At 39.1% G+C, this 144,179-nt stretch overlaps 1 protein-coding gene across 8 annotated transcripts; it reads right to left on the reverse strand.

The window, feature by feature from the left end:
* Positions 1 to 21,574: 21,574 nt before the first annotated feature.
* On the reverse strand, positions 21,575 to 102,583 carry LOC126262570 (RNA-binding protein 39). 8 transcript variants are annotated; one of them, XM_049959278.1, is made up of 13 exons: positions 102,177 to 102,583; positions 101,968 to 102,025; positions 77,201 to 77,267; positions 74,407 to 74,557; positions 72,023 to 72,090; positions 71,315 to 71,686; positions 67,886 to 68,003; positions 65,952 to 66,044; positions 65,575 to 65,844; positions 61,767 to 61,971; positions 61,333 to 61,468; positions 51,380 to 51,564; positions 21,575 to 22,103 (listed from the first exon to the last, which is right to left on the reverse strand). In XM_049959278.1, the coding sequence occupies exons 4-13, from the start codon at positions 74,458 to 74,460 to the stop codon at positions 21,991 to 21,993; spliced, it is 1,614 nt and encodes a 537-aa protein (XP_049815235.1). In that variant the 5' UTR covers positions 74,461 to 74,557; positions 77,201 to 77,267; positions 101,968 to 102,025; positions 102,177 to 102,583; the 3' UTR covers positions 21,575 to 21,990. The 8 variants fall into 8 exon arrangements, with proteins under 8 accessions (XP_049815235.1, XP_049815234.1, XP_049815232.1 ...); XM_049959277.1 differs by having other exon boundaries at positions 77,185 to 77,267; XM_049959275.1 differs by having other exon boundaries at positions 77,180 to 77,267.
* Positions 102,584 to 144,179: the final 41,596 nt, after the last annotated feature.

The raw sequence follows: 144,179 nt of genomic DNA on the forward strand, positions 1-144,179 counted from the left end.
GGCATTCAGCAGCTGCTGAGGTGAGTAACCTATATCGTTCCCTCCTCCCCATTCACCATTATGACTCTTCTCCAATTGAACATTCATGGCCTCCAACAAGGAGGAATTACAGATGCTCTCAGAATCACAGAGTCTGGTTATTCTCTGCCTCCAAAATACAAAATTGCATCCTCGCGACCAGTGTGACCTCTCACATTTCCTTCTGGCCCACTTTGACCTTGCACCGAGGACAGCATTCCATCTCATAGGTGATTCATGATGCTCATTTGGAATGATGTCCATAGCCAAATCATCTCACTGAACACCTGGCTGCAAGTTGTTGCAGTTCACATTTTCCTTTCTCACTTCAACTTTTCTCTCTGTATCGTCTACATCCGACCGTCATTCCCCAGCTTATTGGTCAAATCTCTCACCACATTTTGCTCCTGGGTGACTTTAACATACACCATCCCGTTTGGGGCTCTTCAAGAACCTGTCCAAGAGGTGCTCTCTTGGCTGACCTTTTCAGTCAACTCAACCTCATCTGTCTTAAAACTGGAGCACCCGCATTCCTTGCAAACTCCATGCACACCTACTCGCATTCAGACCTCTTGTTCTGCACTGCCCAGCTTGCCCATCATCTCAAGTGGTCCGTTCCCTCTGACAAAAACTCGAATGATGAATTCCTGTGCTCTATCCATTTGCTAATCTTATTCCACGTAAGTGTAAATCCAACTGACAGTTTCTTAAGGCTGACTGGAGGCTTTACTCCTCCCTGGCAATCTTCAATGAACAAAATTTCCCAGTTGTAATGACCAGGTCAAGTACCTTACGAAAGTTATCCTCACCAATGCAGAACGTTTCATATCTCACTCTTCACACTTAATCTTTACCGCACCCTGTCCTGGTCCCCTAGTGGACCGAGGTATGCTGCAAAGTGATTTGCGCACAGAGATGAGCTCTCTGCATTTTAATCATCATCCTATGATGGCAAACTGTGTTTTTTATAAACAGTAGCATGTGCAATGTTGTTGCATTCTTCAGGATAGCAAAAGACCTAGAGGGATTTCATTTACTAATTTTTTAACAGTTTCATTTCCTCTTCCATCATGTGGGGCAACCTCTGTTCGTTCTATGGGACCAAGGTCCACTCCCTGATTTCCAGCCTGACCATGGTGGATGCTATCGTTGTGGACCCTATAGCTGTCTCCAAAACCTTAGACTGGTAGTTTGCGGAGATTTTGAGCTCCACCTCCTATCATCTCGCCTTCATCCCTTGGAAACAAGTCGAGGTGGCTCAGGTGATACCCTTCTCTTCTCAGAATTGTGAATACTACACTACTGGCCATTAAAATTGGTACAAAAAGAAGAAATGCAGATGATAAACGAGTATTCATTGGATAAATATATTATACTAGGACTGACATGTGATTACATTTTCACGCAATATGGGTGAATAGATCCTGAGAAGTCAATACCCAGAACAACCACATCTGGCTGTAATAATGGCCTTGATATGCCTGGGCTTTGAGTAAAACACAGTTTGGATGGCATGTACGGGTAGAGCTGCCCATGCAGGTTCAACACGATACCACTGTTCATCAAGAGTAGTGACTAGTGTATTGTGACATTTTCAATTGTTGAGAGATCTGGAGAATGTCCTGGCCAGGGCAGCAGTCGAACATTTTCTGTATCCAGAAAGGCCCGTACAGGACCTGCAACATGCGGTCGTGCATTATCCTGCTGAAATGTAGGGTTTCGCAGGGATCGAATGAAGGGTAGAGCCACGGGTCGTAACACAACTGAAATGTAACGTACACTGTTCAAAGTGCTGTCAATGCAAATAAGAAGTGACCGAGACATGTAACCAATGGCACCCCATACCATCACGCCGGGTGATACGCCAGTATGGCGATGACGAATACACGCTTCCAATGTGCGTTCACCGCGATGCCGCCAAACACGAATGCGACCATCATTATGCTGTAAATAGAAACTGGATTCATCCAACAAAATGACGTTTTGCCATTCGTGCACCCAGGTTCATCATTGAGTACGCCATCTCAGGCGCTCCTGTCTGTGATGCAGCGCTAAGGGTAACCGCTGCCATGGTCTCCGAGCTGATAGTCCATGCTGCTGCAAATGTCATCGAACTGTTCATGCAGATGGTTATTGTCTTGCAAACGTCCCCATATGTTGACTCAGGGATCGAGACGTGGCTGCACGATCCGTTACAGCCATGCGGACAAGATGCCTGTCATCTCGACTGCTAGTGATACGAGGCCGTTGGGATCCAGCACGGCATTCCGTATTACGCTCCTGAACCCCCTGGTTCCATATTCTGCTAACAGTCATTGGATCTCGACCAACGTGAGCAGCAATGTCGCGATACGATAAACCGCAATTGCGACTGGCTACAATCTGACTTTATCAAAGTCGGAAACATGATGGTACGCATTTCTCCTCCATACACAAGGCATCACAACAATGTTTCAGCAGGCAACGCCAGTCAACTGCTGGTTGTGTATGAGAAATGGGTTGGAAACTTTCCTCATGTCAGCACATTGTAGGTGTCACCACCGGCGCCAACCTTGTGTTAATGCTCTGAAAAGCTTATCATTTGCATATCACAGCATCTTCTTCCTGTCGGTTAAATTTTGCGTCTGTAGCATGTCATCTTTGTGGTGTAGCAATTTTAATGGCCAGTAGTGTACAATGTCACCTTTACTATGATGGAGCTAGACCATGCTCTCACTTCTCCCAATCTTCCACCCAAGGGCCAGATGACGTTCACATTCAGACGTTGTGGCACTTTTCTCATGTGGGCAAACTTTTTCTCCTCCATATGTACAATTGCATTTGGGCAGATGGCACATTTTCCTTATGCTGGCGTGAAGCCACTGTCATACTCATACCTCAGCCTGACATTTCTCTCACCAGCTCTGTTTGCAAGGTGATGTAATGTGTGATTCATGGCTAGTATCTGGTGTTGTGGCTTAAGTCTCACAATCTACTCACCAGTGCACAATGTGGATTTTGAGTGCAATGTTCTGCAGTTGACCATCTTGTCCCTTTGTCAGTCCATGTAATGAATTGTTTTCTGTGTAAATACCAGACTGTGGCCATGTTTTTTGATTTGGAGAAGGCCTACAGCACATGGTGGAGCATTGGTGTCCTCCATATTCTATACAAATGTGGCTTCCAATTCTGCATGCCCATTTCCTTCAGGAACTTTTAAAAGACAGAGTTTTCAAGGTGCATTTGGATTCAGCCTTGTTGGACACCTTTATCCATGAGAACAGAGTGCCTCAATGCTCCGTCCTGAGTGTTGTCCTCTTTGCTATAGCCATTAACCCCAGTTAAGGCCTGTCTCCTGCCATGCATTTCCGACTCCCTTTCCATTGATAACCTTGCAATCTATTGCAGCTCACCATTGACTTGTCTTCTTGAGCAGCATCTTGAGCAGTGTCTTGACCATCTTTACTCTTGGGGAGCATCAACAGTGGATTTCGCTTTTCCACTGACAAAACAGTTTGTATGAATTTCTGGCAGCACACTGTCTGTACATCTTGGGCCTATTCCTCTTTTCTTTGCAATCCACCATTGTGGACTACATGTGGTCACTGGCACCTTTTACACTAGCTTGGTTGAGACACTCTATGCAGAAGCTGCTGAACTATCACTGTCATACAGGAGTGGCCTTGCAGATATGCATGCATTTTGTCTACCATATCTGGCCACCCATCCTATGTCCTCTTTTTTGATGACTCCCTTGACTGCCAGTATGGGGCATGCCCTTCTTCTCTATTACCTCCCGGAGTTCACTTTTGGCTACTGCTCCAGCAGCTTAACTTCACGCTACCTGCCATTTTCCTGATGGGTGTGAAGCCTTCTCTGCTTTGTCTTCATGTGGCAGCCTGTATTCATCTTGAACTTCATTTGCTTCCCAAACAAACTACTCTGAGTCATGGCGGTCTGACAAGAAATGAGGCTGCCAACACTACTGCCAAGGCTGCAATCTTCCTATCTTGGCCTGCTAGCTCTTTTGTTCCTTCAGATTATCTCCATGTTGCCACCTGTTGGTAGGTGATGTCATTTTAGTATCACCAATAGTATTCTCTTCATGGGTACAAGCTCTGAGGAATTAATTCTCTCCCAGCAGCTTCGCCGACCTCCTCTCGAGCCTCTTGCCATGAGGACATCATTTTAGCTAGGTTGTGTATTGGGCACTGTCCTTTTAGCCATCTTCATTTGTTAAGTGGTGAACCCTCATTACTTTGTGCCCATTGTCGTCAGCCTTTGACAGTTCACCATTTGCTAACCAAATGCCCTTTTTGTAACCACTTACATTCCACTGTATATATGCCGTCTGAATTAAAGGTCATTTTAGTGAACAACGCACAGGCTGTTGACTGCGTTTTACTTCTTATCCGTCATAGCAATATGGTGAAGGACATCTAATCTTTGGTTTAGGACCTCCACTGTCTCTACAGCATATTTGATGGACCTTCCTCTGTTTTTAGCTGTTCTTTTCTTCCAGTGATTGGACTTCAAATGTAGACAATTTTAACTTCTTTTTTGTATTAGTATTCTACAGTTATGACATGGGTGCTTATGACCTCTGTTGTTTTTTCACCCTAAAGAGAGATAGGGGATGGGGAGGTGGGGGGGGGGGAGGGGGAGGGGGAGAGAGAGAGAGAGAGAGAGAGAGAGATAGAGAGAGATCTTTATTAAAATGAACATTTTCAATCTTCTTTTATCCTCTGTAACAATTCCGTGTTCTCACATGAGCTGTACATTAAGTAATGCTGTCTGGTTAATTCCTGACAACATTTTTACATTTTATTGAAATATACTTCAAGGAAGTTTTAAATATTGTCTGCATGTGTTATTTGAAAACGAGTGTACAACTATTAATCAGCAAAGGAAGAGGAGAAAGCACAGCTAAAAAGTCCGATTGCCTTCCATTAGAATTGCACGTTTCATAAAATCATTATTAGAAGAATGGGAGAATCTTAACATTTCCAGGGAAAAGTAATATATCTTTGTGGAATAGTGGGAGAACAACTCCCATTTTGGAAGACATCCACAGGCTCTTGCAGGATGTGGCACAAAAGTATGAACACCGGCATGATGCCAAAGGAAAGCTAACAAAACATTATGCAAAGTAGGAGGTAGTCATATGAACGCAGCATCTATGTTCTGAAGAGGATAGGATTGTCACAAAACTGATGTCCTTGTATGTGGCATAACATAAGATTAACTTTTCTACCAAACATAACTTATATGTGCTCATATATCTGGCTTCATGTAACTCTAAAGGGCATTGCTGAAGTTTTGAAACATTTCATTGGGGAATGAGGAGAAAATTTTCGGGTTACTATGGTAGTACTAGAAGCTTGTGGCCTATTGAAGGGATCTTATGACTTATCCTTGGGATGTCGAGGTGATAGAGAAAGGAAAAAGTCTGAGAACTAGAGGGCCACTAATAAAGGAAAGAGGGAAGGAATTAAAGAGAAGTGAGCGCACAAGCCTAGTTTCGCATGATTCCCTCTGGACAGAGGCATGGACCTGAGCTCAGCACGGTGGAGAACGAGTAAGGCAGCAGAGGTTGCCACTGGGTTGGGATGGCAATGTGAACAGCGGATGCCCACAATTGATTGTTTTCAATCACCTATGGAAGAGAAACCAGCTGCAAAACTATTCCCCCTCTGGCATCCCGCATCAGTATTCCAGGCAGAGATATTCATATCGAGCATGTGTGGAGGAGAATCCACATAGTTGTTACAAGGATAGTCAAGCAGCTCCAAAATCTCATGTTAGCCCCTGCAACAAGCTCAAAGATTGTTGCAGAGTACCATCAAACTTTTCTGAGGCTAGGGCAATGCAATGTGGTAAACCTGTAATGGGTCTCTGGTCACTCAGGAATTAATGGTAAGGAGCAAGCTGATAGGCTTGTTAGGGCAGGAGCAATGACTCTTTTCGCTGGACTGCAACGTATCTTAACAGACCTTTTATGCAATTGTAAAATCTAAACCGCATAAATCAGGGGCAGCATGTAGAATATTGAGGTAAACCTGAAAACAAAAACATGGCAATGTTTAATAATGCTGAAACTGTGCTTTAAGTTCTGCAACCATGGGCTTGAACGGGAGGCGCATTAAACACATGTTATGTATGTCTAATGACTGGCCATGAGAACTTCAGGAATAATTCATTTTTCAATGCATTTTCCGCAATGATTTAATTGATTTTTTAAAGATAGTTGGGTTCACAGCAAGACCCTACTGATTACATTCTACTTATTTATTTAAATATACATTTAAGATGGCAATTTATGTTGGCCCAGTCATACAGAGAATTAATTAAGGTTGGTTGTCTTCACACATTTACTTATTTTCCTTTAATCAAGCATTTCAGTTGAGAATAATCATTTCATATTTTAGAGATGCAGTATGAATTTATTTTATTTATTATTGACTTTTTAGACTTGTACAGTGCTACCAATTTAAACTCATTTTAACTTAAGATAATTTTTTTTAATTTGCTCATTTTCATTAATTAATCATCAATGGTTTTGATCATCAAACCAGTAGTACAGTAGTGATTGGTATTGACTTGGGTTTTGCTTACCTTTCTTTTAGAGATGATAATTCTTTTGAAAATGGTATACTTCAAGCATATTGTCAATTTCTAACTTCTGCTTCTTTTTAAATTATGGATGAGGTTATACACTGTACAGTCAAACTAATGTGACCACCTGTCAAAAGCCTGAATAACCACATTTTGCATTGTGAAAACTGCAATATGTGCAGCAAAAGAGTCGGTGATGTTCTGGAAGGTACCAACAGGGATGTGGAGCTATGCCAGTGCTGTGCCCAGCTGCGCTAGGTTTCTTGATTGAGAATCCATGGTGCAAAGAGCCTGATATAAGTGGTCCAACAGATTCTCAATTGGGTTTAAATACAGGGTCTCTGGTGGTCAGGGGAGAATGGCAAACTCATCCTGGTGCTCTTTGCACCACGCACGTACACTGTGAACTGTGTGATATGTTGCATTGTCCTGCTGGTAAATGCCATGGATTAACAATCTGCGCATAGGGGTGGACATGGTCCTCAAGGATAGATATATATTTGTGTCAATCTATTGTGCCTTCCAGAGCGATGAGATCATCCAGGGAATGCCCTCCAGGTTGCACCCTTCCGACAGCTGTTGCAGGCTGTTTTCTTTCAGATGTTTGATGCTGCACACACCAACAGCAGTCTGTTCAATGGAACATAAAATGTGATTTATCTGAAAAGGCCATCTGTTGCCACTCAGTAGGCATGCATATTCCGGCCTTCGTTGCCAATGAACAGCGATCAGTAGGCATGCAAGAACAAACTGCCTGCTAAGAAGGCTCATACACAGCAATGTTCACTGAGCATTGTTAGAGACATGTTGTTAGCTTCTTGGTTCCTCTGGGTGGTCAGTTGCTCAACAGTTGCACGTCTATTCGCCCGTACACATCTCTGCAGCCTGGTTCATTCACTATCTATTATGCTTGGTGCATCACAATTGCCTCGGCACCTTTTTGGATAGCAACATTTGCCATCCGCGGTATACTTTAAACACAGTGGCATGTGAACAGTTTGCAATTTTAGCCATTTTGGAAATGCTTCCTCCCTTGGCCTGAAAGCTTATGATCATGCCGCACTGGAGCCCAGATAAATTGCTTGTTTTCCACATTACACTGATAGTGATCCTTCTGGATCTACCAAGTTACTTTTCTGGTACGGAAAGTGTACAAAGTATTTGGAAGTGTGATATCAGCAACAGGCTTCAAATTCTGCTTAGGCACTTTCTTGCTCTCTGCAATTATTGAGGATTAATGAGTGTAAAATTGTTCAATGAAAGAAGGTCTCTCAGTGGTGTGTGGAGGCATCAGCTGTTACAGACTTGGCTAGGATGATCTGATACAAATAAACTTAATTTGTTTCTGTGCAAATTTGAGCATGGTATGTTTGCGTGACATTTACCTTGTTCCCTTTTAACTACAACACACATTAATGGCAATCGCTAACAGCCAGTCAAAGGTGGTATACTGAACTGTTGGCGATGAAAATTTCCTGAGACTGACCTGTTAACGGAACTTTGCCTGAAAATAGTTAAACAGCTACAAAGCTTTTAATTATTGACATTTGAGTTGTGAAATTTAACCCTGTCTTGTGGGGCACAAGTGGGACTGGCACCCCTTACTAAGACTTATTTGGTAATGCAGCAGTGTAGACAATTAATGCTGGTCTTCCAATTACATTTACAGAGGAGTACATCACTTCAATTACCATGCACACTGTAAATAATAAAGAGTACATGGACTGAGACTGCAGCCACAAGTGGGACATTGCGCAATCTACATCTACATGGTTACTCTGCAATTCACAGTTAAGTGCAGGCAGAGGGTTCATCGAACCATTTTCATACTACTTCTGTACCATTCCACTCTCGAATGGTGCGTGGGGAAAAGGAACACCTAAATCTTTCCGTTCGATCTCTCATTTCCCATTTTTTTATTATGATGATCATTTCTGCCTATATTTTCGATTCTGAAGCGAAAATTGGTGATTGAAATTTCGTAAATAGATCTCGCCGCAAAGAAAACCGCCTTTGTTTCAGTGACTGCCACCCCAACTCGCGTATCATATCAGTGACACTCTCACCCCTTTTGCACAATAACACGAAATGGGCTGCCCTTCTTTGCAGTTTTTCGATGTCCTCCGTCAATCCTACCTGGTAAGGGTCCCACATCATGTAGCAATATTCCAGCAGAGGACGGACAAGTGTAATGTAGGCTGTCTCTTTAGTGGGTTTGTTGCATCTTCTAAGTGTTCTGCCAACAAAGCGCAGTCTTTGTTTCGCCTTCCACACAATATTATCTATGTGGTCTTTCAAATTGAAGTTGCTCATAATTGTAATTCCTAGGTATTTAGTCAAATTGACTGCCTTTAGATTTGTGTGATTTATCGTACACCCAAAATTTATCGGGTTTCTTTTAGTACCCATGCGGATGACCTTGTTTTCTTTGTTTAGTGCCAATTGCCACTTTTCACACCATACAGAAATTCTCTCCAGATCATTTTGTAATTGATCATCTGATGATTTTACTATACGGTAAATTACATTGTTATGTGCAAACAATCCAAGGGGGCTGCTCAGATTATCACCTAGATAATTTATGTAAATCAGGAACAGCAGAGGGTCTATGTGGAACGCCAGATATCTCTTCTGTTCTACTCAGTGATTTACCGTCTATCACTACTAACTGTGACCTCTCTGAGAGGAAATCACGAATCCAGTCACACAACTGAGACGATACTCCACATGCACGCAATTTGATTAATAGTCGCTTGTGAGGAACAGTATGAAAAGGCTTCTGGAAATCTAGGAATATGGAATCGATCTGAGATCCTTTGTGTTGCACAAGAACAATATTTTCTGAATCTGTGTTGGTTAAGTATCAATAAGTCATTTTCTTCAAGGTGATTCATAATGTTCGAGTACAGTATATGCTCCAAAATCCTACTGCAAATTGACGTCAGTGATGCGGGTCTGTAATTCAATGGGTTACTCCTATTTCCTTTCTTGAATATTGGTGTGACCTGTGCTACTTTCCAGTCTTTAGGAACAGACCTTTCGTCAAGTGAGCAGTTGTATATGATTGCTAAGAAAGGCACTGTTGTGTTTGCATACACTGAAAGGAACCTGATTGGTATACCATATGGACTGGAAGACTTGCCTTTCTTAAGTGGTTTGAGTTATTTCGCAACACCTAAGATACATACTTTTATGTCACTCATGCTAACAGCTTTTCCGGTTTCTAATTCTGTGATGCTGCAGAAGCTCCCATGCACGGACAAATGGTACATTTCAGTGGGACCTGATTACCCCCACACTGAATAGTCTAGTGTGGTAAGGACCGGAATAGTATTCTGGCCTGTATCATGACACTAGGTGAGCCCCTTTCCAACTTTTGCAAATAAAGTGGATTTCCCTTAGACATTCCCGCTCTGTGAACACTATGATCAACAATATATGGACATCCCTATGTAATTTAGAATTGACCACAAACTGTCATGAGAGCTGGACCCACCAGCATAATAAGAATATTGTGTTGTCAGTATAAAACACTAACAACACAATGGGTGGCTCAGAACAGCTCAGTGACTTAGAACACAGAGTAGTCATTGGATGTCATCCGAGAAACAGATCCATCCAGAGCTGCCCAAGTCGACTGTTTGTGATGAAATTGTGAAATGGAAACATGAAGGAACAATCACAGGTAAACCGAAACAAAGCAGACAGGAAGCATTGAGTATTGTGGAGGGTGGTTGTAAATAGCCACATTAAATCAACAGAAGGAATCACTAGTTCGAAAATGCTACCAGCAGTCTAGCTAATACCATGACTGTATGTATGGAGTTAAAAAGAATTGGGTACAATGGTTGAGCAGTTCCTCGAAAGCCTCACATTTTTGTTCTCAGTGCTAAGTGACACTTGGGAAGGTGTAATGAACAAAACCATTGGATAGTGGATGACTGGAAATGAAAGATGCATCATGCTATACCCTTTGGCAATCCAAAGGAAGGATTGAGGCTGATGAAGTCTGGAGAACATCATCTGCCAACTACGAAATATGTAGGGTGTGGTGTTACGGTATAGGGATGTTTTTCATGATCTCCTTATGGCACTTACACGAAACACTAAATGGGTAAGGATATGAACATATTTTACAACATTGTATATTGCATACAGCAGAGGGACAGTTGGGGATGACTGTTTTTTTCAGCACAACAATCCACCCTGTCATAAACCAGTAACTGTGAGGCAATGGTTTAGTGATAAATAATATTCCTGAAATGGACTCGCCTTCTCAGAGTTTCAAACTGAATCCAACAAAGTATCTTTGTGACGAGTTAAAAAACCTACTCACTAAGCAGCGGCAGGAGAACACACGTATAAAAAAGTATTACAGCCTGCAAGCTTTCGGAGCCAGTGGCTCCTTCTTCAGGCAGAATGGTTGTAGAGGGAGGAAGAGGGATAGAGTTCAGAAAAGTTGCTCAGAACCCCGGGTCAAGGAGACTTACCAGATGGGATGAAAAGGAAAGACTGGTTGTTGCACTCGATGAGATTTGAAAACCTGAGACTTAAAGCTGGAAGATAGGGTAATATACAAGATTACTGCTAAAACATTGTGCATCAGTTAATAAGAGAAGAAAGCTAAGTGCACTATATGTAATAGATGGGAGGGGTATGGCAAAAAATTGACAGGTCAAAAAATGAAAGATGTAGAAAACTGAAAGGGAGTGAAGAAAGGAATAATTCATGTGAAGAAATGCTGAGACCGAAGAAAATAATGTAAATTAAGGCCAGTTGAGTGGTGAGAAAAGGACATGTTGTAGTGCCACTTCCACATGCAGATTTCTGAGAAACTGGTGTCTGGGGGAAGAATCCAGATGGCATGTACGGTGACACAGGCACCGAGGGCACAACTATCAGATTGTAGAGCATGCTCTGTAATAGGATATTGTGTATTGCCAGTATACACTCTCCACCTATGCCCATTCATCCTATCTAATAACTTGGTGATAGTCATGCCCATGTAAAAGGTCGAACAGTGTTTACGTAACAACTGGTAAACAACGTTGTTTCACAAGTGGCTCTCCCTTTGATAGTACACATTTTGCCAGTGAAAAGGGTATTATAGGTGGTGGTCGGAGGGCACATAGGGCTAGTCTTACAGTGGGGATAATCGTAGGAGTAGGAGCCATAAGGTAGGGAGACAGGTGCAGAAGGAGCGTAGTGACTGACAAAGGTAATGCGGAGATTGAGAAGGCAATGAAAAGCTAGTCTAGCTGAGGGTGAACAAAATCTCAGACAGAATGTACCTCACTTTAGTTCACGATTTTAGGAGGTCACAGCCTTGTTGAAGTAACTGATTAATACATTCAAGACCAGGATAGTACTGAGCGACAAGTGGTGTAATCATAAGTCGTTTTTTGGAGGGACCAGCAGTGCCAGGATTGGATGTGGTGACCCAAAAAATCTGCTTTTGAACTAGGCTGATGGGGTAATTATGTCCAGTGAAGGCTGAGGTGAGAAAAGTGGTGTATTGCTGTAAAGAGTCTGCATCTGAACAAATATGTTTGCAGTGCCATAGACGATAGGTTACATTTGATGTGGAAAAGGTGGCAGCTGTCAAAATCTAAGTTTTGTTGTTTGTTAATAGATTTAATGTGAACAGAAGTGCGTAGCTGACCTTCATTGAGAAAAGGCATCAAAGTGAAAGAAAGTAGCACGGGATTCAAAACAGGACCATGTGAAACTTAACTGGGAGAATGTATTTAGAGGCCGGCCGGGGTGGCCGAGCAGTTCTAGGCGCTATAGTCTGGAACCGAGCGACCGCTACGGTCGTAGGTTCGAATCCTGCCTCAGACATGGATGTGTGTCATGTCCTTAGGTTAGTTAGGTTTAAGTAGTTCTAAGTTCTAGGGGACTGATGACCTCAGAAGTTAAGTCCCATAGTGCTCAGAGCAATTTTTTTGTATTTAGAGATTCCGGGAATTTTAATAGCTCAGCCTCACTATGAGTCCACATGGTAAAAATGTCATCAATGTATCTAAACCAAACCAAGGGCCGAAGACAGGGTTTCAGCTTGAGGAAAAGTGGGCTGCCATTTCTCCACAGATAGACACCTCATTGAAAGACTCTCCACAAGAACTCAAGCCGTCATAAATGTGATGGGTGGACACACCCAATATTAATGTCCACTATAGGGGTGTGCCCAGTGGCAGCATACCACAATGCTCCAGCCCATACCGTCATTCTGCTGCATTTTCCTGTAGCAAGCACATCAGATTGTGTTAGTAACTTGAGCATTTATTTTCAAATTAGTTAAGTATGGTAGTGTTACTGACCAATTACAGTGTTCATTAAAGGTGACAAAGTAAACACGACAAAAATTATGTTAAGAAGTGACAGTGACAGTTTCCCACACATATAATTCTGCTAAGCAGAGTCAAAAGTGGAAACAATGACTGAGTGTAGTACTTGCCCCTGCAGTTGGGTACACAATGGCTGGAGCATCAGGTGTGGGATGGAGACAAAGGGCACACTGGTACCATCAAAAAGTATTCTCTGCCCCCACCTTGCACATTTGTTACTTCCTTATGTGCACCCTACTATGATATATGTCTGGATATTTTTGATCATATAGTGTATTGCAAATTCATGAAAAAAATGTTACCCTTGATCGCAACATTTCATAGTATGCTGCAACTCGTTACATCAGTCTACGCCCTTTTTCAATATGGTCATGTATTCTTGACCATGGTACTTGATACTAAGCTGCTCTTTTACAAATGGGTCATCTATGAATACAAAAACTGGTTCAAATGAAGAAAGTTGATCTATAAACATGAAAATTTAAATTTTATATCTAAAAACAAAGGTGATGTGACTTACCAAACGAAAGTGCTGGCAGGTCGATAGACACACAAACATACACACAAAATTCAAGCTTTCGCAACAAACGGCTGCTTCATCAGGAAAGAGGGAAGGAGACGGAAAGACGAAAGGATGTGGGTTTTAAGGGAGAGGGTAAGGAGTCATTCCAATCCCGGGAGTGGAAAGACTTACCTTAGGGGGAAAAAAGGACAGGTATACACTTGCGCGCGCGCGCGCACACACACACACACACACACACACACACACACACACACACACACACACACAAGCAGACATTTGACAAATGTCTGCTTGTGTCTGTGTATGTGCGGGAGTGATATGTGTGTGTGTGTGCGAGTGTATACCTGTCCTTTTTTCCCCCTAAGGTAAGTCTTTCCGCTCCCGGGATTGGAATGACTCCTTACCCTCTCCCTTAAAACCCACATCCTTTCGTCTTTCCCTCTTCCCTGATGAAGCAACCGTTTGTTGCAAAAGCTTGAATTTTGTGTGTATGTTTGTGTGTCTATCAACCTGCCAGCACTTTTGTTTGGTAAGTCAAATCACCTTTGTTTTTAGATATATTTTTCCCACGTGGAATGTTTCCCTCCATTATATTCATAAAATTTAAATTTTCATTAACAACGCTGGTGTTGTCAAGGTAAGTGAAGTATCACAGTATAGATGGGTGGCTTATCAAGCAGTACGAAAACATCTGCAATTTACAGTGGCTGAACAACAGTTTGCTTGAGTAGAATGTATATTACATTGGGGTGGTAGTGTTTAAGTTTGTCTTCAGAACATATTTGTTGGATAAGCAGCTGTGATTAAAGCAAATTCAACAAAAGCCTTAAGTAAACTTTACCATTCCAATTTTGCATTAAATTTAGTCATATGGTATGACATACTAGGAACCCAATGCAATCTCCTTTTCCTTAGATACTTTACTAGCTGTCATTGTAGCCAAGGTTGCTAACACGTCTGTGTGGTGACGTGAAACTCTGAGGTTGCTTGGTCGACTCCTGCTGGTGGAAGGAATTTTTACAGTCGTAGTTGGCCACCAATCTGAGGAGAGATGGTGGCGGCGATAATTTTGTTATCACCAGACTTTGTGCAATATACTGGATTAAATTAAAAACCTCTCCACGGTGGAGTGAGGGTTTGTACATATGATTGTCACCCCCCCCCCCCCCCCCCCAAAAAAAAAACAAACAAACACACTCTTGTGAAGATGGGGTAAAGGAAGGGTTTGCGGTTGTGAGGGTACTGAGCACAGCCTCTCCAAGTTGTCTCCTGAAACTGTGCCTCAGGCTCTTACAGGCAATACCTCCTTCTGATAATTTTACAGTTCACTTTAATCTCACAACCTAGAATTCCTGAAGTCACTCTTTTTTCCATATCTGCTAAGCTGTGTACCTTCACCTAATTACACAGTGAACATTCTCATTTCAATAGTGAGAAAGCTTTCTTTAAAGTTGCAGTGTAGACTTGAGATGTCTATAACAGTACAGTAACTCTTGTAAAGTACTTTTTTTTAATTGTTAAATCTTTTGCTTGATTAACATCCCAGTTTGATACCATTCCATGTGAAAGTGATTACGAAATTTGAGTTCAGTCTTGCAGACACGGCTTCAAAATCTAGAATTCTAGGAAAAGTAAAATAAAACCAACTTCACTAAATTTACTTCTGTGTGATAAACTCATTAATTACCTAATGCAGGAAAGTTAACTTGCTTGTCCTGAATTGTATGCTTCCTCATTTCAAAGATTACAAAGGTCAAGTGACACGATAGGTCTGTGACCTCAAATACAAGGAAGGGACAGAGCAACCAGATTCCTTCCTCTCAAGGGAAGTTAGCAGTTGTCAAAAAGATGATGTCTTTGTTCAGTGTTCAGTTACGAGAGACAATTTATTTGCTCTCTTATTACAAGCACGAAATTGCTAAGCAAAGTTATTTTTTCTTTTGTCTGATTTTCACCCTAATTTATTGTAAAAAAATGCTAAATCTGCCACAGGACCAACAGACACTGAATCTCTTAACAAGGGAGGCAACTACAGAACTATCTTGTAAGATAGTCTGGAGGGTACCGTAAATGTTAATGCTTTGGCTATCATTCATACTGAAGATGGCCTGTTTTTGATCACTCGACAATTGAGAGGGGGGTTACGATTTATGCATAGAATCTGTCAGTAATTACTTTTTTTTTTTTCCCCCAAGAAAGAGCTTCCTGCACTGCTGGCAAGGTGCAAAGCAATGAAATTCAGCTATGCAGTAAGTTCAATAAATATTTGTGTACTTATGATTGACACACATGAATTTGAAAAGAAAAAAACATAAATCCTTCAATCCCTGTAATATTTAAGTTGTTTAAACTTACTACGGAAAATAGAAGGCAACTCAACGAATGAGATTTTCAGTTGTCCTAAAGCATTAGTTTTTGTTGTTGTTGTGGTCGTCATTCCTGAGACTGGTTTGATGCACCTCTCCATGCTACTCTATCCTGTGCAAGCTTCTTAATCTCCCAGTACCTACTGCAACCTACATCCTTCTGAATCTGCTTAGTGTATTCATCTCTTGGTCTCCCTTTACGATTTTTACCCTCCACGCTGCCCTCCAATACTAAATTGGTGGTCCCTTGATGCCTCAGAACATGTCCTACCAACTGAGCCCTTCTTCTAGTCAAGTTGTGCCACAAACTTCTCTTCTCCCCAATCCTATTCAATACCTCCTCATTAGTTATGTGATCTACCCATCATATCTTCAGCATTCTTCTGTAGCACCACATTTAGAAAGCTTCTATTCTCTTCTTGTCCAAACTATTTATCGTCCAAGTTTCATTTCCATACATGGCCTCACTCCAAACAAATACTTTCAGAAATGACTTTCTGACACTTAAATCTACACTCGATGTTAACAAATTTCTCTTCTTCAGAAACCCTTTCTTTGCCATTTCCAGTCTACATTTTATATCCTCTCTACTTCAACCATCATCAGTTATTTTGCTCCCCAAATAGCAAAACTCCTTTACTACTTTAAGTGTCTAATTCCATCAGCATCATCCGAGTTAACTCAGCTACATTCCATTATCCTCACTTTGCTTTTGTTGATGTTCGTCTTATATCCACCTTTCAAGACACTGTCCATTGCGTTCAACTGCTCATCCAAGTCCTTTGCTGTCTCCGACAGAATTACAATGTCATCGGCGAACCTCAAAGTTTTTATTTCTTCTCCATGGATTTTAATACCTAGTCCAAATTTTTCTTTTGTTTCCTTTACTGCTTGCTCAATATACAGATTGAATAACATCAGGGAGAGGCTACAACTCTGTCTCACTCCCTTCCCAACCACTGCTTCCCTTTCATGCCCCTCGACTCTTATAACTGCCATCTGGTTTCTGTACAAATTGTAAATAGCCTTTCACTCCCTGAATTTTACCCCTGCCGCCTTCAGAATTTGAAAGAGAATATTCCAGTCAACATTGTCAAAAGCTTTCTCTAAGTCTGTAAGTGCTAGAAACGTATGTTTGCCTTTTCTTAATCTAGCTTCTAAGATAAACCGTATGGTCAGTATTGCCTCACATGTTCCAATATTTCTACGGAATCCAAACTGATCTTCCCCGAGGTCGGCTTCTACCAGTTTTTCCATTCGTCTGTAAAAAATGTGCATTAGTATTTTGCAGCTGTGACTTATTAAACTGATAGTTCGGTAATTTTCACATCTGTCAACACCTGCTTTCTTTGGGATTGGAATTATTATATTCCTCTTAAGTCTGAGGGTATTTCGCTTGTCTCAAACATTTTGCTCACCAGATGGTATAGTTTTTTCAGGACTGGCTCTCTCAAGGCTGTCGGTAGTTCTAATGGAATGTTGTCTACTCCCAGGGCCTTGTTTCGACTTAGGTCTTTCAGTGCTCTGTCAAACTCTTCATGCAGTATGATATCTCCCATTTCATCTTCATCTACCTCGTCTTCCATTTCCAATAGTATTGTCCTCAAGAACATCGCCCTTCTATACACCCTCTATATACTCCTTCCACCTTTCTGCTTTCCCTTCTTTGCTTAGAACTGGGTTTCCATCTGAGCTCTTGATATTCATACAAGTGGTTCTCTTGTCTCCAAAGGTCTCTTTAATTTTCCTGTAGGCAGTATCTATCTCACCCCTAGTGAGATAAGCCTCTACATCCTTACATTTGTCCTCTAGCCATTGCTGCTTAGCCATTTTGCACTTCCTGTCGATCTCATTTTTGAGACGTTTGTATTCCTTTTTGCCTGCTTCATTTACTGTGTTTTTATATTTTCTCCTTTCATCAATTAAATTCAGTATCTCTTCTGTTACCGAAGGATTTCTACTAGCCCTCGTCTTTTTACCTACTTGATCCTCTGCTGCCTCCACTACTTCATCCCTCAAAGCTACCCATTCTTGTCAATTGTCCCGTTATGCTCTCCCTGAAACTCTCTACAACCTCTGGTTTAGTCAGTTTATCCAGGTCCCATCTCCTTAAATTAGCACCTTTTTGTAGTTTCTTCAGTTTTAATCTACAGTTCATAACCAATAGATTGTGGTCAGAGTCCACATCTGCCCCTGGAAATGTCTTACAATTTAAAACCTGGTTCCTAAATCTCTGTCTTACCATTATATAATCTATCTGATACCTTTTAGTATCTCCAGGATTCTTCCAGGTATACAACCTTCTTTTATGATTCTTGAACCAAGTGTTAGCTATGATTAAGTTATGCTCTGTGCAAAATTCAACCAGGTGGCTTCCACTTTTTCATTTCTTAGCCCCAATCCAAATTCACCTACTATGTTTCCTTCTCTTCCTTTTCCTACTATCGAATTCCAGTCCGCCATGATTATTAAATTTTTATCTCCCTTCACTATCTGAATAATTTCTTTTATCTCGTAAAACATTTCTTCAATATCTTCATCATCTGCAGAGCTAGTTGGCATATAAACTTGTACTACTGTAGTAGGCGTGGGCTTCGTGTATCTTGGCCACAATAAGGTGTTCACTATGCTGTTTGTAGTAGCTTACCTGTACTCCTATTTTTTTTATTCATTATTAAGCCTACTCCTGCATTACCCCTATTTGATTTTGTATTTATAACCCTGTATTCACCTGACCAAAAGTCTTGTTCCTCCTGCCACCGAACTTCAGTAATTCCCACTATACCTAACTTTAACCTATCCATTTCCCTTTTTAAATTTTCTAACCTACCTGCCCGATTAAGGGATCTGACATTCCACACTCCGATCTGTAGAACACCAGTTTGCTTTCTCCTGATAACGACGTCCTTTTGTGTAGTTCCTGCCCAGAGATCCGAATGGGGGACTATTTTACCTCCGGAATATTTTACCCAAGATGATGCCCTCATTTAACCATACAGTAAAGCTGCATGCCCTCGAGAAAAATTGCGGCTGTAGTTTCCCCTTGCTTTCAGCCGTTCGCAGTGCCAGCACAGCAAGGCCATTTTGGTTAGTGTTACAAGGCCAGATCAGTCACTCATCCAGACTGTTGCCACTGCAACTACTGAAAAGGCTGCTGCCCCTCTTCAGGAACCACACGTTTGTCTGGCCTCTCAACAGACATCCCTCCATTGTGGTTGCACCTACGGTACGGTTATCTGTATCGCTGAGGCACACAAGTTCTTAAAACAACAGGATTAAAGACTTGTGTATTTTCAATGAAAACTTTTTTGTGGAAAAAGAGCTTGTATTTACCCTGCAGGCATCAGACAACAATACTTCTAAGAATTGTATAACAAAAAGATTAGCTGTAGAAGCACAGCTCTGGCTATAAATATTGAGAAAAATGTCAAAATGCTTTGGCACTTATGAACACTGACTTCAGACAAACTCGAGTTCAGCACAGTAAAGTCAAGAAACACTTGGATTAACTCTTTGTCTCTAAGCTTTTGATTGTGTTCCGGAAATTGTTTAAATGTGTGTCATTTTATTCTCATAACATGCTTTCTTCCTTATAAATTTCAATATTAAAAAACAGAAATTAAATTAAAATGATTTCAAAGCTCACTAAAATGCTCCAAGTCATGTGATATCACTAGCTTACACACTACTGCTACTGTCGAAAAACTCGTTCACAGTTATAGCTGGCTTTGGAATTTACATTTAGGAAAATAGGTTGCAAAGGATACTACTACACTGTTCCAAAGAATGAGAAGGTCTGTAGCTCTTGAAAGATCCAAATGAGATAGTGGTCACTATGTGTGTGCTTCTGTGAGGATCACTTTCATGTAAGTAAACTCTCCACATGAAATTATTCTATTATCTCACTTTTAAATATTATGGTCTGCACCTGCAAAGGTGTAAGGTAATATCACATACAGGTTGGTATGCTTATGTTTACATTTGCAATGTACCACTTCAGAATACGACAATTTCGATTTCTTGACAGCTGCTTCACAGTATTATATTTAAGCAAAGTGCCCACTCTGAGAAACTGCTGGCTTTTACCAGTAGCATTCCACTGAAGCACACAAAGGTCTTTCATTCTATTGATAGCCCACATGAGAAAGGCCACTGTGCGCTTACAACCACCAGCTGAAGCTGCACAATCATGGCACTAAAAAACTATTTTGTCTACATTTTCATTCAGAACCAAAGTAGCGGAATACAAACTGCCCTCACTTTGCAGGTATTTGTCCTGGAATGAATGGGCAACCTACAGAATGAAAACTGAACACTTAATTTCAAGTCCTTAAACATAAGTAGAGAATGCAAGGGTATCACTGACAAGTTAACCTGACAATTTTCTTTGTAACCACGCATTTAAAAAAAAAAAAAAAAAATCGTGCATAACGATTTGTAAAGAGTAACAAGTGTGCAAGATGAATTTACACACACAAAATTTAACCTGAATCCGAACGGTAGCTGCACATGTGTGCACATACTGTATCATCAGTGGTCACAGTAAAAATTAGAATGTTCATTTAAAAGTGAAATGGATTTGGTAGGAAAAACACTAAATCCATGTAGCAATCCTCTTTTACAAACATGTTTATGGTGTATAATAGTTTGTAGTGACTTTAGAGTAAGTCTATTGACACAAACAAGTAGGAGCCTATAATTTTTTTCTAATTGTATAAAAGTATCTCTAGCAACAATTAGCTTTAAAATGTAAGTATATTTCACTTACAAAGCAATTTTCACATTTCTTATATCTGGAAAATGAAGATCTGGATTGTTTTTGAAGAACAAAGAGAACATAAACACATCAACCTTCACAAAATTCCTTTCCATTGTTACTTAAAAGTTGTAAATGCATTTCCCTTTACTAAATAACTGAACTGTTTACAGAAAAAGTAAGGAACAACACTCCTGGAACAAATGTATAGCTTCGCCCTACTGCTACCCTGCGACATCATCAGAGCTTCAGTCAATAACAGAGCACTGCTGATCACAAGACCAATTTAACTATCTGTAAGCTTTAACTACATAAAAAAATAACATTTTGTAATGATATTGGCTGAAAATGCTATTTGGTGTTATTCTGAATGTTACAACATTCAATCAGAACTGTATTTTGAACATGGGAAAATCGCCTATTGAGAGAATGGCAGCCTATACCCCACGTGTAGTTCACTCTGGTGGTCAAACCGAGAAACACTCTCCAAAAGACGAAAATGCCAACAATGTATTTAACTACGTCCACTCAAACCATACGTCTCATAGCACCACCGATCACCCAGTTTAAGGTTGGTTTGCTAAACCTGAACCAAGAGGTATCTAGTAGAGTTCCTACAGTGAGGTAGGATAAGAACTTGGTAAGTATTATTCATGGAATCACAATTTAAAAGAGAACATGCTAATTGCCTGATAGAAAGGCAAAACTCCCAACAGGGGGTGGGTGAAAGAAAGAGAGACCCTGATACAACTTTGGCACAATGTTCAACTATTTCTTCATCTGCAGAAATATACTCTTGCCACCTAAAGCTGGAATTAGTTTTCAATTTATGAACATTTGAACTTCAATATTTATTTATGCTTTTGTCTGTCCAGTTGCTTCTTTTTCTTAGTGTCTGCTTTATTTCTGAATTGACACCCACCTGTGAATCCCCACACTAGACTTCACTGTTCGGGCTTAAAGGTGGATGTTACAGTACAAAAAAAATCTTTTTATTTAATATGTCAATTTACAGTACCATCAACACTCCCGTCAGATCTTTATCAAACTTGCACAACAAGTAAAAACAATAAATCACAAAGTCAGTGCTTTACTTCAGTACAATGCAACTGTACAAAAAGATAAACACATTACAACATGGAAATACTCTCATTCTCCTAACATAAAAAGTTTAAACAACATAAAAATATTAACATACACTAATATCTCACACATTCATCAAATATTCATTATATACAGAATAAATTTCACATGTTGACACAACATACACATTCTGAAACAAGCTGATTTTCAGAATGCACCCTATGTGTTCCTGTGCCACATAATTATCACAAATGTGATCTCACAGTCTAGTGTACATTTATTTTTTGGCATTTTCAGTCAATTTCACATCCCTCTTCTCGCAGCTGATGGCATTAATAACTGTAGTGCTGTCATTGCATCTGGGAATAAGCTGTGGTAATTGATTAGTGGGACATATGCTGCTGTTATTACTCTACCTGCAACAGAAAAAAGCAAATGCTTATGTCACTATCAATTTTAAGTTATAAGACAGTCATGTCTATAAAATCAAACAGCAATTTTAAATTTAATAAAGTAAAATCTTCATAATTTACAAAGTTTTTGGTATTTATACTGACATACTTTGTAGACATACAAGTGTCAATTCAATGCAATATGCTCGAGGTATAAGAACCACCAGCACACAATGCTGAACTGTTTGTTTCCTTTTGCATATTTTATCCCCCCAAACATCAATGATGCAAGTGTATGCTTGGGTCTACAAATATGCTCTCTCTCTCTCTCTCTCTCTGTGTGTGTGTGTGTGTGTGTGTGTGTGTGTGTGTGTGTGTGGACAGGAAATACTAATGCGCCCACCCACGTTACTACTGACTATTAGTCTTTCGAACTTGAGCAGCAGGCATATAAGAACCACAATGGCTTGAAATTTATTGTGAATATGGATAAAATAAGATTGGTTTTGACAAGAGAGAAAAAGGTTGCAAACTAACCACCACATAATGGCAAACATTTCCCTTTTCTCCTGTGAGTAGCAGAGCCACATGATATACACAACACTGCAGAATTTCAAATGAACTAAATATCAGAATATGAAGTTTATGATCAGACAGAGAATATTTTGCAACAGAATAGTTATTTTCAAAAATATGTAACTTTTTTGTTAAATTAAAAAGGAAAATGTTCTATTTTTTAGAAAAGTTTAAAATTTCATCATTATTATTATGGGATTAAAATGGCTTAAACTCCTTTGTTATCAGTCCCTCATTGTACTGGCAATTCAATTAAAATGATGTGGAATGAGAACTGTCAGCTCCAGAGTTCATAACCTTATGGTTCTGGTTGGAAATTTGCATGACAGTAGCCTAAGTCAGATTCTTAAAAGTGAGAAAAGCTGAAAACTAGCCAGTTACGGACGGATATGCCAAGCGTCATTGTAGTCAGTACAATTAAAATGGGATGAGAAAATTAAGCCTATACAAACTTGAGAGTCAATAATAAAAAATACATATATGCATAATTGTGTATCAGACAGAGCGCACACTGGGAATATGGGCTATCGTCAGACGACTACCTAAGCTGTACTGGAGAGTGTCCTCTTGATGCAAAAGAGACTTGTGGCCAATACGTAGTTAGCACAGTACAATGGTATCTTTCCAAGAGGTTTGGACAGAAGTATGCCACACCTTGGTGGTCCCTTTATGGCACTCAGCTTGTTGAGTGTTACGGCAGCCTGCCAATGTATATCCCAGATTTTCAAAACTTTATGTTGCATTTGAAATCATAGGTCTGAGCCTGGTTCTCAGATTTCCAATTTCTCCCCTGTGGTTGCTTCTTTAGCTAATTTATCAGCAAGTTCATTTACCAGAACGCTCCTGTGGTTCGGTGTCCATGTTAATATTACAGTCGTTCCAGAACTGTGGAAGTCAACTAATACATTCTGAATATTGGCAACCAAAATGTTTTTGGGCTAGCACTAAGATATGCCTTGTAACTAGTTCATGGAATCACTACAAACCAAGAAGACCTATGCGGCAAAATTTTTAATCAAAGAGTCCATGATATGGCAACCAATTCTGCTGTGCACATACTGCGTGCACTTGGCATAGAATACCTCTTGTACAAAAGCAAAATCAATTCTGTTATTGATTTTTGAGATATATGTGTAGTAGAGGCTGTCTAGTTTGGAAAGCTGTGGAGAACCACATGGAACAAGTGCCTGACAATGGTGGGATCAGTATTTGCCTTAGGACTACAGACAAGGTCCATACAAATCAGGTGTGTGGTCCGTCCCCCACAGATCAACCAACCATCCGAATCATAGGACTGGAAACTCTAACAAAGAAAAGAAATAGCAGTTGGAGGTTCTTGGATGGCACCTCCAACAGTTTTCCAGGTGGTCTAGCCACTTTTGGACGATTCATGAAAAGTCTGAACTGTTGATTGCAAAACACAGTTGAATAACATGAATGGGTAGACATCTGTCCGACTGACCGCATATTTTGCCAGGAGTTGCTGGCATCTGATACTCAGTGGTGGGATAACTGCTTCCACTAGGTGGCTATCTACTGGGCTCAGACAGAAGATTCCACAGAAGGTTCCAGTTGCCAATCAAACCTCACTGTGGTAGAGAATACTGATGGTGCTGCCAACACGTAAGACACACATCCTTAGTCGTCCAGGTGAGATATAATCAAAGCTTTTTAGAACCACAGAAGAACTGTGCGGTTTCTGCCCCAGGTGGTGTTGCCGAGAAATCTGAGGGTATCAAGTTTCCTCATTCAATCTGCCGTGGGTCAATGTACATGTGTGCATGTTAAGTTAGTGTCCAATAAATGGTCTACAAATCTGAAAGATTCAATGACTTCAAGCAACTTGTTACCAAGACAAAGTTCTGGGTGCAGATGGACAGTCCTGGGTCTACCCAAGTGCATAATTTGAGTTTAATGAGATAAAATCATTATCCATCATTCAGAGACCAGTTATGTACTTTCTGTATGGCCCCTGAAGTTGGCACTCTGTGGTGCACAATGGTGAAGAGCTTCAATACAGGCAAAGGTTGTCCACATACAGTGACGTGGAGACTGTGGGTCCCACTACAGTAATGGTATCATTCATTGCAATGATGATCACTTTATATTTGGTTGCTGAGGACTGAATCTAACTGGCCCTGGAACAGTCAGAGCAATACGAAATTCTGGATAAAAACAGGAAAGCAGCCATGACAGTCCCACTCATACAGAGTAGACAAGATGTGACTATGCCAAGTTATATCACGTGCCTTCTGCAGCAACGGACATAGCAATCATGTACTGGTGATGTGTGAAAGCATTGCACACTGCAGATTTCAGACTAATCAGTTGACCTGTGGTGAACGAGAGTGCCCAAAAACCACTTTGAAATTGCATTAAATGTCCTCTGGTTTCCAGGCACCTACAAACAATTTCATTGAATCCTATTATATTGCTAGCATTTTGGAAATTTTACCACCTATTCAGAAAACACAGAAAAGTTTGGATTTAGTATTATCAACAACTCTTCAATTAACCCTGACTAGTTAAGAGAGGCCAAGGTTTATGAATTAGAGTCCTAAAACAATTGCTAATGTCGTACTCATTTAAGAAGTACAAGAGATTACAGCTACAAAACAGAATTTCAAAGTTTAAGAGTGGTAAAGGTGAGCTCACTAAAGGTCTTCAAGGTCGTTGGTAGTTGTTACCACACACACACACACACACACACACACACACACACACACAGACAGACAGACAGACAGACAGAGAGAGAGAGAGAGAGAGAGAGAGAGAGAGAGAGAGAGAGCATTAGAACCACACACAGTAAGACAACTTCAGCGTATTATTCTTTTACGAATTCAGATCTCCTTCCAGATACAAAATGTCTCACTATCTCACAACATTCCTTCTTATAGGTATTATTATATATTAAATGTATATAGGTATACAACAACACCTGTCGGCAGCTGAGGTTGTCAGTCATCATTTATATATTAAATGTACTACAAAAATTAAGATTAGTTTCACATACCGTCAACAACGGCATCAGTGGATATGTAGCATATGCTTTGGTTACGAAAGGATGAAGGAAATTGGCCATCCCTTTCAAAATGAACCATCCAGACATTTTCCTTAAGCAATTTAGAGCGATCATGGAAAACTTAACTCAGGATGACCATAAGGGGATTTAAAATTTCACTCTTGTGGATGCAAGTCCAGCTGTGCTACCTCACTTGGCGAGTGTACTACAGCTGTCATTTTAAAACAATATTTGTCAATTACGGTATATTGATAATTTTTACTTATTGGCCATCTGACAGCAACTAAATAAAACACAATTTTAGTGCCATACATGTTTCGCCTTTATTTTCTGCAAGGCATCATCAGTGGCCTGGAATATGTACATATGTTTGCTATTTAATCTCATTTTGGTCACTGTACCTATAGGTTATAAACAGTTCTGGTGGTTGGTATTTCCTATTAAGTAGTAATATTTTGAACTGTACTTACAGGTCGCTTGGGCAATTTCCTACATATTACACTCCTGTTGCATTTTTGGTGTTGTTGTTCTTCTTATAAATGCCAATTTGCAGTTTTTTCCCCACATTTCACAGCACTATGAACTGAACACTTGTTTCGGTGCAATGTTTTGGTTTCAGTTGCCAACTGTCAGATGTTTTTGCTAAAGATCGAATGTTACTGCCAAACTTTCAACTGTAATTATTGAAATATGCTCGTGTATACATTTGTGTGTGTGTGTGTTTTATCTTACCATTTCTTTTATTAAGTGTAGTAAGGAGTCTGTGCTGATGTGTGTGTGTTCGTTTATCACATGTTCGTTTTCTGCGATGGCTTTCTGAATGTGGAAGTTTTCTTGCGTTTGTATAAGATGTTTGTCATGGTTGCTTATTCTTGTTCTATGTTTGTAGGCTGGTGGTTATGGTGTTTTAAATGTTCTGCAAATGTGGAATGGTTTGTTTCGTACTTCCAACACTTGATATGTTTTTTGTATCGTGTTTTAAATAGCAAACACATGTACATATTCCAGCCCGCTGATGATGCCTTGCAGAAAATCAAGGCGAAAAGCTTATGGCACTAAAATTGAGTTTTATTCAGTTGCTGTCAGACGACCCACGTAAAAATTATAACTATACCGTAATATTACACGCAACTGAGGAAGAAGGGACTACAAAAGTTGAAAGTTTGTCAAGGTTTCTCACACACACTCCTGGCCCTGTGCTGTTGCTCAATTGGGCATTAATTTCATGCCAATCAGCCCAGCATTAAGTGCTCTTGTTTCAGCAGCTGACAGATACTGCTTTTCTGTACCCAATGCTTTTAATATTAATTTTCATCAAACATGAGTTATTCTTGTAATTCAATGTTTAAAGGACATTATGAACTAGTAAAAAAGTATATTTTGATTAGACTCCTTTTTTAGTGCATACAACATGTAGCTAAGCAGGCAAGTTATTTTTCTGCTCCAGAGAACAATGGACATTTTTGTCCTTGAGCAGTTGTTACTTGTTAAACTGGTGCTAATTAGCTTACTGAATTTTAAGGTACCTGAGGATCTACTCCAGCCAACTACAACAAAATTTCCTTCTTGGTCTCCACCCTGAGGCATTTCAGTCCAAGTAAGTCCAAGGGTTTCTGTGGAAAGCCATCCTCTTTATATGCCTGTACAATAGGGAGCTATCTTCTTCAAATGCCCAGACCACTGTAGTTTCTTCAGTTCTTCATTTTATTTATTTTTGTTTTCTATATGCATGACCAAAGGAACTTCATTTCTGTTGGTTGGAGATGGTTCTTATTTGGTCCAGTAACTGTTTCTACTTCTAGCCCATATGCAAGAGGTATGTTTTGACAGACTGATACCATAACCTTGTGAAAATGTTCCGATCTGAAATACTGACACGCCACATAGAAGCTTCTTCAATTCTGTTTCCAATCTTCTGAGACATGTGGTGTTGTCTGAGGAAACAATACTACAGTGTGCTGAAAGTTATCTACCATATTTATCGACAACTCTTAAACAAGCTGCTAGCAATCCATAGTGTTCATTTTGAGGCGCATTTTGTGAACTTTATCCAGTATAATGAAGAAAAGAAGCAAAATGCAACTTTCTTGTTGAACTGTTTTGAACTAACCTGCAATTCCACTTCAGATCTGTACACCGTTCTTGGTTCTATAATCTGTCTTACATGTGCAACAGCACTATTAAATATATTCTTGTGGCACAAAGATTCCCACATATGCCTGCATGGTACATGGTTCTAGACTTTCTTGATGTCCTTACGAACACTAATAAGTGTTTTATTGTTCTCCCAGTACTTCCCATAGACCAATGGTAGTCAACCTGTTCCCTACTGCCCACTAGTGGGCGTTCCAGCTTTCATGGTGGGCTGTTGGGGTTTTAAAAACAGTTTCAATAGCTTTTCATAAAAAACTGAGATAAAGTATTTATTAATTATAAAGCAGAATTACAGCAAGTTAAATAAAGTAAAGTTACTTCCCTTCCCTCTAAGTAAGAAACATTTATTACTAATCGATATACAAAAGTGGGCAGAGGGTAAAAAAGGTCGACTAACCCTGTCACAGAGCATTCTTCTGGCAGAAATGACATCATTATTGGATTTTTTAGTTATAGAACTATTTTGATGTTCTTCCTCCAGAGTAGGTTTTTTTATTTTGTTGAGAAGGATGGACCTCTTAGAATTTTAGTCCATGGAATAACAGATTTACTCCTCTGCCATGAGTGCACTTTTTCCTGTCAGCCTTTTTAAATAGTGTAGTAATAATGCCCATCTTACAGAAATTACATTTTCTTTACAAATTCTGCTAAGCACTCTTTACAATCGCTGCCAACTGATCACTGCTGGCATATTAATCATTTCTACACTGAATAAATCTGGTTTTTATTTGAGATACTACTTGCTCCATTTTCAACCAGATCAAACTATAAGCCTTTACACTACCAGAAACACTAACTTTTTAGCCTTTTTCAACCAGATCAAACTATAAGCCTTTACACTACCAGAAACACTAACTTTTTAGCCACAAAATTATCATCTTCATTACAGCTGAATGAAGTATAACAACATCTTTGCGAACTTTTGCAATATTTGGCTCTTGTCACTTGCCACCTCACCACTGTGTAATTAACAGGTGTTTTTTTTGTTCCAAGTCTTGGGAGATTGGGAAGTGAAGTAAAAAAAACCCTTAAGGATCTAAGGTTTAATCCCCAAGCCATCTAGAGTCTTTTTCTATTCCTTGTTTCTTTCACCTCCATCATTGGTGTAGGGCCTATACAAAAAAATGAAAAGTTCTACTGTTGTTGGAGTCCACACTAAACTGCAGGCCCTCTGTAACCAGCTCAGTCAGTCCATTAGGCACACCATCTGTAATACGTCCATGCCTAATACAATGTTGCAGTGTTCACAAAGTCATTCTGACTGAGGACAGTTTACTCTTTACTGAATAACTCATTAAGAATAGCAGAACTATGCCATCTTTAAGTTATTTTATCCCCACAATCAGACCCTGAAGACCATGCAATAATCAACCAATCACCATGCCATCCTCAGTTATTCATCCCTGGATGCAGAATGGAGGGGCACTGGATCAACATACCACACTCCAAACTATTGTCGACTTTCCTACCTTTGGGCACTACCTCTCAACTCATACAGGTCATGTCAACTCTTGGTCATGAATTTCTCAGGGGAAAAATATATATTAGACCCCTATCTCATAAGTGAAAAGAAATAAATTATTTTCATTTTATCTTAATTTTTGTGAATGGTATGGCCCTTTAAAAAATGTATATTTCAAACTCTTAAAACAGTAGAGAACCAAAAGTACTTGGGATCTGGCAGATGTTTTGTGTTAAAGCTCCCTCTTAGTGTGTTGAAATTTAGTTGACGCCCACACACTTATGGGCTTCCTTTAACTTACAAATTTAAGACGAAAATACAAATTTTAAGTTAATTTTTCCACTTAAAATTGTTTTTCCTAATTTGGAAAGTCACAGAATGCTATCTTTTGTGTCATATTACCAGATACTACTGATGTAATTATAAACACAGTATCTTCTCTGCTCCAGCTATCTGTATTATGTAAATATGTATTACTAAAAATTGCCTTTTACGGGTTTTTATGAGTTATTTACTCGACAATCCTACCTGGAAACTTTTGAGAATCACACAAAATATTGTTTATGTAACAATGAAAACAATTATTGATAAAATTATTTAATTGGATGGATAAAAATCTATCAGACAGAATAGATCTCACTTCAAGGCATGATTTTAGAAAAGCATGACCCTGTCAAAGTAGCTGATTAACACATTCCAGACCAGGATAATACTGACACACCAATGGCGCACTCTGAAGCTGTTTTGGGGAGGGATCAGCAGTACCAGCATTGGATATGATGGCCTGGGAAATCTGCTTTTTAACTAGGCTGGTGGGGAAGTGCAGTGAAGGCTGAGGTGAGAATGGTGGTGTATTGCTGTGAAGAGTCTGCATCTGAACAAATATGTTTGCCTCAGATGCTATCTCTGTATGGGATGGAACATTTGACATGGAAAAGATGGCAAAATGTAAGTACTGTTGTTTGTTGGTAGGTTAAATGTGGACGGAAGTGTGTAGCTGGCTTCAGTGAAGACAAAAATCAACATCACCGAAAGTGGCATGGGAGTTGGAATAGGACCATGTGGAATTTAATTGGGAGAAGGTATTTAGAGATTCCAGGAATTTTAGTAGGTCAGCCTCACCATGAGTCCATGGGGTAAAGATGCCATCTATGTATCTAAATCCAACCAGGGCCTGAAGACTTATTGATCCCAGGAAAGCCCCTTCCAAGTGACCCATGAAAAGGTTGGCATAGGAAGGAGCCATACTGATTCCCCCGGCCATACCTCTGATCTGTTTGTATGCCTGCCCCTCAAAGATGAAGTACTTGTTGGTAGGTATAAAGTTGATTAAGGTGAGTAGCAAGGATTTCATAGATTTGGAATCAGGTCGATGCTGACTGAGGAAATGTTCAACAGCAGACCAACCATGTACGTGGGGGACGTTGGTACAGAGGCAGGTGGCGTCAATGGTGACAAGCAAGGTGTGTGGTGGGAGTGGGAAATGCATGGATTTCGGATGACCTAGGAAATGATTGGTATCTTTGATGTAGGATGAGAGTTTTGTACTATGGGTTGCAGGTGTTGATTAACTAAAGAGTACATACGTTCGGTGGGTGCTTTGGAGTCAGCAACTATAGGATGGCCAGGATGATTGGATTTGTGGATTTAGGAAGTAGATAAAAGGTGGGGGTGCGTGGTTTTGGCGGGGGTGAGAAGTTCTATGGATTGAGGTGTTAGTCATTGTGAGGGGTGTGAGGTTTTGAGGAGGGACTGCAGGTCAGTTTGAATCACAGGGATGAGATCTTGATGGCAGACGCCGTATGTGGAGGTGGTTGTAAACCTTCACTAACATACTCCTTTCAGTCAAGTACTAAAGTGGTAGATCTTTTGTCTGCTGGAAGGATAATATTGGAGTCATCAGCTTTTAGGGAACAGAGCCTGGAGTTCCACAGAGGACAGGTTAGGCTCATGTTGTAGGGACCTGAGGAAGGGTTGTGAGGCGATGCTGGATGTGAAGAATTCTTGGAAGGCTTGTAAGGGATGATTTTGAGGCAGCGGTGGAGGATCAAGTTGGGATTGTGGTCTAAATGTTCAAAGCAGGGTTCAATGTAAGGTTTGCTGTTGGAAAGGCTTTGCGGTTGGGTTGCAAAGCAGTATTTTCAATAGATATTACATGTGAAGGAAAGTAGGTCTTTCCCCAAAGCAGCATGATCAAATGCAGGTTTAGGGCTGAAAGATAATTCAGGAGGGGAGAGTGCTTTGGATGAGAGGTTAAGGACACTGCACTGCTGCGACTGGTTCATGGGATTATGGGTTATTCTTGGTCTGGGAGGCAGTGCTGAAGGCTGTGGGATGTTGAGGGGGTTGGCCAAGCTCGGTTTGTAGGAGAGGAGTGGTGGTTGATGATGTGGTTGTTTAGGGAGCTGTATAAGGACAGGACGGGAAATACCACTGTTCATGTAGTTTAGGAGAACATGGGATGGCCTTTTGAGTGAAAGTCTGGCATGTTGTTGCAGTTTGAAGTTGGCTTGGCAGATGATACCATTCAAGGAAATATGAGGGGCAGATAACTGCAGGATTTTGTAGGAGGAGAGAAGTCTGGTAGGTCACAGATTAGCCAGGTAAGAGCAAGAGATTGCTGTATTTTAAACTGTAGAAGAGCCTGATGTAGGGTAGGATTTCATCCAGAAACAGGGACTTTAAATGTTAGGCCTTTTGGAGTGACTCCAAGGGACAAGCAGGTTTCAAGAAACAGAATGTGGGACCTTAGTTTTGATAGTGCAAAGGCATGTTTTTGAAAGTAATGAATGTAATACGAAATGGGATTCGTCCTGGCAAGAGAGGAGAGTTAAAAATCATGAGTGTGGCAACAAAATAAAAGAAATAAGCAGAGGGTGCAAAGGATAGAAAAAAATTACAAAAACAGAAGAATAGCAATGAAAAAGGTTGGAAAAATTTAAAAAATTCCTACAGAAATCATTAATAATTAAATTTCACATGGTCCTATTCCGAATCCCATGCCACTTTCCTTGGCATTGATCTTGTCCTCACCTACACACTTCCGTCCACTTTAAACCTACCAACAAACAACAGTACTTATATTTTGACAGTTGCGATCCTTTCCCACAAAACAGCTGCGGAGCATACCATTGGTGAGTCTGTATTATCCTGGTCTGGAATGTGTCGATCAGCTACTTCGACAGGGCCACAATTTCCTAAAATCGTTTCCTGAAATGAGATCCATTGTCTGAAATTTTGCCCACCACACCTAGAATAGCTTTCCGCACCCCCCCCCCCCCCAATTCCACAATATTCTTGTCAGACCCTATGCTCCTTCTGCACCCATCTCCTACCCTATGGTTCCTACCCCCGTGACTGTCCCCACTCCAAGACTTGCCCTATGCACCCTCTGACCATCACCTATAATAGCCCTGTAACTGTCAAAACTTATACTATCAAAGGGAGAGCCACCTGCGAAATGACATGTCATATACCACAGACACTGTTTAACCTTTTACATAGGCGTGACTACCACCAATTATCAATTAGGATGAATGGCCCTTGGCAGAGGGTATATACTGGGAACTCGCAATATCCTGTTCCAGAGCATGCTCTAAAACATGACATTCATGACCTCGATGCCTATTTCACCATACGCACCATTTGGATTCTTCCCCCAGACACCAGTTTCTCAGAACTCCACAGGTGGGAACTAGCACTACAACTTGTCCTTGGTTCTCGCCACCCACCTGGCCTTAATTTACGTTAATTTCTTCCATCTCAGCTCTTCTTCACTGTACCTACTGTTTGCTTCACTTCGTTGTTGTCTTTACTGTATTTTTCACTGCCCCCTTCCACCTCTTGTTACGTAAATGCACTTACCTTCTCACTCTTATTAACTCATTCACAATGTTTTAGAAGCAATCTCTGTCTTGCACATTACCCTGCCTTCCACCTTTAAGCTCTCAGGTTTTCAAATCTCATCCGATGCAGTCCCCAACAACCAGCCTTTCCTTTTCATCCCATAAGGTAAGTCTCCCCTGACCCGCAGTTCACGGTAACTTCCCCAAAATTTCACCCTTTTCCTAGACCTCTCCAGTCCTTTTCCTTTACCCTTCTTCTTTCCCCTTCAACACTTTTGCCTGAAGGAGCCACTGGCTCCGAAAGCTTGTCAATCATGACAGTCTTGTGTGTGTGTTTTCTGCCACTGCTTGGTGACAAAATATTGTTTGGTTAACATATTAACAGTCATTGCAAACACAGTGGGTAATATTTTTCTGTGTACAGTCTTAAAAATTTTTCAATGTTCTGCATATTTCACATCACTGAATTTCTAGTGTAAAATATGCATGTTGGAAATACCGTTCTCAGTGCTCTTCTGTTTATAACAAATGAGTGAGAATTTGCAGACAAACCATTCTGCATTGACCTTTGTGTTTGGTTTGAACTTTTTGTTGGACACAACGTCAGTGAGACACTAGAGTAGTTAAAGAATGATGTGCATGGACTATGAAAAAAAGAGAGACAAGAAAGTGGTGTTCAAGAAAAGCGAAAAACACTTCACAGTTGCAGTGAATCTGTCAGAGGTGTTGCAGAAATATCTTGGTCCTCAAGTAACAGTATTAGCATTGCATCCATTGTGCAGAAATTGCTAGTCACTACAAGAAATTTAGTGACAACCCATGTGAACAATCACCATCACCCAAATGTGAAACTGAAGAAGGCAGTGCAGATGTTAATATTCCTGGGTGTGAAGCAGTTGATGTGTTGAATGTTAGCATTTCTGCTGTAGCCCCTACTATAACCCCCCTTAAACATCCAGGAAAGGTGAGAAGCACAAGCAACAGTACATCAAAAGAAAATGAAAGGAACTGAAACAAGTTTTACACAAGCAACATCTTCAAAACTTTGTCAAGTATATAATGTAGATGAACTTTGTGAATAACCTGAAAATAGTGACATGTGCACGAAATGTTATGTGTGGTTTCAAAACCACCTAAATACTGCTATCTCAGCAGCCATCTATACTGAGAAGGTACAGTTACTGGCACTAACACCAGGTAGCTACTCTAAGGAGCACATGCAGAAATACACACCCACTTCCTCACATTATTTGATTTCAAAAGTTCATAAAATAAAGAATGAGAAAGGTATTTGGGCATGCCCAAATCCTTACTGTGGGCATCTGTTTTAAGATGATACACTTACTATTGCTCTGAAATATTACCTAAGTGGTGACAAAGATTGAAGCACACAAAGTACTAACCAGGCTGATATCTCCATTTGTGAAAATGGTGAAAAAGTTAAAAAGGTGAAAAGATATATGACAAGATCAATAAGAGAAGCATATCTCCTAATGAAAAAGCAAAACCAGAATTTAAAAACTGGTCTCTCAAAATTCTACTCCTTACAATCAAAATGGGTAAAATGCCAGTCAGTGATGGAAGTACGAACATGTATTTTACTGCACTAATTTGAAACTTGTCTGTTTCACCATAAGTAGTGTCACAGGGAAGAAGTACATAGAGATGGACCTGACGCTTTTGTGTGTGTGTCAAAACCTGTAAGATAAATGTTGTTTGCAGAAGTATGCAATGTGTACTGGTGTTTAAGTGATGACTCTTGAAGCATTACACCTTCAGGATACTGACAATGATATAACCTATGCATTGTGGGAGGGAGGAGAGTTGGTGAAGAAGACAACAGAGACAGAGAAGTTTGTTACAGATATTAGGCATTGGGTCACATAAGAAATAGCTCACCATCATATCCAGAGGATTCAGAGACAGGCCATAGCAGAAGCAATATCAGCCACATCCCAGAACACTGACACATTAGTTCTCTATTTAGACTTCGTTCAGAACTGGTTTGTTGCTTCACAGAAAAAAATTCAAAGTTACCCATGGCACACCAGACTGTTTTGCTATTGTCAGTTATGATCTCAGTCATGACAGTGCACATGCATGATACGCTGGTCAGCATGGTAATACTGACATAGCATTTAGAGGCTATGCATTTTCTAAACACTTGGATGTGACTGTTGGTGCAGCATCTTATTTTAAAAACTGCTTTCAGCAGGAGGAATATTTTCTGTAACAGATCACGTAAAAAGTGCATGTGATGGGGTAGGAGGTCTCTGTAAAAATACTGCAACAAGATTTTATCTCCAGCATGAAGCCGTTGATGCTTTACGATATGCTACTGGATTTGTACAGACCACATCAACATTAGTAACAAACATGAAACTCTTAATTTTAAATTAAGTACACACACACACACACACACACACACACACACACACACACACACACACACACACACAAAAGGGGGGGGGGGGAGTGATCTGCTATGAAACCTGTGGTAGGAATTCAATTAAGTCACTAATGGCTTGCATCCCAGAGTGACACGTACTTTGCAAGAAAGATTATCTATGAAATGGAGCCTGTTGCTGTGTGTGAAATGCAGAGACCGCAGTATACTTTAGAAGACTTTGTAGTGAGCCACCATTTTCAAGTACTGCTTTTGTTGGATCATCCTTGTGCATGTGCAAGTTCAGCTTGGCTATAAAAGTTTAACGAGAAAAACGATGAATTCTTCTGAACAACGCAGTGTTGATCGTAGGCAATTTTAATTCACGGAAAGTCTAAGTAAAATCATGACAGAAGTCAATAATAATTTGTGAATAACATAATAAAAGAAAAATGGGTATAAACATTCTATATATCTCATTTTGTTATAAAATGCTTTCTAACAAATTATGAATTGTTTTCCCTCCCACTTATCATGTTGTGAAATAATTATTTGATTGCATGACATTTACTTAAAATCAGCTATCAATTTTAAATACTTAGGTGTCTGTGATTTTTGACCTCGAGTGTAGAGCTAGGTCTACCTAAAAAATTTCTCACATTTCATACAGGCAAGTATTTCCCATTCTAGAATGAGATTTTCACTCTGCAGCGGAGTGTGCGCTTATATGAAACTTCCTGGCAGATTAAAACTGTGTGCCCGACCGAGACTCGAAGTCGGGACCTTTGCCTTTCGCGGGCAAGTGCTCTACCAACTGAGCTACCGAAGCATGACTCACGGCCGGTACTCACAGCTTTACTTCTGCCAGTACCTCGTCTCCTACCTTCCAAACTTTACAGAAGCTCTCCTGCGAACCTTGCAGAACTAGCACTCCTGAAAGAAAGGATATTGTGGAGACATGGCTTAGCCACAGCCTGGGGGATGTTTCCAGAATGAGATTTTCACTCTGCAGCGGAGTGTGCGCTGATATGAAACTTCCTGGCAGATTAAAACTGTGTGCCCGACCGAGACTCGAACTCGGGACCTTTGCCTTTCGCGGGCAAGTGCTCTACCAACTGAGCTACCGAAGCACGACTCACGGCCGGTACTCACAGCTTTACTTCTGCCAGTACCTCGTCTCCTACCTTCCAAACTTTACAGAAGCTCTCCTGCGAACCTTGCAGAACTAGCACTCCTGAAAGAAAGGATATTGCGGAGACATGGCTTAGCCACAGCCTGGGGGATGTTTCCAGAATGAGATTTTCACTCTGCAGCGGAGTGTGCGCTGATATGAAACTTCCTGGCAGATTAAAACTGTGTGCCCGACCGAGACTCGAACTCGGGACCTTTGCCTTTCGCGGACAAGTGCTCTACCAACTGAGCTACCGAAGCACGACTCAGTTTGGAAGGTAGGAGACGAGGTACTGGCAGAAGTAAAGCTGTGAGTACCGGCCGTGAGTCGTGCTTCGGTAGCTCAGTTGGTAGAGCACTTGCCCGCGAAAGGCAAAGGTCCCGAGTTCGAGTCTCGGTCGGGCACACAGTTTTAATCTGCCAGGAAGTTTCATTTCCCATTCTGTTTGTACATTCCCTAAGAAAAATGCCAACTAGCATGCCATGAAATTTTTAGAGCATTTAGAATTGGGATTTTGGAGTCAATAGTTTCCAAATAACAAAAAAATTCAGATTCTTTCATCTTTATGTACAAATATTTTGATAGTTTAAGAATTTTATGCATTGATGTCATAGCTGACAGTTAGCAGTACATTTCTCAAGGCAGTTAACACCAGTGACTATTCTTATTTTCAAAACATAATTTTGAAATTCATAAAAAGTTGCAAATTTTTATAGTTTATTTTAAAAAAAAAAAAACGAAAAAGCTCAGAAGTGTGTACGTATTAATCAGGTCTCACAGTATTGAGAATGAAGTATTTATTGAAAATAAATTCAGATCTCTATCACTTATGGTTTCTTTCTTACAATTTTTCAGTTTTCCCTTTTGTTACGACATTTTCACAAATACTCTCGTTTAGAGGGGTCTGTAGCATTTTAGCAGGTCATCAGAAAATCAAAATAATGTAGTTTTTAGAGGTATCAAAGGAACTTCAACATATATTTTTTCAGCAAACTTTGGAATAGTAATGTGACACAATCATTCTCGACCTGTATGATTTGAGACGAAATCGTCCTTGAGCAACTCCAGCTGCAATGTGAAGTAGCTCTAGTCAACTTTAAAAGTCTGTACACGTGCACCCATCTTGTTGCATGAACACTGTACATCGTGGTAAATAACACTGTTTTCTCTGTATAGTAACACTGTTTTCTCTGTATAGTAACACTGTTTTCTCTGTATAGTAACACTGTTTTCTCTGTATAGTAACACTGTTTTCTCTGTATAGTAACACTGTTTTCTCTGTATAGTAACACTGTTTTCTCTGTATAGTAACACTGTTTTCTCTGTATAGTAACACTGTTTTCTCTGTATAGTAACACTGTTTTCTCTGTATAGTAACACTGTTTTCTCTGTATAGTAACACTGTTTTCTCTGTATAGTAACACTGTTTTCTCTGTATAGTAACACTGTTTAAACAAAATTGCAATTACTACTGGTACACCAATAGTTACAAAGTTGTCTAAGAAGCATAAATATGAAGAACAGAATGGAGCATTTATGTAAGAGAGAAACAGTAATGAAATCTATCTTTTTTTTCCCCCTCTAAGATGACAGAGTTACAGATCATGGCCACTAATATGACTGCATCATGACACTAACCACAGTGGTTTCATTAAAGAGATTCCAGTTGATTTTTAGTTAATGAAAACTTGAAGGTCAGAATGGAGTTATGTCTATGTTTATAAAGGAAACAGATGTAAGCTGGCCGGATCGTGGGGATAAAACAACTTAGAGATGGCATATTTCTATTATTCTTACTGATTTATACAATAAAGGGTAGAGTAAAGTATCCTCAGTCAGAATGATTTTGGAACACTGCAATATTGTATTAGGCATAGTCTTATTATAGTCAGTATGATTTTACCTTCCTCAGACCTTGGAATGGACTGACCGAGCCAGTAATAGAGGGCCTACTAGGCTTCCAAACAACTTTTCGTTTTTCATATATACCAATCAATGATGGAGATAAAAGAAACAAGGGACAGAAAAACACCCTAGATGACTTCAGACTGAACCACAGACCCGTTGATTTTACATTTTTTAAAAGCAAATAAGTTCACAGAGAGGCAGATTCCTACGTGGAATGTTTCCCTCTATATATATATATATATATATATATATATATATATATATAGAGAGAGAGAGAGAGAGAGAGAGAGAGAGAGAGAGAGAGAGAGACAATACTCAACCCACATTAATTCCATTCCATTCCATTTAATGTTTCAATAATGTTGGCTTAAAAGTTTAAAAATGTGTTGTTAATTGTTAACTACTGACTAATAATTGACATGGTTCTCTTCTAATCAGTTCCACAAGTCTGCAGATCCCAAAGGTAAGCCCCAAACAGTAAGATCTTGACACAAGACCTTCAAATGTCCTTAGCCTTGCTGGCTTTTTAATTCTGTGCCTTTCTTGTACTACAAGTGATGTTTTGTTGCTTGAAACTATATCTCCAATAATGATGAGAAATCTATACAAATTTGTAAGAAACTTTGTCGGAATAGAATTAATATGTTGAGTCGATGTTAAGTTGCAGGGCAACCACGATGACCTTTTGGTGATGGATACTGGAAGCCAACCGGCCCACTGAAGCTACCTCCAACCTCAGATGCACAAAAGCATCATTGCTGTGGCAGGGTGTGTCACACCTTGGAGCTACACCGGTGTGAAGAGCGAGAGGGCTGCTAGCCTCCGTTCCCTGGGTGACATCATCCGGTGAACTGCAAGTTGCCATCTGCAAGCACGGGGCCGGAGCACGAACTTGCAGACTCCCGGATGCGGAACTGTCTGCAGACACTGAACGAGCTGCCTTGGACAGATTGCCAGAGCTGCTAAGCCTCACTACGATGGCACTCTACATGGGGTCCATGAGTTGCGTTTGAGGGACCAGTCAGCCATGTTCCGGGCCAAGGGCATAGCCGTGGCACGAGTAGGATCGCTATGTCCGCAAGGTTGGGCAACCAGACGCCAATACTGCGGATTCCAGCATTCACATAGGCACTGACCCATGCATGCTGCCATCGCCAAGTCCAGCGCAAGGCCGGCCATGTACCTTTGATGTAATAAAGTCAGCGATGCAACTGCTTGTGTTTCTCTGCACACTTCGGCACGAGTCATCCCTCTCTCCAAAACCATACCTCTTGGCTGTTCTGACATATTACAACCCCTGAGCTTTCGGGGGGGGGGGTGTAACAATGGGAATACAGATAGAGTTACAATAATGGGAATACAAGGCAGGTTACTGAAATGGGGGAATTTGAGACAGCATTAATTACAAGTTAAACTAAAGTGACTATCATGTCAATATAACTGGGTAGTTTTCTTCTATATAAACTCCTGTACTGTGGCTGTCTCTTGAGCTCTTTTTAAAACCATTTTTACCCTCACTGTTTCCTTGTACTGCATGCTTTGATCCAATGTAACTACCTGTGTTTCTCCATATTTCAGTGAAGAGACAAGAGTATCTATGTAAAAAACTATAATGTAACAACCGTTTTCGAAAGGCGTTGCTGTCATCTTGTGGTCTTCAAAAAACTTTGTTACACAACACGTTCATTGTGATATTGATGATAAAATGTAGCACATTATGTGATGGTTTGTTAGAAATAAAACATTTAAAATCAAAAAGCACCTTGTGCACATGGCCATGTCCATATATGTAGCACTAACAGATGATTGTTAAGTCCTAAAAAACACAATGTAAAGAAAAATTTACAATACCATATCTATTTTAAGTTACTTTGACATGTTTAATTCACTGATGAACTAGCTTCGACAGTGTATACAATACCTAAAACAAAAATTTTTTGAAGATCAGAAGATGAAAGCAAAGCCTGTTGAAACTGGTTGTTGAAAATGAATATGTATTTATGCGATCTTGGCTACAGAAAGCTTTTTACCAAGTAAAACAGATTGCTCCTCCTCATTTCTCAACACAGGAAATTTCAAATGAGTATCTATGTGTTGTCTTCATCATTGCTCTTCATATGCATTAACTCATTTTTCTGACCAGTTACATGTTTAAGGAAGTTCTGAATGCATATATCAAAATTTCAAATGTTTCATGTTCTTCCAGAAAATGTCGACGTTTCTCGCACATGAAGAAATTACGTCACCACTGCAATGAACTTATGACTAACAATCTCTATATCTGATAAAAATCAAAAAGATGGAGAAGAAACCATTTAAATAAGTGAATATGAATACATATTCAGATGTGGTCGCCACTTCAAGTGATAAATCTCCAAAATCATTTGTTACTATTATGAGTAAAGGTCATAGGGGAAGATTCAAAAACAGTAACACCTTTTCTCGTAACCCACACACTTTAGCATAGGCTACAGCAGCAAAGACTCCTATGGAAATAATCTCCTTATTTTGATGATAAACTGATGGGATGACATTGTTACATACACTAATTCGCAGATGAACATCTATGGACGATTTGACACTTCTTGTGATGCACAAGATTCAGAAGATCAATGCCTTTCTGGGTCTTCTGCTATAAGCAACTACTTACAAAGCTTCCCACATACATGTGACTGACCTGTGGGCTATAGAAGGGTGTTGTAGGGTAGGTTGTGCTGAAAAATAATTGTTAAGGAAAAAATTCAATATATTGCACTGTTTGTAAGTTAATCAGCATTGAAGTTAGCCAATCAGGCTGTTGCATGCGCAAACTAAAGTGGCCTGCCAGATACAATTAGTGTCAGTTGTTCTCATAATTCACGAGAATGCTCACCATTTGGCACAGGTTCGATCCTTACACTAGCATCCCGTGTCTACTTTTGTATTTCTCTCTCGTTTGGTTTTTAGGAAGCCAAACAAAGAACGCATTTGCCAACACTGTCTCTGGTGAGCCATTTTAATTTGCACATGCAACAGCCCGACTGGCTAACTTCAATGCAAATTAACTCTGAAATGGCATAGTGTACCAAAATTTTTTTCTGAACAGTTATTTCTCAGCACTACCAAACCTCTAACACCCTTACAAGCTTTACAGACTGTTTCTGAGCACCATGTATATGACGCTGATGTATTTACAGTTACTATGCCATACAGGAGATACCAGGTTTTACTTCACTCTGATGAAAATAACATTAGAGATGAGAGGAAAAAGACTGACAAGGAAACTGCTGTGCTTGACAGTACCCGCCACAGGAGCTCAAACATACATAATAAAGGTTTTTGCATTGCTAGTGAGAGATAACGCCTATTCTGAAGACTTCAGTGAGTTTTTCTTTCAATTTTTCCATAGTGCGGAGTTATGAATGACTAGCTATGTTTTTAAGCTTAGGCCAGAAATATTAGCCAAGTACTCAAACTACTAACTTTTTTCTTTGACTCAACACTACACCAACTAGTGTACAAGTTTTGATGAAAAACAAAGTTACTGTGGTCCAGCATAGCTGGATTTTTAGATAGAAGAAGTAATATCTCTTGCCAACTATGCTATTTAAAAGTCAACATAACAACAAGAACAAAGTAAAGCAACATATTAAAATATAGTCAGATAAGAAAATTAAAATATAAATCACAGGCTTTTTATGTTTTCTTGTGATTAAATGATAACCATCAGTGTTGTTTTTTTCCTTCATATGGTAAATGTGTGTACTCTGAATTGATATAGCCTTTACAAACTGAGCTCTGATAAGTTGCAAGATGTGAATTCCTGAGGAACGTAACCGAGGACTTTTGTTATCTATGCTATCCTAAGAATGAACATAACTATACACCTCGAGGTACAAGACAAAAGCCTAGGGACAGAAACTGGTGCCAGCACACAGGATGTGACAAACAGGGTCAGCCTAACAAAAAAAAAAAAAAAAAAAAAAAAAAAAAAAGGTGTCACATAAGATGACCTACACATTTTGCAATGGCTAAGAAGAAGGATGAACATTTTATACCTCATAACATGTCATATATTATGTCTCGTCTTTAATCCCTTGACTGCTACACATGGGCTTGCTGCATTCTACTGTGAGTGCGGCTTTGTTGTCACCTAAAACCATTACCCGTGCAGACAGATTGTGTTCCAGCCGCAACCTGTGTACTGGTTTTACCTCATGTTCTGGCGCACCTGTGCTGAATATTCCTGGTGTGCTGGGTGCGACCATTTGTTGCTCTGGTTTTGCAACCCCCAATATAAAATACAGTTACTCTGACAACTTCAAGTTGTTTACAGTAAAGCTCCTCTAGAAATGAATTATACATAGACAAACAGGTATATCAATACTGTTTCACACCTATGAATTACATTTTTTGGAGCTTTTAGTAGGATTTTAGAAGCCTATGAAGAAAGTGACATATTGCTTTGGATTTGCCACAGTAACTCATGCAAAATATTTTTCGTAACTGCGGTAACTCAAGGAAAGGATGAATCTATCTGTGGCAATACATTGGTAGTTACTGGAAACCATAGTGACAACTTTTTCACTCCATGTTTGTTGATTCCATTTCATGATATGTCTTCTACAATTTGTTTTGCATACAATAGGAAACTGAACGTTTTGTTGCACAAGGCTATATTACCAAGCTATCTAACAAATAGTGGTGCTATGCGATTACCCTGTACTGCGTGTGCAGTACAGCAGCATTACATGTGCTGACAGCAACACTTGAGCGGACCTTATTCGATTTTAAGAAAACTATTCGGTGAAAAATTTGATTCTTCCACACCTTACAGCCCCATATCTCCACTCGGTGAAGGACTGCATTTCTTTTTGTTATTTGTCTTAGTTATTGTGCTGCAACTAAGTAAGTAAAGAAAGCATTGCATGAAATGTTTACAGCTTTTCAGAATTAAAACAGACTGCGTAGACTTTGTGTATGGTTCATTTTAGGTCATTTACTGCCATTTATGAAATATAGCTAAAATATCAACATTTTATTTCGAGCGGAGAGTATACATCACCGTTCCTGAGATTTTGGTTTTTATAGTTACAGGAAGGTTGCACAGTGCATCCAGTGGTCAGTCCATGTGCAGCATTCATCACATAATCTTAACACGAATTGCATTTCATAAATGGTTCAAGATATTGAAACGAGTGGTGCATATTTTTCTGTATGATTAATACTTTAAAATTTTTTCTACCTATCAAGATATAGAACTAATTATGTTTTTCTTTCTTTCCACCTCCTTCTTCCTCTTCTTTTTTTGTGGAAAGATGTAGTTCTTTTAACAGCATTTAATATCTCATCAAAAGAGAATACTGCAACATCGCGCACAATATTTACGATATTCTATGTGGGCCACTCGTTATGTCAAGACATAATCGCTTGGTAACTATGTTTTAATTACTTCAGTTTCCATCAGCACCTGTTTATTTACAACCTTTAGAATGGTTTTTAGCTACATGTAATGATATCAGCTTGCTAACTAGCCTCTCCACCAACACTACTGAAGTTGTCTCTATATGGAGGCTCCTGATACTCTACTCCAGATTTCATCATCCTGCGATAGCATGTACAAGGTATAATTGCCTGTCACCATCTTCACTATTTCTTCCATTGTAGAACCACTATGGCGTGCCATTTTCTCACTCAAAATAGAAAATGGCTGAACTTCAGAAAGCTACTGTGCACTTTGGGCAGATATGCGGGTACTTCGCCGCTCTATATGGCTGCTAAATGCCTCAACACATTATCATGCCCAGAGCACACAATGACCCAAGCAGCAGCCCTTCTTAACACGTTGAGAGCACAAAGGTGATACAGGCGGCAGCAAGTGGCCAATCACAAACATGTCCAGAGCACCTGATGAAAGGCTCAAAGGCGTATGTAAACACGTCCTCAGAACCCGGGGGCAGCAGCAACGGTGCATGTTAACACACACACAGCACCAAATGGGTTGAAGGTTACTGAACCGTCACTTCCAAAAATTAGTTATTTGGAAATCAATCAAAATATTATTCAATTCATTATTATTTTAAAAGGATGCAAAAATATATAATCAAGGTTATTATTTCTTGGAAAGCTATAATGTTGTTTTATTTTCAGGTCAAATAAACCACAATGTGAGTGTTTATGTATCAAAAATCATGCAATTAATTAAGGGTTTATCTAACCCAAGAGGAATGGATAACAGGTAAATTCTAACTGTTGTAATAGTTACTAATAAAATTACTTAGCTGTCTGAATGATATCTTCTGCCACATTGGTTGTCACTGAATGGATTAAAATACCCTTACCTTTTGCTTCGAAAGCAAAATAAAATGATATTTTAATCCATCAAATGGCTGCCAGTGTAGCAGAATGTAATCATTCAATCGATTTGAGGTTATGAAGACACCGCTCCAAGAAAATATTAAAATTAATAAAATGTGAAACATCAAGAAGAAACATGAAGATGATACAGATTGTCATGAAAGTTACGGATGTGAACATTCTGAAGTTGTGGATGACTAATATAAAAATAAATGTAGCTTTAAAGTTTGAGCAATTTTTTTCCTTGCATTAACCCTTTCCTTCCACTCACTTGCATTTTTCAAGAAAACTACTGAAGATATACTTTCAAATATGGTACAAATAAAGATCTGATCTTAGTATCTAATTAAATGGAAGAGATTTTTAAAAATTTGAAAAAATAAGAGGTAGAGGAGAAAGAAAAAGCTATTCACTTCCAAATATTCAAAACGTTTAAACAGTCTGGCAGATTAAAACTGTATACTGTACTGGGACTCAAACCTGGACACTGCCTTTCACAGGCACATGCTCCATCAAGTAAGCTAATCAAGCACACCTTACCCATCACAGTTTGTTTACCTTCTGCCAGTAACTCTCCCTATCTTCCCAACTTCACAAGAGAGCTAGTTCTGTAAAATGTGCAGAAGAATTTCTGTTCAGTGTGATAGATGGTAGACAGAACAAAGGTATTGCTAGAAGTAAAGCTCTAACGACAAGTCGTGAGTAGAGATCAGAGATGAGCTCTGAATACTTGCTTTAAACTCATCAGTGGCTCCTATGACATCTCCTCAGAACTTCTCTGTACACTCAGAGACTCTACTCTTTATTCTCCACTGTTGTCCATTCAACTGAAAAATTTGTCACTTGAATTTGTTGTCAGGTACAAGTGGACTACACCAGTGTACAAAGGAGAGCAAGTACATGAGTTTATAAGTCTATAAACATAACCGTGGTTTGGTAGCATTGCCACTACATATGCAATCTTTGGGCGTGGACAATGACTGGAAGTTAGCAATCAGTACCCATATAAAAATTTTTTAAGACTACTGTAAATCTCTATTCAGAGAATATCTAGCAGTTAAGTTGATGCACACATGCAATTTATTTGCCACACACATTTTTGACATGTTATGAGAGTCTGCTACAGAAGTACCTGAACTAGGACAACTATGAAGTGTATTCTCCAACTGGTGATTAATTATTCATGAGCTTCAAAAAAGGTAACAAAAATAAATGATAAGCTACACAACTGACTATTAGACCATAAATGCATGCATGTTTCTATGTCAAAAATATATCAAATAGTGCACTCTTCGACTGCAGGGACATAACAGTGACAAGAGCACATGTTTTCTCACATGTGGAGGTGAAAAACAAAATGGGTCATTCCATGCCAAGTGGTCTAAACCTTCCCACCATCATGTCTCCAATTTTCGTCAAATTTTATCTGTAGCACTAGTCAAGTGCTAAATTAAGTTTCTCAAGATTTCAAGCCTCTAGCTGCAATACTTGCTGATCTAGACCCCCTTGTCTGAAGGGTAGTAAGTTCGCATGTGCGCGACATCAGACAAAATGCCATTTTTGGGGTCTCATAAAATTGAAACCAATTCATAAGAATGGTTAGTAAGATGAGACCCTGTACAGTTTTTTGTGCTGATTCAAACGAAATTAATTATAAGATTACTGATGCAAAATCCGGTCAAACAAGTCGACTCAAAGTGTACCCCTAATTCTGTCGTGACTTAATGCGACAAATTTTGACCAATATTCAGACTGCAATAATTTCCTTGCAGATAAAGATATGGACTTGAACGTTTTACCAAGTCTTATCTTTGTGCTGGACATAATACAGCTGGATTTCCAACTACCCAGGCTTTATAGTCACCTTGCAAAATCTCTTCAAATTTGGCAGTGTCAGCGCAAATGGCTTTATTTACCAAAGTTCAAAGCCCATTACTACAAAATAGTCAGCCTGGATTTAATTGTGAATAGTATCATCTGAAAGAGAAAATTTTGCTCTACAAGATGGATATATTTTTCTTTTGCAACGCTTCCATTAAGTGCTTATTTACTCAGGTCAAAGTATCTTATATTTTGTGTGCGCAGTGCCCTGCGTTGGTCCATGATGGCTGAGCCATTACTGGTTATCACAATAAAACCAGCATCCCCATCGCCATAGGGGCCACGCCCGATAGCCATGCAGTAACAGCCACGGGTGGGTATCTTTACTGCAGGTTCCCAAGCCTGATTACAGGGTGTCTTTACCACAGGATCCCAAGCCTGATTGTGGGTTTCTTTATGCAGGTTCCCAAGCCTGTCTTCCTCAGTTACTTCATCATTCTGAAAGCATCGTTGATTTGCAAGAGAATGCTTTCAGGAAAACTGTATTGCCGACCAGATGATGTCACTGATGGAGCTGGAATAACACCAATGATAAGTTGTTCTGGAATCCAGCAAGTATCACGTCTTAAGGGCCAATAAAATGAACTTGCAGGACCATGAGGATGCATAAAGCTTATGAAAGCATCTTTCTGTTCGACTGAGATTTCAACGATGTTTCCAATCCACCATTTCTTTTCATAAATGCAAGCAACATACTGCCCAGGCTGAAGATCCATGACTTGAACTACTAGTTCAGCAGCACTAATTTTGGCCAAAAAAGATGTCGCATCATTTGAAACTCTACTGACCTGAATTGTCGTCATATCAATGGGCAAAAAATGGTGGTTTTCTCTTGTGCCAGCTAGAGTGTGCCCTTGCAGGAATCTTTCTTCTTGAGAAGCTTTTTCTTCTTCAACTTCCTCTTTGCTGATGAAAAAGAATTTGATTCCATTGATATTATCATTGCAGAAGTTGAAAAGATCTTTGGGTGTTAGAATCTGGTTTTCATATGGACGTTGCAAACTTGCTCTTGCTGCCAACCGTTTTGTTGTGCCTCCAATGCCATCACAAGGCGACTTTCCATGGCTTGTTCCAAAGAAATTCCATTCTGCTGTTATTTCAAAATCTTCTTTGTGATAGCATAAGTTGAGAAAATTCTTGAAATTCTTATATTGTGCAGCTGAACCATCACTGAAGTAGTGGATGTGGCTTATTTTGGAAAATTGCATCTTCAGGTAATTGATTACTTTTCCAATGTAAACATGGACAGTAATCGTATCGTGTCGAAGGCAGTCACTAATAACACAAAGATTCACACATTGCACCTCTTCGTTTTCACAGTAGTAGACTACAAATGGATGAACTGTTGCTTGACTGTTTTCCCAGTGAAAGCCTTGCACTGCATCTTGAACAATAAATGAATAGTTTTCAGCAAAATCCATTAGTATTATGAATTCGCCTTCTTTCAAATCAGTTTTGAGAGCTTTCAGGTGCTGGCTTTGATGCTTGGCAATGTAGTGATGACAAGACAGGTTCCAAATTTTTGCTGCAATATCTTCAACATACTCTTCTGTTGAAAGCTGCTTTGTTTCTAAAGTATCCCTGTCGGTATGAATCCATTGTTTGTACTCAATCGGTTCTTCAGGGTCATTATCTTCAAAATATGTTGCAATAACTGCTTCTACACCTTCTGGACCAGGGCAGTTTTCACAACGATGAAGCATACAATCCTTGTTTTCCAAGCTGCAAACAGCTTTGCTAAGAATTTCCTTGTAGTCTTCATTGATTGATGCACCAGTGAGCATAAGCTTGACATTTTGGTGTATTGTACAGACACAAACTGAGTGCATTCCAGCAGAGCCAACTGTAACACACCATTTTGGTCTAAGCTCGCAAAACTTTGAGAAGCCAATTTCTGGTCCATTTTGCTTCTGATAAGACACGTACATTTCCTTCAAATTGCAAAGCAACAACCGCTTTTGCTTGTACACCTTTGTTCCTGAAATTCTCACAGGCACACAGTCTTTCTTCCCTGGACAAAGTCTGCTGAATTCGTCATCTTGAAAAAAGTCATGTACTTTCTGGACAACTTCATCTGAAAGCTTCCTTCCTTGCCGATTTGCTGGAAAAGCTAGAACACCTTGCTCATTCTTCAGTTTTCTCGCTTGCTTTACCATTCTTTCTGATACATTAAATGCTGTTGTCGTATCTTTAATTGTCCAGCTTCTTGGAACCAAGGTCAATATTTGAACTTTTGTCCTACGATTTGACACTTTACATTTTTCTTTCAACTCTTCTATAAGATTATCAAGATCTGCACAATTACTGCATGGGCGACTTTTACTTGAACTTGGCTGTTCATCGTAATTGATTCCTACAGCAGCAGCAATTTGATTCCCAATTAAACTTTGTGCATCCAAGATCTTTCTTTTTGCATAGCTTGGCTTATCTCTTTTACTTAGTTGTCTTCTTTTCAATGGTGAAGCACCAATAAATGATAAACTTTTGTTGATGGCTGGTTCAGTTTCATCCGTTGTGAAATCTTGTTCAGATTGGGTTGATAGTGATGATGAATCTTCTAGCTTTTGGTTCAGTGCCGACATGCAGCGAGGGCAAAGCTTCTGACCAGGTTTTATATCAATCACTTCTTTTTTCTTTAACAGGCAAAGTTTGGCAGCTGTTTCATTATCAAGCAGTCTAAGTCCAGCTTTTACATTGTGATTCCTCTTCTTGAATGGATTGCAACATTTCTTTTGCATCGCTTGATATTCATGTAGGAAGAGGGCTTCATGGTGGAAGCAAATGATGGAATTTTCGTCAAGTTTGGCTTCTGAACGCGAAACAAGCAATTTCTGGTCACATTCTGTGAAATCACTAAACGCTTTGAATCCAGTCTTCTTAGCATAGAAGATAACATGGCACTTTGATGCAGCAGCATCTTTTCCAATTGAACAGGGGGCCAACGATTCTTCTTCTTCATTAACTTCTGACATCTCTCACTGGCCAATCACTGAATAAAACACGAATGAAATATCCAATTATATCAGTAATTCTAAGCGACTATTAAGATTCAAATTCCTAGAAATGAAGAAAAATTAGTGCATCGCGCATACAAAATATAACAACTTTGATGTGAGTTAATGAGTACTTAATGGTCGCGTTGCAAAAAAAACAAATGTCAGTCTTGTAGAGCAAGATTTTCTCTTTTAGGTGATACTATTCACAAGCAGATTCAGGCCAACTATTTTTTAGTAATTGGCTTGAAACTTTGGTAAATTTTACCGTTTGTGCTGACACTGCCTAATTTGAAGAGATACTGCAGGGCGACCATATGGCCTGGATCATTGCAAATCCGGCTGCATTATGTCTAGCACAAGCATGAAGCTTGGCCAAAAGTTCAAGTCCATATCTTCAACTGCAAGGAAATCATTGCAGTCTTAATATTGGTCAAAATTTGTCGCGTTGTGTCACGACAAATTTTGAAGTATACTTTGAGTCGAGTTATTTGACCGGGGTTTGCATGAGTAATGTTATAAATAATTTCGTTGGAATCAGCAAAAAAAACTGTACAGGGTCGCATCTTACTAACCATTCTTATGAATTAGTTTCGATTTTATTAGACTCCAAATATGACATTTTTTTTATGTTGCATGCACACGGACTAAGTACACTTCAGACAAGGGGGTCTAGATCAGCAGCTATTGCAGCTAGAGGCCTGAAATCTTGGGAAACTTACTTCAACACTTGACTAAAGCTACAGTTAAAATTTGACGAAAATTGGAGACCATGATGGTGGGAACTTTTTTCAGTTTTAGACCACTTGGTGTGGAATGACCCAAATACAACCATTCTGTTTCCACTGAATGAACTTCATTATGTTTTAAGTCACTACTAGCTCTGCTTCAGCACTCTTCACTATGAGCGAAAGACTGTGCCAGTGGAGGAAGTGACTGCAGTGCCACTGTTCTCAGGCTCTTCATACTCTCAGAAATACAACACATAGGAAGGAAGGCAATATAGCACTGACATAACAGCAGCACCTTGATTTCTAGTGTTTGCAATCCGCAACATAAGACTCATAGTCTCTACATTTCTAATCTCTAGTTGCGAGTCATGGCTAGCTGGCTAAGTCAGCAGATATGGTTGTGAAAGTTATAGGTTTTTGGTTTAAATCCCAGTCCATCAAACTGTTTTAACCTGCCACAGAAGTTTCAAACTGGGAGTGTATTCAACTGAAGAGTGAAAATTCATTTGCAAACATATATACCACATAGTTTTGGCCCAAAAATGCTTTAAAAAAATAACTGAAAATGCTGTTTGCTTTGTAAGAGATAATACTCATAGACTTCTGAAAGTGCTGGAAGAGTACTTCTATTAGTATGATTTACAAAGACCAATTCTAATTTTTTCATGATAGAAATCAGAGAATTTAGCAATAGATAAAAGTTAAGTATTCAAAATAATGCTGCTACAAAAAATTAATTTTTTTCTTTTTCTTAAAGTTTAGATCATGTAGCTAAATAGCTCAGCAATGAAAATACATTACTAGTTTCCATAGAATAAGGAAGAAATAACATTACCTGCAAACCACCTGCCGTGTAACGAGTTCACTGCTGCCACAGCTGTGCTGATTGAGGGGCACTTTACGTAGACATTTCCTTGTAATGATGCTTTGTCTACATAAACATGCAAGACACCACCATGTTTGTTACACTCTTCTATCACATCATCCCTAATTTCGATATCCCAATTTGGATTGGTTTCCCTGAAAAGGTTAAAATATTAAAAATTTAATTCTACTACAACAATTTTTTTAATATAAATTTATGCTGGCTGATGTGTTTGTAAGTATGGGTGCTAGAAATACTTTTTTCATGCTATATGCCCAATTTGCATTTCTGATTGAAAATTTAAAAGAATGATAACACCAGAAATGAAGTTGTAATGAAAACCAGAAAATGACATTACAAAATTTTATTAAGTCTCCTGTTCAGGTGTCAAGATCCACTTACACCTGTGCACCTAGCAAATACATTAGTCCCATGTGTGTGTGCTTGTCCCACACACTAGTAGAGGCACACATTTAGGTGGATGCCTCTTTCTTGACATCTGCATGTAAATGTAGAGGGAAGCACACGTTACTCCAAAGATCAAGCTGCAGCTGCAGGGTAAATATATCTTTGTGGCTGGCCAATAGGCACTGTGTTTATCACAGCCAGTTAAGTGTCCTGATGATGTGCACCAGGAGACTGCAGCATAAATGCGCCCTCTAAAGGCAGGCTCACAAGCACCTAACATTACGTATAAGGCTTATTGCAAGGAACAAAACACTTGACAGATATTTACAGCAAACACGTCAAGAATATGCAAGTATACGTATTTTCATGAAGGTTTATTCCGTTTTTGCAATTAAATGAAAGGCAGTGTTTCTTTTTGGCCATACACTTTTCACTTCTTATTTGTGAAGCGTCTTTAGTACTTGTAACGCAAGTTAGTTTTAGTTATATAATAAATAAGGACCGAAAAAATTCATATTTTGCAATAAATGCAAAATGAGAATTTTGCCTCAAAATGCAAAAACATGAAATTACTCAACACACACTATTTCATAGAAAACTGTATCCAAATGGAATATTTTTCAGAGAGAGACTGAAACAGCTTTATTTTCCACACATAAATACTGAAAAATGTAACCAATTTCCAGTTACTGGTATTGCATGTCATCTGGCAAAGCCCAATTTTAAAAAAATATGTGCATAATAACCTATTTGCAAAAGTGTACGAAACAGTGATGTATCAATGCTCTGATGCCAGGCCAACTGTGAGCAGTTGAATCGTCTATTTAAGATACATCCACATAATGTAACATAATACTCAGCTGTGGGACCTAGCATTTGGTAACAAAGAAACATGTATGATTGTTTGTCAGCTAACCCTCGAAAGATGGTAGATAGCGAACACTTAACATAGAAAATTAGGTGGCGGACATTTTGAAATGTGGTTGCACCGAATACTGCTACAGGTCAGGCATGAACTACTTCATTAACAATACTCTGCTATCTGCAAAAAGCAATTCCACAGGTGGTAGCTGTTACCAACTGCTGTGTGTTGGGCATTACCTGGTCCAACATGGATTTCATTCACAACCCTTACACAACACCAGAAGATATCTGCGATACCCATGACAATGTGTCAGTTCTGCTGTAGGCTGCTGCCCCATGAGGAGGAGCAGGAGGAGGAGGAGGAGGTGGTGCTTGTTAACCTGCACCACTCCTCTCCCCTCTGGTGATCAACAATTCTAGTTTGTTTATTCTCCGGGCCATCTGCCATTATAGCCTATAGTGTCCGCGCTCTGTGCTATAGTGAAAAACTAAATATGTAATGTTTTTCAACTACGCTGAAATTTTTCCCCTACCATTAAAATAGAGTTACTGTATGTTTGGTCCTATTTCTATGCTGAATACCCACGAAAGACCAAAATTAATAGTCAGCAGATTTTGAAATTGGGCAGGGGGAAAATGCTGCTGCTTTTCAACAGAACAATCACTTTTGAAAGCTTAAATACGGCCAAAGAAAACAAAGGCTGTTACAGAAGAAAAAGATGTTAAAGTTTTTCCAAAAGCAAACATTCCAGTCTAAATGTTCCCAATCAACACTTTTTAACACTCAATTTCAATGAAATACGGCTTTATTTGTCTTCACTCGTGTACCATGACAACCTTTTACATTTGTACATCTAATAACTTACAAAAAAAAAGCAAATTTTGCCAAAAATAGATGCTACGTTTTCCGGTCCCTAATGATGAATGTGTTATATAGTAGTTAGAAATATACTAATCTATTAAGTTTCCTTTTGTTTTGTCAGGTTAGAAACCACTTTCGCAGCACAGGTTTCGTGAGGTTTTTTTAACACCTCACTTCCATTATTCACTGTGTATGTTTGTAGTGTGTAGTGTTGCCAGTAGGTTTATCCTTCATCTTTGTGTCATGTGTATGTGTGGTTTGATATCTGCTCATTTGTCGTGTGTATGTGTGTGACTGGACGGAATGTGTGTGTGTGTGTGGGGGGGGGGGGGCACAAGAGAGAGTTTTTTTACATCTGTTTGTTATTGTTTTAGTAGCTAAGAGGCTGGTGAGTTATTACTTATATTGACTTGTTCATTAATTACTACCTTGTTCATTGCAAGGGCTCTTTGTTCATCAAAATTTTCCCATAATGTTAGGAGTTTCTTTTGTAATATTTCACTCTAACAATTTTCATATCCTGTTCCATGTTTGATGGTTATGTTTCTGTTTTAACAGGTGTTTGGCAAAAGGAGAGAGGATATTTTCATACCACCAGATTCTTAAATGTTCACTGTATCTAGTTTAAAATTTCTGCCTGTCATTCCCAGATACACTGATTCACGTTCTCAACAACGTAACTGATATACACCCACTCCTTGGTACTTATCTGGTTTGTCTACTGCTGTTTGTAAATTTGACTAGAATGTGTTCCTTGCAATGTATAATACTTGTTTCTTTGGTATATTTGCTATTCTGTGTGTGGATTTGTGTTTGTATATTAAAGTGCACAATTTCTTTCTGCCAGTCAAGTCATGAGTGTTACTGTTTTGAGTTTCTTCTTTGGGTAATGTAGCGTATATGCTGATATGCTGTTTGTGAGACATGTGTTCTGTGTTTGTTTCAGTTAACACCCATTCAGTACAAATACTCAATCATTAAATCAAAACACAATACAGAAAAATGAAAAGAAGCACAGAAAATGAACACCATAAATCCCACTACTCTACACACAAACTCAGAACAGTAACACTCAAGACATGACTAACAGAAAGAAATGGTACACTTGAACATACAAATGCAAATCAACACACAGCAAATATACTAAGGAGTCAAGGCTTACACACATTGGTAACAGAACAAGAAACACCTGCATCATATTTACAAACAGCGATAGACAAACCAAATAAATACTGAACCCTCCAATATGGAGCAGAACATGAAAATTATTAGAGTGAACGATTATAACAAAAAAAACTCCTGGCATTACAGGAAAACTTCCATATAAAAAGAATTTTTGCAAAGAACAAGAAAGAAATTAATGATGACCTCAATACAAGGAGTAACTCATGATGGATCATGTTACCCACTAAACAGTAACAAACGGAGATGTTAATCCCCCCTCCCCACACAAAACAGCAAAATACAACAACAACAACAACATCCCCCACCACCACCACCACCACCACCACCACCACCACCACCATACACAATAACAATGCACACATGCACTACCACACTGTGCACACACATGCACATTAACTAATATCAAACACCACACCACACCACACCACACACAACAGACAACAGACAAAAGAAGGAGAAAAACAGGAAGACAGTTGGCAGGCAACACTACATGCTGTAAACACACACATTCCATACACAGTGAGACCTGGAAGTGAGGTGTGGAAACAAATGTGGTGGGAAAAACTGAATACCGACCACCTGGAGTGCTTAGATCGGATTGACCACGGGGGGGGACCTTCATAATCTCTGATTGATGTTATTGAATTTTAAATATGTTAAAATGAAGGACTAAGTAAGGAAGACATATTTTTTGTTTTCTCCAAAACAAAAAGGCCTGCTCCAAGATATAGGTCTCCAAAGGTGACACTGCGAACACCATTTTCAAGACGCGAGTTTCGGAAAACATTTAAAATGCTTTGTCTCTGGAGCAGTTCTAGCTATTTTGTTGTTTTTTTTTATTTGAAAGATGATTACCTTATGATAACAAAGAAATCCTCCATTTGGACTTACCTGTCAAAGTTCTTTTACTATAGCATTCTGAACTTTTTATAATTTATGGAAATTTTTTTTTCAAAAATGCCAATCCATAAAATCTTTATTTTTTTCTGTTGATTAATATCATATAGTTGTACATTCCCTGAAAAGGAGAGCTTCCACTTTTAAGTTGGACAGGTTTGATTTTAGATTTTTTTAAAAAAAAAAAAAAAGCTTAATGTATGTCTTCACTGAAGTTGTTTCTTACTAATTTCTTTGTTACAATGTTTATTTCTATCGTCTTGGTTGCAGTTATTTCTCATCACTTTCCTTGTTACAGTTATTTCTTTTCACTTTCATTGTTGCAGATATTTCTTATACTTTGTTGAAGGTTCTTGTCAGTTTCTTTGTCATGGTTGTTCATTGCAGGTTGCTGTATTGTAGTGTTCAGTGCTACTTTGTTTACTGAAGAGGCTTCTAAGAAATCTGAGACCATCTAGTGAGTTCTGTGTTTCATGCGGAATTTGCCAGTCGATACAGTTGCAGTGTGTTTTGTGAAAAGGACTGTTTGAAATGTCATCTGACTGGGGCCACAGGAGAGTGAAGTGTGCTGACTATTTGCATATCCATAAAAGAGTGATATATAAGACACACAAAAAAAACAAGAATTTGTTCAGGTTGGGAATAAGTGTTCTCATTTGAAGACTATTTCAAAGTGAAGATGTTTCCAGTAACGACTTTTTGTGTTACAAATGTTTTGACAGAATAACAACAAGGTGAACAAGATGAAGCCTCCCATGGTGCAGATTTTGTATCAATAGAAGAAGAATTGAATACCCTGAGTCATTCAACTACAGAGGTAGGTGTTAGTCCTGTTAAGAAACTGTGGTCAGTGAAGTCGAGTTATAAGCTCTATGCATCAAAGTGCAGATAAATTACTAAAGCTATGGATCAGTACACTACAGCAAAACTGACCACTCTTCAAAGTAGAAATTCCATCTTCAGAAGAAAATGAACCAAAGCACTCTTACACCTCTTGTCAGGGATTTTTCACAATATCAGTTCAGCCATTGAATACTGTGCATCCTACAGTGAAAATGTTTAAGTTTCAGCTATTATTCCAGAGACATTGAAAAATTTTGAACCATGTTCCATCAGTATCAAAGTACATGGTAGACAAATTAAGAAATGTGAGATCTGTAAAAGGAGTCTTTGGAAGACCAGATTCCTATTATGGTCATCCTGTAGAAGCAGCTCAAGTCCAAACAGTGCAGTCATTTTATCTGGCAGATAAATGGGACTGTTCTCGCCAGAGTGCCAACAAAAAAGACACCATAACTGTAACAGTTGAAGGTCAAAAAGTTGTGAAAGTGAAGAGGTACACGATACGCAGTATTAAAAAAACTTTTGCAATTTATACGAACAACTATACAACTTCACAAGATCAAAACTTTATGCGCTACGACGTAAGTGGGTAGTTCCACACCAACCTAGAGATGTCCGTTTATGTGTGTACTGCACAAATTTTGAACTTTGTGTGGAAACTTTGAAGAACTTACTGGAGCACGTGACATATGACACCCTGGTTGGGCATGCAAAGTCTCTGTGATGTAAAGCGAGAAATTATTTCAAGAATCTGGTGACTGGACTGGAAAGGGAGGACTGTCTTTACAGACACTTGGCCTGGAAGACGTAGAGGTAACTCTGCACAAATTACATATGTGACATGGGAGGAAAATAAACTAATTAAGAAAACTGTTGTCTTTGACAGTTTCATTGATGAGCTTGGTAAATGGTCAGTGAACGCAGTAACACACCAGCATCTGAAGAAATTTTAAACAACACATTGCAGAAGTGAAAGGATGTGTACAGGCTGAAGAACTATGTTTAGTGCTTCACTGTGATTTTGCTGAGAAGGCTGTAACCCTCCCACAAGAAGTACAATGGTATCATTGGAGTAATGACCAGGTTTCAGTTTTTACATGAGTGACATATTTTCAAAACAATACCACAAGTGTTGCAGTTATAAGGGATGCTTTGCTATCAATGTGCAAAATTCTTCAACTGCAAACAGGGGCAGAGAAGATAATTATTTGTGATGGTGCTCCTAGTCATTTTAAAAATCATTACCAGCTGTTTGAAATGAGTAAGTCACTTGTGCCAGCTGATTGGGTATACAGTGCTACTGGTCACGGGAAGGGGCCCTGTGATAGTGTAGGAGGCTGAAGCACTATGCGACAAAACAATCTTTCCAGACCAAATACAGCTGCGATTCAAAATGCTGAGGATTTTACGAGATTCGTTAAATCTTAAGACATCCACAGCCCTCATTCTTTTGTCCAAAGACAAAATCGAAGAATTCAGTGAGCAGAAGAAAGAAGAATGGTCCAAACAAACTACTCCTGTGAAAAGAATTCAGAAGACATTTTTGGACTCAAAGTGATGTCGAACTCATCTTGCATGCACTTTAAAGAGTAAGAAAGAAGAAATCTCGTTTGTTCAGCCAACACCTCAGAAACAGCAGGATAATATTCACATTCACAACCTGAGAAGGGGGATGTTTGTGGCGCATGTGTATGACCGTCACTGGTGGATTTGTACAGATTATAGACCCCAGTTAAGAGTTAAACAAAATTGTAGTGAACTTTATGCTATCACATGGACCAGCTGCTGGATATAGGTTTCCAGCTGAAGGACAGCAACAACGCCATCAGTGCTCACTTCCTGTTTATAGTGTTTTGAAGATTACAAGTGCTCCAGTTCCTATTGGTTGAACAGGAAGGCATTACTCTGTATCAAATGAAGATACTGAAGCAGCGGAACATGTTTTTAGTTCATTGACTGGCTAATTTCAGTACAAAACAGAGTGCACAGAAGTTGTATAAATTGAAACCTTTAAGTCTTTGGACCTTTCACATACATTTTGAAAAGATTTAAAATGCTTGAAAAATGAGTCTCTTACTCATCTTTCAAAATTAAAATTATGTTAAATAAGGCTAGGTTTTGATTTTTAATGAGCCTGTTATGCGATAATGTGGAAATAAAACAGGTTTTATGCATGGCAAAAATTTCAATTGTTTATACAACATGTTCAACCTAAAAGTGGAAGCTCTCCTTTTCAGGGAACGTAGAACCATATGGTACTAATCAACAGAGAGGGAAATAAATAAAAGAAAATTAAAAAACAAATCAAAATTTTGTGGATTGGCATTTTTGGAAAAAAAATCCATAAATTAGCTAAAGTTCAGAATGCTATAGTAAAATAACTGACAAGTCCCAACAGAGGATTTGTTTGTAATCATAAAGCAATTAGATTTTAAAATAAAAAATGCCCTAACAAAATATCTAGAACTGTTACTGAGATACAGCATTTTAAATTTTTTTCCAAAATTTGCATCTTCAAAATGGCATGCGCAATGTCGTCTTTGGGGGGCTGTATCTAAGAGGAAAAATTTTTCTGGAGGAAACCAAAAAATACGTGTTCCTTACATACCGTATTTACTCGAATCTAAGCCGCACCTGAAAAATGAGACTCGAAATAAAGGAAAAAAAATTTCCCGAATCTAAGACGCACCTGAAATTTGCGGCTCGAAATTCAAGGGGAGAGAAAAGTTGTAGGCCACACCTCCATATCGAAATAAAGTTGGTCCATTGTAATATGAGACACAATTTACGTCGAATGAATGACGATTCAGCGACAGTAGTTTGGTTCGAGTCGTAAGATTAGCAGTTAAGCTTTGCCAGGTAGCCATTGCTATGCGTCAGGCGCTCCGTCCGTATTTATACGGGTACCCATCCTTTTTCAAGTGCTCCGTCTGGTTTGAATCGATTGCTTATTTTGCTTTGATCTGATAAGTGCTGTATTCTTTGTTATAGGTGTTCACGTCACTCTAACCTGAAAATGCATTACACTGTTTCACGCATTGTTTGTCGCATTCTGAGTGTGCGTGTTTACGGCCTGTCGCCGTTCGCGGCACGGCTTGCTTTTGTGCACGCTACCGCCGCTTACAATTAAAAAAAAAAAAGAGAGAGAGAGGAATCGTCTCATTAGCGAAACAATGGCAAGAGACTACTATTTGTTGTTACTTCCACAGCTGCTTTCTTTGATAATGATGAACAAGAACCAAATAATAGACTGCGTATGATAGAACATGTTATGAACTAGAGTTAGGCGAAAATTTTTCTCCGTTTGAAAATCTTTGCGGCCGCTTCTTTAGTACATCAAATTCTGCACAGAAATTAGTCATCTTAGATTTTAAAATCTAGTCAGTTGCCGTGCTTCATTCCTGACTGTATCACTATTAGGCATAAGAATAATACGAATATAAACATGACACGATACGTATATTCTTCCGCGTTTGCTGTTGTCTCACTCTAGTTTCGTAGTTCATTAGGCAGACAAGATTTAAATGAGATGGCAGCAAACGCGGAAGAATACATGGCAAAATGTTTATATTCGTATTATTCTTATGGTGAAGAGAATACTGCATGTGATTCACATTTCATCAGGTTCCTATTAGCAACCATCTCTTCTCACAGGTAGGAAAAAATTCAGAACGTAGAGTTGGCCATATTGACAAACATCCTAAACAATCTTGCTAGTCGGATTTTCGTAGTACATTGAAATTCTGCTACATTCGAAGATGAACAATACGGAATTTATATTTACTATTTACTTCGTTGGATAATGTATGAAAATGAAGTGGTCGAAACTCGGGGCGGAGAAAAAAAGTTCGTCTTCCACCTTTTTTTTTTTTTTTTTTTTTTTTTAATTTATTTACTGATGCAGAGGTTTTGGTGTCAGTATTTATCTTTGTGCCTACAAAGCATGCCTGTGTAGCGCTACATATATTCGACAGCAGAAATTAGTTGTAGTGGCACCTACCAACATTTTTCAGAACTTCCGCTTGCTTTGCACTCGATTCTAAACCGCAGGCAGTTTTTTGGATTACAAAAACCGAAAAAAAAGTGCGGCTTCGATTCGAGTAAATATGGTAGGCCTTCATTTTAACATATGCTAAATTCAATAACATCCGAGACGATTTTTCCAAGCCTGCCTGAACTGATATGGACTATGCCCACATCTGAAATCATAAACACCAAATGACTGTTTAACCTCATAAAATCTATCCCGCAAAAATTGTTTCTAAACTGATAAAGCAAGATAATAAGAGGAAACAATGTAGTAACACATTTGTAGCTACAATATGACATTTATGTAAACATAAAGCTAACATGTATTACAGACCACTCAAGATGCTTCACAAATAGAAGCAGCAAAGTGTGAATGGCCCACAATACAAACTGCCTTTCATTTAGCTGCAAAGACTGAATACACCTTCATGAATTTTGAAGCAACTAAGGATGGACAGAAAACATATACTGAATCTTAGCAGTAAGGCATAATAAAACAAAGCATCAAAAGGAGAAAACTGCAGACAAGCACATGACTGTTGCATGTGCCTCCCTATCTGAGAGACTACAGAGGCTGCAAACTGGCCCATGCACACAAATCACAGGCATGCATGACTGCTCTGATGCATGTGCCTCCTTGCCTCTTTGTGTATCATCATCATCATCATCATCATCATCATCACCACCACCACCACCATCACCATCCACATAGTGTGCAGAGATGTAAACACACCTTTAAGGATGGATGGAGGGAGGGAGGGAGGGAGGGAGGGAGGGAGGGAGGGAGGAATTAACACAAGTTTCATGTTACAAGTGAGTACTTGTTAATACTTACGTAGACGGGTCAAACATGTTTGCCAACATAAAGCACTGTGTGGCAATTGGGGGTGTCGTTTGCTGCATTGGGAGAGCTCCAGCAGAATTTAAGTTTAATGCTGTTGCTGCAGCCTGAGGAATCTGCATTCCTGTACCTGCATAGAAAATAAATTAATTCCACTGTTTAATGTACATACAGTATTTAATATATTACTACTACAAAAACAAATCAGCAATTATTCCACATTGTGTGTTCATAACGAGTATTAGCAGTCTACTCTTAAACTGCAAAAACCCATGTTCATGGTACAATGGGGACACGATAACAGTTTAGCACAAACATACTCAAACAATAATAAAATTATATCAATTCAAAAACAATATTTAATAACAAACTAACAACTAACTTTTTGGCAACAGTATCAACATGATACAACTTTAGCGAATTTGTACCTTCTGCTAACTTGCACATCAACTGCAATCTGCCAGTCGCACCAAGATCAATTCCTGTCCTGTCTAATTCATCACTGTCCAATATCGACGTACCCTGAGCAGAATCTGATCTCTCGGTTACATTTCCCACCTTCATAGGACGACCAGCCAATTCAAATCCATTCAGCTGCTCTAGTGCTTTCTTGGCATCTTCAGCATTGTGAAACTGAAATAATCAAAGTAATTTGCATATGAGAGAGAGAGAGAGAGAGAGAGAGAGAGAGAGAGAGAGAGAGAGAGAGGGGGGGGGGGGGGGCTTTCTGGAGAAAAAACTCAATTTCAGAGCATTTTTTGTCTGGTTTCTCTAACATCCTACAGAAACAGATGTCGGGCATATACATAAAATTTAAAAGAGCCAAACAAAATATCAAACCACACAAGAATATGCTAAGTGGTTGTAGCCATCTTGTTTCACAACATTATTTCAAATCAAAAGTACTGTATACTCAAGACATAATACCTTTGGAGGATAAAACAACAATGAGTAGTTTTAATTTATTTAATATTACACCACCTTTGTCATATAGATGAAAATGATATGGCAGAAACTGCTTCTATAATAGCTCACAGATTTCTACAATTGTGTGTGCCTTCTGTGACCAATTTGGAAAGATAATGTATGTAAGTAGGCATTTGCAAAATAAAAAGGGCACCTATGCTTGAGCACAACGGCATATCCATGTGCTCCTAAGTTACACTCTGATCCCATGGCAAACAGTGCATGGCTGAATGGTCTCTGTAAGAAACATTGTGTGTTGCAACAGAGGACTGTCATGTGATTTAACTTCTTAGAATGAAGAAATGCATGTGTCTGTCTACTACCTAAAGCTAGTATCATGGGAAATTGCGGCAATTCTACTTTCACGTAAACACAGAAAACTAGTGTATGCTGGCTGACCTGAAAGAGGGAGTTAGGCTTTCTCTCTGCACCACTCCTCACCTAATGGGTGTTTGAAGTTCTCATATGCTTATTTTCACTGACATCTGCTGCACTGTACTGCCCACATTGTGGCAAGCATGATGAGTGTCTGGGGAGCTGTTGTCATTTATATTTCCACTCTCACCTTGTCAGTTCTACACGTAGCACTGTATGGGTCACACAGCTCACAAAATGGTTTTGCGATAAACTAACCCATGCTTATACACTAAAGATTCAAAATCAGTGTTCTGCAGATTTTGTGATTGTCAACTGGATAGGGAAAGAAAGATATCCGTGGATCGCTCCGTTCACTGGTGACAAAATGCTGCTCTTTTCCAACAGAGACAATCATTTTGGAAGCTTCAATGGAGCAGAAGGAAGAAAACAGGCAAACACTGTTTCACAAAAAAATATAGAATTATTTGCAAAAACAAATATTCCACTCAAGAGGCTCTTATTACAGTAAATAAAAACTGTTTATTTTCTATCTCCATAACTGCTTTTTTAATTATTTTTCTTCTTCAATGAATTTAGTTTTCAGGCACATAGTGTGGCAAACAGTTACAAATATTACATTTCTTTTAATAAAAAAGAATACACTACAACATCAAACAGTTGTTGCACCAAAAATGGATGCCACTTTAGGCAACAATAGTTGCTAAATTTGTCAAAAATAGCAGCTAAATTTTAAGGTCCTTGTCAATTACATAAATGGGCAGAACCAAATAAAGCAACCTAGACCACCCTGGCAGAAAGCCCAAGAGCAGGACGAGAAGGTGTGTTTATCAAGTTACGGTTCTTCACAGCACACCTGCTTTTACCTCAGCAACATTAAGACAAAGCTGTCATCACCTCTAAGGTTGTCTTTAACACCACACTGCTTTACTTAGGTATGATCCTATTTGAGACTAAACACCTCTGAATTCCCCCACCCATTTAATTGTCTGAAATAGCTGGTTTTAGAGAGACGTAGTTTGATGCGGACACCACAATTCAATTTTTTCACTTATGTAAAAAGAATTAACAAGTTGGGTTCAAATTAATGATATGAATATAATAGAGGGAAACATTCCTCGTGGGAAAAATATATCTAAAAACAAAGATGATGAGACTTACCAAACAAAAGCGCTGGCAGGTCGATAGACACACAAACAAACACAAACATACACACAAAATTCTAGCTTTCGCAACAAACGGTTGCTTCATCAGGAAAGAGGGAAGGAGAGGGAAAGACGAAAGGATGTGGGTTTTAAGGGGGAGGGTAAGGAATCATTCCAATCCCGGGAGCGGAAAGACTTACCTTAGGGGGAGAAAAGGACAGGTATACACTCACACACACATGCATATCCATCCGCACATACACAGACACAAGCAGACAGTTTTAAAAGCAGACATTTTTGCTAGATACATTTATTCTTAGAAATATTAAAGCCTTGTAGCAGTATTCGTAATGCTGGTACAAGGGTAACAGCTGCTATGATGGAAACCTGAATATGGCTCTTAATTATTTAAACCAATAATCAAATTTTGGATTAAAGACTTTTCAACAGGCTGTTATGAAGTTCAAATAAAGAGCAAATTTGTGACCGTGAATGTGTCATGCTGATCACAATGTTTAGCTAACTTATTAATACCATTAGCTCACTGGACCAAAAATAGTCACCCCCCAGAGACATCATTACAAGCGTCATTTACTAATCATGTAATTTCACCCCTGAACTTTGTGATCGCCTAGATCCAATTATGAAGTGGACCTACAATGTTGTGCAGGTTCATTCCATACAGGTTAATCCAATTGCTGAAGTTTTGCTCACACTATTCCACCAAAATGCAAGGATGCTGATGTTGGCATTTTGCTCACTGTTCCAACATGTCCTGCAGATTTCTATTGCAGGTCAATCTTGATATAGTAGGGTGGGGGAGTGTTCAGAAAAGTAGTTACATATTCTTCCAGCCCACTGAACTTTGCTGCTGTAGTCTTGAAAAATAGGGGTTTGCAATAGCCATTTGCGTGGTGACCATCTCCAAATGTTCACTGCACATTATCCCATCACGTTCTCTTGAAAACAGGTTGGAATGGACTTTCATTCACTGCCTGCAATTATTTCAATAGGGTGTGAAAGTATTTTTTATTCACAAACTGTGAAACGTGTTCAGTCTCTCTGTCAGGACCAACTTCCAACAAAAATTATGACAATGTTTGGTCACCACGTTTATTACAACAATGTTTGTAGACATGCTGTAAGTCCACTATGAAACACAAATGAATTCAGCAACTTCACACACCATATGGCCATCGGCACAGCCAAACATGATTAGACACACTGACATGTCCTTGCATTTATCCATGTTTACAGACAATGTCTGCTTGAAACATGTATGTCTCACGAACACTACTGACATGCTCACAGAGGCTGTGCGTGCATGGTTGAGCAAGTGACTATCGCTTAACGATTCATCTATGTGTGCACACCGGGGTAACTAATTTTTTGCCTGGAAAGCTAACAATAATAATAAAACTGATACCATGCAATGAGAAAAAAATTAAACCAATTCTATAATTAGAGAGTTTATTATTTTATGAATACTGCGTATAGAATCTGAATGTTTTTTCCATGATGTCTCAACAAATAGGCAATACAATATGTAAGTCTTTATTTATTTAATATCCTACCACCATCTTAAAACACACACTGCTCAGCAGTAATAGACTTTAAATTGAAGCAAACACCTCTTTACATAATGGAAACTACTATTAATTCAGTCAATTTGTACACATTTACACAGCTCATTAAACTGCAAACAATCTTAACTTTTAGTTTGAAAATGTATGCAGTGAACTATACATACCGTCAGGAACCCATAGCCTTTCGACCTTCCTGTCTCTGGGTCTATGATCAACTGGATATTGTCAATCTTTCCAAAAGGTTCAAAAATACCACGCAGCATATCTTCTGTAATATTAAAGTGCAGAGACCCCACATAAAGTCTCATTGGGCCACTGTTTCCTTTAGGCACAACCATATTTGGCATTGTATTGCCTGCCCTGTTTTTCTCAGCCTGAGTGTGCTGAACTATAATGGGAATACCGAGCAGCTTTTGTCCTGACAAACCAAGTGCCTAGAGAGAAACACAGTTTGTCAATGTTGCATTACTACACAAATTCCACAGTCTGAACATTTCAGCCGATGTACATGAATGCAAGACAACGTTTAAATAATACATACCAAAGGGACAGATTCAGGATCCCTGAATTCAACATAAGCTATGCCTTTAAAACGGCGAGTTTTGTTGCAAGTGATAAGCCTGACATCTCTAACCTAGAAATGAGGAAAGTAACTGTAAGTTCTACAGATTATGAACAAAAAATAGCATTTTTCACCATTTAGTGTTTTAACTATTTCATTTAACAAGTCAAAAATATACAAATGTTAGTTAAATGTAATGTGCATGAGATACAACAAACACTCTCACACAGACAAATCACAGAACTTCATTTTCTTTAGCATATTATTTCCCCCCAAACACCACTGTAAATGTATGCTTGGGTCTACAAATATGCGTACACACACACACTTTTTTATAGCTAAATTCAGTTATGATTTATACATACATTTTCATGTGCATTCACACTTTTCACATCTTGGCTGGAGAGGTGAAAGCTGTAACTAACCTGTGATACAATCAGGCTCTTTTCTCCTGCGTGGAATGTCCGAAACTCAATTTTTCTCATCCATTTCACAGCTGTTCTCAGCTCAAAGCCACACTATTGTTTGTAATCTATGGTTCACAAACAGGAGTTCTATTTTAATAAGCTTTGCAGTTAACATAGTATAGTATTTTACTGGTTTTTACTTTTTGACCCCCATAGCCCCCGTAACACAAAGAAGGAATGGCTAAATTAACAAATAAAACCTTCACTTCACCTTAATGAACGTTAACAGCCCCCATTTCACAGATTTAGTGGGAACTATCATTGTAAATACAAAATTTCCTACATGAAAATTTTCGACTAGGATATACCAAACTAACTCTGTACTGTGTATCTTTAAAAAAAAAAAAAAAAAAAAAAAAAAAAAAAAAAAAAATCATCATTTGCCACAAAGCATAAAACAGCCAATATTTTGTTTCCTCAATGGCCACGAGAAAGGTACAAACACTCAAAATTATGAAGGTACTGAAATTACACAAACTTTTTTCAAAAGAATCTAATTTTTCCATTCGTTAGCAGTAGAGCCAGTAGTTGGATTGTCTCCAAGATGTAAAAATCATGTTTTAGATTGGGAGCATTTCTTCCAAAATGTTCTTTGAATATGAATCGTGCACTGACTAAAATTTTTAAGCCGCCACTGCCTCTCTCCTCCTGTCTTAAGAGTCTTGAGGTGGAACAATGCCTATGGCCCAAGAACTGAAAATCTTACGCAACCCCTTTTCCAATGTTCACATTGGAGGAACATGAGTCAACATTTCAAAACAGATGGCTCACATTTCACTGCCATTCAAACTTCATTAATATTACGAAATAAAGTTTTTGCAGAACAAAGTGTCACTAGCAAAACAAGTAACCTCAAACAGTGAGTGACATTTCTAATAACACATGAAATCTTTGGAACACAACCTGCCTGTCATTCACTTCATAATTTTTAATGGCTTTGAATTTCTTTGGTTTTCCCCTTTTCTGGTCTAACACTTAAGTCCTCTAACCGCCTTCCTGTTAGCCCGTCCCCCCCCCCCCCCCTCCCCCAATATTTGTTAACTATAACTTACTCCACATCTGATTAACTATCACGGTCTCCTTTTCAACTGCCATCTTCAGACCTAGAAGTTTCCTGTCTCTACTATTTTACTCATAAATAATATCTAGTATGAAACCAATCACTTTCCATCATTCGACTGCTATTGTTCATTCTTCATAATTAAGTTTGCATGTTATGTAGATAAAATACAGCATTTTCTGTTGCATAATTCTTGCATTTTTATCTGTTTGTATCTCAAATATCCCCCTTTTTTTTTAAATTTAAACATTGCTAAGAATTTTCCTTAGTCCTCACCTTTCGGAAACAATTGTGTGTGTCTTCAATACTCAGAACAATAATTCATACACAACACAACGGATTGTTTCAAAGTGATGTGTGTGATTATTATTATTATACATTCTTACTTTTCCAACAGATGAGAAAAATTCTTCCAGGTCTCTTGCTCTGATTCTCTGTGACAACTGCATGCAAAAGACAGTCCGTGCATCACGTTCTTCAGGAGCAAGATCGTCAGTGGCACCCCTGTTAAGAAAAAATATATCTATTTACTGAAAATTCAAGTAACATTTTAGTTATAAATTAATTAGAAATGTTCAAATGGCTCTGAGCACTATGGAACTTAACTGCTGAGGTCATCAGTCCCCTAGAATTAGAACTACTTAAACCTAACTAACCTAAGGACATCACACACATCCATGTCCAAGGCAAGATTCGAACCTGCGACCATAGCAGCAGCACGGTTCCGGACTGAAGCGCCTAGAACCACTCGGCCACAGCAGTCTGCCACCCCCCCCCCCCTTATACCCCTCCCCAGAGCAACAGGTGCTGAAATCTGATTACCAATGTCTGTTTGTACCACCATGAATTGTGTAGACAATCATATAAGTTACGTAAAAATCTTGTTATTAGTCCACTGGAAACCCACATTATATAAAATGAAAATGTCAGTTATATTCTATACCAAAATCAGTTCGTATTGTGTGAGATATCTATAAGCAGGTTTAGCAGCAATAACTATAAACAGAGCAGACAGTAACATGAGGAAATAACACCTTATCAAATATTGTACTTTTCATTTCTATTAATCTCAAAGAGGAAACTACATCATAATTATCTAAATAGAATGTGGAAAATTAAGGGTGCAACTGCATTATCTGTTTAAGGTTGTCCAAATTGGCTGATGTGTATGAGAGAACAGAAAGAATGATGGCAGATGAAATACAAGAATTGTAAAAAAACATGTAACACAGTCAATGAGCCATGAGAATGTTCATATAAGTTCTAAAAGATATTTGACCGTAATAAAATTTATACTGCTGTGAGATATATTTTTAGCCCTTTCTTTGTCCAGGTGATTGTTTTATCTGTGAAACTTCATATTTATTGTGGATATACAAGAGCCTTTGATACTATCCATTGACTTTGACCAATGACATCACAACAAGGACCAAGATACAACACAAACATGGGGGGGGGGGGGGGGGCAGGGGGGTTGATATGGGGGAGGAGACCAAACAGCGAAGTCATCGGTCTCATCGGATTAGGGAAGGAAGTCGGCCGTGCCCTTTCAAAGGAACCATCACGGCATTTGCCTGACGTGATTTAGGGAAATCACGGAAAACCTAAATTAGGATGGCCCGACGCAGGATTGAACCGTCGTCCTCCCAAAGGCGAGTCCAGTGTGCTAACCACTGGGCCACCTCGCTCGGTCAACGCAAACATGATTTCAAAATGACAACCAATGACATTACCCACTGTCAAGATGCCAAAATCTTAGCATCAAATTTAGAATTGTAGAAATTCTTAATAATAAATGCTGAAGCTAATGGGACAACCACCAGTGATTGGGGGTTCTGAGTGGGGACAAACTAAAATAACAGCCACAAAATCATGGTAATAGCAAAATATACAAAATGATACAACCAGAGAAACATAAAATGGCTGGTTTCAAAGATGCCAAAAGCATTAAACTAGCATGAGCCAACTTTAGTATGTATCAAAACCATCAGTTGACTTTTATAGTTCAACTTAAAAAACACAGAACCCATACAAGCAGACACAAGAAAAAAATAAAAGCAATATAAAATGCCAAAAAGTGACACCAATATACATGGCCAAAAGTAATGTGAAGTAACAAAGCACAGTGTGTAATACAACACCTGACTACAAAGCTCAATTTAAAATACTAATACCAACACAAAAAGCCGAAAACATAAAACAATACAAAACACCAAGAAGCAATATCAATACGCATAGCCAAAAATTGTGGCAATCAACAAAACATTGTATCAAAAGAAAGCAAAATGTTAGTAAAAGGTAACATCACCATAACACAAAATTGAGCCTTGATCTCTCAAAATAAGTAGTACACTAGGCAAGATTTTTATATTCAAAAGCAAAATGTATTCATAAATAATTCCAAATTCATGTAAATTGTAGTAACTGTTTTCACCCATTACTATGACAACCAAATAGAAAGTTTAATATCTGACTGATGAGTATCATCATCCAGCACAACACTACCATGCTGCAGATAAAAGCTGAAAGGCAATGTCAAAGGCTCAAGTTGGCCATTTCTAACTAATATCTGCGCAGCTCTTTTCCTTCACCCCACACTATAAAATAAATCACTTACTGCAGGTGACTACTGTGAAAACAAATCACAAAAAATGCATAATAATGGCAGTAATTTAATGTCAATCACAGGTTCTCATAGAAATAGATGGCCAACCCAGTCACCAGATACAGCAACTTTTTATCCAACCAGTGAAATAACTTTGACCCATTATGTCTACAGAATGACCAATATTAACATTGCAAAAACAAAATGATGGAAGCATTTGCTGGAAAACAAAGGATACGACTGAAAATTTTGATAAAGGATCCTGGACAAGAAACATGAAAATTAAAAATTGTATGCATTACTTATTACTGTAACTAGGTGTTTGCACATGCAAATTAATTGACACTACTGAATGAATGTCAAATATTCAATGGGAATAAAGAAACTGGTTGAGGGGTATAAATGACTTCTTATACAACCATTAACTGTACATTCACACTAATTATTTTCATCATTGAACTACACAGATTATTAATTTCAAAGTTAACATCCCCACTTCAGAGCACACTGTAGGTAACTAACACATAGTTGAGACTGCAGTCTTTTCAACCTATTGTCTGTAGATCCTAAGTTGTACAACACTTTGGAAGTTACGTTTGTGCCTTCTAATTACATGTGCTGAATTACATGCTTCTTACGGCAAAAGAGCAGCCCTAATAATGTGGGCTTGTTACAGCTGCTGTGCACTTTTACTGCAACCAAACTTGTAAGGTGACTTTATATAATTTATCTCTTTGACAGTGCCTCAGTATTGGCACAGCTCTATAGATGACTACTGTTTTTAATCATGTAACTTCAGTACCACCAGCAATCTTTTCACTTCAGCTGAAAGCTGACTAAAGTTATACCAGCTGTCAGGGCTCTTCATTAGCTGTACAAAAATACAGCTTTGTAATCAAATTAAGCACTTTTCTTTACTTCCTGACAATTGGAGATCAAGACTATTAAATAAGATTACAGATGCCCTTAAAGTAAGTAACATCAGCTTAAGATTATGCTGAGTAGTATTTAATTGATTAATCACGCGTGTCAGTTAAATAGGCATTGTTTACTCTACTTGTCCCCTCCCTCTCTCACTTCATTATTCTAATCCCAATGGATGTATGCCACCTTAGTGAACATTACTACACACATTCAAAAGCAATATCTAATCAATGAAAGCAACATTTATTTTGCAACATACAGTATATAGAGAAAAAACTTTACTTACAATCCTAGTGGTGAGACTCCTTTTCTGAAAGGGTACTTGTCTCTTGCACGAGGAAGCACAATAGGTGACAAAGATCTTTTCCGCCTTTCTCGTTCCCTTTCCCTCTCCTTTTCCCTCTCTCGTTCTCGTTCTCTCTCCCTTTCCTTCTCCTTTTCCTTTTCCCTTTCACGTTCACGTTCGCGGTCACGAGACCTGTCCCTCCTCCTATGGTGATCTCTGTCCTTGCTCCTCCTCCTTTCTTTCTCATGGCGATCTCGGTCCCTGCTGCGTCTCTTCTCATGGTCCCGGTGATGATCACGGTGGCGATCTCTAGACCGGCTCCGATGACGTCCTTTATCACGGGACCTACTGCGACTCCGATGTTTGCTTTTCCTGCATAATGTAAACATATTCTTTAGTGGCCTGAATGAACGTGTTCTCCAACACAACTAAACAAAGGGTGATGTGAAGAGTTCTAACACACTAAAAGAGGTCTGTGAAAGCTGATCAGAAACCAAATTAAAGAAAGAAACTTCTTTTGAGATACCTCGCACTTAAAACTGCATCACATCCATACTCACCAACAAAAATTATTAATTCACTGGAATGTACTGAACAGTATTCTATAACAAACAGAACAATAGTCATCACTTACTTTGGTGACATGTTACACCAGTAAAGAGTTAATGTAACACTAAATTTTCTGTAACATATATTACTAGACCTTACCCTGATGATCGATGACTGCTTGATGTGCCATTTTCCTTCACTGTTGTTTTGTTGCTCCCAGCGTCATCCTAGGAAACAGCAGCACACAAAGTGTTGGTAATCCCCGCAACCAGCCATCACGTTGAAGGGAAAAAGGAAGAAAAACATCGGAGTTCCATTAATATTTTACTCCAATCCAACGTCATTAAAACTACATTAAAAGGCTGGTTCCTCTTCTTTCCCAGGGTTGTTGAGCCAGCTTGCTAAACATACTGGAGGTGATTAGTGCCCCAAAGCCTGGACGGGGAACAATTAGTAACAGTAAGGGAAAAAAAAACATTAACATTTATATTCAGTCCTATCAAGTCCCAACATTACTTACCTACACTATAATTCCAAGTGCTGCACCATTTACAGTACCATACTCTTAATTCTGTAAAGATAGAGCTTGTGAAAGGTCTTTTTCGAAAAATGGAACTTCTGAGAGAAATTATGAATTTACATTCAAATTAATCAAATACTTGCCTAATAAGCAGATTTAGACAGGTCTGGTAAACTTAGAAGTTATAACACTCTCGAAACCAACTCTCTGTTTTAAAAACAAAACTGCAAAAGAATGTGGGTATTAGAATGTAAAATTGGAAATGCAATTGATTAGAATTATTATTGAAACGCTGTCGTAAGGGACCACTTCTATGTTTAATCACTGTGAGGTCATCAATTTAAGAATATAAGAGTCCTGTATCAACCTTGAGCCACTTCTTGTACATAATAAAAGGAACTGCAGTAAGGGCCTGCTCCTGGGAGGGGGGGAAAAACACACATTCAAAATCTGAAAGGGAGACTACCTTAACTTTTGTGCTTTCAGAAAGGTCTACAGCAATTTTCACAATGAAAAGGATTCTCTCAAAAATAAACTGAAAATCTACACTAAATTAAATACGGCCAATATAATAAGTTTTTCTGTTTCTTGCTCTTTCCAACTAACTCTATAAGTTTCCGGTGAGTAATTAAAATTATGAATACTATGACTGTAAAATAATACTTTTAACACACCCTAATGTGACAGTGGCTTGAATCTACAAACCCTAAACCATAAGGAAATCCAAGAATATATCTATAAGATGTTACAGTAACAATGTGGATTAATAGAGATGGAAAGATTTAACTGAAAATTGTAACACTACATGAAATGTAGCAAAAAGCTTCTGAAGCAATATTAACTTCTATTACAAGTACCTTTTCTGTTACATGTACCTTACTGGGGGAAAAAAAAGGACTGCAGTAGAGATTTAACAGTTGAGACATTGCCTACGATTTAGATACTTCACTCCCGAAGGTGTTTGTTCACTCCAAAACTGTTCCTTTTAGGACGTAACTGCAGACATCTTAACTTAAACCCTGCTTTTGCTATTACTTCCCTAATTTGACAAAAAACTGGCATGTATTGCACGCTGATTTTCTGCTACATAAATTAAACTTCTGGAGGGTATTATAACCACCACATTATGTCAACTTGTAATCAATAATTTTCTTCCTTTGATTAATACAACAATAACCAAGAGCTGTACTGGGGAAATTTAGTTTTCAAATATGTTTTACAAAATAATACTTTGATAACAACCCCCAGGTGATTTTTCATTCTTTGGTGCCATGCCAGTAGTAAAAAGGGGCTAACTATCAGGAGAACAATATGAATGGCAGCACTGAATGCTACTGTCACCTCACTTTTTGACACATGGAGAAACTATTTACTTGCCACATTCAGTGGGACTACTGGGGTAGACATATAATTGTGAGCCAATTACAGTTCCATTTTTCATAACTTGATACCCCTTTCCAGAAGCACCACATACATTGGCTTCATCAATGTTCCTATAAGTAACACAAGAAGAAATCATGGAATACATCCTCTCTCAAGAGGGATTTAACAGGAGGTGTAAAATATGCAACTCGTGTGTAAAATGTCAATCAGACCAATGCATCAAAACAAGTATACAGCAGAAGCTAACAAAACCAAGTTCTCAATTATGCCCAAACTAATTTAGTTTCATATGCCACAAGCCTTCTAGATTTTGCTAAAAAATGTGTGAACTTTTAAAATGGATCTTACGTAAGAATGTCTTCTATAAGATACACCTAACTATATCTCAATTCATTTTTCTTGAATTAAATATACTGCAGCCAGGTTATGGAACCAATACTAAGTCTCAAGTAAACAAAAATGGCAAACTCAGCACAACATTTAACTTTAATAATTCATGAACTGTTATAAAAGTACCTAAGTCTTTAAAGACAGTACATGAGAAATTTTAGGTACAAATCCTACAAATGTTCACAGCTGAAAAGACTATTCCACAAACATCCACAGACACATACAATCCATACATGCAAATAATTTGTACCGCTTTCACTGTATGCCAAAATGTGATTACACATTTTAGTGAAACTGGAAGCATTTAAACAAGGCTTTTACATCCACTGTTTCCTGGAATCAGTCTTGATCCACCGAAGAATCGCCTCTTGGATAAGAGTCGCATACTCATCTTGGGGACCCTGGGGTGACAGAAGGGGATAAATTCAGAAACCTTACTATATACAGAAATTCTACAAAACTCATAACTGTTGAACCGAAATTCATTTATGTAGTTATAGGTAATATACCTATATAAACTCTTTAATTAGTTTACTGCATAGCATATGTAACAAACAAGTGACATGAGCTGCTCTAAAGAGCTTACAGTTTTAAAAGCTTTTCTTGAAATTGCCACAAACTAAACAAAACTATGTGTATTAGGTTACTCAAAGAAAAGAGCTTAACACACAAAATGAATTGGAGAAGCAGGCAATATATTAATAATACATTTCAAATACAGAGAAATGATACAAACTTAAAGGTAGGGAACTGACTCTTGAGAGATGACCTGTGACATGGGCATTTCTGACCATTTACACACAGTTAGATTCAAAAGCACAGATAAGAGTTAAATCACGGAAGAGTTGAGATTTACATCTCATGCACAAGGAGGACATTCTCTGATTAGACAAGAATGAAAAAGAAAATCAGTTGTGGCCTTGTTAAAGGAACCACCCTAACATTCACTTCATGTATTTCAAGGAAAATGAGAACCTAGTCAGAGTGGAACACCGGAAAAAGAAATACGAAAAAACATATGCAGCGAATTCAGTGACAACCCATATCAGATCACTGTTTCTCATGGAACTGGTCTACATAATGTTCCACAATTGCTTTAAAAAGCATTCAAACGTAAAAATTATTTTGAAACATATCCAATTTTGCTACAGATTTAGGCAAGGTTGTTAAAATTGCTTTCAAATTATTCTTGAAACTTTGTAAGATAGCCCAGTGATCAAAGCCAACTTTACACTTTCCAATAATATAACTTGGTTTAACATATCCAGCCACTACCACTAAAACAATAATAAATGGTGCCTGTGTCCATCATCATCATGTTTCAATAATTCAAAATGCAACTATTGGTCACTCCTAATTCCCTGTCTATACTGTTATTCAGAACAGGGCTGACTTTCTGCACCCAAACCATAGATTTGGTACCAACAATTTACAATAATTCTAACAGAACTACACAGTAACCTTTCCTAAGTGAGTACCTAAAGGTAGCTCACTATGGTATTTCTCTGTACACTCAAAATTAGACCTATGATTCACAAGAGATTACAGAACTTTCATCACAAATGATTATGTTGCTTCAGCTTTACAATTGTATTCTATACAACTACCAATACTGAAGCAGGTAAGGAACTATAATGGTAACTACTTCAAACTTCTGCAATGTCCAGTTTAGTTTATCAATGCCTAAATTATTATCATGGCAATAAAAATACAAGGGTCAAAACAATTAGGGGATGTGAATAGCTTACATTCTTTCACAACTGCGTGGCTCCAATGACACTACTGATGAACTTATGAGGGACATTATGCAATCCCTCAAGAACCACCTTCAGTTCTGCAACAGCCATGGGAAGTGTAGGCTTAATTAAAGTAAGTCTTGTAGGTAAAATCAAAATTTATTCAATAAGATTCAGGACCAGGTAGAATGCTGGAACTAATTGAGTCAATTCCTCGACTCTTAGTAGGCCACCAACCAATTGTATGGTGAGCAAGAAGATCAATAAAATGGGGGCGGGGGTGAACTGGAGGCTTGTGCTGTCTGCAAACTATTACACGAAGCTGTTTCAAAGCAGAAACAACTAACTGGCTGTTGGTGTTCACAGACAATCTGTTCCCGATTTTCAAATACATTTCATGGCTCGAAAACAAATTCACAGATGAAAAGAATTACACCTTGGGACACTTAAACGAAATGAGCAATAATTTTAAATTAACACCTTAACTAATCATTATTACTATTGACATTTTCATTGTTTTCTAATGTTTCATGACTGTGCAACAATTTTATAATGAACCACTTCAATTTTTTTAATGTATAAAAGAGCAACTCCCCCTAAATATACTACACGATACTATTGTCAGGCTGCATCAAGATGGCTCGACTCCCTAACTGTTTGGATCAGTGTGATATTGAAGTGAATAAATATATTAACTACCACCATATATATGATAAAATCTCAAGAAGTGTGATTAGCCTGCAAATATTATTAAGAACTAGAATGACAAAGTTAACTGTATGAAAACACAAAGCTGTTGTTTCACTGTATAAAGATAATTTTACAATTCCTGTGACTTGAGAAATTTGTCTCAAAATACACACTGTATATGAAGGGTCCCAGTAATAACTGATAGGACGTAGTTCCAGATCATAACTAATGTATACAAATTTACTGGGCAAACTATGCAACCAAGAATATGTTTGTGTAAATCTCATTTTTTGCCAATAACCTTACATACAATGACCAAACTGATTGTGTTTATCACTGTCATTATTGATCATACTCTGTAATTACAACAGATAATCAGTTTTTTTCTGCCCACGTAATCAACCATGTCTGTTACATATACTATGCCCCAGTACGGAACTGCCAAAAGCTAACTTTAATCTGACTGAAATTGCATTACTGCACAGGGTTAACATATCACCATTATAAGTCAATTTTACTGCCCAAAATGCAAGTGTTTCCATAACTGATAGTCATTCAAAATTAATATTTAATAAAGTATGCAGAAAAAGCAGATACCTAACTAAATTTTTGTTGTACCTCTGTGCTTTGGGCCCCTGCCCGGAGCTGAGGCTCGGATCTGAGCCAAGCTGTGACATGTAAGGGTCTACAAGATACAGAAATGGAGGAGCCTGTCAGTGACACATTTAGATGGCATTCAATAAAACAAAACAAAGATTCAAGAGAATGGCTAACACTGCATGAGAAACGATAATAGGAATATACACAGTCATACCTTCAATACTTTCACAATTAAGTTTAATGAATTTTGAAGTACACAACTAGCATACAATGAAAGCCATTCTCTTATTCATGACATACAAAATTTAAGAAGCATAAAAAATTGTATTCTAGAATTCCAAGATATTTCAGTCTGACATTTTTTAATTTGTCTTAACTAAACGTACTGATGCTTTTCCATAAATATATGACACTGCTAACTTTCTCTTTCAAAACACAGGATGTTACTGAGTTCGCACACACAGACAGCGCGGTCTGAGGCACCTTGCCACGGTTCGCATGGCTCCCTCTGTTGAGGGTTCAAGTCCTCCCTCGAGCATGCATGTGTGTGTTGTCCTTAGCATAAGTTAGATTAAGTAGTGTGTAAGCCTAGGGACTGATGAACTCAGCAGTTTGCTCCCATAGGAACTTATCACCACCAACATTTTATACGCACGCACGCACAATCACCGTAACTTCTTAGAGTGCAAACAATCCAGCTCTTACATTAGAACTCCAGTCAGCTGAGTACTGAACGAAGTTGGCCAAAAACAATGTAAACCTCAACAGTGACAATTAACTGAATAGAACTGTATTATATGATTTGTATCAGTACCAATAATGCAAACAGTTACTCCCTACACCAGCACAAAAATAAGGACCATAATCTTTGAATACAAGCTGATACTTCACTATATGGTGAGACTACAACCAATTCTTGTTATGTGGTAACTGTGCATCATAAACTTCTTAAAAAAAAGTGATGAATCATGAAGTAACTATCCAAATGGAACAGGAATCTTCATATGTGGTATACATGTGCAGAGAAACAAATGATTACAATTCTGGAAAAATTGGAAAATTTCTACACGAAAAAGGTATTGAGCATGTCCGTTACTTGTTGGTAAACTTCTGACCCGTATACAAGCGGTTATTTAACTTGTCATCGATTGACAAGAGTTGTTGGCTATCCTCCTGAGGGATATCATGCCAAATTCTTTCCAATTGACACTTTAAATCGTCAAAATCCCAAGACGGTTGGAAGGCCTTGCCTATAATGCTCCAAACATTCTCAACTGAGGAGAGATCCAGTTACTTTGCTGACCAAGGCAGGGTTTGTAAGCATGAAGACAAGCAGTAGAAACTGTCGCCGTGTGTGGTCGGGCATTATCTTTCTGAAGCGTGAGCCCAGAATTCTTGCCCTGCAAAGCAACAAAACAATGGATAGAATATTGTTGTCATACCGCTATGCTGTACGGGTGCCACAGATGACAACCACACGTGTTCTACTATGGAAAGCAATGGAACTCAAGACCATCACTCCTCACTGTCAGGCCATATGGTAGGCTAAAGTCAGGTTGGTATCCCACTGCCATCCGGAACGTCTCCATACACGTCTTCAGTCTGAAATCTTCTTGACTGGAGTAGACTTTTCTTCAGTGGTGAATCCCTCTTTGAACTGAACCCTGATGACCAGCGAAGATGTGTCTGGAGACGCACCAGACAGTGGTGGGAAATCAGCCTGCCTGTCGTCTGCCATGTGGCCTAACAAAGAGTGAATGTCTGGCACACGATTTCTATTCATAGCAAGACCCCTTGGTTGCCATCCACACCACCTTTGCAGCACATCAGTACGCCAATGATATTCTACACCCCGTTTTGTTGTCGCTTATGGTAAGACATCCTGGTACTGTCTTACATTTCAGAAAGAAAATTCCTGCCCGCATGTGGCGATAGTTTCTACTGCTTGTCTTCACGCTTACCAAACCCTACCTTGGCCAGCAAGGTTACTGGATCTTTCCCAAATTGGAAACATTTGGAGCATTATGGGCAGGGCCTTCCAAGCATCTTGGGATTTTGACAATATCCATGTCAGTTTGACAGAATTTGGCATGATATCTTCCTGAAACTCTTTCTCAAGAATAAATCAAATTTTCCCGACATGGTAATTATTTGATTGTCTCTACATGTACACCACACATGCCGATACCTGATCCTGTTCGGCAATTTCTCCATGGTTTGTCATCTTTTTTTCTGTCTTTGGGTTAGAAAGGTAACCACATCAATATTTCAACAGGCGTTAAATATAATTAACACAGTTTTGAAGATAAATGGTTTAAAATCAGCAACATTATTACAAGTTACTAGTAAGTAAGCCACATTTTCCATCTTTTGGGTTTTCCTGTATGTTTTGAGTATATTTGCTTGTATTCTGATGAAGCTTATTGAGAGCATTCTCACACCCTACAAGCATTTCCTCGTTCAGCTCTCTACACATGCAACCAAATAGTTTGTGTGAATGCCTCGTGAAGAAAATATAAATTCTTTGGTACTTAACAGTCCTCAAATGACAGGAAGTATTGTGCACATTTATTGAAATTGGCTGACACATATGAAGGGGAAAATCTAGAATCTGCATCCAACAGGCATAAGAAACTGTTGTACCACATTTTATCATTAGAGCATATGGCTCTTTAACTGGTAACTATAACCCTCAGCAACACCGAAGAGTATACAGAGGAAATAAATCAGGAGAAAAGAGGAAAGCTACAGCATCAAAAATGGCAAATAATCATAGAAGAACAATTGCTTTTTCACGAGTTCTAGGAATTCATTGTAATTAAGAAGTATCTCTTGCTAACAAATATAAACCACATGCAAGGTTAAAGTGTATTTTAGGAGCAGCTAGTCATCAGAGTTTTCACAAATGTCACTGCAGCTGAACACAGAAACAACATGGTTTGAACCAAACATTCAGTAGCATAGCAGTACATTCATAACAATGAACTATATTTGAAATCAATTTCAGGACAACTCAATTGAATAATAAAAGATCACCATTTAGCTTTTATATTTAGGTTTATATTACACTGTAAATAATACTGATTATTAATGCATCTTTTGCGATATCAATAAAAGTCCTCAACAGGATGCCTTGAATATGAGCACACTACAAAGAAAAAGGTGTCTGGATTGGCTTTTTACAGTGATTCTGTGGATCAACTACAGGACATACATCGATAAAGTTATTGAGAATCCAAAATCGGGTAGCAACTGTGCTATTGAAAAACCAAAAAGTTACATTTCTTCTCTTGAAGTTTTATAATAGGTATCTTGCTGTGCGCCCAATTCATCATGAAGTTTTGCATTACCATTGACATGTGTAGTTTGCATTGTTTATCAAAAACCCCATTACTTTTGTGACCATAGGAGCCATAGCTAACATTTTTGTGACAATTTCATCTTTTAGGATGATAAGCTGTGAGCAGACTGTGCACACTTCACAAATACATTCCCTGAGGAAGTAGAGATTAACAAAATGGAATGTACTGCAGTATATACAATTATCAAGCTGGCTAAACATGTTTGAAACTTTGTGTGCATTTTCGATGGAATTCTCCTCACACTGGATGACCTCAGGACGGACACCATCTAAGAGTGGGTAAGGCCTAAACAGGAATGTCTGTACGATCTTGTCAACAGCATGTCAAGGAGGATCAAAGCATGTTAAATGCTTGGGATGGAGCGCTCTCTCTCTCTCTCTCTCTCTCTCTCTCTCTCTCTCTCTCTCTCTCTCTCTCTCTCTCTCTCTCCCCCTCTCCCTCCCCCAAGGGAGATTGTGAAATGTAGAGCAGCCAAGGGCTAGATTAGTTTAAAAGGTGACTAGCTGTGCGATGGTAAAGCCAACAAAAGTGTACACTGTGGTCTGATTTTCAAGCTTTTAATATCTTTGAAGGTGTTTATAAAGAGAACACCCTGCTCAAAACCCCCACATTTCCACAGGATCTCATACGTTCACAGTTAAAGCACACACAACTGCACGACAACCTAGTAACCGAAGTGGCCGACAAGTTTTATCATACTTTTCAATACTTACAGTTTTTATTTTATGGTGTAGTTGTCTATTGTATTACTTTACTAAATATCCACAAGTTTTTTCTTCAACCATCAAGAAAACAATCCTGCAATCACTATTTGCAAGACTTTTCTTGTCCTGTTGGTCATGTACAATTACGTGTACTGGTGTAATCAGGTTAACAAAATTGCTCCACAATCATTCTTTCTTGCTAGAGGTATGTCCACTACAGGGTTGAGCGCAATTTTTCTTTCTAGTATCATATTTGTGCATATCACTAAGGCTCTGAAGTTCACTTGTAAATCTAGTCACCGCCAAGTGTGACCATTATTTCTCAATCTAAATTAATACTATACCATCCAATATTACAGTTTGCCAAGAAGGGAAAGTAAACAACGGTAAAAAGCAAAGTGCTCCAAAGTTGCAAAATGTTGCAGATCCTGCAAATGTTGAGGAAGATTCACCAAAACTAGCATGATGAACTTACCAACATTGGAAATATTAAGAAATGTACTAGCCACTGACATTTGGCATCTTCACCTAAAATACGAGTGCAAATCCTCAGCCAGACTTTGCAATCCCTCTATTACACTAATTGAACACACTTTCAAAATGTCGCACACCAATAATAGTGTCCAGTTTAGAGACGAGGCAGAAAGAATTATTTAACATTTGTGGCAAGAAGGACTTTCACAACAATGTAGTTTCCTTTACCACCTATTACTGTAAGTATCTTACTTCTGGTTACCACCTCTCAGAATAATGAGTGGCCCTGTGCTTTAACACAGAGGTCACGGATTTAAAAACATTTCATTTTGCCACACTGGGTATTGAGAAAATTCCCTAGGCTACTGTATTCGCAGTTTTAATGACTTTATTAGCACAAGCCATAGTACAACACAAGAGATCCTAGATATAGGTGTATGGCAGAAGGCATTATGCGCTCTCAGATAATCAGAGCAGACGAGAAATTTCATTGCTTGAAAACTTCACATTAGCTTTTCTGCTCTAAAGATCAGAAAAGAATGCGTTCAGTAGTTTGACCTCGCGTGAGTGAGTTGCATTTGTGTGTGTGTGTGTGTGTGTGTGTGTGTGTACTTTTTCGATGAAGAGCTTTTTGGCTGAAGGTTCTTACTGACAGTCTTTCTGTTATGCCTATATGTGACACAGCATCTCTGCTACATAGTGAGTAGCAACTACCCCTTTCATGATATTGTTACATTCCATCCTGGATTTTCCACTGTTTCATCTGGTCCTAATTTTGTTTTTGGTAACTGAGCATTTTGTCAGCCATTTCCACTTCTGAGCATTTAACCAGATGGAATATTGGTAACACAAAAGCTTACATGCCTAATATATGAACTTCTAGTATGATGGAAGCACACAGGTCTCAGCAGAGTGATTCAGTTACCGAGCTGGTTCTGTGATATCCTTAGCAACTGCGTCAACCAGCTGACATGGGCTTTTGTTTTCCTTCATATGAACTGTGAAATAGGGTGCACCACAATCACAACAGATCAAAAAGGAAATGCTTGGCTCAATATTTGGAATATTAATAACGTTGCTACTTACCGTAAAGAAGACACGTTAAGTTGCAGAGAGGCACAACTAAAAAACATATATGTGGCGTCTTCTGTCATCGTTCAGTGCCATGACATGGACAGGTCTTTGAAAGTACAGTGCTGTGAAACTTTCCCGCTGGACGCCAGAGACGCTATACACAAGCAACATTTGTTCTGCGATTTACTCTTTGACTGTTGATTTCCGTTCCACGTTCTACTCCTTGGTGAAAGCATGAATCCAAGTGTGTTAGATACAGAATAATTTACCATACCGAACTTCTCTCACCCCTTCGCAAGAGTTATTGGTTGCAGTGAATCATTGTCTGTTCCAACTGCAGGGTTTCATTAATAAATTATTACATTAAGCTGAGACAAGCCTACTTCCCTTATTCAGCCTACAAGCGCGCGTGCAGGGATATGAGCCCTGTGGCAAGAGGTTGGGACTGGGAGTGGCATAGTGATGGACTAGGATGTTGTGGAGGTTTGATGGGTGACTAAACACCACATTAGTAGGGACTGGAAGGGGGCCACTCTTCATGTAGTTGGCTTGGGGGGGGGGGGGGTGCTGAAATGGCACAGGAAATCTGTTAGCAGGTTACTCATGAGTATAGTGCCTCTCTGTGATTGCCTTGGGCAAGACAGTCAGCATACTGAGAAAGGGAGATCTTGTCACTGCAGATAGCTGTGCCCAGATGGCCAGATTGTATGGGAGGTGTCAAAATGCAGATACTGTTGGTGGTTGTTGAGTTTAACGTCAACAGAGGTGTGGATGAAGCCATAATAGACTGGGAAGATGGTACACTGGGTTGAGGAGGACCAGGTGAAGTGGATGAGAGAGAAGGTGTTGAGATTGTGAAGAAATGAGGGTAGAGAGATCTTCATAATCTGGAAACAAGGCCAAGACACTATCCTCATTATTCAACACCTCAACCCCTTGTCATCTCTCCTATTTGCTTCATTTGGCCGCCTCAACCTAGCATGCCACCATCCTAGACATCAACCTCCTCTTCTCGGCTCCATCCACACTTCAGTTTGCATTAAACCTACCAATCACCAACAGCACCTGCATTTTAACCACTGTCATCCCTTCCACCCAAAAAAATCTCTCCTACACAACGTGGCCACCTGCACACAGCCTATCTACAGTGGCAAGATCTCCCTTTCCCAGTAGGTCTTGCCAAAGCCTTCACATACAGGCACTATTCCCTAGTCCCAGTCCACAAACATATTTCCTGTGCAATTTTACACACCTAACCTCCTACCACCCCAAGAGCCAGTTACATATGAGTGCCCCCTTTGTCATCCAATACCACCCTGGACTGAAACAACTGAACCACATCCTTTAACAGGGCTTTGATTATCTATCATCAAGCCCTGAAATGAGGGGTTCCAACCCAAGATCCTTCTTCCCACCCCTCCTAAATTGGTGTTCTGTCACCCACCCAACCTCTACAATATCATAACCCATCCTATGCCATTCCCAATCCCAACCTGTTGCCACAGGGAAAATATCTCTGTGGAAGACCCCAGCACAAGACCTGCCAGATTCATCCACCCAACACTTCCTATTTATGTCCTGTCAAAAGCTTATCCTACCCCATCAATGGCAAGGCCACCTGCGAAAGCAGCTCTGCTGCAACCATTGCACAGCTTTTTATATTGGTATGAACTATATGACTGCCAACCAGCTGCCCGCCAGCATGAATGGCCACTGTTAAACTGCGGCCAAGAGCAAAGTAGACCAATCTACACCTACATCTACATTGATACTCCGCAAACCACCCAACGGTGTGTGGCGGAGGGCACTTTACGTGCCACTGTCATTACCTCCCTTTTCTGTTCCAGTCTCGTATGGTTCGCGGGAAGAACAACTGTCTAAAAGCCTCCGTGCACGCTCGAATCTCTCTAATTTTACATTTGTGATCTCCTCGGGAGGTATAAGTAGGGGGAAGCAATATATTCGATACCTCATCCAGAAACGCACCCTCTCGAATCCTGGCGAGCAAGCTACACCGCGATGCAGAGCGCCTCTCTTGCAGAGTCTGCCACTTGAGCTTGCTAAACATCTCCGTAACGCTATCACGGTTACCAAATAACCCTGTGACGAAACGCGTCGCTCTTCTTTGGATCTTCTCTATCTCTTCCGTCAACCCGATCAGGTATGGATCCCACACTGATGAGCAATACTCAAGTATAGGTCGAACGAGTGTTTTGTAAGCCACCTCCTTTGTTGATGGACTACATTTTCTAAGGACACAAAACAACATGCAGCTGAACATAGCATGATTGATTTCAATGGCTGTTTCACACCCTGGGTCATCTAGAGCCCCCCCCCCCCCCCCCCCCGGCTTTTCTGAACTTTGCAGACAGGAGTTACCCTAATCATACTTCTCCACTCCCAAAATTATCCCGGCCTCAACCTACAGTAATCTACTGTCCCCACACCCTCTGCCCAAAAGTTTCCAACCCATCGTCCCATCACCACCTCTTTTTTCACATTCCCTCACTCTCCGTGTGTGCTACCCTCTGCCAATGTTATGTTCCCCTTTCCTCGACCTCTCCTTTTCCAATCCTTATCTCCCCCCCCCCCCCCCGGGTACCCTGCAATGCCTCCTCCTTCCCTGCCCCACCATCAGATTGCTTTTCACTTGAGAGTTGCACTTCAGTTTGAGCTGCTGGCAGCAGCTGACATGTTTGCATGAACTGTGCTTGCTTGTGTAAATGGATGTGTGTTTTCTTTGCCGAATAAGGCTTTGCCTGAAAGCTATATTGGGCAACAGTCTTTTTTGTTGTGCCTGTCAGAAACTCAATGGTCGTCTTTTCAGTGAGTAGCACTCTATCCTTTTTCCTAATATAGTCAATATTCCAACCTTGGGTTTCCATACCTGATTAATCAAGTAGGTAGGCTAGAAAATTTAAAACGGGGAACAGGTGGGTCAGAGTTAGATATATGGGAATAAATGAAGTATGTGGCAGTGACAACTGGACTCCTTGCTATGTCAGTGTAGGTTCATCAACACAATATCAATTAAGGGAAATGCAGGTGAAGGCCTAATAATAACAATATATGAATGTGGGTAAGCTCCTATGAACAGCTTAGTGAAAGCCGTATCATTGAGAAGACATACACAGAGCCAACACTGACCACAGAATTACAAGTTTATGTGTCAACTAGCTCTAGAGATGATGCTCCCTCTCAAACTCTCAACAATTTCTGTTTCCATCAATTTACCCAGCTCCGATCTTCTTAATTTTCTGCCTTTTTGCAGTTTCTTCAATTTTAATCTGCAGTCCATAATCAAAAAATTAAGAGCCCAGATGGCAATCCCAGAACTAACCAAAGAAGGGAAGCTAAAAGCAATATACAGAGGGTTTATCTAAGGTAAACAAACTTTAAAACAATATTATAGAAAGAGAAGAGAAAGTAGATGAAGATGAGGTGGGAGGTGCAATTCTGTGAGAAGATTTGACTGAGTACTGGAAGACGTAAGTGGAAACATTCCCTTAGAATTAATGATATATTTGGTAAAGCCAGCCACGATAAATTATCCCAATTGGTCTGTAAGATACGCGAGACGAGCAAAAAGCCCTCAGACTTAGAAACACTGTAATAATCCCAGCTCTAAAGAAGGAAAGTGCTGACAGGCGTGAATACTACAAAGTCAGCAATTTGATGTCATGGTTGCGAAATACTGACAATAAGTCGACCTCGGGGACGTTTAGTTTGGGTTCCGGGGGAATGTAGGAATACATGAGACAGTACTGATCATATGGCTTATCCTGGAATATTCATTGATGAAAGGCAAACCGACGTTTATAACATTTTTACATTTAGAGAAAGCACAAACTCTGAAGGTACCAGGGATAAATGAAGATTGAAAGTGCCAGTTCCACATAGACTATATGGGCTGCAAAAAGTACGCAATTGTCAGCAACAATAGTGTGTCAACATGCACAGCAGCCACATACTTTAAGAAACTGCTGTTGCCATATTCTTGGTTTTCGTAGTCCCAGTTCACCAGATCCACAACTCTGACGACTTCTTGCAAATCTCGAGCAGCTAAGTATCAGAGAATCTGATGTAATGGTCACTTTTGATTGATTGGTTGGTTGGTTTAAAAGAGGAGGGAAGGGACCAAACTGCTTGGTCATCAGTTCCTTGTTCCGAATAAAACAATGCCACCATGGGGAGAATAAAACAAACGAGACGTACTACACAAAACAAACGAGACGTACTACACAAAACAGAAAGAAAGGAAAAGCCACAAGAACGAAGGAAAGGTAACAAATACTAAAATAAACAAAAGAGGTCAAGAAAACAACAGAGACACTCAAGAAACAGAAGAGAGTAAAACAAGAAAGCTGATTACAATGGCTGGCCAACCACGAGAATAAAAGGAGAAGCCAGCCACTCTGCAACACATTAAAACGTCCACCCTAAAAGAACTAGGGTGGAGGACACAGAGGGACAAAGGACAAGTGCGAAATCTTACATCAAATGATAAAACCAACCGTCACAAATAAAACGTAAAACTAAAGCTGCTGTTGAGGCATTGTCACCCAACACCGAATGTAGGGTGCTGGGAAAGTTAAAAGTCCGCCACAGAGCGGATAAAAGAGGGCAGTCCAGCAAGAGATGGACGACTGTCATTTGTGAGCCACAGCTACACTGAGGTGGGTCCTCGCAACAGAGGAGGTAACCATGCCACATATGGCCAATGTGGAGCCAGCAGAGGACAACTGATTCCCTGCGAGAGGTCCGCACGGAAGAGTTCCACACATTCATAGTCTCCTTAATGACACACAGTTTGTTGTGCGTACTGTTATGCCATTCCATCTCCCAAAGCAAAAAAAACCTTGCGGCGTAAGGCAGAATGCAGGTCAGGTTCAGAGAAGCCGATTTCCATAAGCGGTTTCCACGTAGCCTGTAGGCAAGTTCGTTGGCTGGGATTCCGAAGTGACCTAGGGTCCAGACCAACAACACTGAATGACTGGACAGTTTCAGGACATGGATGGACTCTGGGACAGTTGCTACCAAAAGATGACAAGGGTAGCACCGGTCGACAGGTCGTAGGCTACTGCTCAGGAGCACGAGATATAGCCACCACCTATGCAGTGAAAACACTGCAGCCACTGGGCAAGGAATGCTGTTTAATATGTCCTCCATGGACATACGCGAATACGACGTGACCATCAGCTATTGAGCCATCCGTGTACACCACTTCATGGCCTCAGTACATGTCAAGAATAGACAGGAAGTGGCAGCAGAGAGCCACAGGGTTAACTGAGTCCTTAGGGCCGTGTGAAACTTCCAGGCGAAGCCGCTCCCTGGGTGTAAACCATGGAGGTGTATGTGAACAGACCTTCTTTGTCACAACAGAAAAGTAGTATGAAAAGAGGGCTGGCAGGGGTAGCAACATAAAAAGGAGAAAATGAAGGGGAGCCAACAGCACCCAGTGTTCCCAGGCGGAAGTTTAGGTGGTAAAAGTAAGGACTCCAGTTCGGACAGAAGGGATCGGACGCGAACTGCAATTGTAAGCCCTAACCTGGGTCGCTGATGCAGGAGATGAATCCCCGTGGATGGAAAAAGGAGACGGTAATTTGGATGTGCAGGAGAACTACAAACGTGTGCAACGTAAATGGCGAGACGTTGCACATGCCTAACCTTCAATGGAGGGACTCCAGCCTCCACCAGAACGCTGGTCACCAGACTCATCCTAAAAGCTCCCGTCACTAATTGAACGCCACAGAGGTGTCCTGGGTCAAGTGAATGTAATGCTGAGGGTGCCGCTGAACCATAAACCACACTCCCACAGTCAAGGTGGCATTGAACAAGGGCTCAATAGAGCTGCAGGAGCATAGAGCGATCTGCACCCCAGTTGGTGTCCATTATAATTATCCGGGCTGTTATGCCGTGGTCGGTGGATGAATTCTGAGGTGATTCCCAACGTTTCGTCTCCGACTGCGGGAGACATCTTCAAGGGGGTCCGTAGCTTGATGGTCCAACACACACACTGGCTCGCTACTGACTGCCGCTAAATTCCGTGTCCGCGCACCCCCGCGCCGCGGCGTGACGTCACGTGTTTTGAAAACGTCAGTGCAATTGGCCGCTGTCCGTCGCCGTCGATCGCCGTTGCCAGCACCCAGTAGTGGACGAGTGGTACACATCTTCTGTAACACCGGCATCCATATACCGTTTAATTTGACGCCCTCCTCCTTTCGGTTGAAATTATTTGGGTGTTTAGCGATTTCGATTGCCTCCCTGTAGAGCCTTTCGTAGTATCCGCTCGTGGCCGCTAGTACTTGCGTCTCCTCGAAACGAATATTGTGGTTCCCTGGCTGGAAAGCATGCTCCGCAACAGCTGATCGTTCCGTTTCTCCTCTTCTACAATTTCCCTTGTGCTCTTCCAAACGTTTAGAAACAGTTCTTTTGGTGGTACCCACATAAACATCACCACAGCTGCATGGGATCCTATACACTCCAGATTTTTCCAATGGTTTGCGAGCGTCCTTGGCAGGCCTAAGGTATTCCTGTATCTTCCTGGTGGGCTTGTAAATTACAGTAATATTCCGCTTCGTCAAGATCCTCCCTATTCTTTCCGTTACATTTTTAACAAACGGCAGGAAAACCTTAGATTTTGCAGTAGCCTGTACGTCAGTATGATTTCTGCGTGGCTGCCTCAACGCACGTTTTATTTCGGCGGACGAATATCCATTCTTCGTAAGTGCATTGTGGAGATGTTCCATCTCAGCGTCGAGCAACTCAGGTTCACAAATATTTCTAGCTCTTTAATACTTCTAGCACAAATATTTCTAGCTAGAAATATTTGTGAACCTGAGTTGCTCGACGCTGAGATGGAACATCTCCACAATGCACTAACGAAGAACGGATATTCGTCCGCCGAAATAAAACGTGCGTTGAGGCAGCCACGCAGAAATCATACTGACGTACAGGCTACTGCAAAATCTAAGGTTTTCCTGCCGTTTGTTAAAAATGTAACGGAAAGAATAGGGAGGATCTTGACGAAGCGGAATATTACCGTAATTTACAAGCCCACCAGGAAGATACAGGAATACCTTAGGCCTGCCAAGGACGCTCGCAAACCATTGGAAAAATCTGGAGTGTATAGGATCCCATGCAGCTGTGGTGATGTTTATGTGGGTACCACCAAAAGAACTGTTTCTAAACGTTTGGAAGAGCACAAGGGAAATTGTAGAAGAGGAGAAACGGAACGATCAGCTGTTGCGGAGCATACTTTCCAGCCAGGGAACCACAATATTCGTTTCGAGGAGACGCAAGTACTAGCGGCCACGAGCGGATACTACGAAAGGCTCTACAGGGAGGCAATCGAAATCGCTAAACACCCAAATAATTTCAACCGAAAGGAGGAGGGCGTCAAATTAAACGGTATATGGATGCCGGTGTTAAAGAAGATGTGTACCACTCGTCCACTACTGGGTGCTGGCAACGGCGATCGACGGCGACTGACAGCGGCCAATTGCACTGACGTTTTCAAAACACGTGACGTCACGCCGCGGCGCGGGGGCGCGCGGACACGGAATTTAGTGGCAGTCAGTAGCGAGCCAGTGTGTGTGTTGGACCATCAAGCTACGGACCCCCTTGAAGATGTCTCCCACAGTCGGAGACGAAACGTTGGGAATCACCTCAGAATTCATCCACCGACCACGGCATAACAGCCCGGATAATTATAATGGACATGATATTTCCGGCCGTGAAAGTTTACATTTTAGTACCCCAGTTGGTGTTGCTCAGGCAGCGGAGGGCATTGAGGCGCTGCCAGCACTTCCGCTTAAGCTGACAAAGGTGAGGAAGCCAAGTCAATCAGGTGTCGAAAACCAGTCTTAACAATCAATATGTCTCCACTACAGTGAGTGGATTGTCATTATGGTAAAGTTCTTGTTCTGGATGAACGATACGACGCTGACAGAAGTGCATAACGCATGACTTTGCGGCTGAAAACTGGAATCCGTAGGCTAGAGCCCGTGACTGCGCCTTGTGAATGGCTCCCTGTAGACGCTGCTTAACAACACCAGTACTGGTGGAGCAGTACGAAATGCAGAAGTCGTCTGCGTACAGAGAAGGTGTGACGGATGGCCCTACAGGTGCTGCTAGACCATTAATGGCCACTAAAAATAGATATACACTCAATACAGCACCCTGCGGCACCCCATTCTCCTGGATATGGGGGGAACTATGGGAGGCACCAACTTGGACACGCAAAGTACAAAGTGACAGGAAATTTTCGATAAAAATCGGGAGCGGGCCTCTGAGATCCCACTCGTATAATGTGGCAAGGATATAATGTTGCCAGGTGGTGTCAAAAAAGATGGCAGCAAGGTGTTGGCGTCTGGAAAAGGCTGTTCGGAAGGCAGATTAGAGGGACACAAGATTATCAGTGGTACAGCGACCCAGGCGGAAGCCGCCCTGGCATGGAGCCAGTAGGCCGCCTGGCTCCATGACCCAATCCAACCGCTGACACACCCTACGTTCCAGCAGCTTACAAAGAATATTGGTGAGGCTGATAGCTACCCACATCAAGAGGGTTTTTACCCAGTTTGAGAACTGGAATGATAGTGCTCTCCCGCCATTGTGATAGAAAGACACCATTGCACCAGATCCAGTTGAAGATGATGAGGTGATGTCACTTGTAGTCAGACGAGAGATGTTTAAGCATCTGACTGTGGGTCCGATCTGGCCCAGGAGCTGTGTCGGGGCAATGAGCAAAGGCACTGAGGAGCTCCCATTCTGTAAATGGGGCATTATAGGGCTCACTGTGGCATGTAGTGAATGAGAGGACTTTCCCTTCCATCCGCCGTTTGAGAATGCGAAAGGCTGGGGGTAATTCTCCAACGGAGAGGCTCGAGCAAAGTGCTCGGCAATCGTGTTTGCGTCAGTAGATAACACGCCAACATTGGTAACGCCAGGGACACTTGTTGGGGTCTGGTACCCAAAAACACTTCTTATCTTCATCCAGACTTGGGAAGGTGACATATGGTACCCAATGGTCGAGACATACCTCTCCCAACACTCCTGTTTCTGCCTTTTAATAAGCTGGCGAACGTGGGCACATTGCCACTTAAATGCTATTAGGTGATCTAGGGAAGGGTGCCGCTTATGTCACTGTAGAGCTGACCCACGCCCTTTAATTGCCATGCGACTTCCGGCGACCACCAAGGTACCGACCTTCGGCGGGCGCACCCCAAAGAATGAGGGATCACATTTTCCGCTGCAGAAATGATCACTGTAGTTACCTGCTCAACCACAACATCGATGGCACCATGTGGGGGAGATTCAACAGCAGAGGTGAAGACTTCCCAGTCTGCGTTGTTGAAATCCCATCTGGGTAGGCATCTGTGGGCATGACGCTGGGGGAGTGATAGGAAGATGAGGAAGTGTTTCCTGCCACACAGGTCGTCATGTGCTCCCCAGTGGATAGATGGGAGAAGTCCTGGGCTGCAAAGTGATAAATCAATGGCCGACGAACTACCATGAGCCACACTGAAATGTGTGGCAGCCCTAGTATTGAAGAGGCAGAGGTAGAGATGTGACAGTAAATTTTCGATATCTCTGCCTTGGCCAGCAAGCACGATGCCACTCCACAAGGGGTTATCAGCATTAAAATCTCCCAAAAGTAAGAAATGTTTACGGAGTTGAGCAATCAGTGCAACCAATGCGTTCAGGGGTACTGCACCATCTGGAGGAAGATAAACATTGCAGACAGTTATTTCCTGCGTCGTCTGTATCCTGACAACCACAGCTTCAAGAGGAGTTTGAAGGGGCACAGGTTCTCTACATACCAAGTTCAGGACATAGACGCAAACTCCACCTGACACACTATTATATTCGCTATGGTTCTTGTAATATCCCCTGTAGCCATGAAGGGCAGGGGTCCGCATTGCTGGGAACCAGGTTTCCTGGAGGGCAACACAGAAAGCAGGTGTAAAGCTTAACAATTGCCGTAGCTCAGTCGAGTGGTGGAAAAACCCACCGCAATTCCACTAGATGATGACGTCATCGTGAGACTGGGAAGGCATGGAACATTCAATGAGGCACTCTACGCCTCAGGGTCACCTGCTACCACCGACTTATTGCCTGAGCAGTCTATATCCATTATGTCTGAGGGTCTGTCAAGACTTCCGCTTCTCCGGCTTAGAAGTGGGGACAGACGTCCCCGATGGTTGGAGGGTGTTGCTCCCGAAGTAGGTGGTGCAGGAGCAACAGGGATGGAAATGCCTCCCACCATCAAGGGGTCAGGTGTAGTCTTCCAGCTCTAAGAGCCGACTGGAATTCGTGGAACTGATGAGGCTACAACTGTTCTCGTGGTGGTGGCGTAAGAGGAGGTCATAGCCACAAGATGGAGATGCTCAAATTTCCTCTTAGCCTCAGTGTAGGTCAGTTGGTCCCGGAGTCTTATATTCCATGATTTTTCTTTCTTGCTGTAAAATCCTGCAGTCTGGCGAGCAAGGGGAATGATGCTCTCTGCAGTTGACACAGATGGGAGGTGGGGGCACAGGGAGTATTGGGATGCGAAGGACGTCCACAATCTCAACATGTGATGCAGGAAGTACAGTGGGATGACATATGGCCGAACATCCAGCACTTAAAGCACCACATCGGGGGAGAGACATATGGCTTGACATCACAGCATTACACCATCACCTTGACTTTCTTGGGCAATGTGTCACCCTCTAAAGCCAAGATGAAGGCACTGATGGCAACCCGATTATCCCTTGGACCCCTATGGATGCATCGGATGAAATGGACACCTCGGCACTCTAAGTTGGCGTGCAGCTCATCATCAGACTGCAAAAGAAGGTCGCTGTGGAATATAATACCCTGGACCATATTTAAGCTCTTATGAGGCGTGATGGTAACAAACATCCCCCAGCATGTCACATGCGAATAATGCTCATGACTGGGCAGAGGATGTGGTTTTTATCAAGACTGTCGCCAACCGCATTTTGGACAAGCCCTCCATCTCCCCAAACTTGTCCTCTAAACGCTCAACAAAAATCTGAGGCTTAATTGAAACAGAGCAGTCCCCATCAGCTCCGTACATACGAGGTACCAGGCGAATAAGGTTCACTGCCATCCTTAGCCTAGTGTTCCTCCTATGGTGTGGCCAGGGAGGGGAATGATTAGGGTCATACTTTCTTGCATTGCACTGAGACCTGGAATGCTTAGAGACTGCTGGTGTGCGATCACCAGCAAGTGGTGATATGGTATACTTCATCGCGCGTCATCTGCCCTGATGCCACCCACTCCGACCAGGGGCCTTCCCCACGGGCGCCACACCCAGCTGCTGCAAAGGCCTCCAGGCAGGATGGCCAGTGCCAGGAGTCCCAATGCCACAGGGTGACGGGCATCTACTCCTTGGCATAAGTGGGGAGTTAACGGTGCAGCATCAGCAGAGCAATCCCTGTGTGGTCAGGGGGCACCCAGGAGGGTGACTCCGCCCAACAGCTGGAGAATAGGTGAAAGTGCAGATCCACATCAACGAAGGATGCAAGAGGTCTCAGCGCATTATGGTCACGATGCACCATGTAAGGCGTCCTTCCCCAATTGGCTTGCTGTTTGGGAAAATTTGGAAAAATGGAGGTCAAACCCAACAGGGGACCATCACATAAATGTCAAAATGAGAGAGACTCCTTTCAGTCACCTCTTACAACAGGTAGGAATAGCTCAGGCCTATTCTAATCCCCGGACCTGCAGGGGGAGGTCACTTTTGATGTGGTATCACTGTTCATAAGGGTGCTACTGAGAGACTCATTGGAACTGATTGCACAAAAATTTGTTGATGCTCTGTTTAACCTGTTCAGGCATATACTGACCTCAACTCATATTTTCTATGGGGCCAATTTTACGAGCAGACAGACGGTGCAGCCACCTCTTCAGTGGTTGAAAACGTGTTCATGAAGAAGTTTAAAGAAGTGGCATTAGACAGATACAAACCCACATGCTTCTTCAGGTACGTGGCTGATACCTTTGTGATCTAGCCCCATGGCAGGGAAAGGCTTAATGCATGCCACCCACATATTAAGGTCCCTTTGGAACTGGAAAAAAATGACCAGTTGTCATTTATGGACGTACTTATCAAAAGGAAAGAAACAGAACTTCACAAAAAAAAAGAAGAGAGTGTAGTGATATGAGGAACAAACCCCAGACTGAGCACCAGGTGCATCGGACCGTAGATGGAACATTCCATGAAGCTTTTAGTGGAAGTGGACCACAGAGGGAACATGTAGAACCATAAGGTACTGAAAATGGCAGCATGCACTGGACCAAAAAGGGAGCACCTAAGACTATTTCTAGTGGGAGTGGACCACAGAGGGAAAACCTGGAAACACACTAAGCTGAAAATGAAATGCTGCCACATGGACAGGTGCACCGGACAGTAGGCAGCGCGCCAGCATGCGACATGGAGCTCCAGACTAACAACAGAATGCTTAAGGATGCTGCCAGTGCAAAAGGAGTGCAGATGAACGCCTGTAACCAACCATGGAGTGGGAAGGCTATAGATATAAAAACTGGACCCATTCCACTTGACAAGCAGTCCCCGGTAACACTGATGAAGATAACGAGTTACACTGTTGAACTAGTGTACATGGATGACACTGATATCTGGCAGAATACCCAACACATCCAGAAGTCAACAGATTGCATGGAAAATCTGTAGAATACCAAAACTTTAATGTTTGCCGATTACATTATAATTCTGTCATTGACTGCAAAGGACTTGAAAGGCACTTGAGTGGAATGGATAGTGTCTTGGGAAAAAAAGGTAAGATGAACATCAACAACGGTAAAACAAGGGGATGCAGTTGAATTAAATCGGACAATACTGAGGGACCTCGACTGGGAAATGAAACTTTGTAAGTAGTAGGTGAGTTTTGCTCCAGAGCAACAAAGTAAATCTGTCAAAAGTGGATGTCAGAAATTAAGTATTTATGGTATCTTTGCTACAGAAAGTTTTTAACCATTTAAGAAGAGAACAAAGCTTTTGAAATGTGGTGTTACACAAGACTGCTGAAAATTTGATAAGCAGATTGAATCACTAATGATGAGGTACTGAATCACATTGGGAACGAGAAATTCATGCCACAACTTGACTGAAAGAACAACCTGTTGATAGGACACGTGCTGAAACATCAATGAATTGTCAATTTGAAAGGAGGGGGGAGGGGGGGGGGGGAGAGGGGGAGAGAGAGAGAGAGAGAGAGAGAGAGAGAGAGAGAGAGAGAGAGAAAGCAGGGGAGGGGGGGGGGGGGGGCAGGATGGCCAAGTATCAAAGGAGGAAAACCATTGCTTGAATACAGTATGCACATTTAAATGGATGTAGGTTGTGCAGTTATGCAGAGATGAAGCGGCTTGCACATGACATTAGTATGGCAAGAATTGCATCAAACCAGTCTTCAGACTGAAAACTATGACAACAACACTACAGTCAGAATGCTGAGTGCTTACTGTCTTGATCTTGATGAGCAACTTAAAAAAAAAAATCAATTTTTTCAATGACCTACAAACAATTCAGAAATTTTCTGTGAGGCCCCAACACCACTTTACCTCCTGATTCATCGAGCCTTCTACTATACCAACTTCAATGCAATGGCTCAAATGCCATCTCATTTACCTATACCCACATATCATCAGATAGGGTATTTGTAAACCATGGGTAATTGGAAAGAGATGGTGTAATATCTTGCTGGAGAGACACTATATGTATTTGTTTTCAGCCATAATTTTTTTATTTCAACATCACTCCCCTCTTTTTTATTGCTGAATTTGGTTAATTGTTGGGCTTTTTATGTTGATATGTTCAGTAGTTTGTTAGATCCAGATTTTGGTTGAAAGAAAATTGTATTTTTTCCTCAATTTATTGTTAAGTTAATCACAGTTAGCTTTATTAAGTTATTTTATCATTCTGAAATGAGATTATAATAATGACATTACTTAATTTCAAGACAAATAAAAACCACTGCATTTTTATATTTTCCCACTAAAAATTAGGAAGGAAGGTAAATGGGTACAGATATTAAGTAGAAATTGTAAAACAACGTGATAGTGTTATTCCATAGCAGGTTTCGTACAACGCCAAAGATTAACATTATTAAGTATCCAGATTGCCATTACACTGTTGATGATGTGTCAAGGGCGGTGCATGATGTTATGAAGTAGACACTTAGGGAAGCCAAAGCAGTTTATCAATCATACACCACTAAATTAAAGGATGGAAATTACATTTTTCTGAGAGCTCAGAATTAAATAATAAATAGAAATTAAATCTGACCTTTTATAAAGGATTTGCATAAATTTATTCTAATTTCTTCTTTAGGTCGGAAGGTATTACTGGATAAATTAGCCCCTGGGTATCCTCAAGCTGCTCTTCCACCTACTGATGCTATGATGGGCTACCATTTAATTACTCGTGCAAAATTGGGTGTTAATGTGACAGAGGAACTTAAGACTTGAAAACTCCATTTAAATTTTGACATACTAGCGATGATTGGTATCAGGCCTTTATGAAAAGCAATGCTTTTATTTCTTTCAAGAACCCAGAGCAACTTCAGAAGTTCCAAAAGAATGCTAAAGATCCCTTTACAGTTTATCCCTTCCACAATGAACTGAACAATTTGTATGAAATTTTTTGGGCTCAAAGATAATGAAAAATCTTGTTATCTGCAACTGGTTTCAGCAGTGGACCAACTGGGGTAAGAGCTCTTGTTGAAAAGGGAAAGCCACAGGATAGGGCGTCTCTAGGCAGACAATCAACACACTGATTTAGCCTACACTGGCACTTATTTGTCACCATTGATCATACATGCGGGTGGTGCAATTCCGAGTCGAACTTTGGGTGACAGTTGTTCTGGGACACTATGTTGCTTCAACAAAATATTGGATGGAGGAGCCTCATTTTTATCAGTGGGTCCAGTACAGCTTTTATCGCTCACATACAAAAATGGCACACAAATCACCAATTACCCAGTCAAAATGCTGTTTTGATTTTTTATCGGCATGCTAGCCAAGTCACCTTATGACTGGTGGAATTGGCTGTGCGACCCAACATTCATTTAGTGTGCTCGCTGAGTCATTTATCTGATGGACTACATCGACAAGTGAGAGTCTGGCCTTGTAAAAACCAAATGGGGAAAAAAGTTTGTCATATGTTTTTATGTTTGTATTATGTTTATGTGTACCGACAACAGTGTGTTACCTACCTCAGTTTTAATGTTATTTGATAAATTCCTTTCAAAAATGGCTCATTTTGGAATTTTCAGTATGTATTGGTTGGTTTAATTGTAAACTCTATAATAATCATTCAGGAAAATGTTCTCAAATCACAGAACAGTATTGGTGTACAGTTACCCTGCTGGTAAATCCAAACTCCATCGACATTCGAAAGCTATTTCCATGTACCCCTGACCTAAAATGTGACCTAAACATAGACTTACTACGATGTCAATTAGAGTACAGAGATTAATGGATCCATGAGTAGGATTTGTGTTTCAGGCCTATTATGTCTCAAAATTACGAAATAACTCTTATATTTAAATTAGTAATTATTTCAAATCAAAACTGTTCCCAATTAACCCACCTGAACCTAAATAAAAAAGAAACCTGTTGAGGTGGTGATAGTGAGGCTGTCCCGCTGAAGCAACAATACTTCTGGCTAAGTCTTTGCTTCCCCAGCTCAGAATCAGGAACGTAAGTTAGATGCTCAAAGTAACTTAGTTGGGATGGCACTGATTAATAATGCAAAACACAGTTCAAGAAACAAAATCCATGAAGCACTTCACATTCATCAACACACTGTTCTAATCTGGACTGTTTTATTATTATCTCACTCTGAACAAACAGCATTATACAAGATTTTAAATATCTATGTAGGAAACCTCTCGGGAATAACCAAAGGACTTGAGAAGAATAAAAAAGGTTCATATATACATATAATCATTTTGAACACTTCTTTGTGTTTTCAAATTTGCAGCTTGTTTTTAAAGGCACTTTTTCTTTTCAAATGACATTTGTTTTGGGATGTATTACGTTAAAGCCTTCTTACATTTATCTTAGTTGTCATAGTATTATATTAGTAAATAAACAAATCCTCCTAGAATTGAGAATACACTCAGTAGTACACAATTACTCTACAGTTCTTATTGGACTGGTGTTTCGTGTGTACTGAATAATCTCTTCTCCCCCCCCCCCCTCAAAAAAAAAAAAAAAAAAAAAAAAAAAATTATTAGCAATTCCCAAGAGGGGCGCCACCAAACAAGAGTGTGTTAGCCACCCCAGTTGGAGAGCGACACGTTGCCTCTGACGACATATTGTGTGTGACTTCAAGTCAACAGACATGAAGCCTGCTCAGCTGTACATTCTTATTGGGCTAGTGTACACAGTACATTTTTGGCTAAAATATGTTCTTTTTCAGCACATGGCAGACATGCACCTGATATATGGACTCAGGAATTGCAATGTGCCTGAAGCAAGTCATTTGTATGCTGGAAGATTTCCTAATAGATGTTTAGTGAATAATAAGCCCTTTCAAAGAATTCATGAACAATACATATGTTTTTGGGTGTGGTCTGCCTTAGCGAAACAATTTTGTTTTTTGTCCCAGAGTTGTTTCCCTGCAATAGCAGCATTATCAGTCAGTTTTTTAATTTTATGGCTGTTAAACATAAGGATGTTCTTTACTGTTTAAATACATGTAAATATTATGTAAGCCTGCGGGCTTTCGTGGCTGTTGTCACTGAAGTTAAAATCTTCTGGGTTACTAGGCTACATCATATTTTCTCTAAAATGATTGACGTTTCGACCCCTCTTCCAGTGTCCACTAGTGTCGTCCGTCATTTTAGAGGAAATATGGTGCAGCCTAATATACCAGAAGATTTTAACTTCATGTAAATATTGCCTTCTAAATTGTAATTACAGATTTTTGAAGAGCGCATAACATACAAAACTGTAAAGAAAAACCGACACTGTAAAAACGTAATACAGCAGGAAAGCCACACCATGCAGTAAGAAGATATGAATACATAATTTTATGTACTCTTCAAAATTCTGTAATGATGACTTCAAAACTAATATTTAAATGTATTTAAATAGTAAAGAACATTCCTGATGTTTAACAGTCATAAAATGGGGAAAAAAAAAACCACTGATTTTGCAACTGCAGTGAAACATATCTGGCGCAAAAAACAAAATTGTGTTTTGCTAACGGCAGTCCCCCACCCAGAAACATATGTATTGTTAAAGCAAACACAGACAAAAGAGCTTCAACCTCAAGATGACATGAACATCATGTACAGACAAGCCCTTTTGGAGAAAGAACATTTCACTCTGCACTTACAAATAGTGTCAGAAAACCTGAGTCAAAGGATTCAGTACTTCATTATATCAAGGAAAATAATGGCAGCAGTATCAGAGAAATCACTGAAACTTAAAACGTGAATTATATGGTAACATGGAAAATTTTAATAGAGGAACTCCTTTACCCATATCATTCTGAGATAGTGCAAGGTCTTATCAAAGCAGATTTTCAATTCTGAAAAGCTTTTTGTATTTGGTTAGTGCAGATGCGAACTCAGCACCAACACTTTCTGTCCACCATTCTATTCACTGGTGAAGAAAAATCGAATCTTAGCAAGAATGGAGTGCAGTTATATGTGGATGAAGATCCTTTTGCAGTTTTGGACACAAGATGCCAGTAATAGTCTAGTATTAATGTATGGACTGGAATAATTTAAGACCAATTAACTGGACCTTTCATTTTCCATGGAACGCTGACTTGGGCATCATACAGTGAATTTTTAAAAGAAGATTTAAATGTTTTGCTGGAGAATGTTCCACTACATTTACATCACAACATGTGGTTCACACATAATGGGGCACCACTTCATTTTGTTCTGCAAGTGAGAACAATTGTACAAAAGTGTTTCTCTAGACATGCTTCATCTCCTGATCTCAATCCACTGAATTTTTATTTTTGATGGCACTGAAAGGATACAGCGTATTCAAGACCTACTGTGAATGCCGACATGTTTTGCCAGTGAATTTACCAACAATTTCTACAAATACAGCAGACACCTGGAATATGTGAGCAAGTAAGACAATCCATGATGCAGTGTTTAGAAGCTTGTGTTAATAGCTAATGGTAGACATTCTGAGCATTTCCATAGGAAGACAGTGTTAGAGGGGAAAAACCATCTGTAGAACCATGCTGGGAAAGAAATTAAAAAGCAAATAAAGTGTCCTGAGTGACTAAGAACATAAAAAAATGATGTGCTGATAAGTACATATTTGCTTCTTTTTAAGTCCTCTAATCATCTTCCCAGAGGTTTCCCACACATTATTTAACAGAATGTATACTACTGATATTCAATTTACATTCAACAAGAGAAAGATTAATGATATCAAATCAAATACCTGACTTCTACAGACAGGAAAAATCATTTTTGAGAGTTCATGTTAACAGTGTCATAAATTTAATGTTTAATCTAAGTGATTCACACTGCTTGCACATCAGTTGCTGAATAAGCAGTTACAGAGATGTAGGCGTTTCTGACTTTCACATTACAGGTATTTTGAGGCAGCCTCATGTATCATTTAAAAAAAGAAATGTCAGATCTGAAATAACTTGAACTTCCATACACAGCAGCTGGAAATATAGTGCTAAACACCAAATTATCTGAGGAGGTAGACCATGGAAAAGCAAAGGAGCAAATGAGTAAGACTTTTGTTATACACGAAAATAAACGGTAAAATGACTGTTATTCACCCAAATAAGAAACGGCACATCACAGTTCACAGTTTACTATTTCAATTTTTTGGGACTCGTTTTTCTCAACTTCATGTTTCCAAAGCAGACTTAAATACAATCTTCTGATGCACCCGAGTAACTACTCCACAACTGTTTACAAGACATGCACCAATACTTTTCCATGTTCCCTGAATAAGGCATTTTTCACATAAATATGAATTACGTTAAAAAATATCCTGTAATTTTTCTGGTCACTAAGATACACACACTCAAATTTACCAAGAAAACTCAGCTATGAAGTGTTACTCATGTGACACCGTCACGTACAACACTGAGTCTCAAATGCGTTATTCATTACTTATTTACATGTTTTAAGGACTAACGACTTACTCCTTTCTTATACGGCGCTTCCAACATTGCTTCTACATCAAAATCTTCGGCCATTTTTCTGAAAAAATATAGATTCGTCAATAAGCAAACAAAATGGCCTACAAAGTCACACACATAATTCACCAAATAAATAAGCTATACGAACATAGTTCTCTTGCAAGTGTGCTATAGGAATTTACAAACAGTTGCCGTTAAATTCTGATACTTACATGATGGACAAATCCACAAGGAACTCAAAAGTACATAAATGCAAAGTTAAACCAAAGAACAATGGCTTCCGTCGTCCGACTTACAACCAGCGCTGGAGGTTACACAGCCTGAGAAACACCTATACTACTATGGTACTTTCGTCCCTGAATGTTTACTGTATTACAAAACTTAGGAAAAACTAAATCTACCGTTACAGCCAAGTGCTGAGCTACAAATGGTTATGATACAGTCTTCAGCGACAGACAGACTCATTTACGTAGCACCGTGTTACGAAATCAATTTCACTTCGTTTACAGAGCAGAATGGAAAAGCAACACGTTTCGAAATAGTAGCGTATCAAGGTTCTATGAAAATGCAGTACATGAAGAAACGATGGCCGACTCACAAAATCTTAAAAATTATCAATTCGCGAGACTCACTAGCATAAATCGTAAAATAATAATTGCTGCTGACTCACGAAAGAAACACCGGGAGACTGCGATAAAAAAATATCGGAAAATCCATGCCCATTTTTGTGATAGTCTTGTGTATTTTTATTATGCGAGGGAGTAGTGGAAAGTTTACTGTAATGTGAACGGAGTTAAACCAATATAAAGTTAACATAACGCATAAGTTAGACGGGAATAAAAGGTATTTTCATGAACTGTCCGTAATCGGTCATTCAAGTCTTGTACTTAGAGAGGATTTGTTCTTAGATAACTTAATCATTCATCTATTTTTGGGAACTTTCAACGTTTATAACTTAGGCAGCATCGAATTCATAACTTTTAGTTGACTGATTCTCTGACAACTCACAATCAGAATCATTTGCGCAACTTTGTGAATGTCCAGGAATAAATGTAGCTTACTGGATCATGTACAGGTCATGAGCGAAATTGTAGAGTGGACTAATGGGTGTTTGTCTGGTGTTCGTAGATGTCTGAAAAACAAGCTTTTTATTCCGTTTCAAAATTTTTCGAAAAGGCCGCTCCACACGCAACAACCAGGCTGCGCAAATATCTGCGCACATTATATATGCGTATTTACGGGAGTTTTGCACTGAAACGAAATGCGCGCAAGAATGGACGTTGGAGGTCTGAGCAAAATTACTTAAATCTATGGGTGCTAACACACTTCCCGAGACAAATCGTAACGTGTAGACAGGAGATCATCCCAAATACGTCACGCGAAACATGTCAGCTAGCCGTTTGTTCAGCCTAGTGTTCCTCGTCTTTCCATACACAGTGATTTCTAAACGGCCGCCCATACGCAAAATCTCTCACCGCAAATGTTTATGCACAAAATATCTGAGCAGATAGATTGTTGCATTTGAATAGGAGATGTCCGCAAAACTGGGAAGTTGGAGGTTTGAGCGCAATTGCTGAAATCTGTGGGTTCAAATCACATCTGCACAGACACGGTGGAGCGTGTGAACTGAAGATTGCCGCAAATCTGGCGCTAAAATGTTTTTGAGACAACTGATGGTTCATTCAGATTTTTCTCGTCTGTGTGCAGAGCGAATTTTAAAATGGTATATACCAGTGTTCTAGATGGTTCATTGCCGAATTTATCAAAAATGCATGGGAGTTATATATGTTTGTGAAAAAATTAAAAGCAGGCAATACAGTGATAGTGATAAGAAAGCAGATGCTTATAATTCTTTAACAGAGAAATTACGAGCGGTTGACCCTACGGCAAACAGGGAAAGGTACACAATAAAAACAGTCTTTGTGGCTCTTTATCAAAGACAGCTACGGTAAGTAAGGTAAACTATTCGATCTGGTGACAGGGGATTGCTAGTATACTTTTACTCTGTATTGTCGTATGCCACAATCCAATGTTTGTTCTGATAGTGTAGCAAAAAAAAAAGTAGGCCCTATTTGTTCCAAAGAGGAGTGCAGTCAAAGTATCGTGTTAAGCTGATAATGGAAGATCTTGGAACAGTGCCTTCGGAGACATAGTTATTGTTACACTCTTTTATTTCCTAATATAACAGGTGGTGATTTAGAGGTGAACTGTAGAATTCGCTATCACAATACTCCAAGTAAAACTTGCAGGAAGTGTATACTATGAACCCCTCTATAGGGTTCTGAATGAACTTTTATATCCTGGTGCAAAAGTTGCTGGTAGACATCGCGCAGGGAATTGAAAGTCTCGACTTAGAAACAAACTGAGCTATAGCTCATTGGTCACTTCTAAGAATATATTGTGTCTCAGACGCATATAAAACAATAAGAATACGATCTGTAACTTGTCAGAATTGAGGTAAAGTACTTTACTTGCCATCATGGACTCATCCTTCATGAGAGCGTAAATGGCTCAAGTGTATTAGGTATGATTTCACTGAATTCTTATCTAGAAACTGCAGTAGTAAACTCTGGATCCCTGTGGTTCCTATTGCCAGGAATCTTAACGTCACTGTCAGCCGCTCATGTGGAGCAATTGTTCTCCTCACACACGTTTTTTACATATTGTGCCAGGAGTTATAAGCATCAAAATACAATTATACGTTCCTAAATCGATCCTCAAATTATTACGCCGGTTGTTGAGTTCGCCCTGCAACTCGTGACGTAAATTTGTGTGATAAAGCTGCCTTTGCTTAAGTACCCATTGTGTAGGCCATTTTCATCTGACTATTTGTTTCTGGCATTTTGTTTGCTTCTTATTTCTTACATCAGAAGTTGCGATGACAGTCCATAATAGAATTTCTTCCATTTTTTAATAAATGTAATAAGCTATGAGGTTACTGTGAGACAGTGTTGTCGCTCTCTTAAACACCGACAGATGATGGACGAGCAGTAAATTGGAATTGTATCTTGTGAACACGCCACATTTGCAGCAATCTATTGCATGCACTGACAGCTGCGTCGGTATCCACGTGGACACGTCGTTGTGTGCGGATGAGACTTTAGAAGTTTGAACAAAATTGCTCAAATGAGCTCAGATCCCATGAGTGCAGACAGTTGGAGTGTGTGAACAGAAGATTGCCGCAAATCTGGCGTGCGAAATGTGTTTGGAACAGCTGTTTGTTCAATCTAGTATTTCTCGTCTGTCTGTGCCAAATTAATTTCAAAATGGCTGATGCACGTCAATGCTCTAGGTACTTAATTTCAGAATTAATCGAAATGTACAGTACTCATCCCGTTTGTGGAAATTCAAGAGCAGCAAACACATCTGTAGAGACAAGAAGGCAACTATTAGTCATTCTTTAATAGAAGGATTACGAGCGGTTCTTTCTACAGCAAACAGAAACGGTAATAAAAAAATACCGTAATGGACTGATTACCTCAAAGATCTAAGCAAAGTAATGATATGTATTCGATTGGACGCTGGGGAACTGCTAGCATAGTTTCATTAAGTCCTGTCCAGTGTCATAATCTTAAGTGACAGTGTAGCAAAGAGGGGAAAAAGAACAGTGTAGTCAGAATATTGTGTTAGCTGATAATGGGAAACCTTGCAAGTAGCAACAGTGCCTTTAGTGAAATAGGGATTATGGCACTTGTTTTACTTCCCAATATAAAATATGATTTATACAAGAGTGACTTAGAGATAAACTGTAGAATTCATTACCAGAATACTAGAAGAAAAACTCTCTAGATAGACTATGCATCCATGACTAGAATTCAGAATGGACTTTTATATTCTGGAGGAAATGTCTTGAAATGGTTGCTGGTAGACTTTAGGTAGGCACTTGAATACCCTAACTCAGAAACAAACTAAAATATAGCTCTCTGGCCACATACATAACTACTAAACATACATTGCGTTTCAACATGTCTAAAACAGTAAAAATATTATCTATAACTTAATAGAATTGCCTTACAGTAATTTACTTGCATTTGCGAAATCATCCTTAAGGACAGCATAAATAACTTCATATGTGTTCGGTACGATTTCCTTCAATGCTTGTTCCGAAATTACAGTAGACTTTTTAGATCCTTATTTTCCTTCTTCTTATCACAAATATTAATGTCACCATCAACTGCTGATGTGGAGAAACTGCTCTTCTCATCAAGGATTGTTCCATATTCCATATTATATGAGTGTCAAAAGATAATTATACATTTACAGACACATCTGCAAATAATTAGGACAGTATTTGTGGTCACCCTGCAATCTGCAAAATAAATTTGTGTGCAAAAACTGCATTCGCTTAAGCAGTTACTATCTAGACCATTTTGACCAGTCTTTCTGTTGTGAAGACAGACCATAATAAAATTTTCTCCATTCCTGAATAAATGAAATACACTTTGAAGATACGAGAGCTTAGTAGCTTGCCGCTGAAGTTTCTTCTCTACACTAACAGATAGAAGGCGAATGGTAGGTTGGAACTTGGGTCATTCCAACACATCACATTTGTAGCGAACTATATAGCACACACAGACTTTGTGCGGATCTGTGCAGATACATCGCTGTGCATGGACAGGCCTTAAAATAGATGATACTCGTCAGTAATTTAATTCCACTCCACACTGGCCCAGTACCTAAAGGTTAAAGTGAGATGAATTACCACCCATGACACAAAAAGTGTGGGGTATAGTACTGTACTTGAGAACTAACAACTACAAAGTTATTAATGGCCAAAGGGAACTTCATTCCGTATGTTCTTGATCAGTTTTGTGTGCTGAAATGCTAAGAAGTGAAATAACATTTCAAAAAATCGACATTTATTTGCTACCGAAAATATATGCATACAGACACATCAGACAATATTTATAAGGGAATAAATAAAGCCTGATTACCTTATTCACTACCCTTTTTTCTTACATAACTGATAATAACATCATACAGAACTGTATTTTTCTCTTTCATTAGAGCTGACTTTTTCACTTAAAATGTGATTTAAGGAAAATTGCTTCTTCAACACATGCCATTATTTATATGTGGAGTGGGCTACTGCTCTGTTCCATTATTGTAAAAACTAAATAATTTTTCGCTTTCAGATTTCTGATCTTGCTTGTGGAAGAACACTCAATGGAGAAAACTTTCCAAGTTGTCATAGAACACTTGCAATTTGCCACAAGAACAAAGCACAAAAATAAAATACAATAAAGAATAAGAATTCACAAAAGCATGATATCCTCTACCGTAATATGACAGAGTGTGATGAAAATAGTTTAACTTCTGATGTTGCCAGGTGACAACGCTGTCAAAACGTCCTTCCCAAGAAATTTTGACATAACATAAGATGACTTGATGTCAGATGACGTGATGTGACATGACGTGATGGACCATTGACAGCCAGTGTGAAAGTCGCCATTTGAAATAGTCCAGTATGAACTGGTCTGCAGAGTCCTAAATTGAAATAGCCTTCACAAGAGGATAGCAGCTTGCCACTGAACATTCTTTGATAGACCGATGGATGGTGGGCCAGTGAAGATCTTATAAATGCACAAGTGTTGCTGCAATTTATTGCATGCACAGATATCTGTGCAGACAGATAGTTGCATGTGCACTGCCCTTAACAGTACTTTCCAAATGCAGCATATATTCACCATCAGCTCTAGTTCTTCCAATAGATTTCACCAGAATAATGGAAATTTAGAAGCGAAAGAGCTAACAAGTGAGGAGTGTGCATATAATCAAAACTATTCTTAGCATTACTAAACTAAGTTTCACATCCTCAAAATAAGAAAATAACAAAGGATTGTCAAGTTCATATCTGAACTACCTCTGCTTTAATGGTGGCAATACACAATTTATTTCTAGGACAGGTAAAATGTCATTTCGATTAGAAGAATTAAATACAGGCAGTATGAAAGAATGTCTGAGAGTAAAATGTAATAAAACTAAAAGAAGATATATTCAAGGAAAATTAAAGCTTACTTTAACAATGACATGTCAGAAGCACTTGGTGAGTTTTTGTATTTAGGGTAGCTTGAGACAGCAGCTGAATGGACAAATAATAAAGAAACAAAACAGTCAAAATAATTTGGAGTAGTTTTGACGAACTAAATAGAATTTTGTAAACTTAGAATCTGGGGTGACTAAAACAGAACGTTTATGATTATATATGTGAGACTATTGCCTGGCTTGACTAACAGTAATGAATCACGAAATTTTAATATGAAAATCATTTAAAAAGCAATGGACTGTTCGCCCAGAAATAGAGAGAGGTATGTTGAGAATAATAGGTAGAAACAGAAAAATATAAAAGGCAGAATAAAGAAAACTGGACTGAAACATATAACAGTAATTGCAATGCAAATGAAATGAGAATTGTCATGACATGTAAATATGTGAATGGGTAATACATGAATGGATAATATATGAATCGAGGAATATTTTGCTGGATTCCAAGAGATAAGAAAGATATCGATACGATGACCTGGGGAACAATCAAGAATAGGGTGCCGCAAGGTTCGGTCTTGGGTCCTCTGCTGTTCTTAATGTAAATTAATGACTTGCCATACTATATTCACGAAGATGCAAAGCTGGTACTTTTTGCTGATGATACAAGTATAGCTATCACACCCAACAGACAAGAATTAACTGGTGAAATTGTAAACGATGTTTTTCAGAAAATCATTAAGTGGTTCTCTGCAAATGGGCTCTCATTAAACTTTAACAAAACACAGTATATACAGTTCCACACAGTAAATGGAATGACACCATTAATAAATATAGACATCGATCAGAAATCGGTAGCTAAGGTAGAATATTCAAAATTTCTAGGTGTATGCATTGATGATGGGTTGAACTGGAAAAAACACACTGAGGGTCTGCTGAAACGTTTGAGTTCAGCTACTTATGCTATTAGGGCCATTGAAAATTTTGGAGATATATACCTGAGTAAATTAGCTTACCAATACATTCTGTGCTTTCGTATGGCATCATATTCTGGGGTAACAAATCATTGAGTAAAAGAGTATTCATTGCACAAAAGCGTGCAATCAGAATAATTGCTGGAGCTCATCCAAGATCATCCTGTAGACACATATTTAAAGAGCTAGAGATCTTCACTGTAGCCTCACAATATATATATATATATATATATATATATATATATATATATATATATATATATATATATATATATATTCACTTGTGAAATTTCTTATTAACAATCTGTTCGAATTCAAAAGTAATAGCAGTGCACATGGCTACAACACTAGAAGAAAGGATGATCTTCACTACTCAAGGTTAAATCTACCTTTGGCTCAGAAGAGGGAAAATTATGCTGCCACAAAAGTCGTTGGTCACTTACCTAACAGCATCAAAAGTCTGACAGATAGCCATATAGCATTTAAAAGGAAATTAAAATAATTTCTTAATGGCAACTCCTTCCACTCATTAGATGAATTTTTGGATATAATAAGTGGGTAATTTCCTCAACCCCCACAAAAAATTAAAAATATTGAGTGTCATGTAATATTTTGTGTAATGTAATATCTTGTATAGACACTTTTTATTAACCTGACACATTCCACATCATTACGAAGTGTCGTATTCATGATCTATGGAACAAGTACTAATCTAATCTAATCTCTAAAAACCTAGTGCAAGATGGATAAATATTAGAAAATATATACCATTTTGTGTTTAACTGAAGACTATAGTATACAGAAAACTCTGAAGTGTTTCTTTGTACCAGTAGATGAAAAATGTGTAAAATGCCTGATGATGATGCTAATAAAATCTAAATGAATTTCTAAATCAGACTTGTTGAGATACTTCAGTATTACAAAGGTTTGCAACAAAAAATTAATCTGTCAAGCACTCACTGAATGAGAGAACATTAACGCTTATTTACCAAACAGAATGAGTCAGAAGAAAAGTCATACAAACATGTTCCAAGGCAGTTTATAACCATCTTTTAATAAAAATTGGAAAAATGTTGCTTTCTTCAGCAAATACAATTTCAAATACATGTTCGTCTACATACACACTATAAAAACCACTCTTAATCGCATGGAAGAAGGTATTTAGCGTGTTGGAATATCTTTCCATTGCAATTATGTATGGAGCACAAAAAGAATGACTGCTTAAATATCTCCATTTGTGCTGATTTTAATGGGGGCGACATATAGGAGGTTGAAAAATATCTCTAAATTCTGTATTTAAGGCTGTTTCTTGATTTTTTGTAAGTAGGCTTTCGTGGGATAACATGTGTCTGCGATTTCAAGTTTTTCAACATTTCTGTGACTCTCTCTTTTGATCCAAACAGGACTAAGACAATTCAGAACACCCTTTTTCATACAAAATTCCTGTTAAGGGCCCTCTACACTACAGTAAAATTTTAAAATGGAACATACAAACGAATTGTTAGTAATCTACTTTATAGACTGACTGCATTTACGCAGTATCCTGAGAATAATCTGAAGGCTACTACCTGCCTTGCCTGTGAATGAGCCTGTGCAACCATTGCAGTTCATATCCCTAAAAATTGTTACATCCAGCTTTTTATGAGTTGACTGGTTCCAGTTGTGACTCATTGAGATTTTAGCCACAGGATACTACGTTTTTTCGTTTCAGGAAATGCACAATGTTTCATTTCTGAACTTTTAAAGAAAGCTGACAATTTTTGCAATACTTTGAAATCTTATCAAAATCCAGTTGAATGTATTTTTGTAGTTTTTCTGACAATAGTTCATTATAGATAACTGCATCATCTGCGAAAAATCTGAGGATAATATTGATATTACCTGCCATGTCATCAATATTCAACATGCCTGAATTGACTTCTACTTCTGTCAGCGACATTCAATCTGTGTTAATATTCTGTGTCCTCCCTACCAAGAAATCCTCAAACCACTCACAAATTTAATTTCAGCTCCTATTCAATCGTCATTTTATTAATGAATATTGGTGTGATAACAGTTCAAATGTTTTTCAGAAGTCAAGAAATACTGGAGCTAACTGTTTGTCATCGTCCTTGACTTACTGGATGTCAAGTTAGAAACTATTTTCAGAATCCATGTTAAGTTGCATGAATACAGTCGTTCTATTCAAGATACCTCATTATGTTTGAGAACAAAATACGTGCTAGGGCTTATCACAAACGGACTTCAATGAGACTGGACAGCAGTTACGTGGGGACTTGTGCTACTCTTCGTATAGATGAGAGTGAACGTGGTCTCTGCATTTTCCCAGTCATTTGCTACTCTCTTTGCCCGAGGGATCTATAGTATTTTATGATTAAAAAGGAAGCTAACTCAGCTACAAATTCTGTATAAAATCTGACACGTACCCCTCAAGCCCTGGAGTCTTGCTTAAATTTAATGATTTCAGGCCTTTCAGAATGCTAGTGTCACTAATACCGATGGGAGGGTGTTAATGTACCACAACATTTTTGTTACTGAAAGCATATTGGTTTTGTTTTGGATAACAATACAACATATTATCCCCCCACTCTTTTGGCTACAAAACTCTGGTTTTCAACATAATTTCCGTTCAGTGTGTCAGCTTTATGCCACCTTACAGGAAGGATCTGTATGCTCACATGGTACCACTCTATGGGTCGACATTGGAGTCAACGTCTTGCTGCATTATTAACCTCCCCATCATCCACATACTGCTTCCTGTAGAGTACATCTTCCGTTGGGCCAAGCAGATGGAAATCAGAAGGTACAAAATCCGGACTGTAGCCTGCAGAAGAAGAAGAACCCAACGAATTTTTGTGAGCTCCTTCTTGGGCGCACAGAGAAGGAGAAGTTCGTTTACATTTTTGTGGTGATGGACAGGCTGAATTCGTTTCTTCAGTTTCCTGAGGGTAACACAATATACGTCAAAGTTGATCATTTGACCACTGGGAGGAAATCAAACACAATAACCGCTTCAGGTCCTAGAAGACCGTTCCCTTGACTTTGCCAGCTGAGGGTGTGCTTTGAACTTTTTCTTTGGAGGAGAACCCAGATTTCATCGCCTGTGACGATGTTCGACAAAAAGTTGTCATGATTAGCCTCATAATATTCAAGCAATTCCTCACAAACGGTCCTTTGTTCCTCTTTATGGTCTTCCATTAGGCAGCAAGGAAACCAGCAGGCACACACCTTCGAGTATCCCAAGTGGTGGACGAGTGTGCAGTACTACCAACAGAGATATCGAGTTGAGCAGTGAGGTGTTCGATTGCGATCCATAGATCACCATGAATGCGAGTCTCCACACGTTCCATCATTCCAGGAGCCACAGCGTGTGTGCAGCTGGCTGGATGTATGGAATCGGACAGATTTGCACTACCTTGTTGTGATATGTGGACGCCTCGCCCAATGGCTCACCAAGCTTTTGTTCATTGTCAGTTCACTGAAGACATTCTGCAAGCACCCATCAATATCTACGATTCTCTGCTATTCCGCCAAAAGTAACTTAATGGCATATCTCTGCTTAGAACGCACCTCCATTACAGGTGCCACTTTGAAGGCTATGTATAGCGCCACCACCAGTCGGAACTTCATGAAACTGTAGGAGATGAAGCGGAAATATTCCACAATGTCCCAAAGCAATTCCACATTTTTTCAACCATATTGTGTTACTTATTGAACACCACTTGTAGATCACTCAATTGTGCAGTGCAACGAAAAGTAATCTGGGTCTGTAGACATGTATCATTCTTTGCAAGGGAACATTTGAAAACACAGTTCAGCGTTTTTGCTTCTGTTTTTCTACCCTCAATTTCAGTTTCTCTGTAATCTTTCAGTATCTGGACACTAATTTCTGTGTGTCTGAAAGCCTTTTTATAAGATCAGAATATCTTTGGATGTTATGAGAGTTCCTTCAATAAGATTCCGCTACAGTTATCATTGGAGGTTTCATGGAGTTCCCTTTTGATATCAAAACGTTTTTTATTCTGTATTTCTCTGTGTATATCTGTTTTACAGCTATTAAGCACAAGTAGTTTGTTCTTTAGAATTTTTTACAATGGTTTTAGACTATGAAAGGTACCTCCCATGAAGATCTGTTCAACTAGGTAGGGGAATGTGGGGCTCGTTGATACATGGGCCACCTTGAGGCAACATCATTTTGAATAAAATGTAGTGCTTTTGGTTGGCTATTCTGACAAAGCTGTATACCGTTGCCATGAAGAATACGAAAGAACTTAATTTGTTTTAGCACAATTGTATAGCAGCTGAGAAATACTGGAAGGACTGAATTCTCACTAGTGACATAAATTTTTCTACAGTCAGGTAATTTGATATATTTAATTTGTTATGGAATTAGTTTGTGTGTAATTTACATCAGGTTATTGCACATGCATTTGTGCTTAACAGAAATTGTTCAGATTAGTTAGAAACTGTTTATGGAGGTTAAGACTATGATTTTACTGTGGACAGGTTATGTGGGACATGTTGAGACAAAGCACTGAGGGGTGGTTTGGGACATCATTTACAGTGTAAATAATCACTTTAAGTGTGAAAGAATTGGATATGGTTATGTTAATAAATGCTTTTTCTTTGAGATTATTTGTTGAAGGTTCAAATTGGTGCAAGAATGAAAAAAGCCTAAGGTTATGGATACCTTTGATGCAGTTACAATGAAGGAAGGTGTTAAACTTACTCTACAGGAAGATTCTATAGGAGTGCTGTTAAAAAGATAATGTAAAGTTTCAGACTCTTGTTAGATACATAAAGAAGTTAAGAACTAATCCTGGCAATACTATATAAATGAAAGCTCGCTGTGATGTTCACAGAGTTTTGTCAGATGAAGCAGAAGAAGACTTTGTTGAATTTTTAATAGCTAATGCAAAGATATTCTATGGTCTTACAACTTTAGAAACACGTACGTTAGCGTATGAGACAGCAAAAATCAATAAAATAGAATGTCCTGAAACATGGAACAAATATTGTATGGCCAGCAAATACTGGTCTATGGTTTTCTCAAACGCATCCTCAACTATCCCTTCGAACTACTGAAGGGTGCAGTCTAGCAAGAGCCAATTCCTTCCATCGCTTCAATGTGGATATGTTTTTCGATAATTTGGAGACATTACTTAAGAAACATACAGAACTCTGTGACCCATCTCCCATCTACAACCTGGATGAAACAAGAACCGAAACCACCCAGCAGTCTTTGAAGGTAATAGCTCAGAAAGGAATCAAGCAAGTGTCCAAAGTTATCAGCAGAGAAAAGGGGACTTTAATAACAACACTGTTTGTGATCAATTCTGTGGGCAACACCATGCCACCCGTAATGGTCTTCCCACGAGTTCATTTTAAAGAGTTCCTGCTTTATGGTGCACCTACAGGAACACTTGAATTCGCTCATTCCTCAGTTTGGATGCCTTCAGTTAACTTTGTATGCTTCATGCAGCATTTTATTAAATACACTGGGAGTTCTATGACTCGACAAACACTGCTAATTTGTGATAACCAAGAAAGTCACATGTCCACTGAAGCCGTTAATATGGCAAAAACTAATGGAGTGTACATCTTAACTGTTCCTCCACATTCAACCCATAGAATGCACACACTGGACGTTGGAATTATGAAGCCATTTCAGGCTTATTATAATGCTGTAGATACGTGGATGAGTGACCATTCAGGACAGTCATTTACCATCTATAATGTTGCAGCTCCTGTATGTATAGCCCATGTGTGTGCAATGACTCCAGAAAATATAATCAATTCATTCAAGAAAACTGGCATTTTTCCTGTTGACAGGCATGTTTACACAAATGGTATGTTTCTACCAAGTATGGTCACTGAAAAAAACCACATCCCCCAGAGGAACAGAGGGAAATAAACGAGAACCCTACAGCTGACAGACAGAACAGTGACCAGAGAGCGCTTGAATGCGATCTACCACAACAAAGTGGTGATCCTAGAAGGAAGGCTGATTTTTCACAACAACCGAAAAGTCCACAAAGTTCATAACACACAGACATCCATTCTCCAACATCTTGAAGTTACATCATTCCTGAACAGTTCCATGGCTATCCAAAAGCAGAAAGAAACAACAGGACAAAGAAACCTAGAGAAAAGGGGAGAAGCAAAATCATCACTGATACACCAGAAAAGGTAATTCTGGAAGAAAAACAGAAAGTAAAATTCTTGGAGTCCAGAAAAGTAGGCCTACAATTTACAAGTGTAAAGACAAGTCTCTTCAAGAAACAGAAAGCTAGGTCTGAAAATGAAGACAAAATGCACCACATTGCTGGAACATCGGCCTTGGAAGATGATATTGCTCAATTAAGTGAAGATAAAGTTACAGTTCCACAAAACCCTGACATCGGACATTACGTTCTCATAAGTTTATCAGCAAGAAAAGTGTAGTCCATTATATAGGGAAGGTTTTGAAGAAATGTGATGATGGAGACTTTGAAGTTTGTATTCTGAGAAAGTGGCAGAAGACTGAAAATAATTTCTTCCATCTTGTAGTTGATGATATTTCTAATGTCCAGATGTGTGATATAGTTATGGTGTTACCTCAACCTCAAGAACATTGAAGAACAAAACGCCAGCAATCGCTGCTTTCTTTCATTGTTTCGTTCTTGCAGTACAACATTTGTTAAAAAAGTTTTTTTAGAGGTAGTTCATAACATTTCCTTTCTAATTCTACTACAATTCTATTTCATGTTTTATCTCACAGTAAAAAGTTTCGCTGTTGCAACTGTTTTGTGCCTTTTTCAACCAATAAAGTGTTATTTTCTTCGGAGATATTTTATCTTAAGACTTAATTTAAAATACTATCCCCAAATAATTAAAAAATATGAACAAAATCAATGTTTCTAATCTAATTGTAAAGTGTCTCATTCTTCTCCATATTGTCTCAACCTTCCCCATACAGTGTCTCAACATACCCCACAAGTGGGTCAACATGAGACATTGTTCATTTTTGAAATTTTGAATTTTCGAAAACCAGGCAAAATGTACATCTATTTCCATAAATCATTGCATTTACAATAATTTTACTCCAAAAAAATAGCGACAGCAAAACTGCACAGGGGCTACTTACAAATGTACAGCCCTTTTAATATTTGTGTCACAATGTGCCTCACTTTCCCCTACTTATCTATCCAGTGCATGGCCTACTATCCTTTTGAACTTGAATGACAGTACGTCCATATGATCCAGACCAAAGGTAAATGTTTAGTTCCTCTTTAATATGTGACACAACTTCACCTTTATCTAGCTTACTAAATATGCAAATCTTTCTATTTGTTTTATCTCCCTCTGTACTTTTGTAATCAGTAACTCCATAAGTGGCCCATGATAACTCACACCAGTTTCAGTGTGGTCATCCTCATAAAGGACAGGTCCATTCATTGCTATTGGGTGTAATAAATTTCAGTTGTAAGTGGACTCCTGAAATGTATGTTCTACGTAGTTTACAGAGAAAGCGTTTAGTGATGTTATGTAGGGGTCTTTTCATCCCAATGACTTATAAAACCGCCATTATATAAACTGATTGTTTAATGATTAAGTCTCCTCACATTATGACTAGACTAGAAAATAGATTTTTTCTAAAGTTTTTGGTTACAACTGGGGATGAGTTTGGTGGTCGACAGAAAGATACAATTACAAGTTTATGGCAACACTTGATACTGAATCTTGCCGAAAACAGTCTTACATAAGCACTATTCTATCTCCATTGGCTTGGGTTTCTTGTCTACTGTTACAAATACATGATCTACATTTCTCATTAGCCTATTATATCGATTTACTCTTACATTACAACAGAAAACTCAGTGCTGTCAGTTATGGTTTTTAGCCAGATTTCTGTATCTATTATTGTATGAAATCCAATGCATTATATAACCATTTCAAACTCCGGGACAATATTGCGAATTCTTTTGTAGTTGGCCACGAGGATTTTAATTGTTTTATCTGTGAGGATCTTGCTTTGAATCTTACACTAATAATTCAGGGTTTCCTACAGCTAACATTATTTGGAATAAATGGAGAGTTCCATATGATAAGAGACCATTCTGCATTCTCCACATAAAGTCAACCACCTGACTAGGAGCCTCTGATGTGTAACTTAGCCCATACACGCTTAGAATGATTCTACAGTTCCCAACCATGTGTCGTAACTCTAGTACATCACAGTCTAGCTTGTTGCAGAGCCTTTGAAGCCTTTGGTTCCATCTTTCTACTTGGTTAAGAAACAGAGAAACTCAAACTGTTTTGGAAACAATGCTGCAGATTGTGAGTTTCGTTTAAAATCCGTGAGCAACGCTGGTCTTCTCAACCTCCTCTATCAGCTGCTGGAATGATATGTGTGTAATCTAAGACGCAGACGCCATGTACCATTCATTCTAACATGCAGCACAATCTGCAGCTGATTACACCTTGTTCCTTAATTGCTGCAGGTACAGGTAACATGGTGAATGAGTTCTCCAGATGTGCACGCGGAGTCCACAAGGTGATCCTTTCCATTTCTTGCTGCCCTTTCTGTAAGAGGTATCACTATTCGCCTTACATTCAAACTGCTGATGATTAACAGACTGCTAACCATTTACAGTTGTTTCCTCCGATGCAGGTTACAGCATACTTCTTAAAAAGTGAAGTGTGTCGTACTGGTTCAGTGGAAGCCAGAATCTCTGGCTTGCTTGGAAAGGCGATTGGTGTCAAACGCTTTGTTCAGCTTGATTTACTGTCTCTCCTGTACAGTGCCTGTAGACCTATCTCTGACGTGCCACTAACATTCAAGTGGACAAGCAGTGATAGATCCTGTGTATTCTGCAGAGGAGATAGTATCCATTGTGGAGCACAGTACTTGATGTTTCTTAAGTACATCTTGTATGTGACCATCAGAATTTCAGCAATGATAGGAGTCATTGTCTGTCACAGTATCACACTAGACAACAACCGCAATGCAGAAGTGGAAATCTTTGAAGGAATCAAGAAGGACATCTGCAGCACAATAACGATGAAAACCCACTTGAATGGGATCAGAACAAGTAAAGCGAACCAACCCTAACAGAATAGAAAAACAGAAAAACTACAGATCGTTACTTCCAGCTCCAAAACACTGGTTAGCGCCATGGGTAGAGGTTATACAAGAGAAATAGTTATTTGCCTCACAATAATAAGGAAAACGTAGAATGTGAATTAATAAAGTGTGATTATTTGTTGAGAATTAATGTTTTATTTCCATATATATTAGATTAATATTTACTTGTTTGAATACTTTATGTTCTCTAATACATGGAGCTAGAATACTAAAACCAAATCAAGACTCAAAGAATCAAACACAGAATCATGAATGTGATACACTACTTGAGTCCCTCCTAGTATCAACAGTATCTGAGGTTGAACTCGACATGACGTCCCCCATATGCTTTGTCACTGGTTTTTGGAAACCCTGTATCTCATTTGCTGAACGCGATGGTATACACATGTTATGGGGGAACTGTGCTCATCGTCACTTTCTTCATCAAGACGCCTATTAGTTGTTGCAACTTGTCAGAATCAAGTTTGACATATGTATCTTTGGTACTGCGTCTTTATCTTTGGCAGTTGTGTGGGCAGCCGTCTTCCTTGCATCTTGTTTATTATAGACGGTAGGTTTGAGTCTGTTAATGGATACAATGGTAGGCAGACTCCTAATGTCTATCTTAAAAATGTTGTAGCTTCTACCAAGTTCTGTATACAGACCTTCGTATGGCGGTTACAATGAGTTGCACACCATATAGTTCCGTATGAATACATGATTGCAGCTAGACAGGTCCTCAAATACGAATGGGTGCATCCACCTTGTTCTCTATGTGCCATTCGCCGGAGTTGTCGGGTTGCTATCATAATTTGGTGACAAACTCTGAGGGAGAGACCTTATCGCTCGTCACATTATGCATGTACTCCTCTGGTAGGTTCAGTGTTTGTCTGTGCACTAATTCAACTGTTGTAGCATTCAAGTCGCTATTAAATGACGTATGGACACCAAAGGCATGATGGATAACGTCTCCATCCAATTTTGTGTAGTGTGACAACAGAGGGCTACCTTGATTTAGTGATGGAGGCGTTCTGCCATTCCATTCGCTGCCAAATGATAGGCTGCAGTGCAAATGCGCTATTGCCCAACAAGTTGGCCAGTTCTTTAAATAGCTACGCCTCGAAGTCGCGTCCTTGATCTGTTGTAATGTCTATTGGTATACCAAACTGGGCAATCTATCCTCGGAAAAGCGTTTGTGCTACTGTCACGGCTGTAAGGTTTTCCATAGGGAAAGCTTCAGGCCATCTTGAAAATTAATCCATTACCTTGAGACAGAAACTGTAGCCTTCTGGCACTGGAAGGGGTCGTGCAGCGTCTGTGTCCACGTCTTCAAAGTGCTGACTTGATGGTAGGAATGTACCTAATGGTGACTTGATGTGCCAAGTGAATTTATTTTCCTTGCATCGCATGCAGTGTCTGACAAATGTCTTACAGTCTGTACCCATTCCTGGCCAGACGGAACTCTGATTAATTTCACCTTGCGTTAGATCCCAGGATGAGCCAGGTTGTGCACTGATGCAATTGCTTGTGCCCAAAATTTGTGAGGTACGAATGGTCATAAATTTGTCCCAGACATTTCAGAGTACAATACGACATTTGTTGCTGCTACAGTCATGCGTTGTAGCTTTAATACCACTAGGTGATCCAATAATGTGCGTAGCTCATCATCATTCTGCAGTGACTGAACGAGGGCCTCATAATCAGTTGCAGTGGCTATAGCATCAGCGTGTGTAAGAGTGTCTGCTGGTTCCTTGCACATAGACTACATGAATTGTAAACTGACTGATACAGTTCAAATGTCGAAGTTGGCGATGCTTTCTCTGGTTCCATATCGAAAGGATATGTCAGCGGTTTATGGTCCATGTACATGGTGAAGTGTCAATCTTCTAACAAGTGCCAGAACTTCTTAACCACAACATGTGTAGCATACAATTCTCGACCGTTAAGTTGCCCAGCTTTACTGTGACAGTGACAGCATGTGACTAAAGAACGTTACTGGATGCCAACTACGTTCTTTAGATTAGATTTACTTTCATTCCAATTGATCCGTAGTGAGGAGGTCCTCCAGGATGTAGATCATGTCAGAAAAACAACAATACAAGACAAATATTTACAACTTAAACAAATAAGCTATTGTACCATTCCACAGGTCCCAAGTGGAATGATCGTCATTTTTTAATAAACAATATATCAAAGAATCATTTTACAAATACTAATGCATGAATTTAAAATAAAAAAGTTTATTTATTTATTTATAAGGTAGTAACGTGTAATACAACTACTATAATACTTATTTACAATGAACACATTACTGCACTGAAATGATGCAGAACTTAGATTGTACTTACACACACACACGCACACACACACACACACACACACACACACACACACACACACACACACACACAAACACACACACACATACATACACACTTATTTACAATGAACACACTAATCAACTGAAATTGTGCAGAAGTTATATTGCACTTACATATATACACACACACACACACACACACAAATCAGTTGGTTCTACTGAGAAATTCATCAATGGAGTAGAAGGAGTTGGCCACCAATATATCCTTTAGGCTTGTCTTAAACTGAATTTCATTGGTTGTTAAACTTTTTATGGCTGCTGGCAACTTGTTGCCGAAGTACAGCGCCAATACCAGTAGCTGATGCACCTGCCATGAGTGCAAGTGGAGCCTATGATATTGGGTGAGATAATTATGTAGCCTCTGCTACTACTGTTTTTGTAGCTTGGAAGGCAGAATCTATTTCGTTTGTCCATTGCACCCTGTTATTTGGCTTCAGTGGGCCCTTCAGAAGTTCATTCAGTGGTGCTGTTATTAATGCATGATTGCATGTGAATCGATGATAAAAAATAATTATGCTGAGAAAATAGTCATGTGTTGTAACTTTAATCCCACTGGTTGATCCAATAAGGTGTGTAGCTCATGCTACTGTGACTGAGCTAACTGTAAGAGAATGGGAATACTTCACTGTGGCTTCCACTTTATCTTTAGGATGTCAGTTGCCATAGGCATCGGTTGTATATCCAAGGAACTGGACCTTTGTTGTCTTGAGGATACACTGGGCTTTGGTTAAATGTACTTACAATGCAGACATCACTAAAATGTCGTCTATGTAGACAGAACAGAAATCCAGATCACTGGTGAATTCGTCCATAAAGCGTCGATATATGTGCACCGCATTACACGCCGAAAGGCATTCTCATAAACTCAAGAAGACTGAAGGGCAATGCTACAGCCAACTTGGGTTTTTTATGGCGTGACAGGAATTTGATAGTATGCCTGCACTATGACATTAGCAAAGAATATTTTCTTACCATGTATGTTGAAAGCAAAGTCTGCTACGAGTGACACTGGATACCAATCAAGTGTGGTCCCTGCATTAAGTTCGCAGTAATCGGCACATGGGTGCCATCTGTTACTCTTCTACAGCACCATGTGCAATTGGGATATCATTCTGCTACCGGAGGCTCGACAGATACCTTGCATCGACATGGCACAGAATTCCTGCTTCACACATTGACGTTAGACGCCAAGGAAGCGCGTAGACTGGTGGTTCTAGTGTGGTGAGGATAAGATGTGTTGTGCCCCCATGTCTGCCAAACATTTTATTTCCACGTCGCGGTTCATGACGAAAAGGCGCCGGATACTATTTTGAGAAGTAGCTGCTGCTGATACGGCCTATGTGTCACGCTTATACTTCTATGATGGTGTACATTTCTGGGCATCATTGGCGAACTTCTCATGATACCAGCAAATATTTGGTATAGCAGGTGATCGATTGCGGCTTCGCTATGATCGAAAAAGTTTTTCCAATCGTTTGTTTAGTTCACTGCACAAGGCATGGAAAATGTTCGCATGTAGCGACGTGTGTATTGTTATAGACGTGACGTCATCTTTTGACATTTCAAAGAAACAATCGAACAACTTATATAGTCGCTGCAATGAAGATTGTTCACATACTTACGTAAGGATATCCCAAATTTCTTTTGCATCAGCCTTCTTTCTTACATGAATAGCATTTTCCTCATCAAGCACTGATCCAATGATGCGAGCTGACCTAGCATTGTCCCGTTGCTTTTCTGAACAAATTAGCTTCGATTCAGGAGAGGCTTCAAAATATTGAGTTCAAACCAGAACCGTCCAATTCATGGCAAGGTAATCTGCGTCGTTACTCTGAAAAGTATTTGAACATGACACTTTACTGAGATGATCAGGTGTCTTCGCGAGACGTAATCTGTGTATTGAAAATGGGATTACCATTCCACATAAGGGAAGAGTTAATACAAGTACCAGCATGATTCAGAACAGTTTCTTTTGGTCAGAGGTTCGCTTGATATCCTTAATGAAGACTAGTGGAGTGCATGGAATAACAGTTACAGCACGCCTCAGTCAGAAATGAAGACAGTGCAGGTTACCCAACCTAATTTGCACATACAGAATAATGTCAACTGCATGGCACAGGAAAACATTCAACCATATCTGAATGGATACAACAATAACAAAGAGATGCATTCAAATGGAGGCAATCCAAACAAACAACGAAAAGCTGGTAACAATAACAACTATAGACTTGGAAATTTCACAGCTACTGTCAACATAACACACAAAGTCATTGGCAACCACCACTAAGTGTTACACAACAAAACAGTAATTCAATCAATCATGCTCAACCAAGCAACAATGATATGACAAATGAAAACACGACACCACACGCATCACGACAGCAAAACGGTGACTGGAACAGACAATATCAGAACGTATATATTGTGGAGGTGGTGTGTGAAGTCACCCCAACAACCACACATTCGGCAAACTAAATAATGTCACAACTCACCCCCAGGTAATGACAGGAATGCGCAGGGGACAATGATACAATAACAGACATGTTTAACGCACTGAATGAAAAACAGTACATAAACACAAGTATAACTAGCTATGTAAACAAACCACACACACTTTTACTCAGGTACAGTCACGATACAAGTTTAACAGACGAACTACTTCAGGATTGTATTCAGTGTCGATCATCAGTAAAAAGAGACTGTTCTAGCAATGACTAAAGGTATTGTATGCAGTATACTGACGAGTATTACGATTGATGTGGGGAGTGGTGGTTAGCCCCGTATCTCACAATTGTTTTTTAAAAAAAAACGGTTGAATTATGATAGATACCTGAATGTCCTGTTCAAAAATACCGAATCTTGCCTGTGGTTGGATGCAAATCAAATGAGGAAGTAAACAGATATTTGTGACTATGGAAGTAGGAAATGGTACAATAGAGTGGCTGTTCCTTGTTGTTGAAAACCTGGTTATAAATTGCCTGGTTGTCATAAATTTATTAAGAGAGGAAGTCATTATAATTGACTTCTCACAAGGTAAATGTTTTATGAAGCACAATCTCACTCAGATCGACATTAGTCTGGATAAGCATACACTGAAACATAATAAACACTCTTTGGGATGCAAGATCCAGTTAGTATCAAATAAGATGACACTACTAGCTATGAACCTATGTTTGATCATGAGATGGAAGACCTACAGTCAATAATTAATGATAAAGTAAATGAAACTGTAGCTACAAACAAGCAACAACAAGAAACACTACATCGACTATTGCTAAACTATATCTACCTATTTACAAAGAAACCAGGAGTGATGTATAAGTATGTATATAACAAGGAAGTTAAACCTCACGAAATCTTTCGCTATGGCACATGTAAGATTTCTCTGTCCAAGCAGCCTCCAGGACGTGAAGAAATCAACCAAATGCTTAAGTGAAATATCATAGAACCACTAGTATCTCCTTATTGTATTACATTATTAACTGTAATGAAACCAAACGGAAATATATGCTTAGATCGTGATGCATGTACAAGCAACAAAATCATCGATCCAGTACGCACAAAAAGCGAAAATCTCGAAGAACAATTGCAGAAATTTTTAGGGCTGAAGTACTTATAGACGGTGGATTTAAAATAATTTATTTCGGTATGTACCATTAAGCAAAGAGTCAAGGAAGTATATTGTATTTATTTTCGGTGGTCGCAGTTAGCCAATTTTGCGTACCATCATTCGGACTCAATGTAAGTTCAGACGTTTACATTACTGCTCTAGACATAGTTCTAGGCACAGAATTACTGGAAAAGATAGTGTTGTACATTGATGACATCCTTATAGCCACACAGGAATGGGAATATCACATATACATTTGAGAAAACACATTATGTATATTCGCACAAGCTGGTGTTACAGCAAATCTTGCAGGAATCAAAGTTTGTGTGAAATGAGATTATGTACTTGGGGCACACAATCAGTCGTGAAGACATTAGACCAGATCCTAGTAAATTGGATGCAATTAAGAATTTTCCTTATCCTTGTACCAGAAAACTATTAAAATCTTTCCAGGAATTAGCCACATTTTTTAGCGCTTCGTGTGAAATCAATTACTCAACAGCAAATACTTGCTGGCAACTTTAAAGAAGAATCATGTTTGGGTTTGGACTGAGCAATGTACCCAACATTTTAACAAAATAAAGGAAGCACTGGTAAACTCAAATATTTTGAATCATCCTGATCTTAATGAAGATTTCTGTATAGTAAGCGTTGCATCATGCAGAGTGATGCAATATGTCTTTTTCAGGTAATAGTAACTGGGGACAACAAAGAGGAAAAATTCTTGGTTTTGTTAGTCGAACTCTAAGTAAGTGCGAATGTACTCATTCAACCACAGATTGCAACCTTGGGAATTATAGGGGCTTTCAAGAAGTATAAGTATTATATTTCTGGAAGACATGTGAGGATATACACTGTTCTACAGACATTAATCTTTTTACTGAAGGCAAACTCGTATATCCACGATTACTGCTATGGGCAACTACCTAAAAGAATTACTCATTTAAAATAGTATATATTTACGATAACGACAACATACTTGCAGTCGCTTTGTCACATCTACCCCAGGGACTATCTCATGATGTAGATGGAACATATGAATAATTATTGCATCATGTTGAAGAATGACAAACACTACCGTCAAGGTTATCTATACTTGTGTAAGAATATGGCAAAATTTTTGAAGATTGACAGAAAGTGGAGCAAAGTGATCGACAATGGCAAACAACCCTAACGATCCTATTGGAAAGCATTATAAATTATATCACGATGTCTTTTTCTACTGCCAACTTTCTGACAATAATCAATGGTGCATCTCTATTCCACAAGTATCAGGAGCAAATGTAATCTGACATATACATTTTACTTGGGGACATTACGGCACATAGTAGTGTATGCAGAAACTAAACACTTATTGATATTTCACAAACATGTGGAGAGAAATTTACAAACTTATCAAACATGTAATATTTGTCAAAAGGCAAAGCCTGAGCATCTAGGTTGTAAAGTAGAACTACATTCGATTATTCCCAGTAAATCTAAAGAAATTGTAGCGACAGATGTAAGTGGGCAGTATCCTAGAAGTAGAGGCGGTGTCAAGTATGTAATCGCTCTGTATGACATTTTCTCAAAATAGGTAAAACAATACGCCATAAAATGCGTGACAGCCAACGCAATCGTTAAACAAGTAAGCAGAGATCCTGTACCTAGCATTGGAAAACCCGTTGCCATCCATTTGGACACTGCATTATATTCAGCGGGTCATAAGTGAAGGACGTTTTTGAAAGATAATGTAACATCCACGAGATAAATTTTAGCTACAGTGCGACGAGAGGAAATTATGACTCTAACAGTTATAAAAATTATCTATTCGGCGTATGGAAAAACAGTGAAAACGATGATAAATAGCAATCATTTATATAATATTCTATGATGTAATTGGACATATCGATGTGTATCATACAAAGACAATGATAATTGTAAATTACTTTTATCATCTGCATTTGTCTTCCTTTGTTTTTACCTTTTGTTGGTTGGCTTTTGTAGGTTACGGACACATATCATGAGTGAATAATTATTTGTAACTTTAATTCCTCTCTCAATAAGCATTATCTGTGTTAATTATTTCTTTCCGCAGCTAGGGGCGCAGCCATTGATGATAGCGATTAGTATCGAGTTTTTGTCTGTGTTTTCCTTAGAAACAAGTCAAATGTTTGCTTGATGAAGTCTAAATAGTGCACAATACGAACGTAGAGTTTATAGAGTTTAATAAGCATTTCAAAATACTTACTTATTTGGTCTAACAATAGAATGTCTCTATCAATTGTCTGACGCCATCTTAACAATTATCTCAGTGGCAAATTCAAAATACGCAACTCTGCAGACATAAATGCCGAACGTAATACAAATGTGTAAAAATAAATGTGCACCGGTGGTTCTGAACTAATTTTAATGAAATAATTCGGATCAGATTGGTTGTTTAAAAGCAGTGCTCATAGCACGATCGTTATAACAAACTTTTCTAGCTGATGTATGGAACCGAAATTAATTACGTGTGAGCTGTGCAGAACATTGTTTCAGGTAACATACGTCAGTGTTGTGCACGGCTGATATTCGGTGGTTTTAATGATCATTTACTCAATGTAATAAAATAAGATTATCATTTTCATTTACAATTTAGTTAAATACCAAACCACTGAATAACACAGCGAGCACCACACTGGCGCCCAATGTCGGCCACCAATGCACATTTATTCATTTTAATAATTGAAATTGTGATCATTACAGGTACGGAGTACCAAAACAAACTATTAAGCATTGTTTATTTACTTGTTTCATGAGCATTGACATCTTCTTACCGAACTGCTGTACGAATCTGTATCTGCGCCGGTGCGACAGTAACTTCATATAAGCAGTGCAGTCCACCACTCTCAATCAATGCAGGTAGGAACAGATGTTCATGTTCAGTAATTACATAGCAGCACACAAACAGCATTCGCTGTGTGTACAATTTTAAATTAAAATCAGTACCTCCAGCCATAAGTAATAATAATTGAATATTCTGGCTGCGAGAATAATATTTTTAAGTGTTATTTGTGTATATGTGTTAGTTATAATATTATTTTGTGTCAGTTGGTGCTTGTCAGTGATTTACATATTTGTTGTGCTATATTGGTGATAGAATGGTAAAACAAAAGAAACAAAATAAAGCGAATGAGTATACTGATGCAGAGATGACATCAGAGTCTCAGGTAGAACAATCTACCCATATTTCTGTGGAATTATTAGAAAATTAAATTTTGAATGATAATTTAGTAACTGGTGTCCCGAGTGATAGTAAAACTAAGGAGTTGCCAAAACAAACTGACACTCCTGCATTCAACCAGTTAGGAATTAATGACAATATTTGTTCTGGGAAAGGGGCAGAAGTTAGCAATGCTCAAGCTATGTCAATACAGGATACGCTAACAGCATTTTTTTGTAAGTTTACTATTAAAGAGCAGGAGTGTGAAAGACAACGTCAGCAGGAAAAGGAAAAACGTAGACAGGAAAAGCTTATAGAAAAACAGCAACAGGAGCTCAGGGACCAAGAAAAGGAAAACAATTTATGGAAAATATAAACAATATTTTCCTCGAAAGAGATAAAGAAATTGTCCGTAGGATAAATCAAGTGTTGGTCGATCGTGATAATGCTATTACTACCCATTTTAAGCAGGAGATCGATGCAGTAAAAACCACTATTGAACCGTTAACAAACATTCCAGTTCAGGTCAATCGTCTTCAAACTGAAGCAGATAGACTAGAGAACCAATTCAAAGCCTTGGATACCGCTGTGGAAACAATGCAAGAGGACATTCCCTCAGAAATCCGAAAGCAAGTCCGAACAGAAGTAGCCAGGGTGCTGAGCTCTGAAAATCAAGAATCTGACAGTATGCAGTAATGACAACACTGGTACTGACAGGCAAAAGATCGCAGATAATCTAACGGCGAATTTTAATGCACCAGAAGGAAGACCAAATTTTGGTAATCAACCGATATAACCAGAGCAATATGTGACACCAAGGAACAATAATAGTGGAATAGAATGTACTTGTAATAAAGTAACCACATCACCTGCGAATGATAGCAATTCCATGCACTTAACTACTTTGATGCATAAAGAAAGCCTGATTAAGCATAGACAGTGTCAAATATTTAACGAAGAAAGCAAGAAAAACATACATCCAGTAGTTTTCATTCGAAACTTCAAAAATGTTCTTCCAAAATCATGGTCGGAAGAACAGAAAATACAGTTTGTGGTTTCACATATTTCTGGTGATGCGTCGCTCTGAGCATTAAATGCAGCAGAAACTTGCAAGACTTTCCACGACTTTGAAAAGGCGTTCCTTGATCAATTCTGGTCAGCGTCTACTCAAGAGCGACTTCGTAAAGTTGTTTACAATGCAGAAATGTACAATCCGAAGTCAGGTTCCTTAAGAAAGTACTTTTAAAAATATATTAACATGACCCGTTACTGGGATGAGCCAGTAACCACCAGAGACTTATTGCGAGTGTTAAAAGCTAGATTACCCATACATATTAGATAAATTATTTAATGTTACAGACACCGATATGAAAGAATTTCTGTCTGTAATTGATTCTCTGTAGACAGTGCAAGAAGTCGCCAGAAAAAATTCTGACATGATCAGCAATAATAATAGTCCTAAGAGAAAAAATTCATGGAATGGAAATAATGGAAATAGGGGTGAAGGCAGTCCAAAGAAAAATAAAAGTAAAGCTTATAGTAATGGAAAATACAATAATAATAATAGTAGTAGGAATCCATACAACCAAAATTTTGGTTATCCTAATAATAATAACAGTAATTGTCAAAAGGCCGAAGAACACCAACAACCGAATGGTAATCAGAGGCAGTACCACAATGAAAGCCCGAACAATAACAATAGCAACCGAAAGAGACGAAATGACCACAGGTCAGACAGTCCATATAAAGACAAGCCTAAAAATATGCGGGGTGGCAGTGAATATTGGCGACAGCCAGGGCCAAGTCACTGGCAGCTGCAGAAAAATTCTAGCAATTAAGGTCAGCCAATAAATTATGTACAGGCTATACCTATACCAAGCAATCAATATCCACCGTGGTGGGATCCAAGCAGGCCTCTTCCGACTGAAAACTCACGAAATGTTAGAACAGTGGAGGTACCTTCGGAAACAAAACAAAACACCCAGAAGCCAACAAACTAATTTCGGTCCCTGTAGGCCTTCGCCACGTGACCGAGGCCAACAATGAAGGCAATAGGTCGACAGAACAAAAAATAAACATGATACGGTATCAGGATGGCAACAGAATCGAAGATGAGCTATATCAGGAACCTGCTGTCTCTGAAAAGCCACAAAGGGAAAATATCCAAGCAAGTGTCACCGGAGCTGTAAATGGTGTAACAACTACTATTCTGCTTGACACAGGTGCGAATGTATCAGTTATGGACACACAGTTTTTCAAGAAGGCATCGGAGATAAGTAGATTGCCGATTTGGCCGGTTGCAAAGTGTAAGGTTATAGGGGCATTGGGAAAAAAGGCACACCGTATAAAATACCAGACACAGGTGGAAGTTTCCTTGGGAAATGATCGCTTATTATGCACGTTCCTACTAATGGATAACTTGTCAGTACCGGTGCTTCTGGGTTTTGAGTTCCTTCAGGAAAGGGAAGCTGTAATTGATCTCGCCCGTGGGACATGTGCGCCTAAGTACCAACAGCGAACCATAACATTAATGCTGAATCGGGAGTTCGGTGCGAACCTTCCGCTGATGAGAAAAATGAATCTTTCTGTCAGCAAACAGAAGTTGTTAGTGTTGGATCATAAGCACCCACAGATGTGTCACAAAAATCGAAATAACGATGCACCCAGCAACGTGAGTGACATCGTCACAACAACAGAAGAGAAAGTACAGGAGGCAACTTGCATTAATGCTTCAGAGGCTAGACAATTAACAGAATTATTATCCGGATACCTCGAAGTATTCACTGAACGCCCTGGAATCATAAAAGATTACCAGTATAATATGAAAGTATGTCTGCACAAGACCTATTGCAGAGCATCTTTCTCGGTCCACTGGACGAAGAAAACCGAAGTGAATATACAATGGCCAATCAGAAGTGCAAGTGCACTACCCCATAACTGTAAATATAATGTTTATGGTAAAGTAATTAGCAGTAATAATGTGATAATATTATGTATGTATTAGTTTATAAGCTTTTATGTCAAGAGTTACACTGTAATGTTCTTGAATTATTTTAACAAGGAGTAGAGAATCTCCATAATAAATGTATTTTTACTCTAAAAGGGATAAATAACTTGATAAACACTTGAGTGTTATTGCATTAAATGTGAGGAATTTTACCTTCCTATACGTAGGATAGAAATGATTAAAATGCTTAAATAATATATTTGTTCATGTGTAAGAATGGATATAACAAAAATATTTTCATAAGATTGATCTTTTTGCTGAAGATAACTATTTCCATCATAATCCATAGGTGTATAGAATCTGTTGTATGAAATGTGATTTAGTGACACTTACACAACTTACAGACAACACTTTAACACGACGTTAACTTGGAGTTCTTTAGCAACTTGACCAAATCTTTAGCCAGAAGAAAATTTATTTAGTAATTACTCAATTTAATAAAATAAGATTATCATTTTCATTTACAAATTATTTAAATACCAAACCACTGAATAACACAGTGAACACCACAATAATGACATCTGAATTATCCTTATCAGAAGATTTAACCCTCAATCTAATCTGTATGAAAGGGTATTCATGGAGCTAAACCGTTTTACGCAAACATACATATCAGGGAATCATTCCAAGTGGGCGAACTATTTGTCTCTTTTAGAGAATTCTTACAATAATTTGACAATATATGACTCTAATTATGTACCTACTCAAACTATGTTAGATATAAGGGAAAGTAACAAATGGCATGATCCCCTTTCAAAGATTCTCGGACAACTGAAATGATATGACAACAAGATACAAGATGTATTAATTACCATAACAAAAAACACCAGAATCAGACAACACAAATTTGACAAAACTACAAAGCAAACTAAGGAATTTACGATAAGGATGTAAGTACTTTAGCATACTCAGCTAAAATCTTGTGCATTGCAGCAAAGTAAATCTGATTTGCCGCTGATTTATGAAGGTCCATACATTACTGGTCGCATTCCACATTTTGTGTCGTATTTGTCACAAAACCCTAGAACAAAGAGAATAGTTCGATTATAGAATCATATAGATTTATGTAAGTTTTATATAAAAACATAAACAAAGTCATTAAGAGACAAGCAGGTAACTGAATCACAAACTATGAATGTCAAGCAAAATGCCATATCTAGAGCTTACAAATATACAAAATCGTCTAAGATATTTTATTTCAGGTCAGCAGCTAAGGAGAAAGAAGAAATGGCAAGGAAGAAAACTTTATTATGATTTAAATGATCTCTATATAATAAGTTATTAATTTAATTTATTATGCTGCATTATAAAGGTTATGCCAATCACTGAGGCATTTTCTATGTAGCAGTAACGATAGAAGACTGAGCACATGTGAACTTGACACAAACAGAAATCACACATAGCAACGAACTATGTTTCAGAACACAGAATGAAACCTAATACTTTCAGAATATAATGGAAAATGTAAAAGGAAGCATACAAATGATGTAGATGAACTTAATCATTACACCATATTGGAAAACAGATTGATGTCCACAGACACATCAGGTGCTGTGTATTCTAGCTCCATTTAGAGCAATTTTAATTCTTACTTTAACTGTAGTGTTTGATTCATAGATATGCAACTGGGCTCATGTATTGTTACATGGCTTGTGCAGGGCCTAATGTATCCCTTTGGGTTTCAATGGTAATCAAACAAATCCTATGGTGACAAAACAGAAACATAGAATTGCTGCATCTACAAATGTATTGTAGAATGTTTAGAACGACATAAGTATTTAAACTGGAAAATTTTAAAAGAACAAACGAAATCGTGTAAATGATGGCAGGAATGTCATGGTAAATTCAAACAGTGAAGTTCAATGAAGTGTACAGTGAAACACGTGTAAGGCTACAGCAAGTAGCAAAAACAAATATAAACGAGTAAATAGTACAGGTGAGAGAAGTAGTGTGGAATTTAGATGGTGAAATGCTCTTGGAAACTTTATGACAACCCATCTGCCATGTACGGCATCCAAAACAGGGGTCGAGACAGAAATGCAGTCTTCCACACCAGTACGCAAAAGGCGAGTGTGTTATGGCACTTGTTCCCAAATGAATCGCAACCAAGAAGACCACCAGATGGATATCGTTGTGTGCATGTGTTATTCCGCTAAAAAAAAGAGCAATGCAAAAAATAAGAAACATTGTATGTAAAGCATGCAATGGACATGAATTATGAGAAAAGATTCTCTGCACAATGGTGTCGAATAAATTGTTAACATCAGAAATACTAACCTTAAAACGATTTTAAGTTTGTCTGGGTACTTAGCAAACACTGCATATGAGGGACAATCTGCAAAGACATTAAAAATCATTTAATTGATGACATCGGTGTATATACTGTGAACATAAGCAACATGTATTGTGTGTACAAAACTAACTTCATTTATTGTACTATCTGTTATATATTTACTTTGCTAGTTATATGTTAAAAAGTATGATTTCCTGTTCCATTGATGCTCTTGAGGTAACAAACCAAATATTTAACCACGTGTGACAATGGATTAAACCATTGCACACTGTACTTGGAAAGACTCCATACAGGGAACTACTGTTGAAATATGAACGTTGCATGATGTTGGCTGTGACATATTCTGTTTGCACTGAGACTGTGAAATACACCAAAAGCACGAAACGAGAACTTAAATTTGATTGTTATATATAAATGTAAAAGGGAACTGGTATATGAATGTTTTTGAAGAGTACTGTCAACAAACTTTAGAAGTAAATAGTTCGACTGTAGTTTCACGCTCAGCTTCACTATTAGGGGGCAGTGTAATAGATCTTTTACGAGAAACCAAGAATTCTGTTTGGAATAAATATGCGAAGGAGCACAAACTATTAATATGTATACATGTGATGGGTGTAAGAGATTATCTCTCACATAATATTTATTTCTAATACAAAAACTATCAATTATTTTTCTTCTGTTCTGTCTGTTACAGTTTCGAGAGCAGCATCTTAGCTTAATCTATCAGATGCTGTATTATTTAGTTGATAAAGTAAGCCATACAAAAGTATAGGTGTTTTATTTAAACTGGCAATATACTGAACCTAATTGTTTCTGTCATAAACAATTTGTAATTGCTTAGTAATATTTTGCAGCAATCAGCACAAAGATAACTGACAAAGGATAATGGCTGTTAACTAAAATTTCATTGGCGGTCCTGTATTATAAGTAGTGGCCTTTCAGACCAGCAATATGTATCTTTTAAATACCGAAGTCTGATGTTTTCTTGTCCAGCGGCTGTAAGTTACAAAATAACATTTTCTTTGTTTAAATACAAGAGCCATTAGTCCTTTGAGACTTTGCAAAAATCTCTAAAAAGAAAGTTAACAGAAAAGTCAAGAAAAGTTACATTAGTATAGAAACTGAAATTCTATTTGAGAGACTGCATCTCAAACCTGTAATCAAATATTTATCTCATATCACGAATAAGCCAACACTTAGGCCGTATGTTCTGGTGCACTCATTCAGTCCGTATCATCTGCTGCGTTTGTAGTATAGTCTGGTCACAATATCCTGCACACTTTCTTAGAAATGTCAGTCTTCCTGTTCCATTCAAGACAGTTATGGAATAAAGGATGTGCAAGTGCACTTTTGATATCAAAGTTAAGTCAATTTAATTGTGCCAATTAGGTAATTGATTAATCAATTAAGCCCCAAAGCTTGTTGACATCATGGGTTTTCCCCACCCCCTTCTCCCACCACCAGATCCCAAAACAGTTCTTACCCCCTCCATTCCCCCTCCCCCACCACTCAGAAAAAAGCAAGGAATTTAAAATTTTAGTGCAAAAATAGAGCAGTTAGGCCACCTCCACTAACCCCACTACCCTCAACTCCTTTGATGTCAGATGTCCCCATCGAACGCCCACACTGGAAATGGCAGAAAAAATAGCACAGTCAGTGTTAGACTGCTGGACTGAGAGGATCTCACAACAGTATGCTACCATATCGTCAATCACATTGTATTAAACAATTTAAGGCATTGGAAACTGTTTAAACAATTTTGGGGTGTAATATTTATTTAAGCAATTTGAAGAAGCCATTATTTATTTACACAATTTGACACAATACGTCTCGAAATTGAATTTTCTTAGTCCAACAGCTGCGGCTGTGCTCATCACCTTTCTGAATCGCTGAATGTGCTTAGTTTATATTTTCTGCTGGAATCAGTGATATTAAGGCACTTTTTACTTTCTTTACTTTTTGAAGCACACTAGTGTCAAAGCACAGACATGAAAATCAGAATAATTACGTATCTAAAAGTACATGACATATTTCCAAACCCACAACAAATAGTGAAGAAACACAGATATACAGCAGATCGGTTGTCTAAAAGATTCTCCCGGAATTCGAGGCATTGTACTACAGAGGAGAAAAAAGGCTGGGATTGTTGGTAAAGTTTCGATGTCCTACAGCTGCTGTTATGGAGATGCTCTAAAGCCACAATGGCGGTTGGAGGACAGCATCCCATCTGTCTGAGCCAGAGGAGATTGGTCTGCCTGGACTTGTCTCTGAACACTCGAACAAAGAAGACATCACATGACTATCTGATGTTACGTGACCATCTATAGATATCTTGTTCTGTCCCTGTCTTGTTCGAACCAGTCTATGGAGACTCCTATGTCCCCCACAAAGGATGTATTTTCACCTTTCCAGACTTATACATTTACAAAGAATGGATTTTCAAATTGTTCATCAGAAAAATCATACTATTTACTTTTCTCGAGATCACCCACATAACAGTATGCTGCCAATTGCTTGCACGGTATAATTCCAAATATACACAGTGGAAATTATATCTCTAGAAAGCCATAACATTAGCAAGGTCATTATGTGGGATGTGCAGCAAACCAGCTTATCTTGTCAGTGAAGATTTGTAAGTGAAAACTGAACAATAGAGGAAACTGGTAATTCCACTTGTATTTTTTAACAAATACCGATGTCAATGATATAACTGATTCCGGATCATCCTTGTACTTTATAAAGTCAACTACTATCTTAATACTCATAATAGTATGTTTTTTGTCATGTTTAGAGAACCAGAAAATGTCTCTTTCACCTGTGTTTCACTATCTCAAAGCAAATAACACATCACAGTCCATGTTCTCTCAGCGAAAGAAAGATGGGAAATGTGTGGAATGGTAGTAAAAGCAGTCAACCAGTCAGTTTACATGGGTGTGGTGTGACTGTCCAGCGCAAACACTCGCCATATTGAATCTTCTCAAATTTCCACATAAAAATCGGAGAATACCCGTAACACAAGCGATCACGAAGGCTATCCAGCACATACTGAGTATTAATTTGCTATTCACCCACCCAGATGGAGACAGGTTTAGGTCAACTGCATCCCCCGTTCCATGTCTGATATGTTCGAGAGGCTCGCGCCATAAGCTGGATATGCCTACTTGTTTCGTCATAGCAAACTGGCCAGATATTTATCAGTTTAATTACAATTAAATATAACGATTGCAGCACCAATCTGGTGACATTCGCCAATAAACGAAGTACTCGTAATACCCGCTCCACCTCCATAGCGCATCGGTAGCGTTACCGCCTACCACGCGAGGGGCCCCTGTAACCTCCCCCTCACTTATCGACCTTAATGACAGTGAAAAATTAAACCGCGTGTACCTAATGGGGATTTTGGAAAAGCATTCGTCACCGAAGTTAATCTGTTGGTAAAGAGGGATGAAAGGGTTACATCTAAATGAAAGGAAAAATGCAAATGAAACTGGTGGAAATTAATTTTGAAAAGGGTTAAAGTTAATAAAGAAAGTAAATGTGCGGCCGTTACGTCAACAATTAACTAGCGGTAATTAGATATTTGAGATTTGGGGGAAATCACGGTCGCCAGTCCTAAGGACAATTACTATAGTAACTGAAAAAGAAAGGTTAATGAACATATAATTAGCACTAGAAGCGTGGCAACTGAAGGTTGACACGTGTAGTGTGAAAACTGAAAGTTTGTCAGAAGTAATAAATTTCGCTACACTCTGACTTAATTTAGCAAAAGAATTAATAAAACCGGAAAATCGAAAGTTAATTTAGTGACTGAAGTTAATAGTGAGCTTTCTTTCTGAAGCACATCGAAATCCAGCAGAATACGGTTAGTCTTGGACTACCTCAACAATCATTTCAAAAGCAACTTGACTCTACGCAATTTAGAAACAAGAGATTTAACTTTGAACTTGAATTAAATGATTCTGAATAATTAACAATAATAAAATTTAGTACGTACCAAGCTGAGCTGCAGTCACAGGTAAACTAAAATATGCTAACAAAACTCGCACTCTTAATTTGTGCTTGTGTAATCTAACTATTGTAGCCAGCTATGCTTTAACTGCACATGGAAACTAAAGTAATGAAATGCAACGATAGTACTTTAATCCTGGCGTCTGAATTTCAACGACACTCGGTTTCATTTCGGAAAAGGAAGGGACCCTGCTTGGTAATGCAATTGGGACAATGAGCAACAAAGGTTCATGCTGAGTTGCTGTAATTTTGCGAGGCAAATGGAACAATTTGAAAAGCTGAGGTCTGCCATACAGTTCTGAAACTTTACGTGCTTTTAGTCTTCCTTGTTAGTTGATTGAAGGTTTGAAGCCGTCGATCGAGGAGGTGGCGACGGTCACTCATTGTCGGCCGTCGCTGTTGCAGAAGCTGGATGTTGGCGCGCCTTCTTCTCGACACAGTCACCAAACGAAACGGGCTCTTGATGTGCGCCGGATAATGCTTCCCGTCCGCGACACCGTGCCAGAAACTCACATAGCAAGTCGAGCGCAATTACATGCTGCTAAACCCCGAAAGCGCGGCAACTCGCGGGAGCGTCACACCACACACCTGCTCCACTCGCTACTCCAGCCAGACTCCGACTGCCCTGCCCGCGCTCCACGCGGCAGAGTTAACACTACCAAAGATCCTACACACTTTTATTCTTCACACGACCTATCGATGTAATCGTTCGATAGCAGTTTTCCCTAGGCAAGACCCAGCGTAAAAATACAAATAATATTTACGAAACAAACCAATTATACATCGACATAAATGCATATATATATATATATATATATATATATATATATATATATATATATATATATACAAATAGTAAAACAATTACAATATATAAAGGCACAGAAATGTCATATATTCAGGTAACAAAATAAGGAAAAAACTTACAGTACAATAGATGGAAATAGGAGGATATGCATTTCCGGCGTTACACCCCGGGTTCGATATCCAGCAGCGGACTGCGTGTTAAGTGTACTTCATCATCACTGACACGCAAGTCACCGAAGCGGTCAACTAAAAGGACTTGCAATACGGCGGCTGAACCCTGGAGGAAATATCACGGCCAATAAATGCCATACGATTATTTCCTTTTCACCCGCTCCTGACGACTGTGGCTCTGGAAATACTAATTTCCCACGTAAATCTATATACTCCTTATGACTGGGCATAATTTTCCACATAAACTCTTTCATACCCCTTACGACTATCGATGCACAGAAATCGCAGTTTTCCACTTTAGATCTACACCTCGCTTACAACCGAACAGTCACACCCCTGTCATTTTCTTTTAGAACACTGACAACAGTAATGTTACATTCCAACAGCATAACATTTCCGATTATCGCTATATGTGCATGTAGCGTCCGAAAAATTATGGAGTGCCCACACTCACACCAACTGGGTATCGTTTCGCATTGCCCAGTAGCAAAACCCTCCTGCCACATCGTCATTCTCACATACTTGTGGGGTAATAAAGGGCGTAATTACAATTAAAATTGCCTTCACGTCTTTTATTTATGTTACATATGTTGTTGCACAATTGCAACCTAGATATCAACGAAATTTATGCTTGATTTTTTTAAGTGAAATAAACTCTCTTTGTCAGTTGGAAGAAAGCTCTGGTATAGAGAGAGACTTGATGGTAGACAGGATTACATGAGTTTTTCCTGTTTTGCCACACTCATCTGCATTAAAGCTGCACAGTTTATCCTATCTTGTGCACCAACAACGAAACTGTGCTGAGACTTAATGACACCTTAGTCATCTGTCGAAGTCTGAGATATCAGACAGCTCAATGGTTCTCTTACTGAAATCGATTTCTGCCTCCTTATCATACAAGTAATTCATTCAAAATAATCATAAATGCGTTTAAAGTTTGGCACAATGAAAAGACATAGTTATGAATGAAACACACACAACACTCGTATAATATTCTGCAATATTTATTCTTTGTTACACAAACCAGTTTCAGCCTATTACACAATCATTAGGTACAAATATAAGTGTGTGGTGCAGTGAAATTTCGTCGAATCAAAGATTATAAACGCAGTGCATGTATACAATATCTCCAGTTCCACAGATGAAAAATGTTAATGTTGGAATTGGGAATAAAATAAGGGGGTTTCTTTCAGTGTAAATGAGATGCAAGATTATTTAAGTAGAGTAAAATATATGACACATTAACTAATGAACCATAGACAAATTACAATATCTGTACATGGAGTAAAATAACTGAACAATAAACTTTGGTGACATATTTTAAAGCTGCAGCTGAACACAATACACTTGCCATTAATAGTTCCTAAATTACAAATAGATGAGATAGAAAAGCAATTTTACTTTGTATAGTCACAGCTGCTTCACTCACATGCTGAATATCAATAATATGTCTTACCTATTTGTAATTTAGGAATTATTAAAAACAAGAGTATTTTGATCAGACACAGCATTAAAATATGTCATCAAAGTTTATTGTCAATTATTTTCTTCCGTGTGAAACTATTGTAATTTTTCTATAGTTCATTACTTAATGTGTCACATATTTTGTCTTAGTTAAATAATCTTACATCATATTTATGCTGAAATAATTCCTCTTGTTTTATTCCTTATAATAACATGAACATTTTTTATTTATAGACATGCACTAGTTTAAAATCTTTGTTCCAACAAAATTTCACAGCACAGCATTCTTAGCTTTGTACCTGATGATGGCATAACAGGCTAAAAATATTGTAGAATATTACACCAGTCTTGTGTGTGTTTCATGCATGGTGTATAAAATATTCTGCCAAAAACCAATGGAACAGTCAATGAATGCAAAAGACTTAGTTCTATAAAGTGACCTTGACATTCTACTGCTATAAATGTTTGCTGTTTAATGCAGCACTTTTATTCGAAATTGCATCTTTTGTCTTGGTATTACTAAGAAGATATAGTGCACAGTAACTCACTTCTTTACATATACTGAATTTTTTGTTCCAAAATGACTAAATCCATAGGCACTATGTCTATGATACCTTAACTGCAAACATTGTTTACATTCATTGTTATCATTGGACAGGTGACTGTCTTCCCATTACATCCACCAGACAATGAAATGCCACCTCCAACTGTGTTAGCTCTAAGAATAATAATACTGAAATCTTCTTGTTCTTCTTTTAACAGTTTTGGTACTGCATTTCCAGTCTTACTACAGCTAACAACACAGTTTTGATTACATCTCTGTCTCCACACTCCGCAAAGCTATCTTACGGTGTGTGGCAGAGGGTACTTCGTGTTCCAGTGTCACTTCCCCCTTTTCCTGTTCCAGTCACATATGGTTCACAGTAAGAACGATTACTGGTAAGCCTCTGTGTGAGCTCAAATTTCTCTTAGTTTATCAAATTTGTCTTTTTTTGTCTTCATAGTCTTTTCACAAGATATATGTAGGAGAAAGCAATATATAGGGTGTAACAAAGTGTACAGCACAAATTGCAGGACACATTCTTCACACATAGACGAAGAAATTGTGTTATAAGAACATGGGTCTGTAACCACTTTGTTTCCATGTTACAATTCATGTTAGCCACCCGGTGTGGCCGTGTGGTTCTAGGCGCTTCAGTCTGCAACCGAGTGACCGCTACAGTTGCAGGTTCGAATCCTGCCTCGGGCATGGATGTGTGTGATGTCCTTAGGTTAGTTAGGTTTAAGTAGTTCTAAGTTCTAGGGGACTGATGACCACAGATGTTAAGTCCCATAGTCCTCAGAGCCATTTTGAACAATTCATGTTATTCAGTTCATTACTCACAGGAAACACATGTGAACATAGCGCACCAGAATACCACATGCAACTTTTCCTCACAGTAGATGTTCAATATGCCGTCCTTGGGTATTGATACATGTATCAACCCGCCATTGTAGTGAATCTCAGATGCGCTGACATACTCCTTGGAGTGCTGCGTATGGTTTTGCAGCCTTCCATAATAAGGGCATGGAGCTATCAACATATAGCACTGGGGTTCCATACACGAGAGCTTTCAAATTCCGCTACAAATAAAAGTCCAATGGGTTTAGATCAGGAAACAGTAGCCCTACTGGAAGAGTATCAAATGCTCTTCGAAAGAAACCCCTTCAGTGAAGAAACCATCACCAAAGGAAGAGTTATTACCTCCCAGATACCAGCAGTGAGAAGGGAGCAATTGACCAAACGGATGGAGGAAACTAATTTTGGCAGAGATAGTCATAAGGCCTGGAAACTCATAAAACGCCTAGCCAATGACCCCACCAAACCAAATCTACGCGCGAACGTCACAGCTGACCAAATTACACACCAGCTTCTCACAAATGGGAAACCACCAAGACACGACAACCTAAAGACAAAAAAGAGGGGCATGAACGAAGAACTATGAAAGCCATTTACCTTGGTGGAACTGGAGAAGGCGATCAGTAAGTGTAAAATGCGGAGAGCAGCTAGCCTTCATGATATATGCGTTTTGGAACTGTAACAAGGAAATGGATAGTCGATATGATGAACAACTGCATGGCATCCTGCAAAATTCCAAAAATCTGGAGAAAATCGCGAGTCATTGGCATCCTAAAACCAGGCAAAGAACGTGACAATCCCAAAAACTACTGGCCGATCTCTCTGCTATGCCATATGTACAAGGTTTTGGAAAGGATGATACTCCACAGAATCCCGGACGCCATTGTGCTAAAATTAACGCAACACATAGAGGATGGGTTCGAGAACAGGAAGATCACCGGGGCTGTCTTCCTAGACCTACCAGCAGCCTACGACACAATCAACCACCGACTGCTTCTGGGGAAAATATACGCAATGAGTAGGGACTACAGACTAACCTTACTGAGTGGAAACTTACTGCAGAATCGAAGATTCTTCGTGGATTTTCAGGTCCAGAGAAGCCGGTGAAGGATACAGAAAAATGGGAATGGCCCTTGCTTTTTTCTAATAATTAGGAATAATTCGCTCTTGAAGAGACCCACGGTACACTGCTGCTAAAATAAGGTCAAGTTCTTTCACCTACTCTGTGTAGAACCCAACACGTCCAGAGGTCTTCCTTTGTTGAGCAATTTCAATTGCTTTTCTATCCCTTGGTCACTTATTTCGATTTCTGTCATTTTGTCGCTTGTACGGCGCTTTAAACGAGGAGCTATAGTGTGATCTTCCTCTGTGAAACAGTTTTGAGAAAGATATTTAGTATTTCGGTGATTTCTGTGTCATTCTGTATTTCACCGCCATTATGGTCACAGAGCATCTGGACAGATGGCTTCAGTCCGTTTACTGATTTAACTTAAAATAAGAATTTATTATGATTTTCTGTTAGGTTGGTAGCTAGAGTTTTCCTTTCATGTTCATTGAACACTTCACACACAGTCCAACTTACACTAATTTTTGCTTCCTTTAGGTTTTGTTTATGTGTAGCTACATTTAAATTTATAGTGAAGCTCTCTTTGCTTTTGTAGCAGGTACCTAATACATTTGCCAGACAACGGTGGGTCTTTTCCATCCCTCACAATTTTGCTTGGGACATACTTGTCTAAGGCATATTGTCCTGTGCTCTTGAACTTTTCCCGTTGATGCTCAGAATTGTCTGTACTGGAGACGAACTTTCACTTCCGCCACCCTTCTGTCGTCATAGTGGCTGTTTATAATTTCCTTTCTTTGTCAGAACATTTTGATTTCAGGTTTATTGTTTTCATAAAGCTGTTCCACTTCTATCCACTTTGACATACACTGTAAATTATTAAGATATTAATTAGATCTTGTACTTTCAAGATGCCTTCTGAATGACTGTAATCATATTGGTCTGTTTCCACTTCATCAACTTTTTCTACTGTCCTCCCAATTACCCACTACTGGCACTTGTTCTTCGACCCTCTTGGCGGGTCATCCAAACGTTGCCAAAGTTCTTTCGACCACACCGCAGAAGTTTCACTGGAAAGACCTTCACATCATAAACACAGTGTGAATCTCTCCCCACGCGATTTCAACTCTTTTGGAGACAAGCACTCAATCCTTTTGCATTATCATTTATTATTTTCACTGTCAATTTACGATAATAAATGTTAGCATATATTATTATTACTTACTGCCCCACATGTTTCCTCTATGTTGCACTTTGTCAAGAATAAACTTGTTCAAGTATTTTTACATTCAGTATTCAGCACTGTTTTCCACCCTCAGCACTTTGTCTCAAAATTGTTAATTACCAGCAATTCTCAATCTAATGTTCAGCACCAGTATGTCCTCTACTCATATCTGGCCCCAGCTCCTGCTTAGTGTCACTCTCTGGGGTTATATCTTCTTTGCTGATGCCACTGGTTACCTTGTTACATCATAAGACTTCACATGATTTAATTATGAGTACAATAATTACAATAATTCAATAATTTCGTATTCTGAGTGGTACTTCATTCTAATCAAACTGCTCCATGCTACAGAATTTGAATTCAGGGTTCATTTACCTAACACTTTAAATATACAAAGTTTAATTGTTTGTCAATGATGTAATAGAAGGTGACACTGGAGGCTTCTCCATATATTGTCACTTTAACTGAACTAGTTCATTAGCTTTCTCCATTATCTTCCTGTTGTTTACATCAGCTCTATATAATACAACATGCACACAGATGCACGTAAGCACCAGCTTGCAATCAATATTCATATGCAAAAACGGTTTGTGGGACTACTATAAACGAAGCACTTATACTTACATTGTGTTCCAGTATAAAGTTCTGAAGTCTGCAGCAACAAGTATTTTCAGAGTACTTAATCAGCACTGCTGAAACCTAACAGCTAATTTTTTCGCTCATTCCTTGAATAGGATCTTATGCAAGCTCTTTTTAATTTTATGTAATTGCCTCATTTTTCTTTAATTTCCTTCCATAATTTAAAGTGGAAGCAATGGAAGTGGCATCAATACCGCCACATCATGGTATCTGCATATGACATATTGCAAACCTCTTTTCCGCTTTTGAACTGGCACTACTTGGCTAAACTGTGAAATTCTCGAAGCCACCTTTTGTGTTATTGATGTGGTCATTTGACGCCCTGAAAGAGAAAAATATACTAATCCAACATACACGATTCTTGAAAACGTACACTGCTTCTACTTAAGGGTACTTGCTATATCCTAAACTAACAAAGTGAAGTACCGCACTTGCGCTGCTATACAAGTTATTTAATTTTCGAACTCGTTTGGTGTAGACAAAATAGAAACACTACTGTTATCACTTCAGAGATTATATCTGAAGAGTGATACTGAGCCTAAAATATCGAGTGCAAGTTGCATATAGAGCGTAAGTTTCTCACAGTTGCACATGGTAAGACTCATTGGTGTGTCAGCACATACTCGTTACAGAAGGGAACAACGATTGGATGTAACTGTTATTGGCACTCATAAGTCTCGAAGCACTATAAGAGGCTGGCCAGAGTGGCCGTGCGGTTCTAGGCGCTACAGTCTGGAACTGCACGACCGCTACGTTGCAGGTTCCAATCCTGCCTCGGGTATGGATGTGTGTGATGTCCTTAGGTTAGTTAGGTTTAAGTAGTTCTAAGTTCTATGGGACTGTTGACCTCTGAAGTTAAGACCCATAGTGCTCAAAATGCTCAGCAAGGTTGTGGCTGTCGCT

The sequence above is a fragment of the Schistocerca nitens genome, chromosome 6 (assembly GCF_023898315.1).
Source record: "Schistocerca nitens isolate TAMUIC-IGC-003100 chromosome 6, iqSchNite1.1, whole genome shotgun sequence".
NCBI lineage: Eukaryota > Metazoa > Arthropoda > Insecta > Orthoptera > Acrididae > Schistocerca > Schistocerca nitens.

What these genes read in the sequence shown, in the direction of transcription:
- LOC126262570 (XM_049959279.1), bottom strand. Translation starts at nt 74,460, where the DNA reads ATGCTTCCAGTTTCACTAAAATGTGTAATCACATTTTGGCATACAGTG. An exon ending in TTTGGCATACAGTGAAAGCG is followed by an intron (nt 72,091 to 74,406) that starts GTACAAATTATT and finishes GCTGTTTCCTAG; the next exon opens with GATGACGCTGGGAGCAACAA. An exon ending in AAGGCTATGGGTTCCTGACG is followed by an intron (nt 61,972 to 65,574) that starts GTATGTATAGTT and finishes TGATTATTTCAG; the next exon opens with TTTCACAATGCTGAAGATGC.